This window comes from Leopardus geoffroyi, chromosome B3, assembly GCF_018350155.1.
Source record: "Leopardus geoffroyi isolate Oge1 chromosome B3, O.geoffroyi_Oge1_pat1.0, whole genome shotgun sequence".
Lineage (NCBI taxonomy): Eukaryota > Metazoa > Chordata > Mammalia > Carnivora > Felidae > Leopardus > Leopardus geoffroyi.
Genome location: NC_059337.1, coordinates 98,825,262 through 98,969,440, shown reverse-complemented (window position 1 = coordinate 98,969,440; position 144,179 = coordinate 98,825,262). Strand labels below are relative to the sequence as shown.

General features: G+C 40.7%; 1 protein-coding gene across 9 annotated transcripts; it reads left to right on the top strand.

Moving 5' to 3' along the window:
- Positions 1–30,139: 30,139 nt before the first annotated feature.
- TRIM9 (tripartite motif containing 9) lies at positions 30,140–142,671 on the top strand. Of its 9 annotated transcripts, none has more exons than XM_045450935.1 (13): positions 30,140–31,154; positions 92,690–92,785; positions 95,079–95,201; positions 107,665–107,775; positions 109,121–109,274; positions 117,434–117,579; positions 118,773–118,911; positions 131,358–131,546; positions 134,174–134,215; positions 134,620–134,643; positions 135,498–135,801; positions 138,448–138,610; positions 140,644–142,671. In XM_045450935.1, exons 1-13 carry the CDS (start codon positions 30,333–30,335, stop codon positions 140,704–140,706), a joined length of 2,376 nt encoding a protein of 791 aa, XP_045306891.1. In that variant the 5' UTR covers positions 30,140–30,332; the 3' UTR covers positions 140,707–142,671. The 9 variants fall into 9 exon arrangements, with proteins under 9 accessions (XP_045306891.1, XP_045306895.1, XP_045306897.1 ...); XM_045450936.1 differs by having other exon boundaries at positions 30,141–31,154; positions 117,422–117,579; positions 135,498–135,747; XM_045450934.1 differs by having other exon boundaries at positions 30,144–31,154; positions 117,422–117,579.
- Positions 142,672–144,179: the final 1,508 nt, after the last annotated feature.

The window sequence follows — 144,179 nt, the reverse complement described above, 5'->3', positions numbered from 1 at the left end:
AGGAAAATAGCAAATTGAAGACACATACACATGCAGGCTTGGAAAAAGAGTTTGCAGATTTCTGCTTCCTTTGTTTACACATTTCTGATGGACCCCCATAACTGCCAAAAAACATGCCTAGTAGGACTTCTCAGGATAAGGTATGTGGAGTGGAGTTCAATCATACCAGCTGAAGCCATCATAGACCAGCAAACTGCCACTTAATTGTCAGGCCACTGAGTAAGCCCCAGTTAAAATCAAAGTCCTGGCTAAACCAGTGAAGATCAACAGAACCACCCAATCAACATGTAGATTCATGAGAAATAATAAGTGATTGTTGTTTTAAGCTATTACAATTTGGAGTTGTTTGTTATACAGCAATAGCTAACTGATATACCTGTCAAGTTACTTTTTCAAAAATATGTAGATTTTCCCAAGCTACTCATGCTTATCAATTAGCATTCACTATCTTAAAAAATATTTTTAAAATATAGTCTACCATAAAGTTCAGGACACTCTGCTATCCTTACGGTGGTTTAATCATTATGTCTTCTACAAACCTAGATATTTTCTTTTAGAATTTAGTTGTTTCTTAAGTCAACTTCCATTAGCCTTCTTAAATGATTTCCTTATTAAAATTTATTTAATTTTTTAATATTTATTTTGAGAGAAAGAGAACATGAGTGGGGGAGGGGCAGAGTGAGAGGGAGACACAGAATCTGAAGCAGGCTCCAGGCTCTGAGCTGTCAGCACACAGCCCAATGCAGTGCTCAAACCCACAAGCTGTGAGAACATGACCTGAGCTGAAGTCAGACACTCAAGTGACTGAGCCACCCAGGCGCCCCTATTTAATTTTTTTAAGTAGGCTCTAAGCCTAATGTGGGGATAAAACTCCCAACCCCATGGTCAAATGTCACATGTTCCACTGACTGAACCAGCCACATAACCCTCCATTAGTTTTTTTGAGACCAACCTACATTATTTTCAATAGTGTGGCAATCAAGAGGATAATGATTATGAACCCAGTGGAGAGAAAAACCTTTGGAGAGGATTTCCTAAAGTCATCACTTTGGGGGTTTCTTTTTTTCTACCATCCTATGCCAGTTCCATCAGTAAGGATCTCAGTTGACACAGAACTTGTTTCAAATACAGGAGGAAGAGATGTACCCACAACCAATCTCCCATGGTAAGAGAAGTTTTGAGTTTTGTTTTTGTTTTGTTTCGTTTTTTTAAAGCAGGAGTCTTTCAGACAATGATGAATATGCCTTTATTCTGATCTTGAAAAAACTTTAAGGAAGCATTTTTACAATGCTGTGTAACACAAATTGGTTTAACCCACTTTTATACATTTAAAAGCCTATGGAAAATAGACTTTTAAATCCATCAGGGTTTTTTTTGTTTTTTTTTGTTTTTTTTTTTTTTCTGCTCAGTGCTTTTCCTAAAATCTCTTTTCCTTGCATTCTGGGTTTTTTTTACCCCTTAAACAGTCTTCAATTTTTCAAAACAGAGGAGGATTGATCAGGACCTTCGTTCATGCCTTATTCTCAGAAGATGAAATGCTTCTTCAAAAATCCTTTGCAAACAAGCTCTCAAGTCAATTACTCTCCATTTTTTGTAATGTAAAACAAATTGTACCATTAGTCATTTAACACAAGCAAAACATCTCCGTCTGTGGAAACCACCAAGCCATTTGTTTTAAAAAACTGAAGAATAAATCACACTTACCTAATGGATGAAGCCTGATAATTTATCCATATGTCATTACTAAAATTGACATGGCAGAAGTTGCCAAGAGGAAGCGATAAACAGTAACTCTAAAAAAAGAAAAACAGTTATTGAATCATCATTAATCATATCTTTGTTTTAAAGTTTGATTCTGTTTCTACCAGGACATTAATTGACATTTTCACTTACTCTTTTGCCTACAATTGAACAACTTTAAAAGAGCTGTTTTCAAAATAACTATTCTCATAGCCAGTCTGTGGAAAAGGTACTATTCCCAAGTGACTTTTTATGATACTTAGGTTATCAATGAGTGGCTTGTGCATATGCCCTTTTTACATCTAAAAAGCAACGAAAAGATGCTCACATCTGCATCATTTGTTTTTTAAGATCGTCGACCTTGGTACTGGATATCATCAGTGAGACAGGAAAGCAGAACCCTCCAGAGCAAAATGACCTAAGTTCACATTGCGTTCCCTAAGTCCAACCTGGATCTCCTGAAGCCATTGGCCATACTCAAAACCTACACTCACTTCCGGCAATTATGTCATATACCAATGGAGCTTCCTCTAAGAAACCGAAAATTCTGTTAATTGACCTTAATCTCTTTTTGCTGTTTGGCAATGGTTTCACAGAAAATTAACTGAAAAGGCTGTAATGGCAGCCCCAAATCACTCTTACTCAATGGTGCAATGCCACTATTAAATATACATACATATATATATGTATATTTATATATATATAAATATATAAAAAATACATAATAACATACATAAATACATAAATAAATACATAATAAAATACATAATATATATGTATATATATACAAATATACATATATAAATTTATATACATATATATACACACACATATATATGTATATTTATATACATGTATGTGTGTGTGTGTGTGTGTGTGTGTGTATATATATATATATATATATATATATATATATATATATATATTTGCCTCACTAGTCTCCTTTGTTAAGTGGCTTTTTTAAAACTGTCTGGGCAGGTCATGGCAAAAGAATTTTGTTGTTGTTTTTAATAACAAAATTACATTCATATTGTGGTTCTTTGAATTGTTGGGAAGGTCCCCTTCTGTATCCACTAATGAAAGGTGTGATTCAGGGGTGCCTGACAGGCTCAGTAGATGGAACATGTGACTCTTGATCTCAGGGTTATGAGTTTGAGCCCCCCATTGAATATAGAGGTTACTTAAAAATAAAACTTTAAAAAAAAAGATAGAGAGGTATGATTCAAAGAGAGGGAAATATAGCTTAGTGGTAACCATGAGCTTGGTACTTTACATACATTAGCTTATTTAATCTTATACCACTTTGTAATGTACTATTGTCATCTCTTGATTTGTAGTTGAGGAAACAAAGGCTCTCTAAAAATGAGATAACTTACCCAAGGCCACATATGGAGTCAGAATTTGATCCCATGTGAGTCTGACCCCAAGACCAGTGACCTGTGTCTTCTCATTGTCCAGTCAGATTTTAATAAGACCTGTTTGAATGACATTTATGAGAAGCCACCGAGTTTCATCTAATTTACTTTCTGGATCTAGGATTACTTTCTCCTCTTTTTTATGTAATCTACAGTTTGCTTACATTTCATCCCTTTTAGTTGCCCAGAATGTAAAAAACAGAATTGAACAACAGTCCCCTATTACAAAACCCAAACTCCCATGACTTGCAGACAACAGAAGCAAACTGTCTGCACGATGGTTTAAATACTCTGACGTCGTGCTTGCTTCGGCAGCACATATACTAAACACTGTCATCAAGCAGGCCAATATTCAAATTCTCAGGGGGTTGCTGAGTATTAAACAAGGTCATGTATGTAAGCACCTGATAGACGTACAATAAACAGTCACTTGATCTGACAAATACTTCACTGAGTGGCAAACAAAGCTGACCCGACTCCTGTCCCCATTAGACAGCCTTGGAGGAGAGGAAGGGAATGAAAAGTGAAGGTGGGGGAATAACACAAAGGGCCAGGGCCTCAAGGCCGCGCAGCCAAACGCAGCTGAGAGTGTGGAGACCAAACCTCCCGCTTCACAAAGTCAAGGTCTGGGGCTTTTAATTGTGTTCAGGGCTTGGTAAAGCTTTCTTCTCCATTAGTGAAGCTTCCAGTTCCGGTTCCCACTTGGGAGGGAAGCAGTCAAGCCTGGCAGGTAACAAGTAGCTCTGTGATGACAACACTGCTCAGACATCAAGCCTGTTGACAGAACAAGCTGACAAGTTCATACCCCCATGCGGGATTGCGAATTCTCTGATGTGTTTTGCCACCTTCAAGTGTGGACAGATGTATTTGGGGGGAAAAATGATTTTATTGCAAGTTAGGTTTTTCTTGTGTTGCTCAGCAGCCCTTGTAGTTTTGACAGGTGCAAGAGAAGCGGTGGATGTAGGTTTGCAAACTAGCTAGGATGCCTCGACGCCTCCCCCAGTTGTGCATCGCGGAGGATCAGCAGGCTGTGCTGGCATTTGTCCCATCAGGATGCATGTGGCTAGTGCTGCTTGGAAGAAGCCTTCCTGGATAAACTCGCCCCACCCCCGTCTTTCAACCTTTCTGGTGAATTCCTTTAGGGAGCTCACGGTGTGCCAAGTACTGTTCGAAGTATATGTAACTAATCACTTTATCTTCACATCAGCCTGTGAGGCAGCCACTATATTTGCCGCATGTCACAAATGAGGAAACAGGGACACAGGAGAGTTAAGTATCTTGCCCCCAGTCACCTTTGTAAATAAGTGGCAAGGCCATGTTCTGGACCTAAGCAGGAAGACGCTGGAGTCCACACAGTGTGCAGGACCTTGCACTGAGAGGCTGGAGATGCTGGGATTCGTCCCTCACTCTGCCACTTCCTCATAGTGACGTCTACATTCGCCGAGCACGTACTGTGGTCCTAGCCCTGCGTTAAGCACCTTCAATACATTTTTCACTTAATACAACAATAGGAAGTGAATACTACTGTTATCCTTACAAATGGGAGGATTGAGGGGTGCCTGGCAGGCTCAGTGGGTTAAACCTCTGACTTCAGCTCAGGTCATGATTTCGCAGTTCATGAGTTTGAGCCCTGTGTCAGGCTCTGTGCAGACAGCTCAGGGCCTGGAGCCTGCTTTGGATTCTGTGTCTCCCTCTCTCTCTGCTCCTCCTCCACTTGCACTCTGTCTCTCAAAAAAAAAAATTTTTTTTTAATGGAAGGTTGTCCTTCTAAAAAAAAAAATGGGAGACTGAGTCTTAGAAACGTGAGGAACTTGCCCAAGTTTACAAAACTAGTAAGAGTTGAGGCCAAGACAACTTTATCTCTCTGACCCCAGAGGTCTTAACTACTACAGTGTCCTGCCTCTGTCCCATATTAGTTGTCTTGAGTATTTGACCTCTCTAGGCTTCATTTTCCTCATCTGTGAAATGGGCATAATATTAGTAACTATCTCAAAAGATCAATGTGAGGCTGAAACAAAGGTATATGAGGAAAATCTACAAACCATAACGTACCAGACAATTTTTAGCTACTATCATTTTTTTTTAATTGCTCTATATTTGACCCTTAGCTCTTTCAAGTACTTATCTAACCAGGCCCCCAACTAAATGCAAGTTTCTCAAGAGTGGAAACCATGACTTCTCTGCTTGTCATTTTATCTCCAAAAGAATTTGGCATAGAATTTGGATGTATGGTCAGGTACATAGGTAGAGCCTGGTGAATGTTTCTTAAATAAGCATAAGCATGTGGGACAACAATGCCAGAAGTTTTGTCTTAGAGGAAGCTTGGTTAAGCCACTTTGCAAAGGCAACTTCAGGCTTTTAGCCAATAATTGTCTTATTTATAATAATTATGAAAGACATGTACATTGTTTTATTTTAAAACAATACACGAACTAATGTGAATCAAATCAATGTGGGAAAAGACTCCAAGAAAAAATCCATAATTTCACTCTAAATCCATTAACCTGAGGTATTCATCCCTCCACAGCTATTTCAAAAGCTCACATGGTTTAGAAGAAAGGGAGTCTGCTTTGTGGGAAATATGTGATTTATGTAGCAGGACTAGTGACAATGACCTCCCTTTCCTTGAATTTTCTAACCTATTCTCTACAAGGATAAACTCTCTTGTGTTAATTGAGGGATTCTCTCCATGACTAGTTTGATCAATGTGTGACCATTATGTTATCAATACACATTTTCTGTAAGACGTGCTGTAATTCACATTCTTCTCCAAGCAAATTAATTCAGTCCTTCTCAGAGCTGAAGCCTCTGGCACGTGTGACCTCACTGATTTACATGCACTGAAACACAACTCAGAGGGTGAAGGAGAGAAGAGAGAAAAGAGAGGGCAAATCTCTTGCCTCTGTCTTCTCCACCCAGTGGTTTTGTGCAGGGGAATACCAGACAGTCCTGTAGCATGACCATGTCTTTAGTCTTGAACAAGGTAATGCAAATAAATGAGCCTTTTTCCTTCAAACAGGACAAGTTCCTTGTATGTCAGGGTCTTTGCATTTGTCACTCCTTCTGTCTTGGGTGTGTATTCCCAGATCCCCCCATCACTGTCTCCTTTCTGCCTTTCAGTTTCTTTCCCCAGAGGCCTTCATCCCTCACTAAAGTAGTCCACTTCCCAGTCCCACCCAGTAAGCCTGTTTAAGTATCTCCACATTTACCTGGGCCCAAAGGTATCTTACGTGTTTCTGTACTTCCTACCTGTCCCCCTCAACTTAGGCACAAACTCCTACAGGGCAGACAAATCTGCTGCACCCCTAGATGCTTGGCATAGTGTGGACTTCACTCTGGGGAGACAGGCCGCCCTCCCTGCCAACCTCACTCCTACCCCCCTCCCCCATCTCCATGCCAGAAGGGCTGTACTGAGGGCACATCCAAGGAAGTGGGGTGCCCTGGCCCTTGGTGGTGCCCTGTATTCTCATGGTGACTGGGGCACTGTAGCTCTGTCTGTGGCACCACCTCAGCTCGAATCCTGATCCACACACTTGGTGTACTATTTCAAGGAGTCTATATCATGACTGCGAGGGTACAAATTCCTGTGCCAGCTCTTAGCAGCTGGGTGATCTTGGGCGAATTATTTAATCCCACTAGGCCTGAATTCCTTCCCCCTAACAAAAGGGACATAAAGCACCTATTCTGCAGAGTTGTGAAGATTCACTGAGATAATGAATGTACTGTGCTGTGCCCAGGGCCTACTACAAGGCAAGCTGTCAATAAATTGTAGCTCTGAATTTATTAATGATGGAAGATCATTTATACTTATGCTGCCAGTCCCTCTCCCATGGTGGACCCCAATAATTGATTATACCATTCTTTCTGTTAAAAAAACAAAAAGAATGGCTTCACAACCTTCATGTAACACCACTGTCTCCTAGAGGGTCACTGCCAATCAATCATTCAGTGTTGGTGTGCAGACTGAGGCCTATTAGCCCTTCCTGATTTAGGAAGCTCTTAACAGGCTGTCAGGATTATTAACATTGAGCTTGATGTCCAAAAAGGAGATTTGTAGTTAATTTTCCTTCTGGACAAGTGATATATTCAGAAGTATACACCCATGAACAAACCCACTAATGTGGGAGAAAGAATGGTAATGGGAGAGCCTGCTCTTGATAGATGAGAGTGGAGGGGAAGGCCCCACCTCCTCCCATTAGGTCTGGCTCCCAAGAGGTTATAGAAACAGGACTATCAGAAGGCAAGTTGTGAGCACTGCTCTGATTTACTCTCTGATATATCGCTTTAGATGTAAGAGCTCTGATGGAAACTGGAAAAAAATGTCCTTCATGATTGGTTCCCTTTGAATTCTCATTAAGTATTCCAAACACCTCCTAACAATTTCTGGGTTCCAATCAGTATCAACAGAGGACTACAGTTTTTAATAACTTATTTTTAAATTATAGAGAATCAAGCAGCTTATTACTTTTTTTTTGGTACCATTTTAGAAGTGACAACGAGATTATTAAGGAGCTTTTCCAACAGCTGAGAAGCCTGCTGGCTTGGATGGATAGCAATAATACTTTCAGAGCAAAAATGTAGAGAAGCTAGAAAGATGAACAATAGACATAAAAATAGAAAGTGAGGCTTGTGTTTAACTTACTTCTGTTAAGTCTGGCCCTCCCCTAAAAAGCAAATTAGGAGATGCCAGCTTCCCCACACCCCCAGGTCCCCTTTCTTATTCCCACTTTCAGTGGGTTTTCTTCATTTCTTGAAGGACCCAGTGCCCCAACTTTCTCCATCAGTTTCATCATTGAAATATTCCCCTAAGAAATTAGTTGGGGAAAAGATAATTCATACCAGAGTGGAAATGCCTAGTGGCTTAATATTTCCTCTTATAGACAATATACAGACTTCATCGCTTAAAGACTTAGGGCTGAATTGTGTCCCTCCACCAATCCGGTGTTGGAGTCCTAACCCCCAGTAACTCAGTGTGTGAGAGATAGGGCCTCTAAAGAAGTAATTAAAGTTAAATGAAGTCATTGGAGTGGGCTTTAACCAATATGACTTGTGTCCTTATAAAAAAGAGGAGATTAGGGGCACCTGGGTGGCTCAGTTGATTAAGCATTTGACTCTTAGTTTTGGCTCAGGGCATGATCTCATGGTTTGTGAGTTCAAGCCCCTTGTCGGGCTCTGCACTGGCAGTGTGGAACCTGCTTGGGATTCTCTCTCTCTCTCTCTCTGCCCCTCCCCTGCTCGTGTTCTCTCTCTCTCTCCCTCTCTCTCTCTTTCTCTCTCTCAATAAATACAATCTAAAAAAAGAAGAAGAGGAGGAGATTAGGACACAGACAGGCACAGAGGAAAGACCTCTTGAAGGTGGAGACAGAAGACAGCCATCTACCAGCCAAGGAGGGAGGCCTCAGAAGAAGCTGACCCTGCTGACACTTTCATCTTGAACTCCTAGCCTCCAGAGCTCTGAGGAAATACATCCTTGTTGTTTAAGTCACCCACTCTGTGGTATTTTGTTATGGCAGTCCTAGCAAACTAGTACAAATAGATTTGGAATCAGTGAAATTTATGTTAGAATCTCAACTCTCGCGTTTAGTAACTGTGAAATCTCAGGTAGACAGCTCCCTGAACTTTAGCTTTCTCAACTATTTTTTTTTCTTTTTTTCTTTTTTTTTTCTTTTTTTTTTTTTTTAATGTTTATTTATTTTTGAGACAGAGAGAGACAGAGCATGAACAGGGGAGGAGCAGAGAGAGAGGGAGACACAGAATCCGAAACAGGCTCCAGGCTCTGAGCTGTCAGCACAGAGCCTGATGCGGGGCTCGAACTCACGGGCCGGGCCGTGAGATCATGACCCGAGGCGAAGTCGGACGCTTAACCGACCAAGCCACCCAGGTGCCCCTAGCTTTCTCAACTATTAATAGAGATGAGAATCCCAACCTCATAGGGTGCTTGTGAGGGTTAAGTGAGACAGTATGCATTATTGGTTAGCATAGTACTTTCATGGTACCTGGTACCTTGTCAAGTATTATTATTACCACCATTACTACTTTTATACTGGAATTTTAACTGGATACAGATGGATGAGATCAGTACTTTTATACCATCACTTGTCTTTACATAGTAGATACTCATAAAACATTTATTCCTGGATCATGCTTCCCTGGGGGCTTCTCACTCCTACGGGACCCTCAATTCCCATACAGATGGCACTGCAAGCTACAGGTGGCCTTGGTCTTCAAGAAGGTAGATAAGAATTGTGGGAAAATATAAGCAGAGTCTATCCTGCAACAAAGGAGGAGAGATGAGTCTTCACCAACTTTTCATTTGAAATAAATTTTAAGCTTACAGAACTATCAGTGATTATACTTAGACAAATAGTTTATTAAATGATTCATACTAATACTGAAGCAGCTTGTTTCTAATTAATTTTCTGAGAAAGACACTTAAATGTAGGCTTTAAGATAAATGTCTTGACTTGTGGAACAGTTATGTAATAATTATTGTTTCAGGCCAGACCCATTAAATTTCAAAAAAAAATTCTGAATTTTGACAATTAAATTGTTTTTAGAATCTATGGTTTTTCTAGCAATCAAAACTTCTGATAAGGGAAGGGAAGACCTCACTAAAACTAATACTATATCCCCTACCCTACAGTTTCACAAAAAGGTTATAAAACAGATCACTCAAAACCATTTACCCACAAGGCATTCTACGCAGTCAACACAAATAAGTCACGTTACCTTGCATTGCATCAGGAAGCAGACATAGAGCCCCTTTGGACCTCTGGGTTCTAGGATTTTAGAAGTGAGCACATTAGCATCAACTGCACATTTTAAGGCTTTCCCACAAACTTAATCAGTTAATGGAAGTAAAGCTGAGATTGAACCAGGTAGGTACGTAGCACCAAAATGCAAAACCAATGTAGCCTTTCTTCTAAGTTTTGTCCCTAGTGTGCACACTCTATCTATCCCGGCCATTCCTTGCCAGTAGCAGTGAGGTGTCCCCTTTTTGTCTCTCTACTCCAACTTTCGCAGGAAATGTCTCTATTCATTTATCCTAAGTCCATATTGTTCCCTATCCTGCAGCTGTATGTTCTACTATGCCCCCCTCCACCCTCTGGTGCCCGAAGCCCACTACAACCTCCCCTTCTCAATTATCTATCTCTTATCTATTTCCCTGTGCAATACAGCTGATCACACTGTGCAACAGACTCAAGAAATCCTGGGTAGAGAGGCTGAGAAGAGGGGGGATCTGGGTCCCACTCTCATATCTGGCCTCTGGGAGTTCCTAGAGCACAGCTGTTAAGAGTGTGTCATTAGTTCTCACAGTTCGTGAGTTCGAGCCCCAGGTTGGGTTCTGTGCTGACAGCCTGGAGCCCGCTTCAGATTCTGTGTCTCCCTCTCTCTGCCCCTCCCCCACTCGTTCCCCCACCACCACCTCTCTCTCTCTCTCTCTCTCTCTCTCTCTCAAAAATAAATAAACATTAAAAAAAGGGTACATCATTAGATTGCCAATCAGTACCTCCGCAAATCTAGAACTGACCCAAATAAATACACATTAAAATCTTTGGAGAAGTAGCCTAACAATAGAAAAACAGACAAAACATTGAGTTGTTTGTTTTTTCTTTAGACTTCTTTTGTAGTTGATTTCCCCTTCAAGAAGAATAAGAGCAAGATAACGTTCTTTGAATTGAAATGAAATTCTCCGTTGGGAATGGTTACGTACACAAGACTTGCAGAAAACCATTTCCCAACTTCTCCAACAGCACACAAATGATCACGGGGACATGTTCTCTTCACTTCTGTTAGTGTGTCACCTCCACATTGTCCAGCAGAGGAGAAAAGAAAGACTGACTTGTGCTTAGTCACACAGGATAACCGAAACTTCACTGCACATATATTTTTGCTCGCTACATCGCTGGGCCCAGCAGAACACTAAATTGTTTTCTGCTTTTCTTAAGTAACGATCAATCAATAGATTGATTCAGCTTAGCCTCCCTGTGTTTACAATCTCATGGTAAACCAGGGCCATGCTTGATTTCCTTTGTCCTGCATCCTTCAGTCGCCATGAAGGTTTTCTGCCTGTTCAGGTGACCCTACTCCCCAGGCGAGCTTAGCTCTTCATGGGTAAACTTGGTTTGCAAGTGCACACCCGTAGTCTTTGATTCAGCAGTTCCCCTCAGCTTTTGCATGCGACCTGACTATACTGTCTCTCCTTTCTTCACATTGTAATTTGTCCATCAACTTTATCAGCCAGTCAATGTGTTCTATTTTAAAAATTCTTTTAGGCTATACTGGTGAGAGAATATAGAAACGAATAATGTTGTGATGCTCTGGACTTCTTTTTCTTCAGTGTCTCATGGAGGAATTTGGATGGAGATTGCTGGATATGACAGCCTCCGTGAACATCTGCAACATCTCTTGCAGGACCCAGTAAAATCTTCCCGTGCTTTCACAGGCAGATCTGTTATTGTACATGGGAAAGAACCCACTAGAGCCTGCAGTTATGATGAGCTCAGTCACAGAATCCCCTGGAATAGTAGCTAAAGGAATAAAGGCAGAAGTTAAAAATGAAATTAAAAGCAACAAATATAATGCAATGCTCCTGGTAAGCATGTAGTAGATACCCATTAACTGATTAAGAGACAAAGAAAACACCAAAATGTAGCTCAGTTGTACACCTTCAGAGAGTGCAGTCACTGACAAACCGCAGATACTTAGGACACGAGGCTTCATCATCCCCTGTGCAGGCGATGGGGAGACTTGAATGAGGCAAGTGTCATTTAAAAGGGAAAGCTTTGGAGTGCCTGGGTGACTCAGTCGGTTAAGCGTCTGACTCTTGGTTTCAGCTCAGGTCATGGTCTCTCAGTTCATGAGATGGAGCCCCTCCTGGGGCTCTGTGCTGAAGGCCCAGAGCCTGTTTTGGAGTGTCTCTCTCTCTGCCCCTCCCCCACTCTCACTGTCCTAAGTAAATAAATCAAATTTTTAAAAAAAGAGAAAGCTTCTTTTGTCTTTAGCAGTGGTAACATCAGTGAAACTTCCTTCTTTTCTTCCCTCTTTCCTTCCTTCCTTCCTGTCTGTCTTAAAATCATCAAATTAAGCAAACACATACCTATTGTTTGACAGAAAACTCTGCCTTCTCAATATTAACTGGAATGCACATACTTCCAATCGAGATGTTTAGTCTTCTGTTTAATAATGTATTGGATCTAATTCTGCCCTTGTAATCAAAGATTTTTATCTAAGTCTAGCCCTAGACTGTAGTGTCTTTGAAAAGTATTGTTCATTCTAGGACTTTGTAAAAATGGAATAAGCCAGACTTTAGGAAAGGTACTATCAACTATTTGGACTTCCCAGACCTAGGACCAGAAGCTCTGACTGATACGGATTTACTCCTAAAGGGAATGGATGGTTCCCTGTCAATCTCTGGTGGCAGAAAAGGACAGCCCACTGACAGTCATTCTAGAACAGGAACACAAGTGGGTCTTGCAATGAGGATGGGAAAAGGCACTTTTTCTTACTCTTCAGCCAGAGGTTGGACTGGCCATCCAGAGTATGTATGGTGGTGGGTGGAGATCTTAATTTTTAAGATTGAGCCAACCTCTACTACTCAGAGGCCTATCCAACCGTGGGCCTAAGAGTAGTCACTTTTGATGGCCTACCTAAACTGTTCTCAAAAGTCAACTGATAAACATGAGGCAAAGCTTCACTATATCATCTTTGTCACTTGCAAATCTCATCCTGAATCTAAAAGTAGAATGAAGTTTTTTAATTCACGGTATCCCTAGCATATAGCACAGCTCTTGGCAAACGTATTATTGGATTGAAGTTTCATAAAATTCTATGGTATTATCAGTATAGGAGTTTTATCTGTATTGACTAAAGGGAACAGCCCTTGATTGACTTATTTCTAACTTGAGCGGCAAAAGTCTAGCTCAACTAGCCTGCTTTCATTTTTGTTAAACTAAATTGGTTGATCCTGTCATTGAAAACAAGTGAACCCACTGGTGTTCCCACAGGCACAGAGGAGAAAATCACTGATTCACCCCACTGTCATTCTGAGCCTTGTCTCCATTTCTCTCAATGTAGGTGCTGACTGGGCCAGCAAAAAGCATCAAAGCCAATAAATGTTTTGTTTTCCCAATCCATGTAAAGACACATTTTCATCATGTTCTTGGACCTACTGAAATTAAGCCACATATTCTTTTTTTTTTCTAATGTTTATCTTTGAAAGAGAGAAAGAGAGAGAGAAAGCACAAGCGGGGGAGGGCAGAGAGAGAGGGTGACACAGAATCTGAATCAGGCTTCAGGCTCTGAGCTGTCAGCACAGAGCCTGATGCAGCACTTGAACTCACAAACCATGAGATCATGACCTGAGCTGAAGTCAGCCACTTAACCAATTGAGCAACACAGGTGCCCCAAGCCACATAGTCTTAAAAACCACCTGTACAGTCATAAAAATAAAAAGGGAATTAATCAATGAAAGATATAGTTAGGTGCACCTTGATCTGAAAATGTAAAGAATATCATGTTTTTAAAAACCTGGTGCGTGAAAGGTACTGTTAGACACTTCCCTTAGCATTTTCTTATGCAATTTCTCAATACAACTCTTTAAGTTAGGTATTACATTCCCCACTTTATTAATGAGGAAATTGAGGTTGATTGTTAATTCACTCAACAAGTATTTATGAAGCACTCATATTCCAGGTGCTGTTCTAGATGCTGGATATACATAGCAGTGAGCAGAAAAAGGTCCTCATGGAATTTATGCCCATGTCCTTGCAGCTTAGTAAGTGGATTTACATCCAGATCTGTCTTATCCCGATATTCATGCTTTTTCACTACACATGGCAACTGGAATGGAGGAACTCAAAGAGAGAAGACTGTGCTATTTGAGTAATCTGAATAAGTGTTATGTGGTGCTGCCTTTGTTCTATAATAAAAAAGTGTACCCAAAAAGTAAACTTCAATTCTTGGTTCTAAATTGTTTACTTTTTAAACAATAAGAATATATTATTTTTTCACTAAAAAATATATTGTTAAATTCCCCTTCTCCTGTCTAGACTCTAGAAAAAGATCAGATTTTCACTAGAAGGAATTATTCTGAGTTTTTCAGAGGATGCTAAGACTCATTGACATGTTTTGCCCTTTTGGAAAAAGTCCAATGGACTCTTCCATCCATATGTTCTTGTGTTCCATACAGTAAAATAATAACTCAGGATTGATTCTCCTTTACTATAAATTATATCTTCAAAAACCCCAAGCTCCAACTTCTCTGCTTACTATGTACCCTACTATATGTTCTTCCTTACCCTTGCTCTTTCTTTTGAAATCCCACCTGTGGAGGCTTCATAACCTCACCCACACATGCTACCCTCCTCCTCTGACCCTTATGACATTCTGGAACCCTTCTCTGGCATCTATGGTCTTCTATAATCATGAGTGACTTTTGTCTTATTCTCTAACAAAACATTAACTCGGAGAGGTCAGGGATGCCCTTCTCAAGTCTCTCATAATCAACAGATGAGCAGTAAATGCTTTTAATTGGTTGTATTATTCTTTATAATTAAGCCCATAATTATCTCTACTCAGATTTTTTAACTGCCATTTTAGAGAAGCAGATATTTTCAAAGCCACAAAGAAACATGCCACTCAAATAAAAACCCCACGTTACAGTTAACTTGAATCTGTAAGAATACGGAGGAGGATTTTCATTCAATCTATAAATAATGATTTGTCATTAATACTGCACAAGGAATTATTCCAGGAGAATTGGAGGTTGCACTGAAGAACCAAATGTACATGCAAATTTGTGAAGTGTTATAAAATAATTTAATAGTTAATCAATTACGAGGTGATTATAAGCAATTCAAAGAGATTTGAATCATGGATTTAGGGCAAGGAAAATGATCTTGCTCGTTCAGGCTCTTGTCAGGAATAGCTCAGTAAAATTGAAAAACCTAGGGCTCAAAAACCAGAAATAAATGAAACTGTTCAAAAATCTGCATAAAGACAGTCTAATATAGTATCCATTAGTAGCATCAAGGAAGAGAAATATGGAGCAATACATATTAACCAGTTCATAAAAATTGGTATCTCATTTTTCTATGTAACTACTCCATAAATGTCACTGAAGCTGAGAAAACATTGCATAGTAGAATGCTACTTCCAAAAATTATGACAAAATGTCGCCTTACAGGTTGGTTTGGCTACACATACATATGACCTGAGTTCTACTCCAAGGATATCTGCATGACCCTGGGCACCCTATTTAACCTTCCAGAGACTCTGCTTTTTAAAGAGAAAGTCACTTACTCTGCAGGGTCATGAGAACCAAATGACATCAAATATATGAAGGTGATAGTGAAAAATTAGGAACCATACCAAAGATATTATTATGTTTCTTATCTGCTTAAATATTAAACTAATGTGTTTATTACATTAAACTTTTACTTAAAGATATAAATAGTTATTTTATGCTTGAGAAATTGACTAAAAATCATATCAAAGAACAGGAATTAATAATAAATGGCTAATAGTACTATAGCCATATTGGAGCAGTTACCCTCTCTGAAATGAGTTTGGGCTCTAATTTATCCCATTTAGATGTCATCATGTAGCAAGTGGTTTTTACCTTTCACTTATCACATGAATTTGTACAGGATGTTTTAAGTACTAAGTGGGTCCTAGAGTCTATCCTGATTCTCATTGGGCTGGGAGAATATGATCTGTAAGTCTTTTCCTTGGAGACTACATAGCAGATTTCTCTCCTTCTCCTCATCTTCCTCCTCCTCCTTCTTCTCCTCCTCCTTCTTTGCCTTTTCCTTCTCCTCCTATTTTTTCTTCATTCCCTTCTCTTTTTCTTCCTCTTTTGCAGAAATATAGTGTGGCTATTAAAACAAAAGTTTTGTAGAGCTTCAAAGGATCCAAGGAACCATCTAGGCATTCCTAAGACTTAGAAATTTAGGGCCCACAGGGTACAGGATCTGCACAGGACCTGTTCAAGATCATATAGCTCATACAGTCTTTAGAAATCTAACTTGAGAACCAGAACCTATGATTCCCATCTTCAAGGAACGATCAAGTTGAAAGAATCAGTCCATTCAAATCTTCATATTCAAGTCCAGGATCTTTACAAATTCTCTTACCTTGCCAATATTAAAAAATATATGAATGATAACTTTATTGTTTCTTTTCTACTAGCTCAATGCAGGAAAAAAAGAATTGTACTGGACATCAGAAGTCCTGGCTTAAAATCCTGGCTCTGATCATTACTTTGTAAGCTTGGAGAAGTCACTAGACTTCTTTAAGTCCCAGTTTCTGTACCTTTAAAACTAACACGCCTGCCAGGATTATTTTGCAGAGTTTTAACAAAGAAGATGGTAAATGTGGATGTATATAACCTATAGGTTATATAGTCCTGAATGAACACAGGCACTTTTGTTATATATTCTGTGATCTCCTGAATGATTTTTAAAGATTAAAAGAGAAAATTATATTCTATGGGATGGAAACACAAATAAATTCTGTTTAAATATAGAAGATAAGAATAATGTCAGAAAGAGAACAGGAAGCTCCAGCCCTCATTGCCATACAGAGACACTGACTTAACAACAATAGATGGAATAAAATGCCTTTAGGAGAACTCCAGAAACTACTTAAGAAACCTGATACCCTAGGTGAATGCAAAGCCAAGAACAGCTGGGTTAAAATGGGTAAAGAAAACCACTGCATTCGGTCTGCAGTTTGCCCCTCACCTCAGCTGATACAGTTTAGGGAAGAAAAAGCCCAGTGCAGGGCTTCTCTCTTAGAATAGAGAGAGAAGAGTGGAATGTGCCTCTGATGTTCCAGTTGCCCAAGACACTGTTTTTTGTCTCACCTGGTTTGGAAAGACAATGGAACCAGCTTACTTTTTTGCATGCTGGGAGTTGAGGGCATGCATTGGGATTGGGGGACAGGAGGCAGGGCAATGACACAGAGAACAAAAGAGTTCTGGGGCTTGCTGCAGCACCGTAGAGACTGCAGTACCACAAACAGACACCAGAAGGAGCAAGAGATTACAAGCTCCTAACAAACCAGCAAACCTTTCTGATTGGAAAATTACATGCACAACAGGAAAGACACATCCCCAGAGAAAGTTTCAGAAGTCCCCAGAATCTCTGTCCAGTCTAACTGGCGAAGGTCTTCCTCTGTACAGAACTTCCCTTAAAGACTAGAAGAGGTGCCTGTTTTTTTCAAATATGTAACTTTCAACAACCACAATACAAATTCACCAGGCATGCAAAGAAAACAGGGAAACATGGCCCAATCAGAGGGACAACAATAACACAAAGCTCCACAAACTGACCATAAAGAAACGTGTGAATTACCTGACAAAGAATTCAAAATAGATGGCTTAAAGAAGTTCAATGTGCTTAGAACACAGACAACTAAATGAAACAAAAAACAAAAAAAGGATACATGAACACAATGCGAATATAAACAAAGAGATAGGAACTAAAAAGAACCAAGGGAAAATTTGGCAGCTGAAATTAGGTGGTATAAAAGGCAGAATGGGCAGAACGTCACTACAAGTGGAGGAATAAATGACAATTTCATGAGATGAAGCTGCCGCTCATGGCCTGCTTATGCACACAAAATGGTTATCTGGGTTCGGATTCCTCTGAGAAGCATACCCAGAGACATGAATTTAAGTGTAAGTTTTCTTTGGGGGATGATCCCAAGGAATACTATTCAGGAAGTGCATAAAGAAAGACAAGATATTATCAGGCCACGTTGGGCATCTTGAGCTTACGGGGACTCTGGAAGACAATGTGGAACATGCCTCAAAATTATCTAGACCAAGAGATGTTAGGGACCTGTGTATGTATCCGCCAAAACCTTCACCTACCCAGCATCATTTATTGGGGCTGCTTCCAGAGGTATTGACTCTCTAGCCCTGCTGGCTGTGTCTTCACTGAGCACACGCCCTCAGCTAGAAAAATCCTTTAAAAACTCAGATTGTTGCATGAAACAGCCTTCAGCACGAAGAGGTGCATGCTAAGAGCACCAACAGCATCTGCCACAAGAGCTGAATATGTAAGTAATTAAAATGTGACTAACTGAATAATTTGATTTTGGTCTTTTGAATGCCAGGAAAAAAGGCACCCGTAAGCTCACCAAGAAAAGTTAAATAGATTGTAAAGACACCAATAGGTTTGTGAGCATGCAAGGTAATAAAGAACCCAAAGTAATGCTAGGCCTAATGGGAACGGTAATGACATAAGCTATTAAGAAGAAACATAGCTGCTTTGTTTCTGTCAAGTACCATACTCGTGACTGGTCTCGGCCTGTGTCTTCTCCTCATCTCCCTTTACTATACTATATTAGTCAGGATAGGCTATGCTATGTTACAGTAACACATCGCCCTCCCGTCTCTGGCTTAACATGACAAAAGTTGGTTTCTCCTAAGTTGTTCTCCAAGCAGTGAAACAACAGTTCTGATAGCTGTTTTCCCATGTGGTGATTCAGTAATCAGGGCAGCCTTGATCTTCTCGTTCAACAAAATCTCAACACATTTTCCATAACATTGTGCGGGAACTTTTTACTGACCCTGTCTGGAAATAAAACATACCACTTCTGGACACATTTCTTTGGCCAGAACTGGTCACAAAGTCTTCCCAACAACAAAGGGGTGGGATGAATAGTTTCCCATATGCCCAGGAAGGATGGGCTCCCTAAATATTGCGAGACACTGGTAATGTCTACCACATCATCATGTTTTTTGAAACTTTAGCTTCTGTATAATCATATTGGCTAATTTGGCCTCTACTACACTTCTCACCCTTTATACTTAGGCAGCTCCCCCACCCCAACTAATGGACTCAGTCTTTCCATTTTCAAATTCCTATACTCAGTGTCTTCTAGCATGACCAAAAGTGGTAATGGCTAAATTGAAAGTAAATTATGGTATGAATGACTTCTGACTTTGAGACTTACACATTAGAGGCACTATTTACTGAACACCTAAAGAAAAAGGATTCTCCCAGCAAATTTATTTTTCTAGCAAACTATCGTCTTCTTAAAGGCAAAGAAAAATATTTGAAAACTTACAGAATGTAGGGAAATTCACCAGGAAGAAAACTTCTGAGAACATGATAAAAAACAACGGCATTGGAACTGTATTGAAAGTTCTAAGGAGGAAGTAGCTGTGATTTCTAATAGAGACAAAGTAAGTGGTATAAAGTCAGATTAACACCATAATAGCATGTGCAAAGTAGACTTCCAAAATACAAGATCAGGAATATAAGAGGTGCTTCCAAATTCTAATATGTGACAATGTAGATTAGCTAGGTGAAAGGGGATCCCAAGGAGAAATGCTCACACTCCTTTGGAAATTAGTTCAGAATTCTTCTGAAAATTATTTATTAGATATTTTCCAAATTATAACACATTTGTAACATACGCTTGTTACAAACATTGAAATAACCTAGTATAAAAGTGTATAAAGACTAAGCTAATCATTCCTCTTTTTGCTCCTTTCTCAGCCCAAACTCAGAAGCAGTGCTGATAATATGGTATTCTGACCCTTTCTTCTTGTTCATACATATACATTCAAGTGAATATATTTATACCCAGTGGTGTGTGGGTTGGTTGTTTTTTTTTTTTTTTTAATGTTTATCTTTTTTTGAGAGGGGGGGTAGGGGCAGAGAGAGGGAGACTAAGGATCCGACATGGGCTCTGTACTGAGAGCAGAGAGCCCGATGTGGGGCTGGAATCCACAAACTGTGAGATTATGACCTGAGTTGAAGTCAGACGCTTACCTGACTGAGCCACCCAGGCACCCAGAACTGGTTGGTTTTTAACAAAAGGGAATCATAATGTGCACATTAGCCTGCAATTTGCTTTTTCATTTGACAGGATATTAGGATAACCATATATGTCACTATCTATACATCTAGGTAATTTTTCTTTAAAAATGTATGTGTGTGGTGCTGGCTTCGGCAGCACATATACTAAAATTGGAACAATAAAAATGTATGTGTGTGTATAAAGTACATAAGACACTCATAAACTTTGTTTACATAAGTGGGATATCCTATGTGCTGGGGAAATAGAATTGATACGTTTTTAATGACTTCCATACTCTCCCTCCATCTCTATCTACAGACCATCCCCTGACCTCCTTAGGTAACCATGGTTTACAATTGATGTACATGCTTTAATAAGCTTCCATGTGATTATATAATCATATGCAAACATATTTACATAGGTATTTTAAGCAGGCGTCCTTGTCAACCTCCCAAAAACAAAATCATCTTGTGTACACTCTGTGTACCTTCCTTTTCTGAAGCCACAAGATTGATGGAAATCCATGTAAATCAAATGCTAACCAATTCATGTCTTCATATTCCATGGTGTGGATGCAATATAATTTATTCAACATTACACTATCAGTGAAAGTTATTGCTCCCCACCCCCCACTTTAGGGACAATCTGAACATCTTGTAAGTGAGTCTAAGCTTGTTCCATTCACTGCCCAACAGGCCAGTAGGTTGAGAAACAAGATGTTGGGGTGTGAAAAGCAACTTTATTTAGAAATCCAGCAAATCAAAGAGATTGTGCACTATTGGCCTAAAGTACCACCTTAACTCGGCATGAAATTCAAGCCTCTTAGGTTTGGAAGAGGAGGAAGTGGCAGGTGACTAGCATCAAAAGTAGTTGACATCCATAGGTGCCTGCAAGGGTCCAAGGGAAGTCATATAACTTATTTGTCCTTAGTCAATTGATCTTTGCATACAGGAATCTGGTCATGTCCTTACTGTAAACCTTAAATGCAGTGTTGTTATTTTTGTACATGCTTCTGCATCTGCTTGGGGAGATGGATTTCAGGTAAAGAACAGCCTTTGCAGATCGTAGCTGTAAGCAAAATTCCTTTGATGGTTAACATATGTATGTACAAGACTAAACAGAAGTGTCTAACCTATAGGTCACAGCAGCAAAGGAGACAGAAGCAACTGTGGAGTCAGGCATACTAAGTTTTTCCCATTACAATCTTTCTATGCATTCTATAATATTCTTACATGTCAATCCTTTTTATAACATAGCTTCCTAGAAATGAAATTGGTGAGTGGAACTTCTCAACTTTTTTAGGTGGTTATTTTGACTTTAATACATGTTTCCATACAGCTTCCATAGAATGTTTACCTACAATTAATTGACCATAGGTGTGTGATTCTATTTCTAGATTCTTTCTGTTTCAGAGATCTATGTCTGTTCTTAAGTCACAGACACAACATGTTGATTAAGCATAGCTTTACAGTAAATCTTAAAATAAGTTAGTATCAGTCTTTCAAGTAGGATATTTTTCAAAACACTTTTGGGTATTCTGGCTTTTTTGCATCTTCAAGTAGATTTTAAAATCAGTTTGTCAATTTCTACCCCTCATTCCCAAAAGTCCTCTGAAAATTTTAATTGGAATTGCATTGAATCTATAGATCAATTTGGGAGAAATTGCTTCTTACACAATATTGTGACTACCAATCTATGAACATAGCAATCTCACCATTTGTTGAAGTTGCCTTGAATTTTTCTCCGGAATGTTTTGTAGTTGTCAATGTATAGATATTCCACATATTTTGTTAATCCAATTTCATGTTTTTTGATGTTGTAAATGCTACAGTTTTTAATATCAATTGCTAGTCGTGCATTGCTAGTATGATTGATTTTTGTGTATCTTGTCTATCAAGTGAGTTCTCTTCATTCTGACTGAAGGGAATATAAATGATTCCTGGTCCTGTGTGTGCTCTGAAAATTGTTTGTATTACAATTCTAGTAATTGCTCTTTCCTCAGAAGTTGTTTCATGCAGCCTACCGGTGGAGGTTCACCCTATACGTGCACACACTGTATTCAGTCAGAGACCCAAGCAAATCTCTATGCTGAAACTCTTTGTCTCACTCATACCTCTCTGCAGATTGTACCTTCCTTGACCTTCCCCAAATCTAGTCTGTCTGTCTCCTCAACTCAGAGAGATTGGTGGGATTTGTTTGGGTTCCTCCTCCCTGTTCCACAGTCTAGAAATTACCATCTGTTAGAAAGCCCGGCTGACGGTAGGACTCACCTCTTTGCCTTCTCTCAGGAATCACAGTGCTACACTGCCTATTATCCAATGTCTGACAATAGTCGTTTCCTATAATTAATCCTGCCTTTTAGTATTGATGGAAGGAGGATTATTCCCATATGGCCCAAAGAGGAAACTGTCCTCCTTTAATGTTTCATGTAATAAATGATGTTGATAGTTTTACTGACATTTGATTCCTGGGAAAATCCCTACTTGGTCATAGTTTATTAATCTTTTGAAACAATGTTAAAATCTATTTGGTAATGTACTATTTAGCACTTTCACATCTATTTCTTAGGTGATATTAGCCTATAGTACTTTTTTATTTATTGCATTTTCTGTTAACTGTATTATTAAATTTTGTTATTAAAGTTATGATGGCTTTACAAAGCAGATCAGGGAACATTCTATATTTTTCTTTATATTATCTTGATAACATTGAAATTACTTGTTTTTAAAAAGTTAACTAGAACTCATCTGTGCAACCATCCTATCCTTTTTAATGATAAATCTGAAATTACCTTTCAAATCTCTTTTCTGGAAATTGGTCTATGCAAGCTTTCCACTTTGAGAACATATTAACATCTTTTTTGAAGGTTCTTTTCTTTTGCTTTTTGCAATGTCATTCCATTCAAAACCAATAGAAACATAATAGTGTTAGCATGCTTACAATAGAATATTCGAACAGAAAATCTGTATACATTATCCTTTACAGCAACTTTACATGGTAGATTAACTGATTGTTTAAAAATGTTCTTTTTAAACTCCTCTGCTATCTTCATTCTTGGAATATTATGGTAGAAGGCCTATCTAGTACTATTTACAGGTATAAAATTAAGACTGTGTAACTTACATAGAATCCATTAATTTAAGAGCTCAATTTAATATCTTTGACTCTTCAGTACGAGGAATATATGAGGAAGAAAAATCTATCTTGACATATTGACAAAAAGCCAAAGGTTCAATTTGCATAAAAATATTAAAGCTATCCAGGGGCGCCTGGGTGGCTCAGTCAGTTAAGCTTCCGACTTCAGCTCAGGTCATGATCTCCCGGTTTGTGAGTTTGAGGCCCGCATCAGGCTCTGTGCTGACAGCTCAGAGCCCGGAGCCTGCTTCAGATTCTGTGTCTCTCCCTCTCTCCGCCCCTCCCATGCTCATGCTCTGTTTTTCTGTCTCTCAATAATAAATAAACGTTAAAAAAAAATAAAAAAACATATTAAAGGTATCCAATTCTGGGAATACCTACTCAGCTACCACAAAAGAAAGCTGATGCTACATTGATGCTGGATTTGAAGGACTAATTAAGTCAAAATATTTTTGACAGAAAAAGCATTCATTTCTTTTAGGTTTTATTTTATTTTTTAAATGTTTGTTTATTCTTTTTGAGAGAGAAAGTGAGAGAGAGTGCACGCTTGTGCCTGAGTAGGGAGGGGGGGGCAGGGGGGAGGGGGTGGGAGAGAGAGAGAATCCCAAGCCGGCTCTGCCCAACTCAGGGCTCAGTCTCACAGTTCATGAGATCATGACTTGAGCCAAAATCAAGAGTCAGCCGCTTAACCAACTGAGCCACCCAGGTGCCCCCATTTCCTTTAGGTTTTAAATTTTGTTGTCATAGAGTTTCACATAGTATTTTCCCAGTGTTTGTTAATTGTGAGTTCTATCGTACTTTCCATTATATCAATAATTATATTTCCTTTGGCATGCCTCATAATGCCCATTTTATTTACTGTTGTGTGAAAAATAAAAGATGCTAAGTAACCCCTCCAACCAAAATAATTCTGTTCCTACCTTTCCCATTTCTTCTCTTTCTCAAGTAATACCAGGGCCTCAGGGTACTTTTCCTTCCCCACTAGCTCCTTACCCTTACCATCTTAGGAGTCATTTGTTACTTAGTTTAAAATCTTTTCTGAAGTATTTTTCTCAGATGGAATATGTGAGTGCTACACTCTGTAAATTCTTGCAAATATTCTTTAACCTGACAATCAAGTGATCTCTCGAGTGGCTATGAAATACTTAGGATGGTTTTTGTTTGTTTGTTTTTGTTTGTTTTTTGCTTTTAGTAGGCTGTGGGCTTTATTTCACTTGTATGTATGTATGTATGTATGTATGTATTTAAATTTATGTTCAAGTTAGTTAACATACAGTGTAGTCTTGGCTCCAGTGATTCATCTGTTACGTATGACACCCAGGGCTCACCCCAAAAAGTGCCCTCCTTAATGCCCATTGCCCATTTAACCCACCCTGGAAACCTTCCTCCAGCAACCCTGTTTGTTCTCTGTATTTAAGAGTCTCATATCATTTGCCTCCCTCTCTGTTTTTATCTTATTTTTCCTTCCCTTCCCCTATGTTCATCTGTTGAGTTTCTCAAATTCCATATATGATTGAGATCATATGATATCTGTATTTCTCTGAATGACTTATTTCACTTAGCATAATACACTCTAGTTCCATCCATGTTGTAGCAAATGGCAAGATTTCATTCTTTTTCATTGTTGAGTAGTATTCCATTATATATATATATATATATATATATATATATATATATATACACCACATCTTCTCTATCCATTCATCCATCTATGAACATTTGGGCTCTTTCCATACTTTGGCTATTGTTGATAACATTGCTATAAACATTGGGGTGCATGTGCCCCCTTCAAATCAACACTCCTGTATCCTTTGGATAAATTCCTAGTAACGCAATTGCTGGGTCATAGGCTAGTTCTTTTATTTCATGTTCTTGATATCTTCAAGGCTGTACAGAGAAGTCCAGTGCCAATCTGATTATTTCTTCTTTATAATTAAGTTTTCTCTCTAGGAGCCTATAAGATGTTCTTTTTCCCTTGGAGTTCAAGAATTATGTCCATATATACCTGGGTAATTTTTCATCAATGTCATCTATAATTCTAAAACCCTTTCAATCTGTAATCTCACATATTTTCTTTAATTCAGGACAATTACTTTTTTAATCATGATTTTCTTCCTCCATCTGTGCCTTTTCCTCCTTCTAGGATTCCCATTATTCACACATCGGGCCTCCTGGATTTATCCTCCAACTTTCTTACCTTGATACCAGATTCATTAAAGTTCCATCTTCCCAGATTCTCCTGTCTACCCTTTCTACAGTATTAGTAATGTATTACTTATAGTTAGGAATACTACAGAATTTGAATATAGTAGTACTAAATGGGCAAAACACTCTTAATTTACTGTAATATTAGTGTAATTTGAAAGGCAATAGGATATCAATAAGAAATAAATATGGGAGTTATTAAAGGATGGCACAAACATTACAAATATCAAATTAAATGTTAATGGGCTAAATTACCCCATGACTTTCCTCAGAATTTCTTCTGAAATAAAAACATCACTTTTTAAATAGTGCAATTTTTACAAACCACCATCAGCAAGTCCTTAATCACAAAGTAAATACAGAGTATTTTATCTATGTGTCAAAGAATCTTAAAGTGCCAAAGCCTATAATGAGCTCCTTTAATTGATTCCTCCCTTTACAACTAAGGACTGAGGGCTTTAGGAGAGAATGCAGGGAGAAGAGAGAGACTTCTTTCTTCTCTGAGTGCTCATTCTTTAGAATCAAAGAGATTATTGTGTCAAAAATCAAGCACTTTAGTCAAAAATTAAGTAGGAAAGCACTAAATTTTTCATTGGAAAGCATTTGTTTTTGAAAAAAAAATGAAAAGCTGCTAGTACATTTTAAATGTGCTCAACCCATTACTAAAAAACATCATTTGGGTGAATAGTTTAGTAAGTTTCAGAGTATAATAAGGCACTTTACACAAATGAGAACATCTGCAGTCACCCCAGGAATGATAAAATTACAGAGCTTTCAATCCTCATGCTTCAGGGCATGGGCTGATCACCAGCTGGAAGAGAGAAGATATTCCCTACAGTATTTCTATAATACCATCAATTATATTCAGATTTTTCTTTCTTTTTTTTTTTTTTCAACGTTTATTTATTTTTTGGGACAGAGAGAGACAGAGCATGAACGGGGGAGGGGCAGAGAGAGAGGGAGACACAGAATCGGAAACAGGCTCCAGGCTCTGAGCCATCAGCCCAGAGCCCGACGCGAGGCTCGAACTCACGGACCGCGAGATCGTGACCTGGCTGAAGTCGGACGCCCAACCGACTGCGCCACCCAGGCGCCCCTTTTATTTCTTTTTAAACACAGCTCATTGGAGGACTTTAAAGTACATTATGGCCACATGAAGGGAAAATCTTCAAAAGTTTAGAAAATATTTGTAGAGAAATGAATTCAAGGAAAACAATAAACTCACCGAGAAGGTAAACAGAATAGTATAGAAGCTAACAAAGATCATTTTGGGGGTGCCTGGGTGGCTCAGATCATGATCTCATGGCTCCTAAAATCAAGCCCCACATCAGGCTCCTTTGCTGACAGCACAGAGCCCGTTTGGGATTCTCTCTCTCTCCCTCTCTCTCTGCTCCCCGCCCCCATATGCCCCTCCCTCTCATTTGTGCTCTCTTTCAAATAAATAAACTTTAAAAAAATATCATTTTGGGTGTTTCTTACACACAGAGCTTGACAGAGTGGGAACTCAGCATTTTTTGAATGAATGAACAAGGAAGCAAAATTACATGTGCCTGGATTCAAATCCCAGCCTCATCAATATTTGACCTTGAGTACTTTGTTTATCCTCAGATTATTCATCTTTAAAATGAAGACGATTATGCCCACCTCTTTTTATTATCACAGAGACTGAACTATGTAATCCATGTAAATAAATAAACCCACTTCCTGGAACAAAATGAACACTTAACAAATTACAGTCATTTTAACAGCTCTCCTGGGATTGGTTTAGCTAATTCCTGGCCAAATAGATCTAACAATTAAATCATCTCAATATATTTCGTAATAGCTCAATTCTTTGTGTATTGCTTATATTATAAATCTGTATTTTATTGAGTCTCTGTGAAACCAACAGTGTATTACACTTCAGACATTTCCTAAAATTATCCTTTATTTTTAAAAAAAAAATTTTGGGGCGCCTGGGTGGCGCAGTCGGTTAAGCGTCCGACTTCAGCCAGGTCACGATCTCGCGGTCCGTGAGTTCGAGCCCCATGTCAGGCTCTGGGCTGATGGCTCAGAGCCTGGAGCCTGTTTCCGATTCTGTGTCTCCCTCTCTCTCTGCCGCTCCCCCGTTCATGCTCTGTCTCTCTCTGTCCCCAAAAAATAAATAAACGTTGAAAAAAAAAATTAATAAAAAAAAAAAAATTTTAAGTTTATTTACTTTGAGAGAGAGAAAGAGAGCACACACAAGAGAGTGAGGGACAGAAAAGGAGAGACAGAATCCCAAGCAGGTTCCGTGCCATCAGTGCACAGCCCAATGTGGGGTTTCAACTCACAAACCTTGAGGTCATGACCTGAGCCAAGATCAAGAGTCTATTGCTTAACTGACTATGCCACCCAGGCACCCCAAATTATCCTTTATTTTTAACTTAGGATACGTTTTCTGCTAATAAGCAGACCTCTTAGATGGTGTCTTTGTCTTTTGGGGGTGCTAAAACAAAATACCACAGACTGGATAGCTTATAAACAATAGAAATGTATTTCTCACATTCTGGAGGCTGGGAATTACAAGATCAAGGTGCCCACAGATTTGGCATCTGGCAAGATGCCATCAGAGATGGTGGTCTTCTCATGGTAACCTCATGAGGCTGGAAGAGGGTAAGGGAGACTTCTTGGGCCACTTTTATAAGTGTACTAATCCCATTCATGAGGGTTCTGTTCTCATGACCTAATCAGTTCTCAAAAGCCCCACCTCCTCATACCATCACCTTACAAGTTAGGATTTCAAGATATGAATTTTGGGGAGATACATTTAATCTATAGCAGATGGTATACTATGATAAGCAAAGTTCAAACTCATAAAAGGAGTAACAGCTGCTCGTCTTGAAATGTCCATAGCCTTGGCCCAAGGCCACTTTGACTTTCAGGCAAATGCATACAAAAGTCATGGAAAGGGTTGTAAATTATGAGTGGTACTGACACTCCTTTCTAACAGTTTCTTAATAATTAACTAGTGTTAGCAAATTCTTCTGGGACCCTTAAATTAGATAAATCCTGCAGATACAGATAATGTTCCAAGCCCACATGAAGAAACTGTATGTCTGTAAACAGGAGTACATATGCCTTTGGATGCTGTGAACTAAGCTAGTTAAAAACCACATTAAAAATAAATCAAATGGTATTTGTGATTAGCGTAACTTTAAATAACAATGAGAACTCCCCCCCCCCCAAACAATAATCAAATGCTATTTTCATTGCAACTGAAGGTGTTGGAAAGATAACCTAGTTTATTGGACTGTTTCTCCAAGGGCAGGATTATGGTCCATTTTTCACTGGGCAATAAAGTGCTTTTAAATTATAAACGTAGCTGCATATAATCAAGTTATCTTCTTTTGGAAGATGAAAAATGGAAGATTTCTTAAACCTTGGAATGAGTTTTTGCCATTTATTTATGAATCACTCAGCAAAAGGCAGCCATGTACTATTTCAAAAAGCGGCTATCTCAGAATGTCACTAAGTCACTTGACTCAAAGATTTTTCTTTTTTTTTTTGGGGGGGGTGGGGGGTTTGCTGGGGAGGGTTCCTCCTCCTCCTACATTAATCAAATTAACAGTTCTGTGGGCAAGGGACAGGACCAGATATCTCCATCAATGTTTGGGGACAGGGAGAAGAAGGGGGCTTAATATTTGAGGACTAACACTAAAACTAACCCCCATCCCCTACCCGCACCCCTCCACCAGCACCCCCACGCACTTCACTGGAGGAAACAAGAAGAAACGGAAAGAACCCACCATTCTGAAGCTGTGGTAAAGGCTCAGGCCACGTGACACTGAATAATGCTGTTTGGATTCAAACACGGAGACTCCGCAATGATACAGTGATTCATCTGCAGCTAGTTACTAAACTGTGGGCACTGAGAAACAGGCAACCCATACCTGCCTCAAACTGAGCCAAAGGTACTGCTGGCCCCGCGAAAGCACAACCAGGCGCTGAGAGCAGGGTGACAGCACAGCTTTGGAAGGCAGGGAGAGTGAGGAGAGGAGAGAGGCAGGTTCGCACCCTAGGGTTCACACCACGGCTTGGGAAGCCTCCGGGCCGAGCCTGAATTTAAAGCGGGAAAGGTAGGGGGCAGAGATTTTAACTAACATACTGAGCCTTTCAGTCTCACGGCAGCACTAAGAAATTAATATTATTAATCCCGTCTTAAAACCCAGGGACTGAGGGTGAAAGAAGCAAAGAAGCGCTTCCCAGGGCTCACGCCAGACGCCTGGGATGGGGTAGAGCCGGGGCCGGGCTGCACCGCGTTCCTGGAGGGGAGAAGAGCCCGGCTGCGGTACCGAAATCCAGGCCTGGGTGAGGCGCCAGCCCAGGCTGCCAGCAGCGGAAAGAGAAGGGGGGGAGGGTGGTCCTCGGTGTCGCGCGGCCCTAGCTGGTGGTAGGTCGGCGCGGACACCAGAGCTGGAAGCCAAACACAAGACAGTTGGCGAGAAGCGCCAGCCCCCTCCGCCAGCCTACTCGCTGAGGGGAGGGGTTTCTCACGCCCCCTGCTCCTGGGTGACTGCACCGGAGGTCGGAAGGAAGCGGGGCGAAGGATGAGTCATCCCGCCTAATTCCTCCTTCCCGGGCCCTCGCCTCCGCACGCCGGCCCCCTCCCGAGATCCTGCAGCCGGGAGCGAAGACTCGCTCATCTAGAGTCCGCTACGAAACCCCCCCTGGCCTGCAGAAGAGAGGAGAAGGACGGGGCGCGTGGCCAATGAGAGCTTCGCTCTCTCGCCGCCGTCCAATGGGCCGCTGTTTACAGGGTAGGGCGGGACTAGGAGGGGGCGTTCCGGGGCTGGAGCGCGGCGTCGCGGTTCTTTGGCTCACAGACAGAGTGGCTTGGAGAGAAAGCGCCTCCCCGGGAGTCGGTGCCCAGGCGACGCGGGAAGGCGCCACCACCACCGCCGCCGCTGGCCAAGGTGCTGGAGACGAGAGGCCGTCGGCCGCTTCACCAGCTCAGGCAACCGTTGCAGCCGCTGCTGCCTCGCTCCCAGCCCGGTCCTCATGGAAGAGATGGAAGAAGAGTTAAAATGCCCTGTGTGCGGCTCCTTCTATCGGGAGCCCATCATCCTGCCCTGCTCTCACAATTTATGTCAAGCGTGCGCCCGCAACATCCTGGTACAGACCCCGGAGTCTGAGTCCCCCCAGAGCCGTCGGGCCTCGGGCTCTGGGGTCTCCGACTATGACTATCTGGACCTGGACAAGATGAGCCTGTACAGCGAAGCAGACAGCGGCTATGGTTCCTACGGGGGTTTCGCCAGTGCCCCCACTACGCCGTGCCAGAAGTCCCCCAACGGCGTCCGCGTGTTCCCGCCGGCTATGCCGCCACCGGCCACCCATCTGTCACCGGCCTTGGCCCCGGTGCCCCGCAACTCCTGTATCACCTGTCCCCAGTGCCACCGCAGCCTCATACTGGATGACCGGGGGCTCCGCGGCTTCCCCAAGAACCGCGTCCTGGAAGGGGTAATTGACCGCTACCAACAGAGCAAAGCCGCAGCCCTCAAGTGCCAGCTCTGCGAGAAGGCGCCTAAGGAGGCCACCGTCATGTGCGAACAGTGCGATGTCTTCTACTGCGATCCGTGCCGCCTGCGCTGCCACCCGCCCCGAGGGCCCCTAGCCAAGCACCGCCTGGTGCCCCCGGCCCAGGGCCGCGTGAGCCGGCGGCTGAGCCCGCGCAAGGTATCCACCTGCACAGATCACGAGCTGGAGAACCACAGCATGTATTGCGTGCAGTGCAAGATGCCTGTGTGCTACCAGTGCTTGGAGGAGGGCAAACACTCCAGCCACGAAGTCAAAGCTCTAGGGGCCATGTGGAAACTGCACAAGGTGAGTCCTTAAAAAAAAAGAAAAAAAAAAACAACCCACCCCTAACTCCCTGCGCCTCGGATCCTCCGGTTTTGCAGCAGACGGTCTCCTCTTTGCGCAAGTGCATCCCAGCGGGGGCGCAATGCAGGTCCTCCTATATTTGCTTCCCCCGTCTGGTGCACTGCAGAAGTGCAGGGGGGCCTTAAACCGAGAGCTGGGGAGTCGAATATCCCTAGAGTTGTTGCGGGGATGCCTTAGAGCGGGTCTCCCCGGGGGCGCCGCCTAGCACAGGGCGCCCCCTCTCCGCTGCGGAGGCGCAGCTTGTGGCCGCCGCCAGCTTGCTGGAAAGCGCGGCGTAACCCCGCCAGTGCCCGGGGCTGCCAGGAACGCTTTAGGGCAGATGCGGCTGCGGTCCACAGGGACCGGGTGGGGGCGGTGAGGCGGCGCGGAACGCGGAAAGGCTGGAGCTGCGGGATAGGCGGGCGCGGTGATTCGCGGCGGGGGCGGGGAGAACTCCGCGGGCGGAATACTGATGAGTCTGCGCTGCCCCAAACTTGGGAGTCTGCGCTGCAGCGGATGCGGGACCTGGTGCTTTGCCCCCAGGAGTGGGGAGTGTAGCGAGGGGGAAGAAAAATCCTGTGGTGGTGGCTACGGCAACCAGGCTTGAGGGCTTCGGGCCCTGACCCTCCCCAGGCTAGGGACCTGGGGCTGAAGTAGCAGGACCAGAGGTTTCTGCGCGGTCTAGGCCTGAAAGCTGCGCAGGTGCGTCTCCCAGGGTACCCCGTGCTCCCAACCACCACGTACCCGTTGGTCTAGGATTCAACCCTTTACCCCTTTCGGTAGTTGTCCTAGCAAGCTTTGAGGCACCTGTTACCATCGGATTTATCTTTCTGATCTCTTTTGATGGCGCCTCCACCAAAACTAGCTTCAAGAAGAGTGCCTTTAACAACATTTAGGTCATGCCACTCCTCTGCTCAGAATCCTCCAAACGTCCATTTCTTAGACGGTCCCTGGAATGGCCCACCACGACCTGCTTGACCTGTTCACATTTGGTCTCATCGACCTTATTTCCTCCCACTCTTCCCCTCTGCTCCAGTTACACTGTCCCCTAACCAACACCAGACACATTTCCGGCCCCTGGGCCTTTGCATTTGATGTTTCTTCAACCTGGGACAGCCTTACCCAAAACCCTGTATTGGAATGGCTCACTCTCTTCCCTCCTTAAGATTGTCGCTCACGTGTCACCTTTGCCAGACCCTTCTGGCCACAGTTGACGCCACTCCTCTCAGCCACCACTAACTGGTATGCTGTGTATTTTAATTATCCTGTTATTTTTTGTATTTATTTATTGCTCCCCTCCTCACACACTAGAAAATAAGCTTCATGAGGAGAAAGATCTTGATAATGTTATGCCCACCCTGCTTAGAAGGAAGGGAACCACTCTTGAGGAGATGTGTATAAATTGCATTTTTAATTTTTTTAAGATTAAAAAAAATGTTTATTTTGAGAGAGAGCAAGAGTGTGAGCAGGGAAGGTGCAGAGAGAGAGGGAGAGAGAGAATCTCAAGGAGGCTCCCTGCTGTCAGTACAGAGTTGGACTTGGGGCTCAATTCCAGGAACCTTGAGATCATGATCTGCCCTGAAATCAAGCGTTGGTAGCTTAACTCACTGAGCCACCCAGGTGCCCCATTCTAATTTTAAATAATTCACTTCATTGGAGATGCAAAGGGTAAGACAGGAGTTCAGGATTGTTGTAAGGAGATTTTCTTCACATCATTGAGTTGCAAGCCCAAGGATCAGGCAGGGCAGTAAAGTTGGTGCTCAGGCCTCCTCTGTGCCCCACTAAGGATTTCCCAGCATTGCTTGGAGACCAGAAAGACTACCTTTGAGAGAAACGATGGGGTTAAGGCTGGAACATTGATATTTTATTTATAACAAGAAAAGAAATAAGGTATCACTGTTTTCAGCCATCAGGGAGGTTTTCTCAATTCAGTATTAATTGAATCTGACCTGTGTTTACAATCATTTGTGTTCTCACATGTAACCTATTACATCTTATCTGTACTGATGAAAATCTAAATCAGCACAAATCTGAGCCCTACTAGGCACATGCCACTATTTTGAAGACACTTCAATTTAAAATTGTTAACAATACTTAATTTTGAAAGTTTTCAAAACTTTAGTTCGCCGCCAATCTTTTCTTCATGTTATGATTTCACTCTTAAACTGCTAACTACAGCCTCTTGTAAATTACCCTTCAAAACTACCCTTGGAACTAAGAAATTAATCTCCCTGTCTGAAAAAAGAACTTAGAGTCACAGGCTAATTAGGATGGTCAAACCACAGCATTATTTTTCTGTGACGGAGAGCCTATATACTTTATCCATTAAGACCAAAAGCAATCTTTCATCTTTGTCAAGCCCTGTGTAGATTTGAAATGTTAAATCATTCGTTTTATGAGAAATGGAATTTGTGAGTAGACACTGGTGTGGACTGAGTTGAAATTTGGATGTGTGTTAAAAAACCAATAATGTCAAAGACCTTGAGACATAAGTAGGCTAGAAAAGGAAGGTTAGTTCATTGCGGGGGGGGGGGGGGGCGGGGGGGAGGCGGGGAGAACATTTCTTCTCTGATCTATTGCACATTTTTTCCAAAATAGTGAATATGTATAATTTTTGTTCAGTCAATATCAGAATCATTAATCTGCCAAAAATAAATAAATAAATAAGGCACAGAGATGACAGATTTTAACATTTGCTTATCATCTTAGATGAACAACAAGCATTACTCGCCCATCTTATCTTCTTAATAAAGTAATTAATGTGTTAATACTACATTTTCCCATATAGTCTCTTTATGCTCTGTTTCCACAAAAGCTCACAGGCCAGAATTTCTATGCCCTTCAAAACAATGGAAAGCAAAGAATTACATTAAGTAGTTTTCCCAAAGTTAGGCAAGTAGTTATCAACACAGGTTATTACTAGACCCGAAAGTTTTCATTAATGTTCTACTGTATTAATTAGTCATTTCTAGTGATTAAAATTCTATGAATAAGTATTTCCCTCAAGGACTAAATCATCATCTTACTCATTAAGACAAAATGGCTGAAGCTTATTTTTAGAGGCTTTAAAAACAACTGGTTGAATCTCATTAGTTGTCAATTGACCAAATTAAAATACTTCTCACATGTGTATGGCCTTCAAAATCCATGAAAAATAATACTGCCTTATAAGAAAAATGTCTGGTAACAATTTATATTTAGTACCAGCATTTGCTAGGTTATTTTACCCAAGTTAGGCTGGTATGAAGAATTGCTACACAAAAAAATAATTTTGTAGATACTTTCAAATAGGCAATTGGAACCACTGTTACTGCTTTGTATTTTTAGCAATTCACATTTCTAAATCTAACATCCTCCTTGAATTCTTGGTATATTTTATCAATCACTGAATCAGTAATATATTTGTAACTGTTCTTTTGTATTTGTGCAGTTGAGCAAGGATTTTCTTTTCCTTTCTATACTATCTACTTTGAATCTTGTTTCAAATGTTATTTTTCTCTTACCTTCTTTTTTTTAATGAAAATTTGCAATTTAGGCTACAGTTTAAAGTAAACTGTCAGTGCTTTAATTTTCAAACTATTCTGGAAAACAAATATCTGCTTTGTAGTATGTTGGCATCTCATCAAATATGTGTGTAGCAAAGTGTGTCATTTAATATAACTAAAATGATATTCCGTTAACTATAAGCAGTAAACACAGTATAATCTAGATGTTCCTATGTTAAATATAATAGGTAGCAGATATTCATGTTTTTTATATTTTTAGACTTTACTTCTAGGACAATCAGAACATTCTGTGCACAGTGTTACAGATATTGAGGAGAATGTATCAGAGAAGTCAGTTGTTCTTTGTACCAAGGCATAATAGAAATAGCTAGATGACAAGAGATCCCATTCCAGACCTGATGCTGCCACTTACTTGCCAAGAGCTTGAAGCAAGTCTTACAACTTCTATGCTTCCTACCCACAAAACTATACTTGTGGAAATATTTTGAAAAACTAATTTAAATGTTTATTCATTTCAGTTTGGCACGAGAGAAAGTTTTGTGTAAAACAGAAGTTACTGTCTCACTAGTCAACAATTATTGCATAAAAATCTCATGCCCTAATTTTGGAGACTTTGCTCGCTCCTTTTCAGAGCGCAGGATGCAGTAAAAGGCTTCTCTTGAGGGTGGCCTGAAAGACTGAGCCATACCCTCATGGGTGGGGGGGGGGGGTGGTCAGAGAATACTCAGTTGAATTAAGCTCAAGGAATGAAAACACTACGCAAAGATTTATGTATATAGTAAACAAAGGGATTTTATTTTTCAATAACAAAGCTAAAATGATAATTGATAGGACTCCGTTGTTTCAGATTCTCCAGTGAAGATAGTGTTATCACTCTGAAGTAGCAGAAATTGTTCTTCCTGTATATACCATGAAACAATGCTATTAATTGAAATTGCAGGTTAAGTCACAGTTTGCATAAAGTAAGAGAAAACTATCATAGCTATCTGTTATTGACTAATAATAATACACAGTCAAAAATTATCCTTACTTTCAGTGCAGTAAATTCTCTCATCTAAGCATTTCTCAAAGTGTGTGCATGCATACAACTCAACCTTGGCACAGGGGAGGAAAGAACCCATAACATGGTAAAAAGAACAAAATCGTTCTAAATAATATCATTGTTATCAATTTTATCAGGGACTCTTGGTTATAAGGAACAGAACACCCACTTAAATGATCTCAGAGGATTTCATGGGTATGAAACAAAATCAAGTTTCAAGGAGGACAAACTGAAAAACTGGAAACTAAGTTTATTCTCTGTATCAGTCAGGTTAGACGAAATTATGCTACAGTAACCACTTCCTAATCTCCGTGAATTATAACAGCAGTATATAATTTCTTACCTCAGTGCCCACTGAGAATCAGCTGTGGCCCTTCTCCACATCTTCTTATTCTTGAACTTCAGCTGAAACAGCATGTTTGGAACATGCCAACCTTACCATAGAGGGAAGACAGCAAAGCAGAACTACTCAATAGCACCTGAAGTTTCTACTCAGATGTGGCGTTTCGCCTCTGCTTATATTCCATTGGCTAAAACTAGTCATGTGGCCATGCCTGATGTCCCTGCTGCGGGCAATACACTCTTCCAACAGAGAGAGGCATCAGAAAAGGACCCTTTAGAGGGGGGCAGAGGATATTTTGGACAAATAATAAAAAGCTGCCACATGCTCAACTCCCTCATTCTGTCTCTTACAGTGGTCCTCTTTGGCCTGAACAAGGCCTGGCAAGAGTCCTCGAGCCCCAACTCAGAATGACATTTCAGTGCAAGTGTTCACTATCATCTGGATAGAGTCTCTGTCGCTTTCCATTTTCAAGTTTAGAGAAAGAATCTGATTAGCTCAACTTGAGTGAGGTATTTCCTGATGGTGCTCCAGGTCATGACCCCACCCCTTTGGTGAGGTGGATGCAGAAGACTAGAGTGAGGAGGCACTCACCTCACGTGCAGAATTTAAGGGGGCACCAAACCTCAGTAATTCGGGGGTGCCTGGGTGGCTCAGTCAGTTAAGCGTCTGACTTCAGCTCAGGTCATGATCTCTCAATCAATGAGTTCGGGTCCTGCATCGGGCTCAGTCCTGACAGCTCAGAGCCTGGAGCCTGCTTCGGATTCTGTGTCTCCCTCTCTCTCTGCCCCTCCCCTGCTCATGCTGTCTCTCTCTCCATCTCAAAAATAAATAAACATTTAAAAAATTTCAAACAGTAATCAAGACACAAAATATTATAATACAATATCTTAAACAATAAAAATTAATGCAAAAAATCCATGATGGACAACATATCAACATTTTAAATAAAGACAAAGTCAGGGGGGCACCTGGGTGGCTCAGTTGGTTGAGCGTCCAACTTCGGCTCAGGTTATGATCTCACGGTTATGATCTCACGGTTTGTGGGTTTGAGGCCTGCGTCAGGCTCTGTGCTGACAGCTCAGAGCCTGGAGCCTGCTTCAGATCCTGTGTCTCCCTCGCTCTCTGCCCCTCCCCCACTCACACTCTGTCTCTCTCTCTCAAAGACAAATAAACATTTTAAAACATTTAAAAAAAATAAAGGCAAGGTCAGTAACAGTGCCATGTTGAGCCATATTGGTGCCTGTGTCAAAAGGAAATATCAGTAATATTGGTCCTCTCTTTGTTTAATATTTTGACCTTTTGTTCTTCATAGATTCTTTGCATTAATTTTTACTTTTAAAAAATACTGCATTAAAATAGTATTAATGTTGATGACTGAGGTTTTTGGCACTCCCTTAAATTCTACACTGGAGGTGAGTGCCTCACTCCCCATCCCCCCTCCCCCACCCCCAGTCCCAGCCCTGATGGACAGAGGAAAACTCCAGGCAGAAGGCCTTTGAGAGCAGCGGGGGCAGGGAGGCACTGACTAGTACCTCTTGTGCAGTCTGAGAGGAAACCCTTCTGGGTGCAGAAGAAAGCCCCTTTGCTCTCCTTGGACCTTCCGCATTCTAGCTGCAGCACTAATCTCTTGAGCTGCTTTGAAGGTGAAGCAAGACTTGATGATGATGAAAGAGAAGACAGAGAAGTATAGCGAACACCACAGCTGTAGCTCGCTGCTTCCTCTCCCCAGCAGTGTTCCACCACCAAAGTGATGTGTGTTGTTATTACTATTATATGTTATGGTGAATGTGGCCACATCAGAGCAAAGCAGTTTCTGACTTGACTTATGTATGAGCGGAGGAAGGAGGACAGAAGGTGCCAAAGCATGATTTTGTACTAACGTTGGGTACCTCTTTTAAAGTATGTAGTTGGGTTGGGAGTGGGAGAAAAGTAAATTCATATAGTTTCATGTCAATAATTGCAGCTACTTCATAGAAGGGAAAAAGAGCTTTAGTAACCATGGAGTTCAGTGTTTTGTGTTTTTTGTCTTTTGGCCTCATAACAGCAGTATTCTTCTTGCCCTAGTTAAATGCTTCCCTCACCACCAGTTCCTACTGCTGCCCAGTGCCTGCGATTCTGGTGGGGTTGCCAATCCAATGCCCTGCCTTACCTGGCCAGGTGGGAGGGCATGTGACATAGGCCTGGCCAGTCATGACCCAAGTGATGGCCCAAGTGATCATTGGGCCATTTAAAAGATTAGCACATGTCCCAAGCCAGTCCAATCAGCGTCCTTTCTGGGGTTTGTATCTACTGAGTCAGGGACAGAGAGCCTTGCTCTTCTCTGGGCTTGTTAATATTATTCAGCTAGAATAATAGAAGCCAGAAGCTGTCTATATCCATGCCTCTTCCACCTACCCTATAAGTAGAAGAAAATAAGGCAACCCACAGAAATACAGAGCTGAGAAATGGAGAGAGAATTCGGAGAACAGGATTTGAGCTTCTGGAACCTGTCATGACTGAGGCCAGCTAACCCCTCTTGCCTTTCGAGTTACTGAGCCAAGAGACCTCCCTCCTTTTTTGCGTTAGCTAGTTTGTGTCAGTTTTTCAGCCACTTTCAACTGAGAAGTCCTAACTTATAAAAACAAATTAACACATGTGAACATTTGTGTTTGAAGATACTAATTCTTACTCATTCTAGATATTGTCTCTAGAATATTATATTCTGATGCCAAAAATACAAACGGAAAGCACTTTTGATTTAATGAAGCAGGAATCATGTGATGTTTAATCTAACACCGTCTACCCATTCGCTGCTGTGTAGTCTGTACTAGCCTATTGGCTGTTTTCCTCTATTCTTATTGAGGGGTTGCATACAGAGAAGCGTAAGGAAATTTCTTTTTTACCAACTTTAAATTACTTGGTGTATGTGGTGATGATACTGTCAAGGGCAACAGGCTGGACAGGGAGATTTTGAAATCAATAATCAATTTTATTTTTTTTCCAAAGACAAGAAACCTCTGAAAACATACATGTTGCTTTGACCCGTTCTCTAGGTCAGAGTTTCTCAAACTGTGTTCCCTCAAAGTTTCCGTGATTAAATAATTTTGAGACACTCCACTCTACATGTGCTCCAGATGGTCCACATTGTACATTATTATAACAATGTGCTGACCCATTCGGCAGCAAAAAAAAAACCCTGCTTGATTTAATCTAGAAATTTCTAAACTTATTTGTCTTTGGAAAATTTTTTTTCATTTTATTTCCAGACTTATTGTGATACTATTGACATATAGCCTATGGAAGTTAAAGGTGTACAAAGTGATGATTTGATACATGTATATATTGTGCAATGATTGCCACAGCAAGGTTTGTTAGCACATCCATCCGCTCACACAAGTGCCTTTTGTACATGTGTGGCGATAGCTTTTAAGAATTACACTCTGGGGGTGCCTCGGCACAGTCAGTTAGACATCCAACTCCTAGTTTCACTGAGGTCATGATCTCACGGTTCATGGGTTCAAGCCCCACATTGGGTTCTATGCTGACAGCATGGATCTTGCTTGGGACTCTCTCTCTCTCCCCTTCTCTTTCTCTGTCTCTCTCTCTCTCACACTCTCTCTAAATAAACATTAAAAAAAAAAGATTTACACTCCCAGCTTTCAAGTATATAATACTGTATTGTAAATTATAGTCATCATGTTATATTAGATCCCTAGAACGTGTTCATGTTATAGCTGGAAATTTGTACCTTTTGACTAACATCTGTCCATTTACCCAACCCCCAGCTCTTGACAACCACCATTCTATTCTCTATTTCTTTGGGTTCAGCTTTTTTAGATTCCACATATAAGTGAGAACATAGAGTATTTGTCTTTCTCTGGCTTATAACCTCTAAGGTCCATCCATGTTGTTGCAAAAGGCAGACTTTCCTTTTTTTTTTTTTTTTTTTTTTTTGGCTGAATAATAGTCCTCTGTGTACATATACCATATTTTCTTTATCCATTCATCTGTTGATGGACACTTAAGTTGTAGAACCTCTTTTTTAGTGCCAAACAAGTTTGGGAAACACTGTTCTAGACAATGATAAGCCAGTAGCAAAGTTTCTTGTGTATGCAGAGTAGACTACTCTAAAACTCTAGTCTATGGATAACTGTTCCAAATAAGACTATCCTTAAACCACATGTTGATTTTTTTTTTTTGAGAGAGAGAGAGAGAGAGAGAAAGAGAGAGAGAGAGCAAGCACACAATCAGGGGAGGGGCAGAGGAAGAGGGAGAAAAAATCTTAAGCAGGCTCCATGCCCAGTGCAGAGCCTGACACAGCACTTGATCTCATAGCCATGAGATCATGACCTGAGCCAAAATCAAGATACAGACACTTAACCAACTGAGCCACCCAGGCGCCCCTTGTATTAATTCTTAAAACATGTATTAAAAATTAAATTTGGGGTGCCTGGGTGGCTCAGCAGATTAAGCAGCCAACTCCTGATTTTGGCTCATGTCATGATCTCACAGTTCATAAGTTCAAGCCCCCCATCTGGCTCTATGCTGACAGTGCAGAGCCTGCTTGAGATTCTCTCTGTCTCTCTCTCTCTCTCTCTCCCTCAAAATAAATAAATGAACATTTAAAAAGTTAAGTTTATGTTATTTTTTTTATTTTTAAAATTATTTTTAATGTTTATTTATTTTTGAGAGAGAGAGAGAGAGAGAGAATTGAGCAGGGGAGGGGCAGAGAGAGAGGGAGACACAGAATCTGAAGCAGGCTCCAGGCTCTGAACTGTCAGCATAGAGCCTGATGCATGGCTTGAACTCAACGGACTGTAAGATCATGACCTGAGCTGAAGTCGACTGCTTAACCAACTGAGCCACCCAGGCACCCCTATGTTATTCTTTAAATATTAAAGTTAAAGATAGAGGTAAAAGCAATTAATGTAAATTTTATAGTATTTATATACATATGTTCAGTATATGTTGCTTTCCTTTGTATTGTAAATAACTGAAGAATTATTTTAGGCATCAGTAATACTAATGTAATATAACTAGAAATAATGGCTTTGATCCACTTTGACTATTTTTAGGCATTGTGTGCATGATGCCAAGTGACTTATTTGACTGAGTTTGTCATTAAATTGTGGTAGACATAAATAGATTGTTTTAAAGTACTTATGATAAAGCAAAAAACGATAATTAAAAGGTTAAACTCTAAAGTTGCTTCTGTGACAGCATATCACAACAATTTATGAAAGTTAAAAGAGCAGTGCTTGACTGTTATATTCTAGGCTTTGCTAATATTTTCAAAATGACATTTGGAGTCAATTTGTAACCTTGGAAGAAGAGTTAGCTATAAAATGGCCCCCAGCAGTGTACCTATATTATTAGAGACCATCTAGGCTTTGTCAGCAGTGTGGCTAATTAATCCCAAAAGACATCTCAAAACCAAAAACACTTCCCTGCGGTGTTCTCACAGCAGTTTTATCCCAACCCCAAACTGGACCCTTGTCTGAAACTCAGAGTGAGATTATTCAGAAAAACCCAAGCAGAATACACAGAATGCACTTGACACATCGTCAGGGAAATCATCACAATTTCACTTCACTTTTGTTCAGCCCTGGCATTGTCATCTTGTTAACATAGACGGCTTATGGTGCAGCATTTTGGCCACGGATCCAGCCATACTCCCATCTGCCTAAGTTACCTGTTCCTTCTCGACCCGCATGGTCTTCCAGTTTCCCCACAGAGCCGTCTCCCAGTCCAGCAGCCCTGCCCTCCAGCATTTTTTAAAACTCAACCTTCAGACCAGCTGAGCTGGCCCTGACCTTCCCACCAGCCCCAACCCACCAGCCAGCCGGAAGCTCAGTGCTGCTCTCATTCCACCAGAGTCACCCCTGCACCTGCGCCACTCCCACCCCAGCTGGGTTTAATTACACTTTTTTTTCCTCAACTGTAGAGTTTTTTTTTTCTTCATTTTGACTGACTCATTTTAAGCTGAAAAAGCAAGAAAACTTGTCTTGAGTTTCTAATCATGAATAAATAAGCATCACCGACACCTCTCTTCCTCCACATGCCTGTCTCTAGAGACTCATCTACTCCATGGTCTCACCTCTCACTTGCACCTGAATGTCTGAACCAGCCATCCGTCTCATTCCCTTTCCCAACGTGTTCCCAAACTCTCTTCTGTCTTCTTTCCACGCCCCTCCACAGCTCCCATCTCTGTGTTCCAACACTGAGCATCTCCCAATGTATTATAATTGCATATGTTAGAATCTTCCACTGGACCCTACTAACTCAAAGTCTCAAAGTTTCTTAATATGCCCTTGTTTCCTCCATTAATGCACTTAGTAGATATTTGAAAGGGTTTAATGAAGAAAAGAGTCAATTAACAGATGAATGATTAGCAAATATTCCAATATTTTAAGTTTTTCATATTAGTCTGACAATAATAATTAAATTTGAAAACCTTCTATTTTATACTTTTGTTTAAAATTTACTGAGCACTTACTACATGACAGGAACTGTTCTAAGCCATGTCCAAGCACTTCCTCACTTAATCTTCAGAATTCACACATCTTCCTATGAGAAAACTGGGGCACAGAAAGATTATAAAGTTGTACCAGCTGTAAGTGGCAGGGCCAGGGTTTGAATCCAAGCTGTCTGACTTCAGAGCTCAGGTATTTAACTGCTATCTGTCCTGCCCTCTGATAATCACAGGAAACACATGTCCTATAAAGCACTGTTTTATGATGCTGCAAATTACAATGGCATAAACAAATAACTGAATTCCTTTAGTTCTCATGTATGAAAATTACTGAGCAATTAAGTCATTTGTCTCCTAAGTTGCCTGGTGATAAAGTAAATTTAAAAAGAAAAATATGGGGCAGAGAGAAAGGAAAGACAGATATGTTGAGTATTCCATAGACCAGACCATCAGAGGTGCACTGGGTAGGCCAGATTACCCTGGGAGGGCTCTGTCCCGCCTCCTTGTCCGAACCAATCAAGCAACAGGCAGGCAGTGGGGTTCTATCAGCTCAGTCACTGATTCATTGTCCTCTTATAACAAAATAATCATCTTAAAATTTTTTATAGACAGAAACAACATAAAAGATTAAGTTGAGGTTTTTTGGCATTTTCAGTATCTTTATTTCTGCAGCTCTAAAACATTTACAAGTCTATCTTGGAAAACACAAAACTATGCTTAAACCCATAAGTGCGTGTCTGCTCTGTTTTCTTGGACCTTTTGCTGAAGTGGTTAAAAGAAAATACATACATTCCTTTTCGAGAATATACACCTGGCCTGCCTTTTCCATAAGTATGAAAAGGAATATATGAATTGGAAAAGCCTATTGTTTAAGAATGGGTTTAAGCCCTGCCAAATAAAATTTGTTTTTTATAAGCCTTGCATAGAGCCAGAACTGTGCATTTTATACTAATAGCTCTGGTCAAAGAAGAAACTGTTCCTTAAAGAATTAGCTTCAGAAGTAGAATGCTTAACATTGTTCTTTGGTGTGGGAATAGCCACCTTCTGTCATTAGCCAGTACACATAGATGGTTAATTCTCATTGACTGCTGATTTATTCATGTGAAGCTGCCTTTCCAGCCAGATAGCATCAATTCAGCTTTATTGAGATGTTTGTTCACCCTCTCTTTACTCTTACTTTGCTTGCAGCTTGCATTTTAAGAAGCAACTGTTTGACACCAAATACTACTCTCTCCCGTGCTCCAGGAAAAGCCTGGGACAGGGCCATGCTGTTCTGACCTATGCTGTATGCCAGTCTAAGACATTATCTAATCTCTGAAAAAGCAGGTTGCAGAGAGAAGTAAATGTGAATATGGGGGGATTAAACAGTTTCTTCCTAAGGCAGGTCTTCTTAATGGGCTTTTTGATTCCGTAGGGAGAAAATGCTTGGAAGGTCAAAAATATACAGGCTCAACTGTAATTACAGCTCACCCAAGGCCAAAGGAAAATAACTCTTTATTCTATCCTTTTTTACTGCCTCTACTTTAATTTATGTTCATCACTACAAAAAAACCAACAACTGATTTTACTATAGATATATGTGGTACATTTACATGGTATTCCTGATGATGTTTATGCCATCACCTGGACACAGGTTCATGATAAAATGGATAACTTGATAAAATGGTGTTGCCTGTGCCATCCTCACTCCTACATCTATGAAATGGTATCCCAAGAGCACTAGTCACAAAAAATCAAATGTAAAGTTGGACTTCCATCCAATCTAATAAATCTTACATGGTGCGAATAAATCTGTGGTGCTTTTAACAAGCAGACGTTATTGATTTCATTGACCATCAATAATCTGGCCAGACTTAGCAAGGAAATATAAATAGCTTCCAACACACAGTTCAATACAGTGTGAAGAAGCTTGATGTTTACATTCAACTCATGTTATCTGGCTACCTTCTGCCATTAAGGAAGCAAATCTTCTAGTAGTGGAATGAAAATATTGCTCAGCATTAAATAAAATTTTCTCTAACTTTCTATCTTGAGAGACAAGAAATATGGAATACAGAAACTTGGACAAGCACTGAATTTCCAGGCTGGCTTCAATACACATAATAAGCAAGGGCACCTGGGGTAACTACCCTTCTGTTACAGTTCAAAACTGTCACCTTTCTACCTAGACTTAGGTAGAATCCGTGTCCATGAGGAGGACATAGATTTCTGATTGCTCTGGTTATCTCATAGAAACTTAACAGAATACCATAGGGGAAGGGAAGGGGAAAAATAATTTCAAACAAAGAGGGAGGCAAACCATAAGAGACTCTTATACAGAGAACAAGCTAAGGGTTGATGGGGGGGCAGGGGAGGGAAGAAATGGGTGATGGGCACTTATTGGGATGAGCACTGAGTGTTGTATATAAGTGATGAATCACAGGAATCTACCCACAAAACCAAGAGCACAGTGTATATACTGTATGTTAGCTAACTTAACAATAAATTGTGTATAAAAAAATGTTGTAGAAAAGTTTGAATTCATAGTGAAGTCCAGTTATGTAGATCTAAAACATACTAGTAAATATTGGTGTTGGTTGGCAAATCAACACATAAATATTTTACATTAATTAAAAAATACATCAAACCAAAGAGAAAGTCCATGCTTCTAGCATTGACAATATCCTTGATTGTTGATTTCCAAAGAGGCTGTACCATCTTACATTCCTACCAGCAATATATAAGGGATCCAATTTCTCCATATTTTCACCAACACTTTTTGTTTAGAGCCATCCTAGTGGTTGCAAAAGGATATCTCATGTGGTCTTGATTTGCAATTCTCTAATGACTGGTGATATTAAACATCTTTTCATGTGCTCATTGGCTGTTTTTCTATCTTTTGTAGAGAAATGTCTATTCAAATCCTTTGCCATTTTTATTTGGGTTATTTCTCCCTTATTGTTGAGTTGTAAGAGAGCTTTTATATATCCTGGACACTGATTCACTCATTTAAAATGGAAGGGACAGCGATGTGAGCCTCTCTTCTCTCAAAGACACAGAAAGTAAAAAGCAGACACAGCACTGAGTATGAGGAAAAACTTGTCAGGCCCACCAGGACCTGCTGCTAATTTCTTGCCCAATAACCTCTATCAGCCAATTCTGGTAGAGCTTATCTGAGCTCTGCCTCAGAATTGGCTCCTGACGAATAGGAAACATGGAAAAGTAGGAGGAGGAAATAATTTGGTTATCAAGGTACCTGGATATGGTGGCCGTACCTCCTCCTCAACTTGAGTTACACTTGTGCCAACTTTGGTGGTGATATTCACTCATATATTATAAAGTTTCAGTGGTGCTATGTTTTCTGTTACTTATAGGTTATCAACATGGTATTAAAAGAATTACCATCACCTTAGGGTGTCAAGATGGTGGATTCTTCCCCTATATTTGAGAGTTATAAGTTGATAGAATCGGGACACTAGATGTTTGAGATCACTTTCTAACCCCCTCCAAAATCAAAGGAGTAAATCCCAGAACACTTCAGTAAATTACCAAAATCACACAGCATGTATTATCAAAAACAAAACAAAAACAAAAAATGTTGATTTCTTAGAACTTATATTAAGAATTCTGAACATCCCAGGACCCATTTTCAGTTGCTTCTGTGTGTGTGTGTGTGTGTGTGTGTGTGTTCAGTGAAGGTCAATGAAAACACCTATTTTCTTTTAGAGGTTCTCCTGTGCCCCCAGATAACTATAATCATGGTTTTCTATACTGCGTGATCACAACTATCAAAGTTTATCTTAACTGTGTTGTTCTCTCTTTAAGGGGAAATTGTATATCTCTATACTATTGAATTAATGTCCCTTCCTTATAAATAAGATATATATTTTTTTAATACTGGCCCTCAATAGACAGTGCCTTTGCTCAAAGGATCAATCCAATGGAGGAGTTTCAGCATAAAAACTGGAAAGGGAAGAATTTATAGAAAATAAGCTTTGTTTTGTCCCTTACACACAGAGAACTGAAGCATTACAGCATGGCTGTCCCCTTGGATTGGTTGTCTGATTGGGTACTGCCCTAGCCAAAAGCACAAAAGAAGTTTATAGGATGAAGCAAAAGAGAGTCTCCTGTTGCTCTTCTCTCCCGCTCCGGTACACTACTTGACAACTCTGTTGGCACCTTACTGACCACCAGTGCTCTCTATTTCTCCCCTCCCTTCCCACAGTGGTCTCCTGTGAATCTTCTGGTTTCTGCCCACCTGTCTGAAAGCCCAGCTTTGGTTCCAACGTATGTGCCTTTGTTTGGTCATCGCCATGCCTTGCTCTGACATCTGTGTATCCATTCTGTTCACCCAGCCCTAGCTAGACTCTTGACGAGCAACTTCTGGGAGTATCTCTCTGCCCAGCCCTTCTGGCTTGTGCATCCTCTGCCTCCAGCCCGACACTGGCTTTCCTGGCTGGCTTCCTTCCCAGTGAAGGACCCAGTGCTGACAGCTCCTCAAATCATACCTCATGGGTAGCAGCTTCAGAGCTGGCACTGATCCCAAAAATAGATTACTGTAATGTACTTGGCCCATCACCCGTAATGTTAAAATAAGATTATAACATATACATCTAGGTTGTATAAAAATGCACTCACATAATTCTTTTCGTTTGAAACATGCCATAAAATGATTTAACCAAATACAAACACAGAATCTGTTGACATATAGCCACCACTGAAATGTAATATGATAGATATTTAGTGGAACCTGGAAGTTCTACTTACGTTGAAGGCAGAAAGTAAGAAATAATTTACAAATTTCATCTGTAAAATAGGGAAGGAATGAGTTAGTTAGTAGAAGATTATTACTCAATTTGGAGGCTAGCCAGAGACTGGCCAATTACTCTCTTCCAAGTGGAGCCAAATACTTCAATTATATTGTAGTTTTACTCCCATAGGTCTTTTATTTACTTACATGAGAACAGTGTCATCAATTTACTGTTTATATTACTTAATTTGCATATGCTGATGGCTTTTAGGTTATGGTCAATTATTAAGTTGTCTAAAATTATATGTACAAAAGGTTATTATTGTGAGATAGAGGCCTCAAAAGTTAACCCAGTGTTTTTAGAGAAATTCCTTAATTAGAATGTGTATCTGAAGAGATTGGTATAAAATTCCCATAAATATTATATTTGAAAATTAATTTCATTTAGTATTTATTTGTTAATATCTCATGATTTTCTTCCGGGATTAAGTTACATTTATCAGTGATATACTAAACCCACTACATTCCTTCCTGTCCTGCTGTTTGTTAATCTTCCCAGCCATGTTAAGGAATTTAAATGATCTTTATTCACAATTCCATCCTCACTGTAATTACTGCAAGAACCAATGTGGGCTGAGTAAGGCCATTCCTGTTGCTGATTCAAGATTAGGATACTGGTGGTATAGCATGAGACCACTGTCTATTTAGCCGACCCTGTGCTCCAGGTTTATTCAGCTGCTCAAGTGGGGAAATTCACACAGTAAGGGAGATTTCCAGTTTGAACACATAAACAAAGCACTTTTATGCCCCAGGAAGAGGACTGGATAATGGTTACACAGATAATGGCGTGTGACCATTTCAATTCCCAAGCACTCCAAGAAGAACTTGTTCTCATAATGTATTAAAACCAAGGTCACGGAACAGCTGTTGCTAGAACAGGATTTGCTGTATGCACCAATTGTTGTAAGATGTGATTTCATATCAGAGTGTTTTCCACCATGAACTGTTTCTTTGGTTTAATAGCAAGGATCATTAGAACTGGGTTAGGAGGGCTTTGTGAATATTGAAGCTGAGACTGAGGGCCGGAACTTAAGTCTGACAGCTCATGAACACCTTACCTCCGACCTTAAAACACCCTGTCAAAGCTCTCATGTCTCCTACAGGAAGCATGAGACTCCTTCCTCCCTGCTCCTAAAAGTAATCGATCATGCAAGCCTCTGTGAAGTTGCCACATCAGTGCCTTGCTGGCTGAGGGCAAATGATGACAAGCATTTTGACTCTATATATAAGGCTGGAGAATCTAAGATTCACAGCAAGAATCAGGTAACAAACAATAGAATAATCAGGAGAAACAAGAAATAGAATGAGCATGGCAGAAATGCAAAAATTGGTCTCTGGTTAACCCCTTTTATTGCAAGTACTAAAATGAGGATTAGAGCCAGAGGACTAGAGCCAGGCTCAAGAGGCTGAAAGCTATAGTGTGGACTGCCTGCACGCTATTGTGCAGCTCACTGGTATGGGGCCCAAAAAGCTGGGGTCTGTTCCTGGGTCCACTATTATCCAGACAACACAGTGAAGGGTTGAGAACATGGGCCTTAAAGCAGACTGACTATATTTAACACCTGGCTTTTCCACTGCTTAGCTGTGTGAACTTAGGTAAGTTACTTGACCTCTCTGTGCCTCAGTTTTCTCATCTGTAAGATGGAGACAATTATCAGACCATATATAGAGTTGTGCAATCACTGTGTTGTACACCTGAAACTAATGTAACACTATGTGTTAATTATACTAGAATTTTAAAAATTTGCTTTTTAAAAATCACTCCAAAGAGTGTTGTGAGGAGGAAAGGTATGGTAGACACAAAGCCCTTGGAACACAGCCTGGCCAGAATGTGTGCATGATTAATGTGTGCTATTGTTACCTACGAAGTGGGGCTTGAAATTATAGACATAGATATAAATTATATTGTAATTTGTAATTATATATTACGTTTGTGTTATTTATATTACACATTGACTTATTATAAGGAATTGGCTCATGAAGTTGAAGGCTGAAAAGTCTCATGATCTGCAAGCTGGAGACAGAGGCAAGCTAGGGACGTAGTTCAATCTGAGTCTGAAGGCCTGAGAACCAGGGGGGCTGATGGCATAACTCCCAATTCGAGGACAGGAGAAGACCAATGTCCCAGGTCAACAATCAGTTAATGAGAACAAATTCTCCCTTCCACTTTTTGTTCTTTTCAAGCCCTCAATAAACTGAATGATGCCTGTGCACACTGGGAAGGGCAAACTGCTTTCCTCAGTCTACCAATTCACATGCTAATCTCACCCAGAAACATACTCACAGACACACTCAGAAATAATGTGTAGCCAAATATCTGGGCATTCCATGATCCAGTCAAGTTGACACACAAAAGTAACCATCACATTGGTTTTGTCAGAAGTTGACCAAGAGCAATAAGAAATTCAGATAGATCAGATTCCTCCCCACAAAGTTTTGAGAGTTAAGGCAGCTCAGCCGTTTGTATTTGTCCTTTGTTCTTACCCAGGGCCTGCTCCAAGGCTTCCTGTCTCTCACTCACCTCTTGGTATTTGCAGAGAATTTGGGCAGCAACTTCAAGGACAGCAGAAAAAATAGAAGACAGATTGGCAGGCAACAAGTTGCTTCTGAAATACAGCCCCAAGTAGGCATGTGTTCCTAAACATTTTTTGTAAACCAAACCATATTTTAAATGTACTAAGACATTTCAGTATAAAGAAACCTTTGGTATATACTTTTCAAATGTAAATATCTGTTGTGAAGCCACATTGCCTAGATTCCAGGACACCAACAAGTTAATAACAGCCTTTTAAATTGTTTTCTAGAAAAGAGCCAAAAAGAACAAGAATTTTAAAAAGAATTGTAAGATATATCCCAATTTCAGCAACATTAACATGGTGTAAGAGTGGTGGTGGGGGTCCATCAAGGAATTGAGAATACTGGCAGCCACATATAATAGAAAAAGCAGAGCTAGGGGCCTCTGTTTTGATCCTGTATCTACCTCTTGGGCAACCCACTTGACTCCCCTGGACCTCCAGCTTCTCGTGTAGAGGGTAAGGGTGTAGAATTAGATGAGAGCAAAGATCCCTGTCAGTGGTGAATTTAATGGGATCTACATTTATTGATGTTTCTCTGGCCCAGTTCCTCAGAAGAGTTTCTCGGATAAAACTGTCTGCTACCTGCTGCTTGTGCCTTTGTAAAGAGACACTTTAATTTTCCTCTTGTTTCAAGTTTCTCGGCTGGGGCTTCACCATTTGGAAATCAAAGGCAGATGGACCAGATAGCGTTCTCCTTCCATCCCCCTCATTTTGCCCAGGCCTTGGCCGTGCCCCGGGGCTCCAGAGCCACGTGGAGGGCGCTGACAGGTGTAATAGGCAGAGGCAGCTAAGTGGGGAGAGAGGCACCTGCTGCCCAGTTTTGGCCTCTGCTTCTCCATCCTGGGTGGAACAACCCACTGGTGGACCTGTAATGACCCTTGTCTACAGATGATACTCATTGTCATTTCCTTGCAGAGGAAGAAAAGTGTGGGGTGGAGGGGGGTGGTCAAGAAGGAATAAACAAGCTGTTTTTGACTATTTACTTCCTGAAATGAGAGGTAAGATTCTACTGAGAGAGGTAAAAGATGGAAACAAAATGGGTAAATAATGCTTGTGCCTTCTCACACCCCCATCACAGGGATTTTGAAGATTAAGTGTTGATGTGAACCTGACTTCGAGTTCCTTATTTTTTTTTTATTTTTTTTAACACTTATTTATTTTTGAGAGACAGAGAGAGACAGAGCATGAGCATGGGAGGGGTAGAGAGAGAGGGAGACGCAGAATCCGAAGCAGGCTCCAGGCTCTGAGCTGTCAGCACAGAGCCCAACGTGGGGCTCAAACTCACAAACTGTGAGATCGTGACCTGAGCCCAAGTCAGACCCTTAAGCAACTGAGCCATCCAGACACCCCTTGAGTTCCTTATTTTAAGGAAAGAGTCAGTTGGGTGCTAAACTTCTAAAGGGAATAAGGTATGTTCCTAATTCTTTCTATTTCAAGTGATTATTATTTATGCAGAAGAAATAGATATTTGGGTTTTTGTTTTCATTATCATTGCTGTGATTCAGTGGTGTGCTGTTAAATATGCAAATCCTTGATTTCCAGCATTTGCCAAGGGTGACTTCCAGCTACCCTGACATGAAGGTACTGACCTTGAAGTTGAGAAGAGAGTCAGAACAAGCCAGCTCCAGCACACCACCACTTATTGTTAGTTCTTTTCCTCTATGTCAGACCAGAGGAAGTGCCAAATTGCAAGTTTTCTAAAATTATTTAAGCCTGCAGCTGGAAAAAGAAAAAGATAAGATATGGTACAGAAATTTTTAGTGTAGAAATCATGAATGTACAGCTCAGTGGATTTTCACAAACTGATTACACCTGTGTAATTAGCAAAACTCAAGAAACAATATTATCAGCCCCTAGAAGCCCTCCCCATGCTCTCTTTCAGCCAACAGTCCACCCGTCCCTGCCAAGGATGTAACCAGTAAGTACCCTGCTTTCTAACTGCATGTTAGTTTTGCCTGGTTTTGTATTTTACATGAAAGTATTCAGCATGCCCTGCAACATGGCTTCTTTGGCTCATCTTTTTTTTTTTTTTTTAATATTTATTTATTCTTGAGAGAGACAGAGACAGAATGTGAGGAGTGGGGGGTTAGTGCATAGAGAGAGGGAGACACAGAATCTGAACCAGGCTCCAGGCTCCGAGCTGTCAGCACACAGCCTGACACAGAGCTCGAACTCACAAGCTGTGAGATCATGACCTGAGCTGAAGTCAGTCACTCAACCAACTGAGCCACCCATACGCCCCTTCTTTGGCTCATCTTTGTGTTTGTTGGATTCATTCACGTTACTGCATGTAGTCTTAGATCATTCTCATTGTTTTATAGTATTTTATTTTAGGAATGTTCTATAATTTATCCGTTCTACCACTGGTGGTCATTTGGGCAGTTTCAGGTTTTGGCTATTACGAGTAGTGCAGCTGTACACGTTATAGTACATGTCTTTTGGTGCACAAATGTAAGTGATTCTGTCGGTTTTATCTCTAGGAGAGAAATTGCCGGGTCATAGAGTACGCTTATAAGCTCAGCGTTGGTACATTCTGCCAAACAGTGTTCCAAATGGTGATGCCATAGTACATTCCCCCAGTATGTGGGGGACGTCACCAACATTTGCTATTGTTTCCATTTTTACTATCCTGGTTGGTATATAACAGTACCACAGTGCTGTGGCAACCACACAGTACCATGTACTGAGGACATTTTCGTATGTCTTCCGGTCCTTTGAATATCCTCTTTCATGTGGAGTCTAAGTAATTTGCCCACTTTTCCATTGAGTTGTCTACCTTATTTTTACTTTCTTTTTTTACCCATAAATACTAAAAAACAAAAACAAAAACAAACCCTAGTTATGAAACGAGCCACTTGTGGGCCAAAGGCGCTAACCAGAAAAGATTTGCCTACTGTTTCCTTGTGTAATTTTTTTCTCAACTCAGAGTTTCTCCTACACTGTACATTGCTCTCTATAGGTCTTTACCAGATTTTGGGCTTATTTCATAGCTTCACTTCAAAATAGTGTAAGGTAATTTTAGAGAGAAGGGTTTTTTTTTAAGAAAAAACAGTGTAAATGCAAATACATTTTCAAAAGTGAGCCATTCTTTCTTACATGAAAGTGAGAGCTATTCAAATAGTCTGTAAGGAAAAAAAATAAATTCTAACCTCAATTACTTCAAAAAAGTAATTCTGATTTCATATTAAATGTGAATTTTTTAAAGTTTCCAGAGGTAACGCTTCATTTTCCTTTCTATTATCTCAATAGAAAAACCTTGTTTCTTATCTGTAAGTCCTTTTTCAAAAAACCATGTTCACTAAAAATTGAATTCCTCCTATGTATTGTGTGAGCTTTCTTAGTTTTTTAAATCCTTATTTAGATACAGGAGTGCAATCTATTCATCCAAAACTGATTCTATGGCAAGAATATAGAACATTTTAAAGAATAATTCACAATTTCAGAGATTAAGGAAATTTTCCTGGGTGATTGAATGTGGGTCAAACACACCAAACAGTTTTTTCATAGAAGCCTAATTGCTTTACCTCCTTCATTATTTTTTATCATGTAACAACATAGGATAAAGTATTAAGACTACTGTTTCAGGAGAGTTAAGTCTCCCCATGAAGAAGAGGAAAGAAATTTCTTAAAATGTTCCAGAAAGAATTGGGGATATTTGCAGAATCACCTGAAGGCCCAGCATTTGCCCCCAAAGGCTAGGCCTGCCTGTCCTGCCACATGTGCCTTTTCACTGCACATGGCTTGGGCGGCCCAGAGCAAAACTGGGAAGAGGAGAAATTTCCCTTCCATGAAGTCTGCTTCTCTTGTCCCTATGCTGTCCCTTCATGGTGCTTCCTCACATTGCTGAGACCAGGACTGGCAAATATAAAGCACCTTGCCATTCCTCTATTCTGGGCCCATGGCAACCACCATTGTCAACCATAGCACTTTCCCAGTAAGTCCAGGTGTAACCCAAATGCAGCCCCAGATTCTTAACACAGTTCACTGGGAGACCAATACCAATCTATCAGAGTTGTCATCTGAGATGGTACCTACTTGCCATCACTTTCTTAGGCAGTATGACTCCTATTCCATCTTCTGCAGCAGCCCCAAAATGTAAGTGTGTTACATTTCCCAAGATTATTTACATTACCTTATATGATGGTTCTTGTTGTCTGAATCTCTGACTTATCATTTTCTATCCTGGTTCAAGACATCTTCGATCTCAGCCAAAAACAAGAACAACAAACACCGAAGGTTGTGAGTCAAATGCCTACAGGGACCAGATGATACAAGCAAGTTTTTCCTATTTAGTCCAGGACAGCAATAGTTTTCACCTTCAGAAAGAAACACATTGTCTCAGTTTTCAAGTAACATGTGGCCCTTAGTCTAACTTTGGCTTATGTACTTTTGAAAAAGGCATACCACTTATTCTCATTATCCAAGGTAGCTATATTGTATGAAGTCACCAAGAGCACTGAATTAGCAAATATTGAACCATTGCTCCTAGGGGAAATTTATGGTTAGGTTCCTGTGAGTTCTCATCACATTTTTGACAATTGATCAATATATAACCCCGTTTTATGTGTTTTTCTCTTTATAGATTCCTTATTTGATACATATTGTTAATTCATTATCGTTAAAATCATGGCCAACAGCACTATAACTCGTGCCTGAACAAAGCTTATCTAACACATGCATTTTTTCCATAAGGTACATCACAGCTTTCTTGCACTTCTTGCACATCAGGCAGCATTTAAACACTACCCTTGGGGGTCATTTTAAATAGAAAAATCACCAATGAAGCACAGAAATGCAAAAAAAATATGGCACTAAATACACCTGAGAAGGATAGTTGTTTACAGTATGAGAGTTGACACAAGAATGAAGCGCACGTACCTCAGCTAGGACGTGCGCATTGGACAACTCAGATTTTCTACTGCTCTGTCCATGAATGACCATGAAAGCACTGTGAGTGTTGATTTTCAGGCCACAAATAAATTTTAGGAAGTAGGCAAATTTACTGATGTAGAATCTGCAAATAATGATTGATTGTACTGTTGTACCATAAGAAAAATAATAGTGCAAAGCAAAGATAAATGGCAGCTGAGTTTGGTCTCAGTGATAGGAGAGAAAATTGGAGTTGTGAGACTGGCAAACCGAGGAAGGTGCAGTTAGTTGGTTACAGTCGGGCCTCACCCAGGAGAAATTTGGAGCCAGAGTTGGCACATCTTCCAAGAGGAGCCTGCCATCTGGACCATTTTAATGTGAACTCTCTTGGTTTTAAATGTTGGTTTAAATTAAAAACAACAGCATCACAGAACACACTAAACACATCTTGTTACCTTGTCTGACTTGCCCTGAGGGCCTCAGGTTTACAATTTGTCCCTATAGTCTAGAGCAGAATTTCTCAATCTCAGCACTGTGTCAATAGTGAGTCATTTGGGACTGGGTAATTTCTTGTTGGGTGGCGGATGTCTTATGCATTGTACGATGTTGACAGCATCCCTGGCCTCCACTGGCTAGGTGCCAGTAGAATATCTATTTTTCCATCCTACCACCTGTGACAGCCAGAAATTCCTCCAGATAGTGCCAAAGGGGCCCCTGGGGAGCAAAATCACCCCCAATTGAGAACCACTGGTCTAGACTGAGACAGATGAACCATATAAAGGCACCTATGACTCAACCTTTCTCTGTTCCTGAGACTGCCAGTCTCCTGATTATCCAGGCATGAATCCTCCAAATACTTGGATATTTCCCTTTCTCAGATGTATTCCATTTCTAAACCTATCAGTTCTTATATTCAGCTCTCCCTTTATTCTTACTAAAAGCCTTACCTCAGTCCCCTATATCCTCCTGTCTAGACTATTGAAATTGTCTCCTACCTGGGCACCCCACACTAGTTTATCCTTTCTATTTCCATCAGACCATCACTCTGAATTGATATTCCAAGACACTAATTTTTTTTTACCATGTTGTTAACCTCATACCATCCCAGTCCTCACTCAAAAATGTTAAACAATGCTTCATTTAACAGAAATTGTTGCTAAACACCCAACAACTCTTGTAAAATCTTATCAGAAGAAGCATGGAGGCATGGCAGGAGAATAAACAGGTGTTCTAGAATGCCAGGAACCCTGGATTAAGCTTTGGCCCTGCATCACAGGCTCGCTTCTTCTAATGCCTCCTCTTCTAATTCTACCCAATGTCCCATCCTTCCTATTCTTCTTAACTTATAACCCACCCACGGTGGCAAAACAATGACTGGCTAAGTGCTTGAGTTTTGAGATACAGGTTACAATTCTCAAGAAGTTCCTTAACCTTCCTGAACCTTATTTTTGTGATTTTTTAAATGGGGGTTAAAAATAATACATACAAGGTTGTTGTGACACTTAACTAATATTTTCCATGTAAAATACTAGGCCTATTATAGGCACATAGGAAGCGCCTAATAAATGTCACATGATATTTATTCTTACTGTACCTTCCTCTTGTGAGATCTTATTGATCTTACCACTTAATGCTGCCTATTTGACATCTCACATCTATTGACTTTATTCTATGTACATGTGTGTTTGCTTGTATGTGTACACACACATACGCATAAGGTTTCTTTATTTTTTTAACTAGAGTATGTGCTTATTGGGAGCCAATGTCCTGTGTTTACTTCTTCTTACTCCTCATCGTCCTAGCATAGGAAAAGATAGCTGGCACTCAGTAAATACTAGCCCAGCTCTCAAGGTGTGGTCTTTAGACCATCTGCTGTGAACTTGTTAAAAATGCAAATTCTTGAGTGTCACTCCACACTTATGCATCAGAAATTCTGGGGATGGGGTCCAGAAATCTGTGTTTTAACAAGCCCTCTAGGTGATTTTGGTGTATAATAAATTTTGGTTACCACTCAAACTTTAATTCATTTATTCAGCAAGTATTGAACACCTACCATTGTCAGTAACTTTTAGGGATTTGGGATACAGCAACAAACAAGGGTATCTCTGCTGTCATGAGACGTATATTTTGTTGGAAGAAACAGAAATAACACAAACTCAAATAAATAATATGTTTGATACTTGATAAAGACAGGTGTTAAGACTCAACTAAAATAGTAAAATGAATTGGAGAGTGATTAGAAGGAGGTGGTGAATAAGGAATTACCTGTGCCTGTTTTTGGTTGCTCTCCAGTGTCTTCAAATACTTTTTTTAAATGCATATTTTTTCCTATGGTACTTGTACAAGGGTAATTTCAATAAAAGCTATTCCAAGGGCACCTGGGTGGTTCAGTCAAGTTAAGCCTCTGACTTCAGCTCAGGTCATGATCTCATGGTTTGTGGGTTTGAGCCCTGTGTTGGACTCTGTGCTGACAGCTCTGAGCCTGGAGCCTGCTTTGAATTCTTTATCTCTCTCTCTCTCTCTCTCTCTCTCTCTCTCTCTTTGCCCCTCCCCCCTCAAAACATGAAACAGGTTTATTAATTGGGCTTAATAACAGACGACATAGTAGAAGAAAGAATCAGTGACTTTGAAGAAGTAATCATCTGAACTAAAACACCAAGAGGAACAATAAGGGAAAGGAAGCAAACAAACAAAAAATCAAAATAGAGGGTCTGAAATTTGTGGGGTAATATTACATGGTCTAACATACATGTTACTAGAGTCCCGGAAGAGTGGAGAAAGGGAATGGGACAGAAGAAATATTTGGAGAGATGATGCCTATGAATTTTCCATATTTGAAGAATTGTTTTAAGCCATGGATCCAAAAAGGCTAACAGAAGCCTAAGTAGGATAAATTATGCCAGTATACAAAAATAGATAGATAGATAGATAGATAGATAGATAGATAGATAATAAAAACAATACAAACCTCAAGTCTTATATCAATCTATATATAAACAATAGCTTGAATTGGATCATAGGCCTAACAGTATATATGAGGATCATAAAGCTGCTAGAAGACATAGGAGAGTGTATATTCAGTTTGGAAAGAGCAAAAATTTCTTAGAGAGGATACAAAAAGTGTTAACCATAAAGGGAAAAATATATAAATTCATTTTATCAAAATTTCAAAATATTTAGCAAAAATGAACTACTGGGGCTTCATCAAGAGAAAAAGCTTCTGTTCGGCTCAGGTCATGATCTTCAGTTCACAAGTTCGAGCCCTGCATCCAGCTCTGTGCTGACAGCTCAGAACCTGGAGCCTGCTTTGGATTGTGTCTCCCTCTCTCTCTGCCCCTCCCCTGCTTACACTCAGTCTCTCTCTCTCTCAAAAATAAAAACATTAAAAAAATTTTTTTAAGAAAAGATGAAAAGCTTCTGCATAGTGAAGGAAACAATCAGCAAAACTATAAGGCAACCGACAGAATGGGAGGAGATATTTGCAAATGACTTATTGGATAAAGGATTAGTATCCAAAAACCTATAAAAAACTTATCAAATTCAACACCCCAAAAACAAACAATCCAGTGAGGAAATGGACAGAATACATGAATAGGCAATTTTCCAAAGACATCCAGATGGCTAATAAGACACATGAAAAGATGCTTGACATCACTTATCATTGGGGAAATAGAAATCAAAACCACTATGAGATACCACCTCACACCTGTCAGAATGGCTAAAATTAACAACTCAAGAAACAACAGATGTTGGCAAGGATGAAGAAAAAGGGGAACACTTTTGCACTGTTGTTGGGAATGCAAACTGGTGCAGCCACTCTGGAAAACAGTATGGAGATTCCCCCCAAAAATTAAAAGTAGAACTACCCTGTAACCCAACAATTGCACTACTAGGTATTTATCCAAAAAATACAAAAATGCTGATTCGAAGGGGCACATTTTCCCCAATGTTTATAGCAGCACTATCAACAATAGGTAAACTATGGAAGTGCCCAAATGCCCATCCACTGATGAATGGATAAAGAAGATGTGGTATGTATATACAATGGAATATTACTCAGTGATCAAAAAGAATGAAATATTGCCATTTGCAACAATGTGGCTGGAACTAGAGCATATTATGCTAAGTTAATTGAAGTAAGTCAGTCAAAGACAAATATCATATGATTTTACTCATACGTGGAATTTAGGAAACAAAACAGATGAACATAGGGGAAGGGAAGGAAAAATAAGATAAAAACAGAGAGGGAGGCAAACTATAAGAGACTTAAATACAGAGAACAAACTGAGGGTTGCTGGAGGGGTGTTTGGTGGGGTGATAAGCTAAATGGGTGATGGACACTAAAGAGGGCATTTGTGTTGGGATGAGCACTGGGTGTTATATGTAAGTGATGAATCACTGGGTTCTATTTCTGAAACCAATACTACATGGTATGTTAATTAACTTGAATTTAAATAAATGTAAAAGAATTTATTTTTTACAAATCAAAAAGCACCAAGACACAGATGAGGAAAAAATAAAACATGTGTCAAAGAACTTGAATCTGGGATATATATTCCTGTAATAAAAAAATAACAATCCAATGTAAAAATGACAAGACTCAAAGGAGATACAGACTTCCATTTATGGAAGGAATAAGTCATGGCAATAAAAGGCACGGCAAAAGGAATCCAGCCAATGACATTGTAGTAACGATGTAATGGGACAGATGGTAGTACACTTGTGGTGAACATAGCATAGTGTACAAGCTTGTCAAATCACTAAGTTGTACACCTGAAACTAGTGTAACATTTCATGTCAACTATACTCAAATAAAAAATAAAATAAAACAAAAATGACAAGACTTGAACAGACATTTTACCAAAAATTAGGAATGGCAATTAAGCGCATGAAAAGATGTTCAACATCATTAATCATCAAGTAAAAGTGAATTAAAACCACAATAAGATACCATTTTATATTATACATTGTTTTATATTTATATAATTGTTTATCTAATTAAACATACTGAAAATACCAAATATTAGCAACTATATGAAGCAACTAGAACTTTCATCAATTTCTGATGGAGGAATAAGATGATTTTTGGAAAACTGGCAATTTCTTAAAAAGTTAAATATTTATCTATGCTATGAATCAACAATACTACTCTTAGGAGAAATATATGCCCACAAAAGAGTTGTACAGGGTTGTTCATGGTAGTCATACTCATAATAGCCTACACTGTAAACAACCCAAATGTCTATAAATATGAGCATGGATAGACACATTGTGGAATATCCACATAATGGAATACTACTCAGCAATACAAAAGAATGAATGTGTGATACATATGAATGAATCTCAAAAACTTTATGTTGAGTAAAAGCAGTTGACACACACACAAAAACCTCGTACTGTATGGTTCTATAAAAATAGGAAATGTATGGGGGTGTCTGGGTGGCTCAGTCAGTTGAGCGACCAACTTTGGCTCATGTCATGATCTCATGGTTTGTGAGTTCGAGCCCTGCGTCAGGCTCCATGCTGACAGCTTGGAGCCTGGAGCCTGCTTCGGATTCTGTGTCTCCCTCTCGCTCTCTGCCTCTTCCCCACTCATGCTCTGTCTCTCTCTGTCTCAGAAATAAATACACATTTTAAAAAATTTTAAAAAAAATAGGAAATGTATGATATAGGTAGAGAGTGCTATGATGTTGACCTCAGAGTACTGAGGGGGTAAAGAGGTTAACTAGATAGTAACAGGAAGATGAACTGATAAAGGACTCCAAAGGGTAGTCTAAGGGAGTGAGAAATGACCAAACAAAACAATAATATTTAGATTCTTAACAGATGAATAATATGATAGAAATGGTTACGAAATATTGTCTTCACAGCCAAGTGCAATTTGATTTATAGAAGGAAGAAACAGAAAGCTAGAAAACCCATCACAAATTCTGATGCGTTCAAGGTAGGAGGAGGTGATTCATCTGTGTATTCTAGTTTGATAGAATTCTTTTTGAATGAAAGACCTGTAAAAATCCCCAAGTTGTGATAAAACATTTCTTTTACAAAAAACTTATTCCATATTTGCCACTTAATGTGTTATTTGAAACGTGGTTTTAATGGCCTTGCTAGTAACCGATATTCTAAAAAAGCTACATTGAAGGTTTAGATGTTCAAAGCCATAGTAAAGGACTAGGGCTGTATTTTTCCCCATTCTGTTCATTGTGTCCCCGATTCTATGCCTCCAATTTGAATATTGGTGAACAATTAAAAGCAAATATTGGAAAATATATAATGTGTATTTTTAATGGATAGCCTGTTCTATTAATAATGAGAGCACCTGGGTAACTGCTATGCTGTGCTAGGCCACAATTGCTGTTTCTGTAGAAATTAATTCAAAAGTCATGTGGTAACCATGGTAACATGAGGCAAAGTTGTAGAAGTGGCGTTTAGGGGAAATGAAAAATCTCTGCCCTGTCTCTGCTCTCTGATCATCTCTATTCTTCACGGTTTTTCCTCCCTGGAGGAATGAGTTGATTTCCCAAGGTGGGGATTTGTGCTGATACTGGTCTGGTCCTCGGCCTGGCCGACTAAGCTTCCATTTCATCGGTTCTTCCTTTACTGACATAATCTGACCTGCTCTAGAGAACTTGGAGAACTGTGTGGTCAGCCCAAGCGTTCCTGAAGAAAAACGCAAGTGATCACATGAGAATTCTAGAATGTAACCTATGAAAGCTTCTAAATCAGCAATACATATACACACACACACACACACACACACACACACACACATATACACACACACATACACACACACACACACACACACACACACACACACACACATATATATATTATTCTTCAAACACCTTATAGCAAATCCCATCCAAAATCTTTAGGGCATCTGTCATTCTGAATTGGGCAGCTGAATTGAAGGGGCTTCAACAAGGTAGAACTTTATTTCTTTCAGGTAAGAGTCTGAGTTGAGTGTGTCTGCTGCTGGAGCAGTCACTGAGAATGCAGGTGCCTCTGGTCTTGTCCATCCTCCTTGTGGCTCAGGATGGCTCACCACCTGACATGCATTCTCACCACAGTGGGAAAAGGCAACGGGAGAGCATTTCCTGGAGGATGCCTTCCCCTCACATCCAGAGTCCAGAGGTCATTCTAGTGCCACACTCAGCTGCAAGAGAGGCTGGGAAATGCAGTTTTTATTCTGGTAGAGAGAATTCGCATGCAGCTGAATCAATAACCTAACTAATAAGTGTATGATCTCACTTTGTCTTCCCATCCAATGACAATGAAGGAGTAGGCAAAGCAGAAATAACTCTTTCCTTTCTGTAGATGCCAGGCTCGCAGCACCTGCATACCCACGGGTACTCATTAAGTGGTTATTCTGGACTAGGCTCTTGTTGGGCTCTAAGTCCCAGTGTCTAATCATGTTGTACTGTAATGTAGGAACATCCTCAGTCGGCTGTGCTAGCCAAGGCCCCTGGATTTCCAGGAGACTTTTTTTTTTCATTTTCACTTGGTTTTCAGTCTCTTTACTGACAGGCTATCAGCTCTTACCTCTTCTGTAATCTTTTTATAGAAGTGTTACCTTCAATGAGTTATAGATGTAGAAGTAAATAAACAAGGTTGTTAGAATTTAACTTAAAATCATAGTAAATCAGCATGGAATCAGAGCCCAAATTCTCTCCTTTGAGTAAATTATCTTTAAGTGATCTTTAATGGATAAACTTGTGTATCAAGTTGGCTATGCAGGGCATCATTTCCACTTACCTCTTCTTTCTTACTTGAATTCCAGAGAGGTTTAGTCTTACACAAATGTTTTAGTCTCAAAAAAATATTTTTGACTTACATATTTTATAAGTGTGGCCTATTTTTTTAAATCAGTAGAGTACATTACTAGAAGAAAGGTGAATAAATCAGATTAGAAGATCATGATTTGGATTTTATAACAAAAATAACACATGATTTTCATACTTCCTGAAAACTGCTGATGAGTATACTATGTTACTCTGCCTGTGGATGTAATGTTTTTAGTGTGTCCAACAGCTGATAAGCAGATTGTAAAGATGAAAAAAACCTAAGAAAAAATTTCAAAAATAACAAAGCGGTATCTTACATTTAGTGTTTTATTTTAGCAGATATAATATTACTGTAAAAAGGAGCTCTTTTTAATAATATTAATTGTGATGACTTTCAGAAAACAAATCCTTTCCTTTCATCTGTAAGGGGAAATAATATGACTTGCATTATAACCATCATCATTGAAGACAACTAAAGGAATATTTGATTTGTAAATATTTGTAAATTTCTTTGAGTTATTTTAGAAGACAGAAACATTTTAATTCTGTAAAAAGAGGAGCACTCCTGATAGGCAGGCTAATAGCAGTATTAGAGCAATTCATTAGCTAAGTAATTTGCTGTCATGGCCGCCCATTGAAAGTGTGAGCGATTTTTACTAAAGGGTGATGGGGCGTTTTGAGTATGGCATCAGTGGTGATACAGATAGAATATATCTGAGGCCCTATGCTGGCTACCCAAATGCTCCAGAAAGTAAAAGACTCCAGAATGGTTGTGTTAATGAATAGGAGACGAGTTCATTTATTTGTTCTCCTATCTGATAGGCAGAAGCTAAGGTAAGCCAGATGAATATTAGTAGGTACAAGATAATTGTCTTCAATCTCTGTTTCACCCTAATAAATACTTGCTTCTTAATCCCTGAAGCTGGACATACTGACCTTCGATTTGAAAGAGGTAAGGGAAAAGCTTGGGCAAATTGTATTCCATATGACAAGACAGCAATGATAGAAGAAACACAGAAATGGAAAGAAAAAAACTGGTTGCTGGAATAATCAAAATGTTGGACCATTTGCAATGAAGATCCTGGAATTGTGAACCTGGAAGGAAAGATAATGGCATAAAAAAGCAAAATACTGTCATAGCCTTTTTTGATGGTTTGCTGAGCTGTTGATCCAAACAAATTGCCTGGGTCATCTGTTTCGTATTCAGAGGGCTTTGCTCTCTGACAGATAGCTTGTTGTGCACATGTGAAGTGACATTTCCATACTGCCTGAAAAATGTTGGACTCATTTGTTTAATGTCAAAGTTTTACATGTGGAGATTATGAGATCTGGGATCTAGAATGTGGCATATTTGGTGCTGGGGATTATTTCATAATGAGTTTGTTTATTGTTTTGTTAGAGGTTCAGCTTTGGATTTAGGTAGTGTTGTTGCAAACTATGCATTTGTACAGAATTAATGTATTATGTGCTGGACCAAAGGCAAGCAAAGAATTTGATATTCAAAAAATTTTAAACCTAATAAATGCCAATTAATGTTTTTCAGTCCATTGCATCATAAAGATTCACTAAGTATACATTTTTTTCAATGTTTATTTATTTATTTTGAGAGAGAGAGAGAGAGAGAGAGAGAGAGAGAGAGCAGGGGAGGGGCAGAGAGAGAAGGAGACAGAATCCCAAACAGCCTCCATCCACACGTCAGAGCAGAGCCCGATGTGGGACTCGAACTCATGAACTGTGAAATCATGACCTGAGTTGAAATCAAGTCAGATGCTTCACTGACTGAGCCACCCAGGTGCCCCCATAAGTATAAAATTAATCTCTAGCCTGATTAGAGAGGTTTTAATACTTCTGGGATCTTCTGACTTTTTAGCTGGATCAAGCACTATGAATGCATAAGCATAATTTTTGTCCCATTGTAAAAGCTTGCTTTTCCATGTCTGCAATAAAAGTAAAAAAAAAAACAAAAAAAAAAACAAGAAGTAAAAAAAAAAAAATCAGAGGCATGAAAGGAGTGTTGAGTAGTGAGGTTGGGCTTTGGACATACAATTGATAATTCATACATCCTACTGTATAATTTATACATGCTAATGAAAGTTGTCCCCTAAGGCAGAGGAGTGCCATAATTAAGCTTTTCAGGATTGTCTAAAACTGTTTATTTATGAATAATAGTTGAACAGTTCTCACGAATTTATATATCTAGTAAAAGTTAAATATTACAATTTCAAATTTGTAGAAGTTATATTATCATCATGGATTGTAAGATGTATATGTATTAGTTTCCTATCCCTGCTATAACAAATTATACAAACTTAGTGGCTTGAACCAGTGCAAATTAATTATCTCTTATAGTTCTCTAGGTAAGAAGTCGGATACAGGTCTCTCTGGGCTAAAATCAAGGTGACAGCAGAGCTATAGGAGAAAATCCATTTCATTGCCTTTTCTAGCTTCTAGAGGCCACTCACATTTCTTGACTCATAGCCCCTTCCTCCATCTCCAAGGCCAGCAACTTTACTTCTTTCTGAATACTCTTCTATAATCACATCTCCCTCAACTTTTCTGTCTTCCATTTTAAGGACCCTTGTGATTACATTGTGATTGTAATGGAGGATAATTTCCCCATCTGCTGATTAGCAACCTTAATTCCACCTGCAACCTTAATTTCCTTTTGCCATGTAACCCAACCTATTCATGCATTCTAGGGATCCAGATGTGGACATGTTTGGGACCATTAGTCTGCCTACCACATTTTATTTTGCACATATTATCATGTCTACAATCAGGATACATCTTACAATCAGTGTGATAAGAAAAGATTGGTTTTTAGTTTAAAACATTGGCAATTCTTTTCTTTCTTGTTGGAACAAAAAATAATGGTGCCTCTTAAAATTGATGGCATTTAGACTTAATGAAATGATTTATTGTAGCTTCACAGTAATAAACCAAATGAGTATAAGATTCAATTCTTTCTCTTCTGTGTGTCATAAATCATACCCTCAGAATGATGTCAAGATGATTTCTATAGAAAGATTAATAAATTCTGTGATAGTCTCTGGATTTCAATTATATCAAATTTTAAAATAATGAATTTTTAAAATTCAGGTTGGTCATTCATCTGTCTTTAGAGATGGCAGCTGATTAAATTGACAATTTCCTTTATTAAAGGTTTTAGGGAAGCTGAACCTTGTGGGCCTTGCCCATAAATATTCCCTTTACATTTTGTAGTCTTTATCTTTGAATGACAATTTGTAACCCCTCCCATCCATAACAATACCTGTTCTGATCAGTTTGGCACTTGAACTTGTGTGTCTGAGGCACTCCCAGAGAGCATGAAGTGTGCACTACAAACTGAGTGTTGAAAGAACTTTCCACATTTGAATTGAAGCATCTCCTATTGTCACTATGCATGTGTATCACTTCCCTGTCATCAGACACACACACACACACACACACACACACACACACACACACACACACACATCCCTCCACAAAGACTCAACTCCTTAAAAGAAAATACTGAGAAAAGCAGAGGATTACCCTGAGGACCTTGGAAGCAAATGAGTATTTATAAACTTGACTCCTCTTGGGACTCTTAAGAATTTGGTAATATCTGGTAAATACTAAGAAAGTACCTAAAATCAAGCTTACCTTATTATCATTAATAAAACATTTCATAAATATGAAGTAGCTTTGGGCAAGGCATTTTTCAAGATTCTTTTTGATTCTGAGTTTTCTTGTTTTACTCTAAAGTTACTAAAGTTAGGGGCACCTGGATGGCTCTGTCGGTTAAGCGTCCGACTACAGCTCAGGTCATGATCTCACGGCTCAGGCCCCACGTAGGGCTCTGTGCTGACAGCTCAGAGACTGGAATGTACTTTGGATTCTTTGTCTCCCTCTCTCTATGCCCCTCCCCTCCTCATGCTCGCTCTCTCTCTCTCTCTCTCTCAAAAATAAACTAAAAAAAAAAAAATTTAAAGGTACTAAAGTGACATGTTCCCTCTGTCAGTGCCAGGAATGAGGTATGAGGCTTACACAGTGCACCAGTAAAGTGGCGTGAACTGCCGAATTCTAACCCTCAACACATCGAGTATTGGCAATAATGTCTGTATGTGGAGTCTAAAATGAGGGCTGAAGAAATCTGCTTATGTAATAGAGTCTGAGTGCATAGTGGCAGCAGCTGAGTGTCATAATCTTGGCCGCCTCTGTGCCTACATCAAAACTCCTACTTTGAAATCAAGGACTGGTGTCATTGAAGACTGATGACATGTTGATTCAATGGTGCTGCTTCAGGCAAAATCAGAATCACTCTCCTTCCCATTCAGAATCAAGCCCTTAGGGAATAAACACAAGTTAAGTGTTGCTAATAGCAACAGTAGCCAAAATGCTGAGGGATGGGGTGATGATCACATTTAATTCCCAGGAGAAAAGGAATTCAGCAGATACACAATAGGGGGTAAAAATGTTTTGAGAAGTCATTATTAACTAAAAAGTAATTTCTAATCTTGTTTACAGACCTTGGCTCTTTTGTTATTTTTAAAGGGTCTTTTCAAGTATTAGGGAGTTGGCAGTTTGCTTTACAGCATTTTTAGGTCTTTTTTTCACCATATTAATGATTTTGGAAAAATATGCATTGAAAGAATTAATTTAATGCCAAGCTAGATAAAGATATTAGAATTCAGTACCTGGATCATTATGACTGTCATATAAAAGACTTAAGGGGCGCCTGGGTGGCTCAGTCAGTTAAGTGTCCAACTCTTGATTTCATCTCAGGTCATGATCTCAGGGTCATGAGATAGAGCCTGTATTGAGCTCTACCCTGAGCATGGAGCCTGCTTGGGATTCTCTCTCTCTCTCTCTCTCTCTCTCTCTCTTTCCCTCTGCCCCCCTCCCCTGCTTGTACTCTCTCTCTCAAAATAAAAAGCTAAAAGATTTTAAGTATGGATTATCTAACTGCCATCTTTGTCTTCAGGGAGCCCACATTTGTACCTCACAATTCATGTTCAGGATGATGTAGCTATTTGCATTATACTTCTCTGCCAAGTACACCCACACTGGCAAGTTATGTGAATGCATCTCTTCCTGGGTGCTTTGGGTAAAAATCTCTGATCTTCCAACCTCAATGAGCAACAGGGGCCTGCCAGGTCAGAGTTGCCTGCTTCCGCCCCACCCAAACCAAATTCCTGTTTGATCTTTCCTCCACAGTCAGTTTTGCTAAGAGAATCACACTCCTTGAGTGGCCTTGGACAAGTCACAGAGGGAGAAGATGAGAATAACAGAGAGTCAGGGGCTATAAGCAGTGAGTGGGGAGAAGGAGCTAGAGAGACATTGAAGGGAGACAAGGACGGAAGAGATGACACAAAGAAATAGGAGGAAAGAGAAAATATATAAAAAATTTTTAGGGGCAAAGAGGATTTCCTTTGTTATCTGGTTATGATTTTTTTTTTTTTTGTAACTGGTAAATCAGAGCATATCGATTCTTTACAAAAAAATACTCCAGTGACTCGCCATAATTAGAATTAAATCCAGGATCCTTACTGTGACCTACAAGGCCCTACATGATCTAGCTCTTAGGCACCACTTAGTAACTAAAAATAATTCATTATCTCTCACAGTTTCTTTGCACCAGGAACCAGGAGTGGCTGGTAATTCTGGCTGAGAGTCTGTCCTAAGATTGAAATCAGATGTTATCTGGTATCAAAGGCATTGTAAGATTTGAGTAGGGTTGGAGAATCAGTTTCCAAGGAGGCTCATTCATATGGCCAGCCAGTTGATGCTGGCTGTTTGCAGGAAGCTTCTGTCCTCTCTACATAGGTCTCTCCAGGTAGACCGGGCTTCCTTACAACCTGGCAGCTGGGTTCCAATGGTGCACATCCATAGAAAGAAAGAGGGAGGGAAAGGGGAAGAGAAGAGAGAAGAGAAGGAGAGAGGGAGAGAGATTGGAAGCTAGCAGAAGTTTTATCCTTTGTATGACCTAGCCTTAGAAGGTACATAAGATCACCTCTGTCATACTCCAAGAGTCTCTCCAGATTCAAGAAGAGGAAACATCGTTAGAAGTACATCTAGGAAGAGATAAATACATAGATATGGCTATCTCTGGAAAATATAGTCTTCCAAGGGGAGGATTTCCTATGGTTAAGTGGTTATAACTCTTTTGTATAGCTGGTAAATCAGATCATATCAATCTGTCCAATGGCTTTTATTAATTACTTCCAAAATTTCTTACCTACAAAGCCTTACATGACCTAGCCCTTCACTCTGAACCCCTTTTCTCCCATACCCCTACCTCCTTCCAACCACTCTCTTTTCTCCACTTCTTACACATACTAAGCTCATTCCCTCTGCCTGGATTAGTTTTTCTCCCAGATATTCACATGATTTGCTTCCTTGCTTTATTCAGGTCTCTAATTAAAAGGTGTCTTTGGAGAAAGGCCTTCCCAGTGATCCCACACTACCTAACGTGCTCCCTCACATACTCTCTTTCTCTCTCCCTTTCTTTCCCCTTACCTTGCTCTGTTTTTCTTCAAGACACCTATCGCTAAGGGAAAGAACTCATTTTTTTTATTTTCTAGTAAGACTAAATTTATTCAATACCCTAGTAAAAGTTTTGATTATAAGTATCCAACAGTATAAAAAGTACAAAACAGATTTGTAGATTTCTAATATATTAATACAAAGTGCATGACTACATACAGTGCATCCTACAGGCAAAGAGGTGGAAGGGGAAAAAGAAGGCCGTGGTTGAGGTCTAGTAATAAATAAATAAATACAGAAGTAGAGATGATCCATAGGGAAAGAACTCATTTTGTTCAGTGTATGGAACAGTGTCATCTCCTATCTCCAGTTCATGGAACTATGCCCACTCCAGAGTAGGTGCTCAGTGTGTGTGTGTGTGTGTGTGTGTGTGTGTTGAATGGATGATTGAAAAAACAGACTGATGGTGATTCTTTCTGCAGGCCATTCCCAGGTTGCTCTGACCAGTGGTGGAAGCACTGCAGTGAATGTGTCTGGCAGGATTCCACTGCCTGCACAGATTCTAGCTGCCAAGAAGCATTCACATCACTTCAACTTATAGTGAGACCTGGTAGCATCTATTCAGTCTTGATAAATGAATAAGAAAGGTCCATAATCATGCTCACATAATCCATGTTAATGTAAATGATAAGACTGAGATGGGATGACTTTTAATTTGTGGATTCAGAATCTGAACCAGCCATTTGCTTTTGAGTTTCTTCATCATTCATGCCAAAATCAACAATCTTTGAGGCTTTTTGAAATAGTGGAGTGCTGGGGCACCTGGGTGGCACAGTCGGTTGAGCGTCCGACTTCGGCTCAGGTCATGATCTCGCAGTCCGTGGGTTCGAGCCCTGCGTCGGGCTCTGTGCTGACTGCTCAGAGCCTGGAGCCTGTTTCAGATTCTGTGTCTCCCTCTCTCTCTGACCCTCCCCCGTTCATGCTCTATCTCTCTCTGTCTCAAAAATAAATAAACGTTAAAAAAAATTAAAAAAAAAAGAAATAGTGGAGTGCTATCGTAATGAGGCTATATCAAAGGATTAAAACTTCAAGGTAAATAGAATTCTATGATATATTTTAAAGGCAGGCTTGCCTTGGGTGTCACTGGGTACAAGGTAAATTGTACTGCTGATGAGATGATAGGTCAGAGCTTTTCTGAAAGCCAGCAGAATAAAACCAAGAATAACACCCATGCTCACTAATTTAAGAAATTTAGCAATGACTTGATCAGATGGGCTGTGCTTGCTATGGGAAGCAGAGAAAGCATCAAGGCATCTCTGGACCTTGTCTCCTCACTGCCCTACTACATCCGTGCTGAACTGCTCACTGTTCCTGGCCAAGCTGGGCCATCTTACACCTCTAGGCCTTTGCTCACTGTGTTCCCTATTCTGGGAATGCTTCAACTATTTAGCTTGCCTCCTCTCGGAAGCCAACCCACACCCACCTCAAACCAGGTACTTCCTTCTGTTGACTCCATGGTACCCTGTACACACACCTCTCCCAGAATTGTAGCACCCCTTTTTATGTTTAATATTTTGCGTGCGTGCCCTCTCCTGGATCACCAGGAGCTTGGAGGCAAAGTCTGGGTCTTACTGGTCTTTGTACCCCACCAAGAAGCCAATGATTTTTACATAGGACACACTCAACAGGAAACTTAGATAGATAGATAGATAGATAGATAGATAGATAGATAGACAGACAGACAGACAAATGTGGGAACTTTCTTAACAGTGAGATCTTTCTTAACAAGAGAGATCTTGAAAGCATAAGAGAAGGCTTACTCATGTTGATAACATACTCACTGGGGAAAAGGATTGGTGACTCTCTTCCTGGACTGTCACACTGAATATAGCTCCTGTCTGTAAGATCAGTAACATGAGAATTCTCAGGACTGGCCTTCAGGGACAGGGTTCAAGGTGTTCAGCATGGCCTCTACATCACATACAATTGAATGTTAATTAACAAGGCAAAGATTGCCATGCAGTGATTCTTCCATAAGCAACTAGACAACCATTTTAATTCTGAAAACTGCTGCACTGCACAACAGTTGGGGGATTTAATTTGGTAAAACTAGATATTCATTGTTCTAACATTAACAACAGCATGTTGTGTGAGTAAAATTTAGGAAATGGCATCTTGGAGCAAGCTATCAATCAGGAAGGAAAATGTTACCTTTTGGTGTCTGAATGAAGGCATATACTGCATGTAACATTTGCTAAGGGGATCTTTTTTAATAATAAATTACATAAGAATATATATATACTCAGAATGGATTGTTCTCTTATGTTAGGGGTTTTTTTAATTAGAATGAAATATAACTTTTTATTAAAGTCTATATATTTCCATTGAAAATATTTTTATATAAAACATTGTTAAAAGCTATAGATTTCTGTTGAAAGTGTTGTTCTTATTCTCTAAGATGTGGCGTATTATTCTTACTTGGGAAAAAAAAAAAGAATCTCAGGTTCACCCCACAGCATTTTGTCAGTACCCTTCTTTGGCCATTCTTCTTACCAGAGACAGATCATATGTGCAAATCTTTCCTATACGAGACCATATGTCCCTTGAGTATGTGCCTTATCCTGTTTGCCTTTGTATGGCAGGGCCTAGACCAGTGCCTTGCACATGTTAGGTGCATCATGAATATTTTAATTAATTGCCCATCAAATAGCTTGCGGCAGAGTGTTCATTGTCCTCTCTTGCTCCTAACTGAAACACTTCTAATAATAAATCAGTCCCATGATTTCATCATCCTACAGAATGGTTTTCTTTCTTCTTTTTTAATTAACTTATTTATTTTGAGAGAGTGAGAGCAGGGAAGGGGCAGAGAGAGAGAGAAAGAGGGAGAGAGAGAATTCTAAGCAGGCTCCACACTGTCAGCAAAGAGTCAAATGTGGGACTCAATCTCATGAACTGTGAGGCCATGACCTGAGCTGAAACCAAGAGTCAGACACTTAACCACCTGAGCCACTCAGGTGCCCCAGAAATTGCACACTGTGCAGATAAATGGTAATCCCTTTGTATTCCTTCCCAGGGATATTTCCCTTCCTGTTACCAGAGGTGTTTCTGTCCTGAATTTGTATTTATCCCCTCTATGCATTTCTTTATAGTCTTACAGTACATGTGTGGATTCCTATCCTAATAACACCTACTTTTGAATTTTATATCAGTGGTATCATAGTGTTCATGTAATAAGAACCAGCACTTAATATGTGCCAAGCACTGTTGTGAACACTGTAAATATATTGATCCAGTTAATTTTCACAACAACTTGATGATGTCAGTACTATTGTTATTCCATTTTACTAAAAAAGAAATTAAGGTTCAGAGTATTTAATTTGTCCAAAATTTCACAAATAATAAGTGGTAAAGCCAGGATTTACTCCCTGGCAATCTGGTTCCAAAGACTGAGGGTTTTTTTACCTTGTGTTTAAAAGTAATTTTAGGGACACCCAGTTGACTCAGTCACTTAAGCATCAAACTCTTGATATCAGCTCAGGTCGTGATCTCACAATTGTGAGATTGAGCTCCATGGAGGGCTCCACGCGAGGCATGGAGCCTGCTTGGGATTCCATCTCTCCCTCTCTCTCCTCCCCTCTTCCCCTCCCAAAAAGAATAAGTAAACATTAAAAAATAAACAAATAAAAGTAATTTTATTAGTGAGAATCACCCTGTTTTTCTGTGAGAGTGAAAAGTTTTTTAATTTTCTATCATGGAACAGGTGACAAAGAATATTTTCCAGTTTTTTCATATCTGAAATGATGTTTCTTTCTTTCTTTTTAAATTAATAAAACTGTAGATTCATATACAATTATAGGAAATAATTTAGAGAAATCCTGTGTATGCTTTTCTCTGTTTCCCTCAGTGGTAATATTTTCTAAAACTGTAATACAATATCACAATATCACTGGGTATTGACATTGATACAATCCACCACCTTTATTCAGGTTTCCCAATTTTACTTTCACTCGTGTGTGTATGTTAACTTTTATACAACTTCAGCACTTGTGGAAGTTTATATAGGCACCACCACAGTCAATATAAGCAATAAGTCCAACCCCTCAAAGATTCCTCATGTTGCCCTTTTAAACCCATACCTCCTCTGTCACCCCCTCAACTTGCTCCAACCCCCTCCCCCAACCCTCTCCCTAATCCCTGGAAACCACTGAACTGTCCTCCGTTTCTAAAATGTTATCATTGTAAAGCCTAATTTTTAACCCATCTATTATATTGCAATTTGCTTCTTTTCCAATGAACGTTACTAGTGGATAATTTGCTATAATCATGATCACTAGAAGGATCTTATCAGGACCACTATCCTCTTTCTAATGAACATCCAAATTAGTACATCATCCATATTATATCATATATGAGTCCTTCATTTCTTTTTATTGCTTAATAATACTCTATCGTAAGGATATGCCACATCTCATTTATCTACTCATTAGTTGATGGATATTTGGATTGTTTCCACTTTCGGGCTTTATGAATGATGCTGCTATAAATATTTCTGTACAAATTCTTGTGTAGACATGTTTTCAATTCTTGTGGAATTTCTGGATCTTTTGGTAACTCTGTGTTTAATTTTTTGAGGAAGCTGTTTTCCAAAGTGGCTGCACCAATTGACATGCTCACCAACAATGTATGAGATTCTAACTTCTCCACATCCTCCAACATTTGTTATTGTCATTTTTATTATACTCATCCTAATGGGTGTGAATCAGTGGTTTTCAATTCACGCTTTGATTTGATTCTTATATGCACAGTGTTCTTGGTCATTAAAGAAGACTTAATCTGCTTATGCTAGAATTAAATGTCTTCAGAACCGTTCTTACCTTCTGGTATCAGTCAGGATCCAATCAAAGAAGCAGTTCCACTAGGAGGTATTGTTACTTACTTACTTACTTACTTACTCAAATGGATTCGGTACAAGAATTTTTATACATTTGTGGGGGAACTGATACATTAAGCAGTGTCTGTAAGGCTGTCAACTTCACATCTGATCCCAGAGCTTGAAGTTCACAGGGCAGAGTTAGCGAAGGCTAAAATGCACAAGCACAAGTTGGAGCCCATGAGGTTTGACTGAAACCCATGTCAGTTCTTGCTTCTGACCTTGGTGATGTCATGCAGGTATCCTGTAGAATCTGGAGCCTTTTGTCATGGAACTAAACACACAGGCCTTTTGTCATAGAACTAAACACGCACGCGCGCACACACACACACACCTGGCCCCCAAAATTAGAGAAGCTAAAGGGAGGACCTGGGGAGAGGAGAGCAGATGCTGTCTTAGCTGCTGCTGCATGCCAACTGGCTGAGACAGCAGGTGTAACATTGTCTGTGAGCTACAAAAGGACTGATAATTCACTTCCTCCCTCCAGGTCTCCTACAGGAATCTCTCTTATGGCCCACCCTAACTACACATACAGGAGAGGGGCTTCCAGGGGGTGTAGTTCAACCTGCCTTGACACATTTGGAAGCTACCACTTCTGGTTTCATTGTATGACCATGAAATGAAAAGCATTCATATAGTGAGCTGCCTAGTTCTGCTAACTGTGGTTGCATGCCATATAGAAACAGATAAGGAATCCCTAAGCTATAAGTACTAATATTTGTTTACCTGTCCAGATTTTATAACCTCTGTGGCATTGATCCCCTCTGGTTCCTCAGGGTTAGCCCCAGTTGAGGCCACATCACCTAGCTTTTGGGGCCATAGATAGAAATAATCAAGAGTGCTCTGGAGATCACGGGCATCTCCTTCCCACTGCACATGGTCTTATATTTGATTCTAACTTGTTCCCCATCTTCCCTGTGTGTATCTCTTTACCTTCATCCTCTTTCCATTGTCCCCACCATTCCCTGTCTCCTCCCTCTGGATGTTCCTCTCCAAAGTTTGATGTCTCAGCTGTGTTCTGCTCATGGGACCACATATTCCATACAGTCTGGTTTCTACCGTCCCCAACACCTTGCCTCTCTCCATACCTGTCATCAGTTAGCCATTAGCATAGCTGAGTTCTGTCATTTGAAATATATAACTAGAAATAGGCAAAAGGTGATGTTCCAAATATAAGACATTCAGGAAGATACACTCCATAAAATTGCCATAAAATCGATGCACTCCACTAACAACACTCTTTGTCAGAAATTCAGGAGTAGAAACACAATAGGAGGGAGAATGTATCCGTTTTAAGACCTCATGTAAGTAAGTTATGCCATTGCCATTATTAACTATAAGCTTAGATCATGTTTTATGCCAGGCTATATATCAGAGGAGGCAGGGAAGGAGGCTAGCCCTTTGTTCACCAGAGAAGGTTGTAGACAGGTCTGCATGAAGAAATGTGGGCATGTCTGTACCAGCTTGGGCTTAGGTCCTGGGAAAAGCTCATGATGAACGGACCAATTCCTCCACCCCCACCTACTAATAAGACTAGGCCTCCAGTGACCTCAGAGGGATGCTTTTGCCCTAAGGACGAGATGCCCAATGGGAGAAGTAGGAAAAAAGAAACTTCATCCTAAAAATATAGTATTGGGTTTTGCCTTCGTGGCCAGCAAGGTAAAATTAATGCGATTTCAAGGTCCCCTTTCCTAAGCCAAATTGTCCCCACGTTTCTACACATTATTGAAAATTTCCTTAACTACAAAATCTTTCATTTGAGAACTAGAGATGAAAAATGTAAAAGGGAAATCTTTGGTTTAGATAAAAATTTAATATTCATGAATTTCACTGAGCGGCTAATGGGCTACTTGGCCCATCATTCTTAAGAGACTGACATTAGGTCCTTCCTAAGCTTTGAAAGGAGGAAGGAAAAGGCAAGGGGGCATCAGGGGACAGTGTGAGGTGACAGGAAACGTGCACAACATGGAGATGCGGACTTTACCAGACTTAGCCATAATTATCTTCTGCTGGGCAGGGACAGTGACAGGCTGGGTACTAAGGGATTTCGGTCGCATACTTGCACTGACTTTTCAAAACCAGCTCACTGAGCATGAATGCATCCATATGCTGGGGTGGGAAGGATTTGAGTTAGCTATTAAATTTGCACTTTGCAGAGCATCCTCATTCCAGCCCTGAATACTTCCAAAGTATTCTTATTCAAAGACACACATTCATTCCCTCTTCACATCCCTGCTGAAGATACCACCTCATTCTGACAGAAGTCCCTGCTTCAGCAGCAAGCCCTGCTGTTCAGAAGGAAACCTGGCTTGCTGGGTCCAGGAATGGAAGCAATGGAAGTCACTTGAATTATATGCCACTAGGTTGATAGCAATTTTTGTCTTGCACATCAGAATTAACCATTATAATTTGTATGAATGTTATTAGGAAAATATGTTCATAAAACATTACTTGAAACACTTGGCATCATGTCAGATTTTTAAATGAAAATTAAAAATCTGGAAGTGTTTCTATATATCTTATAATTAATAAAATAAGACAGACTACTAAAAAGGGAAAATGATAGTGGGAAAGAGCATTTTTGTACGCTAGAGGCAACTAATTTAACAAATAGATATAAGCAATTAAATTCATACCATGCTGGATGCCTTAAGCATAGCTTTGGGAATCGTGTCCTTTCAAGGAATTAATAGTTTCTGGATATAAGAGGAAAGACATTTGGGGGTGAACACTTGTCATTTGCTATGAGGTTGCTCTAAAATCTATTCCCTCCACCTGGAATTAAAACATCATTGAAATTCACAAGAGGGCCAGGCTGTACAACCCACATCTGGTGGGTGCAGAACAGAACAAGCTGCAGCACAAAACAGGCGTTTCCCAGCACCGCGCTCCGTGTGATGTCAGCGGCAGATTCAGCAGTCACCTCGCATAACCTCCCCTTGCTCGTGCAAGCTTTGAACAGGCTTTTCTTTGGAAATGATTGCACAGTTATTTAGTCGTTTACAAAATCAACCAATTCCCATGGTGAGATTTATTTCTGTGGGAGTCATATCTTAGATTCTAACTAGCAGAGCGAAAATCCGTTGTCATGGAAACCGTTCCCTTTTCACTAGGCTGGTGCTGCACTTGACTTGCATGGAGGTGGATTGACAGAGATGCAGAGGGAAAGGGTGAAAAGAAATCAGACATGGCTTCAATCCATTTTCCTGAATGATATTGATGATCACTATTAATTTTATGTTGGATGGGAATTGACCTATAAATACTGAATCCTAACAAATCTTTCAATACTCGGGAGAGAAAACCCAAAATATGTTTTAGATGCTACCTAAGATATCCCAAAGAGTTTCTCTTTTGCCAAAGAGAATCATTTATTAGAAAAACATTGTGTTTTACTGTGTTCCTAGAGTAATCAAAGCAATAGTAGTGAAAAGGAGAGTTATGTTAAGGGTAATTTAATTTTCTTATATTTGGACTTTATAGATTAAATGTTAGGACTGTCGAAAAAAATAAATAAATGTTAGGACTGTCGGAGAGGGAATATGTGGATTTATTATCAAGATGAAAGGATCACATACTTCTCAAGCCCATAGTCAAAGTAAGGGAACCAAGAACATCTACACACGAGTTCTTCCTACAAACTTATGGCATCATGAGTTGACTAAAAAGGGCACATGTGTGTTAGGAGCCTGACGGCATTTGTGCCTTCCCAAAGGACAGGACGTTTCTGAGAGTGGGCGAAGATACTGGTGGAGTGGAATTCTTCTGCAACAGGAGAAAAGTGCCATGATGACCAGGGGAAGGGCATGAGATGATCCAAGGCAATAACAGCCTGTAAGTGGACGGTTCCCAATATCAAGTATGAAACAAAATTGAGTGAAGTATTTCTATGGATCCATTACAAGATGCTTGAGGGTTTTGTAGATATCTACTTAAATTCAGGGATTAAATTGAAAAAACAAGGCCATCTGCAAACATTTTTTTTCTACACAGCATGGGGTCTTAGTAAGCAGAGATTGATTATATAAGGAGTATTCATCTTTGAGGAAAAAATGTCCATTATTTTAACCTATTTATGTATTTACTAGTGAGGTATAATTGATATATGACATATTTATTTCAGGTGTAGGACAACATAATGATAAGGAATATATCATTGATGATATATTAATGATAAGGAATATATTGCAAAGTGATCACCACAATCAGTCTAGTTAACATCCATCACCACACGTAGTTACAAAATTTTTTTTCTTGTGATGAGAACTTTTCATTTTTACTCTTAGCAACTTTCAAATGTGCAATGCAATATTATTAACTATAGTCACCATGCTGTGCATACATTACGTCCCCATGACTCATTTATTTTATAACTGGAAGTTTATACATTTTGACCCCCTTCACCCATTTCGCCCACCACCTCCATCCACCCCTTACCCCCTGCCTCTGGCAACCACCAATCTGTTCTCTGTATCTATGAGTTTGGGGGTCTTTTTGTTTTGTTTTACTTTGTTTTGTTTGAGATTCTACCATATAAGTAAGGTCATATGATATTTCTCTTTCTCTTTTCCAACTTAGCATAATACCCTCGAGGTCTATCCATATTGTCTCAAATGGCAAGATCTCATTCTTTTTTGTGGCTGAGTATATATCTCACATCTTCTTTATCCATTCATCTACTAACGGGCACTTAGGTTGTTTCCATATCTTGGCTGTTGTAATAAATGCTGCAATTAACATGAGGGTGCGTATATTTTTTCAAGTTAGTGTTTTCATTTTCTTTGGATAAATACCCAGAAGTGGAATTGCTGGATCATATTGTAGTTCTATTGTTAATTGTTTGAGGAACCCGCTTAGAGTGTTCCATTGGCTGAACCAATGTATATTCCCACCAACACTGCATAAGCATTCCCTTTTCTTCACATCTTTACCAACACTTGCTATTTGTTGTCTTTTTGAAAAAGCTATTCTAACGGGTATGAGGTGATATCTCATTGTGGTTTTGAGTTGCATTTTCCTGATTATTAGTGCTCTCTTTGTGTACTTGTGGGCCTCTGTATCTTCTGGGAAAAAATGCCTATTCAGATCCTCTGCCCATTTTTAATGTGATAATTTGTTAATTTGCTATTGAGTTGTATGTGTTCTTTATATATTTTGGATATTAACCCCTTATCAGGTATATGATTTGCAAATATTCATATATCACATATTGCAAATATTCATATAACCCATTCAACAAGTTGCCTTTTCATTTTGCTGATGATTTTCTTTGCTTTGCAGAAGCTTTTTAGTTTGATGTAGTCACACATCTACTTTTGCTTTTTGTTGCCTTTGTTTTTGGCCTCAAATCCAAAAAACATTGCCACAAATGATGTCAAGGAGGTTACCACCTAGGTTTTCTTCTAGGTGTTTTATGGTTTTAGGTCTTATGTTCAAGTCTTTAATCCATTTGAGTTCATTTTTGTGTATGGTGTAAAATAGTGGTCCAGTTTTCTCAACACCATTTCTTGAAGAGACTGTCCTTTCTCCATTATAAATTCCTGGCTCCTTTGTTGTAAATTACTTGACCATGTATGTGTGAATTTATTTCTGGGCTTTCTATTCTGTTCCATTAATCTGTGTGTCTCTTTTTATGCCAATACCATACTTTTTTGATTACTATAGCTGTGTAATATAGTCTGAAATCAGGGAGCATGATGCCTCTAACTTTGTGCATTCTTAAGATTGCTTTGGCTATTCAGGATCAAAAATATCCATTTTTTTTTTTTAATATTTTTCAACGTTTATTTGTTTTTGGGACAGAGAGAGACAGAGCATGAACGGGGGAGGGGCAGAGAGAGAGGGAGACACAGAATCGGAAACAGGCTCCAGGCTCTGAGCCATCAGCCCAGAGCCTGACGCGGGGCTCGAACTCACGGACTGCAAGATCGTGACCTGGCTGAAGTCGGACGCTTAACCGACTGAGCCACCCAGGCGCCCCAAAATATCCATTTTTTAAAAAGCATAAATTGTCTACAATGAAGTATACAAATTTTAAATTGACAGCTCAATAAACTTTAACATATATATGTACATGTCTATATTTACATACATACATATACATGCATGCATATATATAATTACCACCCCAATCAAGATATAGAACATATCTCCACATCAGAGAATTTCTTTACATTGCTTTCAAGTTCTCCCCATTTTTCCTGACTTCTATCATTATAGATTCGTTCTTGAAATAGCCTATTCTTGAAATTTACATAAAAATAATATGCACTTTCTTGTGTCTGACTTCTTTTACTCAATATAATTTTTAAAATTTTATTTATGTCTTGCATAAATTGGCTTGTACTTTTTTATTGCCAAAGAGTATCCCATTGTATGAATATACACAATTTTTTCATTCCAATGTATGAATAGACACAATTTATTTATGCATATTACCACTAATAGACATTTGCACTGTTTCCAGCTTTGGGGCTAGTATAAATAAAATTGCTAGGAACATTGTATCCAAGCCTTTTGTGGACATATGCTGTCATGTAGGGTAGGTATATATTTAACTTTATTAGAGAGAGCCAGTTTTCCCAAGTGGTTTTTGCCATTTTAACTCCCACTCTCAATGTATGAGGCTCCCCGTCCTCACCAGAACTCGGTGTTGTCAGTCTGGTAGGTGTGTAGTGGTGTCTCCTCGTGTGCCCTTTGTTTTTAAAGAATCTGTGCTAATGTCTGCATTAGTGGTGTACTCGGGTCTTAAGGTCAGAATTAAAATTCAGATATTGCGTTTAACATTTCCCAGCCTACTAATAACCCCATGACTTTGACAAATATAGCTTTCCTAAGGTAAGTTCAAGTAAGCTGAGATTTCATTAAAAAATATTCTGAAATTTTGAACCCTTAGAACTTAAGAATAATCAGAGCCATCCTGGATAGAAGCACTTAAGTGCAAAAAAGCCACCTCTTTCTTTTATGATCCATTTCTTTTATTTTCCACCTAAGAACAGTATTTCTAGAGGGAGCAGTAGTAAAGTGTTTGAGTTGCCTAGCTAGCCCAAAAACATCATATTAAATAAACTGATTCTCCTCATTAATATATAGGAACCTGTAAATGCAGTTTTAATTTTCTGTTTGATCCAGGAGTTCTTTAAAATGATATTTCTTGGGGCGCCTGGGTGGCGCAGTCGGTTAAGCGTCCGACTTCAGCCAGGTCACGATCTCGCGGTCCGTGAGTTCGAGCCCCGCGTCGGGCTCTGGGCTGATGGCTCAGAGCCTGGAGCCTGTTTCCGATTCTGTGTCTCCCTCTCTCTCTGCCCCTCCCCCGTTCATTCTCTGTCTCTCTCTGTCCCAAAAATAAATAAACGTTGAAAAAAATTTTTAAAAAAATGATATTTCTTAATTTCTAAGAGATTATTAAACATTAAGTGAAGCATTTGGGGGAATGTAGTGGGGTAGGAGAATTAAAGTTGCTAGTTAATTTTGACTTAGTTATAGACAAATGTAGGTTTACATGTGATGAAACATGGGAAGGTAACAGCTTGCAAAATGGAAAAACAGCAAAATATCCAAATTAGCTGATGAATACTTTAAGATATTAAAGGAAATGTGATAAAGCCAAAAAAAAATTTTAAAGGAAAATGGATAATAGAAACATATATGATAAAAATGGAATAAAGCCAACTATATCAATTAATACAATAAATGTAAATAGCCCAAATTTCCCTATGATAAGGTAAAAGAAAAAGCATCAGATTGAGTTAAAAACAAATGTAGTTTTAAAATAAAAGATGACGGGGGCACCTGGGTGGCTCAGTCAGTTAAGCGTCCAACTTCAGCTCAGGTCATGATATCACGTGCTGACAGCCCAGAGCCTGGAGCCTGCTTCCGATTCTGTGTCTCCCTCTCTTTCTGCCCCTCCCCTGCTTGCTCTCTGTCTCTCTCTCTCAAAAAAATAAACATTAAAAAATTTTTTAATAAAATAAAATAAAAGATGAGGAAGTTTACAAAAGAGAGAAAGAGAGAGGGTATATATGATAATATCAGATGAAATGAAGTTCAAAGCCAAAAGACCTAAGTGAAACATAGACGGATGTGGTCTAATGTTAAAAGGTACAATCAATGTACAAAGAATATAGGACAGCAAAGCCACAGATTATATAAGATAAAAACTCCTAGAAATAAAGGAGAATACAGTCAAAGCACAATCTTTGTGGGAAATTTAATCACATATTTATTTGAAAGTATTGTAGGTCAAAGAGACAAATAACAAGCAAGAATATAGAGTATCTGAATAACCCAGTTAACAAGTTTAATTATGCTTACAAACGTGTTACAAAAGTTTATATTGTGCATATTATCTTTATATTATATATATTCTCTCCTAGAAGCAAAGACTATATTCTTCTTTTATACCCATTTAATGTTTACAGAAGCTCTTGGGTACATATATGTATCCACAAAATAAGGATTATAACTTCTAAAGAGTAGAGATTTTGTGAACCAGACATTCTGACCGAATTCTACTAAAACTACTAAGCCACGACTTTTCACTTCTCTGGAAGGCCACCTAAACTTTCCAGGTTGTTTTCCAGTTTTTGGTCCCTCAGGCATTCTTGGTAAGCAAACAAGTGTTTTGAGGCCAGCCTTGTTCACCGATAGTCATCAACAGTAGGAAGAAACTAATTTCCTGAACAAACACTTACGCATTACTAGTAGGGCTCTATGGGCTAGGACCTCTCATGAGTGCTTTACAAATAATACCAGTGGGAACTTTCACCTTAACTAGGAAAAGATCAATAAGAAGCTTTTGAAACCACTACCCTGTAATTTTAAAATGCAAATTTTAGGAGTAAGATTTCATTCATTGCCTATCTGATCATGAAAACAAATACAAATGATAATATTTGTGGGGTTTTTTAAAGTTTGTTTATTTATTTGAGAGAGAGAGAGAGAGTACGTGATCAAGGGAAAAAGCAGAGAGAGACAGAGAGAGAGAGAGAGAGAGAGAGAGAGAGAGAGAGAGTTCCAAGCAGGCTCCACACTGTCAGTGCAGAGCCTTGCGTGGCTTGAACTCACAAACTGTGAGATCATGACCTGAGTTGAAATCATGAGTTGGACACTTAACCAACTAAGCCACCCAGGTGCCCCCAAATGATATTTTCAGTGAGTTATATAGGCAAGTATCACTCACATCAGCTTTATCAGGAGTGTAAATTGAATGACCACTCAAGGACATTTTGATAACATGATAACATTTAGTATAAGTAAATGTGAAATTTCATTTCAGGAAATGAGAATAATCAAGAATGTATTGAAGGATTTACTTCATGAAATTCATGTCAGAAATTCTTTGCAAAAGATGAAAGCAAACTAAATGTCCTAAAGTAGGAAATTAGTTAAATCAATTAGGATGCATCTATACATTGAGTTAGTGGTCATAGTTTAGTGGGTAACAGATTAGATTCTGGTCACAGCATCTCCTTAACAGCTTTTTTAATGTTTATTTATTTTTGAGAGAGAGAGAGAGCAAGCGGGGGAGGGGCTGAGAGAGAGGAAGACACAATCTGAAACAAGCTGCAGGCTCTGAGCTGTCAGTACAGAGCCGGACACGGGATTCAAACTTGTGAACCGTGAAATCATGACCTGAGCTGAAGTCGGATGCTTAACTGACTGAGCCACCCATGCACTCCTGCTTAATGGTTTTGGACCACATAACTTCCCTTGCTTAGTTCTATCACCTACAAAAATTATGAATAATAATAGTACCCATCTTTGCTGTTTTGTGTGTGTGTGTGTGTGTGTGTGTGTGTGTGTGTGTGTGTGTGTACAAGGTGAGTTAATATGTACAAAGCATTACAAGTAGTGCTGGGCACATAGTAAATGTTATCAAAGTGTTAGATAGCTATCACAAAGGGGGAAGTAGCATATTTTTAGTCAGATGGGAAAACATTTATATCATATCAAGTGCAAAGAGCAGATATCAAGACAGAAATGGGTATATGACATTATTCCAATTTTGTTCATACACATTATATAGAGGGATACATATTTGCCTATCAATGTATACAAGATCTCCAAGGATAAACATCGAGGATTCATTATTAATGCTATTAATAATGTATCTGGTGGGGTGCTAGGATGCCCAGCTCTTGGTTTCGGCTCAGGTCATGATCTCATGGTTTGAGTTTGAGCCCCCAATTGGGCTCTGTGCTGACAGTGCACAGCCTGCTTGGGATTCTCTCTTTCTCCTTCCTCTCTGCCCTTCCCCTGATCATGTTCTCTCTCTCAAAATAAATAAGCTTTATTTAAAAAATAAATTCAAAAAATAATGTATCTGGTGACATAATTTTTTTCTTCTAAGTCTTTTATTTTCTGATTTTTCTGAGCGGAGCATGTTTGGTTTTGAAACATGGGGCGGGTTGGGGGGCAGGGTGGGGAGTTATTTCTTGAAACAAAAACGTCTGGCTCCTACTAGTAGTTACTTAGTTCTCACCACTGGAAACATGAGGAACAAATAATGGTCATCAGCTTTGGCACTTAACACTTGTGTCTCTGAAAGAACACAGTGAAAGCATTTCTATATAAAAAAATAGTTCAGTGATTTTTTTCACTTCATCATATATGTTTCTAAGAACATGTTTTTAATTGTTTAGAGAAAAACCTTCATTTGAAGAATGAAAGTTTCCCTCTGGGACACTTAAAAACTATAGAGAACTAAAACTTTATTGTTTTCAAATCTGTTTTGCTTATCTTCAAATTGTTCCCCAGTAGTATCAGACAATGCAGAATGCTATACCACCGGGAAGGACATGGCAGATAGGTGTGGACATTCAGGCAGCCAGAGGGATCCACAAAGAAAACAGCTTTCTGGGAAAGGACTCAGAGCCTGCTGACGGGTGCCCTAGAATTCTCCCCAGAGAAAAGGCAACATACGTACAAAGGAGATCTATCCACTCATCAATCTCTGGGATGTAAAATCCAATATTTACACGAAGGCTTAGCCCAAGGAAGGCATATTTTTGATCCTTGGCTGTAAATACTTAGTAACTGCCTAACAACACACATATCATGTGTGTTGAATATCCATAGAAAGGCATGCTCTCTGACAGAGCCTTGGGCAGGGTAATGTTGACTATGCAGCCTACAGGCTTGCTGCATTATTAAAGTTTCATGCCTTCCCTGGCAACAGTTGCTGCATGAATTCTTTCATTGCTTCCAGCACTCTGCAAAAGCCATAGAGACATGGCAAATTGATTTCCCCCCAAGAAGCTATGAACATTGGGCAAAGCAACAGGTTTTTTGTTGTTTTGTTTTGGTTTGTTGTTGTTGTTTATTCTTTTCTTTTCTTTTCTTTTTTCTTTCTTTTTTTTTTTTTTTTTTTTTTTGCTGTGCCTTAAGGTGATAAGTGGCTCTTCTATCTAGTTCGCTGAAAGAAACCCTCCATGTTGATTTGCATCTCCAGCTTGAGAGTTTCCTGTCTAAGGCAGATAAATATTTTGAGTTGGGTGGATGAAGTCCATGCAGAGTATATGTCTGGAATTCAAACTGTAGCCAGAACTGGCTATGCCTGGCGAGGAAAGCAGCTACTTCTCATTTGCCCTTAGAGGTGGAGAAGGTACATTTCTGTTGTTAGTTGTTAGAATAGTCTAGTCTTCTTCTGCTTCAATAGAGAGCCCATAAGAGAGAACTTTTAAATGGACATTGTTAAGCTCAGAATGGTGATGGTTTCAGAACAGTGATGGTTCCACGAGGGAAGGGATTGTATTTATTTTCTTTATCATTGTTTTCCTAGCATGAATCACTGTGGCTGGTCCACAGAAAATTCCATGAAAATTGAATGAATCAAATCAAAAAGGAAAAGTTTATCATTGCTGTCTGTATTAGTCAGTTTTGCTACAGTAACAAACAACCCCTAAAATCTCAGAGGCAAAGGTTTATTCCTTGCTCATATTCTATCGTAGGAGGTAGTCTGAAGTTCTGTTCCATATGTCTTCTTTCTGAAGCCCACAGCCACTCTGTGGGACATGCCCAGTGGTAGCAGGTATGCAGGTACCTGGTCATACCTGCACACTGCTCCAAAGAGTTGATAGTACATACACCTCTTCTAGCTCCACATTCAGTAATGTCGTGTTAGTAGCCTAAAACCGACTATGTATTAACACCTTTGAAATTAGCAAACGTTACAAATCAGAATGTGTTTTTTGAGAGCCAGTTTATCCACATGCCATTGAATTTGTGTGACAAGAAGAGCAAAGGAGCTGGCAGAAAATCACAACGTTTCTTTAGCCTAAAGGAAATCATGTGGCCAAGAATAAGAATGGGGCAGAACACATGCTCCCTCTACAGGAGACACCACAAGTCTCATGGCAAAAATGAGGAGGGGGCAAATAGTTGTGAACAATACTACAGTCTAGGGCACTGTCTGACTAATCGTAGTTGACCAAACCCCAAACTGGGACATGTGGCATAACAAAATGTTCCAATGATTTATGCATGTATATTTTAACATAATTCTTATTATAAAAATAGTACTTATTTATAAGTATTACATGCTTACTCAATGCTCACAGGTGTTGTATAGAGGAACTTTGAATACATGATTTCACGTAATCCTCACTACAGTCCTATGATGCAGGTACTGTTATTATCCCCATGTTGTAGGTGGGGGAACTGAAACCTAGCAAGCTTAGTGTTTTAAATTGGGGCTCCTGGACACAGACTCAGAGAGTTGTGAAGGGATAGTTAGCTGCTCAGGGTTTCAGTAGGTCCACCTGTGAGGAAGTGAGAAGGCCAGGGTTGAGCAGAGGATGAACCTGACCTGCAGTGGCCTCAGCCAAGTCTGAAGGGAGTTCTAGAGCTGGGATGGCCCTTCGGGGTTGTTCTCAGATCATGGCAAGGAGGCCAGTCAGTCATTCATGGGACACCCTGGATGTGGGCCCAGCGCTGAGCAATGCAGTTCCCCATAGGCAAGAACAACGCCTAGTGCCATCTATCAACAGTGATATTCCCAGCAGCTGGAAGAAGAACACACCAGCCTTTAGAAGGGAATCTGGGCAGAGCACCACAATATCCACTACAGTTGGATGGTGATATGTCCATGGTCACACAGCTAGTAAAAGGCTAGGATTTAAAGCCAAGTCCATCTGGGGCGCCTGGGTGGCGCAGTCGGTTAAGCGTCCGACTTCAGCCAGGTCACGATCTCGCGGTCCGTGAGTTCGAGCCCCGCGTCGGGCTCTGGGCTGATGGCTCAGAGCCTGGAGCCTGTTTCCGATTCTGTGTCTCCCTCTCTCTCTGCCCCTCCCCCGTTCATGCTCTGTCTCTCTCTGTCCCAAAAATAAATAAACGTTAAAAAAAAAAAAAATTTAAAGCCAAGTCCATCTGACTGTAAAGTCTGTCCTCTTAACCCCACTGCCAGATTAATTCCCATTGTCCTATCTCATTCAGTTGCTGCTCTCTGGTGAAATAACAGCATTTCTGGTCCATGTTTATGCTTTAAAGAATGACGAAAACAGAATGTTTGGATTTAAAGTGTTATTAAAAAGGAGGTAAATGGCATTATGCATTAGCTTTTGGTGTGGATATTTGTGTACTTGTGTGTCCAGATCTAGCACTGAGGAACAGAAATGGAATAATATGGAACAGTGTGTTAGATTATAGGTGTGTAAGGTCTTCCTCCCTTCTGTCCTCCACAGAGCTTACAGGTCATGTTCACATCTTATCTGATTGCTAAGTATAATCAAATTCCCTCATAATCAATCATAATCCCCCCACCAAATCACCTTCTTTGGTTTCACATGCTCTCACTGCAGGTTGTTTTTATTCTTCCTGCTTGAGTGAGAGAAGACTTCTCTTCTTTGGGCAGCTGAAGCAAAGAGGACAACTTTGGAGTCAGACGACTAGGTTTTGTGTTCCTACTCTTTTGTATGTAAGTTGTAAAACCTAAACTCAGGGAGCCTGTCTGGCTTAGTTGGTTAAGCATCTGATTCTTGGTTTCAGCTCAGGTCATGATCTCACGGTTCATGAGATCGAGCCCCATGTCCAGCTCCGTCCTGACAGCAAGGAACCTGCTTAGGATTCTCTCTCTCCTCTCTGCCCCTTCCCTGCTTGCCCCCCACTCTCTCTCTCTCTCAAAATAAATAAACACTAAAAAAAATAGATAAATAAAACCTAAACTCATGTGTGTCCTCTCTGAGACTCTGCAAAATTGCAGGGTGGTGACTGGGATTAAATAGGATACACATTAAAAGCACGCATCAGTTCCTTGATAATAAGAAACAATCAATATATCATAACTATTAGAATTTCTTGCCTTTTCTTTTTAACTATATAATGTCAATAATGTAGTAAGACTTAAAAAAAACAGTATTTCTTCCAGAAAAAAATTGTTATTCTCCGAGGGGCATTACTTTAGAATCACATGGCATCAATCATCACTTTGCTCCTGCATTTTGTGTTGACCCTGGTACCTGGGAAGGAGGCGTGCACTGTGACAGGGTCACAGGGCCATCAAGCCACTGTTGCTGGTTTGTCACCTCATCTATTTTGTACTAATTCTTTGGTTGACCCTTTTGACCCATCCCATGCCCGTAACTTCAGATTGCAGACAGCTAGGAAGCTTCCTTTCATTTGTCCCCATTGTCTCCATCCAATATTCATAGTAAACTGAGGGAGGAAGTGACACGTGAATCATGTTCATGGCAGGGCACCCTCCTCTGCGTGGGCGTGCCTTGGCAGCTGGGCAGATGCTCTGGCAAGTGAGGAGTTGGTCAGGATGAACTGAATCCCATACCGGTTTGCTGAGCCTAAGTAATAATGGGTTGTGAACTGTCCTCCCCCCGGGGCTTCCAGGTTGAGCTTCTGACCCCTTATAACCTCCACTCCTTTGGAAGGTGTAGGGAATCTGGGTGGAAGTTGGAGGGACAAAGCAGCAGAAGAAGGAAGGAGGAGGCAGAGTGCTTTGTTCCTCTCCTTCAAGCTCTGAGCAACTTGCCTTCTTTCTGGGAGATCTTGGTTATTCAGAGCACGCTCTGAGATCTTGCCTGGAAATTTGTCAGTGCCTCCACGGCTACATCATTTCCCCACTCTCATTCACTTTCTGAACGTGACACCTTTTCAGAAAATTGGAAAACAAATATCCAGGAAATCAGAATGTCATTTCTTAGGCATTAAAAACCGCTTCTAACGGCTACATATACAGCCAGGGAGGCTGTAACAAAAACACACACTAAATATTTGCATCTTTGGTGTTCTGGTATAAATTTACAAGGCTGCTCTGTGGTCCTGAATACAGAACATTTCTGTTAGCCCAGAGCAGGAATTTAAATGCTTCTGGGAAACAAAATCAATCAATAATAATGTTCTTCTACATCAGATTTAGCTTATAAATGTGATCAAAGAACTATCCTATAAAAGCGACGCACACATAAATCCTTATAATAAGAGCATTTTCTAATGATAAATAGTTTCCAGGGTTTTTCATTGTTTCCTGCTCAATTTCTACAAGTTGGCAAAGCTTAAGAGAAAGGTTTTTAGATCTTTATCTTACAATGCAATTGTTTATCAAATACCAGAACCATCGTTAGCCAGGTAGAAGGCATTCTTGGGACTGAATATAGACACAAAGAAAGGTAATCTGCAAACGAATTGATTTTTCCAGTTGACTTATTGCTTTGCCATATCAAAACCTGGGAGTGGATGAGGCCAGCACTCTTTGTATACTACAGAATAATTTTTTTCTAAGTAGATAGCAGTACCTGGTCAACAATTTTTAATGGGTGTCAGATCTAGCTTACATTGTATAATTAATTGCAAGGCTGGGATACAACAAATCAGGTCGCGTCTGTTCTGTATAAATGAGTGAACTTGGCTTCTGTACTCCAGCATACAAATGTGGTTACTAAGGCATAGGTTATCATAAAAGGCGGAAGATGGGGTGCCTGGGTGGCTCAGTCGGTTAAGCGTCCCACTTTGGCTCAGGTCATGACCTTGTGGTTCGTGAGTTTGAGCCCCATGTCAGGCTCTGTGCTGACAGCTCAGAGCCTGGAGCCTGCTTCAGATTCTGTGTCTCCCTGTCTCTCTGCCCTTCCCACATGCCTGCTCTGTTTCCCTCTCTCTCTCAAAAATAAATAAAAACATTAAAAAATTTTTAAAAAGAGGGAAGAAAACTGATAGCCAGCAAACTTTTGCTCATTCAGAAGAAGGGAAGTGAGTTTAAAGTAACAATGAAAAATGTCTCCTTTAGAATATGTCTGTCTCATTTTATTGCCTGCTCTTCTAAATGAGACTCTACTGCTCTCCCTCATCCCCTCGGCTCTTGGAAAAAGTTCTTGAGGAGAAAACTTTCACCCCAAATTATAGGTGCAGTTGGGACCTAGTAATAAATAATTGAGCAGCCCTTCCAGCATTGCAAGCTCACTTTGTGCTTTTTCTTCCTCAGCTGTGTTGGTCTAGCCTCCCAGAGTCTGAGTACATAAATCAAAGTACAAGGGATGAGCAGAGCCCATTCCAGGAATCTGCCCTGTGACTCTCCCCAGTCAGTCTGCAGGTGTTTGTGAGCAGGAAGGAAGAAGATGAATAACAGCCAATGTTGATTAATCACGCAGCATGCACCAGAGAGGTTCTGGGCTTTAATCTAATATCTCATGCAATGCCCATAACACCTGAGAAGAGTAATATTCGTCTCATTTTATGGATGAGGTAAAACCATGTGTAAAGTTTGAAAAGCCACTGACTGGCAGAATTTATGAATTTGGACTAGTTCCCTTAACCATTACCCTTACTAACAGGAGCTTTCCTATTGGCGAGTGCACTAAACCCTCACAATAACCCAACTACAAAATATTATTATGCTTCCCATTGTTTGCTTTGGAATAACTCAGGCAGAGGTAATTTCTCAAGGTCACATTTAGTAAGGGACAGAGCCAGAATTTGAACCCTTCTAAAGCCTATGTTCTTTCTATCTCCCCACATTATTTTTATCAAGCATTTGACATGCATATTTTTAAAGAGATCCAGTGCCTAACTTTGTATTTAATAAGGCAGATATAAAAAGAACATTCACTTAGCATTATACTCTGTAGATCTATCCACATTCTTGCAAATGGCAAGATTTCATTCTTCTTTATGGCTGAGTAATATTCCATTGTGTATATATCTTCTATATATCTATATCTATATCTAGATCTAGATCTATCTCCTATATATCCTCTTTATCCATTCATCCATCAATGGACACTTGGGGTGCTTCCATATCTTGGTTATTTTCAATAATGCAGTAGACATAGGGGTGCATATATCTTTCAAATTAGTATTTTTGTATTCATTGGGTAAATACCCAGTAGTGGAATTATTGGATCATATGGTAAGGTGAAAGAGAATAAAAGTACACTTATGAGTACACTTGATGAGCACTGAGTAATGTATAGAACTGTTGAATCACTATATTGCACACCTGAAACTAATATAACACTGTATGTTAACTGTACTGGATTGAAGAGAAAAAAGGAAGAGAAACATTCATTAGACCAAGAGATACAATTTTAAGATTCTGCCCTTTTACTGAGAGGAGAGAGGGATGAAGCTTTGTGTTGGTAAGGAGAGTGGGCTTTAGTCTTTAAAGAAGGTGTTGTGGGAAAGGAGTTTGTCTCTGTAATTTACAGGCGAGATGAAAGGATATAGCAGAAGGAATTTTGCATTAAGTACAATGCTGAAAGTAATGGAAAATCCCAAACAGGAACTTAACAAGGAGTTAGTTTTCCCCACAAACAAGAAGCCTAGTGGTAGGAGACTCAACTGTTGTTCAGCTGCTCAATGATGCCAATGGAGCTAGGCTCTTTCTTCTTCCACCCCTCCTCCCTTACCATGTTGGCCTTCTCAGTGAGAGTCATAAGACATCTGCCATAAAGTCAGGAACAAAAGGGCAGAGGCTGTACCAGCCACATTGGTCTCATGTTAGCAGAAAAGCAAGAGCTTTCTCAGACCCCTCCTCACCCCCAGCCATCTTCCACTTGAGTCTCATCAATTAGTAGTATGTCCCATGGCCACCCCAGCAGACAGGGAAGCTGGGAAAGCCAGTGTTTACCTGGACACATGGCCCCCAGCAGAACTGCATTCCAGATGGACAGGACAGTGTGGAAAATTAGGATGAGAGTCTTCCTTGGTTGAGGAGTGGACAGGAGTTAGGGCAACAGGGCTGTATTTGGGAGAAGGAGGGTGACCTTGATGAAAAAAATGTGGTCGTGGGTTTTGTATGTGCCATTACACTGAAGTAGCCCCAGAGCATCATACCAGTGCTCTAACCCTTCCTTCCTTCATCCTGTTCTTGACTGTATTCTTCCTGCCCCAACGCCAGACCAATAGCACTTTGGCCTAAATAATTTTGATAATCATCATATCTTCTGACTCACTTTAGCTTTTAATTTTAAGTTAAGTAAATTATTGCTGAATTAATTAACTAATTCATGAGATGTGGAATTTCCAGGCAGGTATCAGCTGGCGAGGGTCTTTGCAATGACCAGGAGCTTTCACTGCTTCAGAGGAGAAACTTCTCAGGAGCCTGTGGAAGGTGCCTGGATGCCATTAGTACCAGAATCCTCATATACAGATGTTGGCTAACTGCCCCAAGCTCTGAGAAGAGGAATCTGAGGGGCTTGAGAACTCTTGGGTCTTGGATCAAAACAACACCGTAAGACCTTGTTGCTACTTCCTGTGGTTACAGCTCCCTGGATTCCTTCTTTATCTTTGCAGAGCCAGCTCTCCCAGGCGCTGAACGGACTGTCAGACAGGGCCAAAGAAGCCAAGGAGTTTCTGGTGCAGCTCCGCAACATGGTCCAACAGATCCAGGTATTGGCAGCACCTGAGACAGAAAGCAAACTCCGTGGGTTAAGATGTAGCTGTGTAGCAGGGAGTTTGTTTCTTCTACCTTAATGTGTTGTGGAGAAATTCCAATTATTCTTTTCTGCTCTGTCCCTTCTAATACAAACACACATACAGGCCAACTTCAAACATACCCCTTCTCGAGGTGGTTGTGTTTTGCCAACAAGCCAGCAACACAACCTAGTTTTCCAAATAGTTGCTACCTTTGGCACTAGGGTCCTAATTCTCCACTACTGTGTATTTAGAAAGAGGCCTCTTTGTGAATTCAGAGTCATTATTGTTGAGTTTTTAAAACTCTTCAGGTTCCCAAAACACCTTGCAATAATTATATCTTATCTGATGATAACAAACAGGTCACATTTTCTCTTTTTTCCTTCCTTCCTTCCTCCCTCCCTTCCTTTCCTTCCCTCCTTCCTTCCTTCCTTCCTTCCTTCCTTCCTTCCTTCCTTCCTTCCTTCCTTCCTTCTTTCACTCTTTCCTTCCTTCCTGCCCATAGTAATGCTTCTTCTCTACTTAGATACTTAAGTGTTTTCCAACCATGACCCCCCTGGTAACTATAATTTCAGATTGCTTTGTTTGGACACAATGACCCAAAGATCAGCCAGTATTTGAGAGCTCGTGAGCCCTCCACTATTGCTAAAGGGAGAAACCATAAACTGCATGAGATGCTTAACTAGTGAACTTCTACACTGTTTACTGTTCTTATGTTTCGAGGTTTGCCTCACAGAAATAACCTTCACTCTGGCCTCCAGTAAATTGGCTTTCCTAGTTAATATTTAACCCATGTCAAAGTAGAATGGTCTTTTTAAAGGTAAGCCAGGCTTTCAAAGCATCTTATATTGATTTCCTCACTCTTTTTTCCATGCATGTTCATGTTAAAACTTTTGATCCCCTGACAATCTAACAGTTGTACACTTTCTTCTGTTTTCCAGAGCAACAGAGGTGATTGGTCAGTCCTTCTTTGCTTTTGCCCTGCACCCCACCTCTTCATCAGAGCAAAGCTTTCCTTCTGCTCTAAATCAGAAACTGCAAGAGGGCTGCCCTCATCCTCCCAATATTACCCTGTGTGGGACATAGAACCCTCTTAAATGACGTTTTCCAGAGGACTTCTCTGAGTACTCAAAAACAATTGCCAGGAAAGCCAAAACTTAGCATGTAGAAGGCACTAGTCAAGCAATTACTAATATAACACATTACATGAAGAAGATCTTGCATTTAAAAAGTTCTCAAATGCCTATCAGTAGATCCTTATATTAAGAGACATAGTTCTTTATGACTTAGAGAATAAATTAAAATTTGATAGGCTAAGCTGTTCCTTCCTTGCCAGCCCCCTAGAGCTTACAGTTGACTCGGGTGCTATTTTTTCAATGCTATTCATGTATGTGTGAGTATTCATCTTTCATTTGCTATAAATTATAACTGTCTTTCAGATTATCACTTGACAATCAAAATTACATATGTGATTTACTGAAAGGACTATCATTAATGAATGCTTATGATTTAGGGAGAGAATTGCTTGAAAGAAATGCTATAGCATGTACAGATTTAAATCAAGAAAATAGATCCAACATTCAATGTAAACATCACAGAGAAGCTATAATTCGTTTAGAACATGGTTAGTGTTCCCCCACAAGCTATTGGTTCGTGGCTTGACTTTTAGGGCTGGGTAGAAGTCAAGCCAATTGTTCTTGACTGTCTATGTACATTAACTATTTGCTTTCCTTAATGAAAGCAGCAAGTACTTTTGCCCATGATTATTCTTATAAAGTTCTATTATCATTGGATTATTGATTAATATTGAAAACCACTTCTGTCCTCTTTCTTCCCTCTTCTCTTGAATTTAATGATTCTTTAGCTCTCATGCCTCTACAATAGCCCACCTGCTCAGGCAGCAGCTTCTTTGAATGCCACCTTCCACCATACATAAGCAGACATCCGCCAGCCCTCAGAAAGATTCATGTTCAACTCCACAAACTGAAGCTTTATTTTATACAATATAGTGTAAACTGTGGGTATGATTTCCTTTTGATAAATTTATTAAGTAATATTTGTCCTTTTCAATTTAAAGTGAACACTATCACTGTAGAATGAAATGTATCCAGGTATTGAAACAATGTGAAATGTGCATTGTGGACAGAGTTCCTTTTCATCTCCTTCAGCAGGGATTTGTACCCCACAAATGGTCAGGGGAGCTCTGTCTTCTCCTGCAGCCCAAGGAGACCAGGTGCTTTGCGGCTGAGAGATGTGCTTTCTCATGCAGGAGAACAGTGTGGAGTTCGAGGCTTGCCTGGTGGCCCAGTGTGATGCCCTCATCGACGCCCTCAACAGAAGGAAAGCCCAGCTGCTCGCACGTGTCAACAAGGAGCATGAGCACAAGCTGAAGGTGAGTGCTGCTCCATGGGAGAGGAGAAAGCCAAGGAGCCAGGCTCCCAGGGCCGGGATGGACAGGCTAGACGGGTGGGCCAGATGCCCACAGTCTTGGTGGCTAGTGGCCTGGAGAGCAAGGAGCAAGCATCCCTTCATTCCCCACACACTCCCTCATTTACCTCACTGATACTTATTGAGTGACTCCCCTGGGCCAAGAATTGCTCTGAGTGTAGGCACAATTAAATAAATAAAAATCACTGCCCTCATGAGGCTTATTTTCCACCAGAAGGGATAAACAGTAAGCAAGATAAGTAAGTAAAATATGCAGTACTTAGTAAAAAAAAAAAAAAAAAAAAAAAAAAAAAAGCTAAGAAAAATAATAAGGATTAGGGGATGGAAGTCCTAGGAAAGGGGGTTGAAGTTTTAGACAAGGTGGCCAGAGTGGCCATACAGAGGCAAAAGGTATTTTTGAAATGGGAATGGAAACCATGCTTTCCAGAAGACAAACAAGGTTTTTCTTAACTTCTGAAGTGAACTGTGTGACGGGACGGCTACACAGACTTTTGTCATCGCACAGTGGAGTTGATTGATTATGAGTGTGGGCTCTATTGGCAAAAGGATTGGTCCTCCTGGAGACATCTGATACCCCATCCACTCCCTCACTGGAGCAGGACAACAAGATGTGAGAGCAGGCTGGAGACATGGGAACAACCCCGCAGGAGGGAGCCCAGAAGTAGACAGTCAGCAGAGGTCCACATGCATGGCCAGTAAGCCCCAGGGTAACTACCAGTGGGTAGAGGATATGAGGTGCACAATGTTGGCCTGACATTAGGGTGGAAGGAGAGGTGAGGTCTGACCACAGGCCCTTTGTTGGGGTTAGACAGCCAACTTCAGGGAGCTCATGATGTGGGCAGCAGGCAATGGATTCAACCTCACGGGAGCTCATGAATGGCCCTGTGAGCCTCAGATACCCCAGCAGGTTGGGAACAGGCTATAGTCCCTGAAGAATAGGGGAAGGCCCCATTGTTAAACTAATGGGATTCCAGTAGGAAAACCAAGGGAGAAATGAAGAAATAAGAGAGCACAGCTTGCAAGATTTGGGGCTCAAGCTTAGTGGCAGGGAAGCTTCATCAAACAGGGCCAGCACCCATTTCATGGGTACCAGAAACAAGGCAATAAACTAGTTGCCAACTAGGGCATGAGACCTGGGCAAGACCCGCAGCAAGACTGGCAATGCTGAGCCCTGAGCAGCAGTCACCAACCTTCCAACTTTATGCCCCAGACACACACCAGGACCCAGAGCCCCAGGGGGCTCAGCCAGAAGGCAGGGAGCCAGGCAGCCAGATAAAGAACAACCTCTCCCCAGGGAAGCTTAACAGTTTTCTCCAAAAGTAAGAAAACCCCAACTCCAGCTTCCTCCTCTAAGAGGCTCCCTCCTCCGCTGCCCACCTGCTGCAAAACACATTTAGAGCCACACACCTGCTTCTTTCTGCCCCAAAGTCAGAGCAATAATGTGGCTGGAATATAAACCTTTCTCCCCTGCCTTTGTGGCTTGCCCAGGTGTCGCTCTGAGAGGGCCCGTGGAACTCAATCAGGCAGGCGGCAGAGCTGGGGCAACAAAGTCCAGGAAGAGCCCTTGAGGGCTCTGCCCTGTGATGAAGTCTGCTGGCCTGACTTCTGGGTGCTGAATCAGGGCCATGTCTCTCCACATGTTCCTGATGAGGGAGCAGCAGTGCAATCTTATCAAGAGGTACCGTAGATTCCTTGATAAAGAAAATTGCGTGCCTTGAAGTTAAATCTGAACCAGGAAGGAGTTTGGAAAGAAAAGTGCACAGGGCTCTAATGTTCAGAGAGCCTCAGCCTGTTGGCTTAGACAGTGAAGCAAGGCTGGCGATTATAACCCTGCTTCCAGAGATGCCATTGCTGTTTCTTGGTGGTGGCTCTTACTGGAAAACCCTCTTAGGTTCATCTTAGAATGCACTCAAACCTGATTCCGTCACCTGCTCTGACATTACTAAACGATTGTTGCTATTGCCCTTCATGTAACACTCTTCAGAAACCCAGAACTTTTATTATTATGGTGGAACTCAGAATACCACTTGAACCACCAAGAGCCACCTAAAATAAAACCACAGCTATCTTCAGGAAATGAGCTGGACAGCTGGATTTTCTCTCTAAATAGTAGACCAACCGTTTCAGTAGGTAGCCACCAGATTTTAACTTGTTCTCTGTGGAAATCTCTTTTTTAAGACATTTCAGACACTTTCTTGGTATCTTTAAGCAGAACGCAGTGAACCATTTGTGATAAACCACATAGTGACTGTAGCCGCAACTCCAGGTTTTCTGCGTGGGAGACAAAAGGGCAGTGACCTGGACAGAAAAGGGAATCAAGGATTGAGAAAGCATCACTTCTCCATGTCAAACGGTAGCAGAGGGGTGTGAAAGCCTCCCCCCCGCCCCAGGTGCCTCTGCTCAGTGCTGCCTCTGCTGTAGGGGACTGTGTGAAAATCAGTTAATGGAGGGACTGCAGAGGAACCTGGTGACCTGCCCCAGGAGGGCACAGCGGTGTGCCCGGGGACACTGAGCAGCAGCAGCTGCCTGCTCGCATTCCACCCTGCTCTGGGCGGCGTTCCCTGCCCCTGATCCCATAGGGCCACAGAAACAGGAGACAGGTGGCTGGCTGTCCCCCACGGCAGGAAAGCTGTTCTGTCTTCTGTCTCGAGCGATTTGTTTCTCTGCTGTTGCCAGTGGATTGTATGTCACTGCTTCTAAAAACAGCCAGCAGGGCCGACGCCGTGACTACTGATGCAGCCTCCAATTTCCCTCCCTCTGCTTTTCTCCCTCCTGCCTTTCCCCTTTCTTGTCATTTCTGTTGCTCCTCAGATTTGTGAGAAAAGACTGGCCTTTTATAGACATCGCTTGCCAAGCACAGTACTTCTTTCTGTCTTTGTTGGCTAACCCATCACTCATAGTCCGGCAAGGATAATCTTATGGTCTTCCGCTTCCCTTTGGCAGAGTTCTCTAGGGGCCCTGCTTTTTGCTGACAAAGAGGAGAGTTGTGTGTGTATTTTTCTGGCAACTTTCTCTCCTTGAGCAATCCAAAAGGCTAAGGATGCTGGAAAGTGAGTGTGTATAAAGACAGTCTTTATAATCTCCTCATGCCCCTCTCTGAAAGCACTGATTGCTTGAGCAGATTGAATAGTTCTGGTTCTGAGGCAAGCTGGCGCTGAGAGGTAAAGAGCCCAGATTCTGTGTCACAGAGAATGGGGTGTGAGGACACACTTTCTCACTTACTAGATCTCTAACTGTGGGCAAGCCTGTGGCTCAGTTTCTTTCACCTGTGTGTACAATCAGGTCAGAAGCAGTCATCACATCGTAGGAAATTGCCAAGCACGTTAGCACAGTCCTCAATAAATATTAGCTATTATTGTTGTTGTCATTGAGAGAGAATGCCTGGAAACCTGGTATCACTTAGTAAGTACACTGAAGAAGTTCTCCAAGGGATTGACTTTCCATAATACTAGAGAATGTGGTGTAGAATTAGTCTATACACAGGCATGATTGTCTCTGGACCTAGGAAAGTGGCTTGAGACATATGTATGCAGCTGTGACCGTATTTGAGGAATATTGTTTGTTAATACTATTCTTTGGTTTGAAAAAAAAACACTGGGAGCCACATATCTATTTTCAGGATGTGGTGAACTAATGAAATGTCAGAAAGCTACTGACGGAAAAATTGCTTTTGAGCTTCCAAGGGATATTACTAACTCATGTTTCTGAGACTACTTGGGCGATATCCCCACAATAAGCACGGTAAACCGGAACCCCTGGGTGTCTTGTTCAAACTACATGTTTTTTGTTGTTGTTGTTGACAAAATGTGAGCAGGGGAGGGACAGAGAGAGGGAGACACAGAATCTGAAGCGGGCTCTAGGCTCTAAGCTGTCAGCACAGAGCCCGACATGGGGCTCAAAACCATGAACCAGAAGATCATGACCTGAGCTAAAGTCAGACACTCAACTGACTGAGCCACTCAGGTGCCACATGAACTATATGTTTTGTTAACATCCTTTCTGGGCCTTCTTGACCTGAATAGGACCTTAGCATATCCTCACCATCTGTGATCCTCACAGGGAATTTGTGACAACACTGAAGTGTGCCATTAATGAGATCTGCGCTTTTCTCGGGAAACTGACAATGTCATTTTTCTTTTGGTAGGCCCAAAGAAATATCAGAGAATTATTTTTATTTATGTAACGCTCAGAATTTGAAGTAATTCCACAATGATCTTAAATACGTACTTGCTCCAGTATTTTAGAGTAAATTCATATGTGTGCAAAACGAAGTGACAGGTTTCTTGTTGGTCATCTTTCAATTCTAAGATTCTTTGGAAGAAAAAAAAGTTACAGTTATTCAAAAATATCCCCCCCAAAAATCTAGGCTTTAATTTCCATGTGTGGCCGGTAAATGAACGTACCAACAAAATCATGGAGCGAGAGTGCTGAGGGATAACAATAAAGTGTACTGTTTTTACAGCAGCCAACACATCCCAATTGTAACTATACACAGGTTTGATTTTGAATCCAAGTGTGCTGTTGGATCTTGTTAGAATCATTATCATTATGGTGACAATTATCTTGGTTGTTATTTACCATGTATTGCCTATCATGTTCCCATTATGTTTATTAAAAAATTATAGTCATATCATTAAGAGTACAAGGGATATTACCGGCTTGTCGAATTGCTTACGTAAGCTATTTGCCATTGTCTTAAAACAAACAAGTAACCCTTTGATTTAGATTGGGGTGAGGGATGGGGAAGAAAGAGAGAGAGAGGGAGGGAGGGTGGAAGACAGACCTATCCAAGCCCACAAAAATTTGTTTAAATAATCAGATATGATTTAACGGGCTACAGACTTTACTAGAAAGAAAAATCAGGGTGCCTGGATGGCTTAGTTAGTTAAGTGTCCAGCTTTGGCTTAGGTCATGGTCTCATGGTTCGTGAGTTCGAGCCCGGCATCAGTCTTTGTGCTGACAGCTCAGAGCCTGGAACTTGCTTCAGATTTTGTGTCTCCCTCTCTCTTTCTCTCTCTCTGCCCCTCTCCTGCTCATGCTCACTCTGTCTCTCTTTCTCTCTCTCTCTCTCAAAAATAAACATTAAAAAAAATTTTAATAAAAATAAAAGAGAAAGAAAAAGCAACAAATTTAACCCAATAATCAGCACAATCCCAGTAAAACTACTGGCAACAAGTTCTGTTAAGTCCATTACAGTCAAGACATTTGGAAAGATCGGGCACACCAAAACACTTGAAACCTTTGACTGCCGTTAGGGGTCCAACCCTAAAATTTTAATCACAATCATTTTTGATTATAAGCCTATCATTAAGGGGGAATTCATTTGGCAAAATCTGTGATCCTCTGCTTCCTACCACGTAGGAGCAGAAGTCACAGAGGGACAATACAGAACAGAGTGCCCAGGGTGCCCATGGAATCACCAGGCGCCACACACACAGCTGGAGCTCACCAAAGCTACGGGACATACTTCTGAACAGCCCGTACCCGCTTTGGCAACGTCCATGAAGGGCAGTCACAGACCTTTGGCACCCTTTGCCTGAACCCAGACATGAGTGACATTCCTTACCTCCAGAGGGCACTAAACACATACTTTGAAGATGACAATCTAGTGAGTCTCCCTGAGCCTCACAGCCTAGGAAACACCACATTGTATGCATCACTTCCACCGCGGCGAGCATAAATAGTGTCCTCCCCTGTGGATGGGTCCGCACCACCATGCTCTGTCTCCAAATGACTTGTGTTTCCTCACTAACTTCTCTGTACAAGGATGTAGTATTCTACACACTAAAAGCATGCTTTCTTTGCATATTCCACTCAATGTTTATTGATGAGGCTATTGGTGACATTTACATTTCTGGAATGGAAAGTTCACAGTTTTGCTGTTAAAATCTCAAGCCTTTCTCAAAACAGGTACATGTCTTATTCATTTGATAGGGCTGAATGATCCTTTTCTTGATGAAAAACTCAAAGCCTCAAGAACCTGTCTTTGAAATGATTAGTTGCCAATGTGGGTAATTAATAACACTCGTACAGAAGAGTGGTACCAAGAGAAAGGGGAAATATTTGCCTCTAACCATGTGGGAGAATGGTGGCATGTGAGAAATTTAAAAAGCTCTTCCTTAATTTAAATGCCTCTAAGTAACTGAGAACAAACTGAGGGTTGATGGGGGGTGGGAGGGAGGGGAGGGTAGATGATGGGTATTGAGGAGGGCACCTTTTGGGATGAGCATTGGGTGTTGTATGGAAACCAATTTGACAATAAACTTCATATATTGAAAAAAATAAATAAATAAAATGAAAAAAATAAAATAAAAAATAAATGCCTCTAAGTGTCACTGAATATAGTGATAATTTAGAAGATAAAATCCTACCCTAGGGGGAGAAAAAGAGAATTCATTATTTTATTAGCTGAACCTCGTGGCCAAAGCACTTCACCTGTAACTCACAAATGAGTCAATTCCAGGCATTAGTTAGTCATCTTGCTTCAGGAATGATGGTGCATATAGAAATTCCCCTCCATTGACCAAAAGGACCTGTGAAGAATACATTTTTCAAGCTTGCATCTTGAAAGTACTTGTACCTTACATTAAAAAAAAGAGGTTACTTTATACTTGGGGGAAACTGTTTTAAACTGTGATGGGAAGGGATATATTTAAGAACAAATTTCTTTTTTTTTTTAAAGCATTTTTTTTTCAACGTTTATTCATTTTTGGGACAGAGAGAGACAGAGCATGAACGGGGGAAGGGCAGAGAGAGAGGGAGACACAGAATCGGAAACAGGCTCCAGGCTCTGAGCCCTCAGCCCAGAGCCCGACGCGGGGCTCGAACTCACGGACCGCGAGATGGTGACCTGGCTGAAGTCGGACGCTCAACTGACTGCGCCACCCAGGCGCCCCAAGAACAAATTTCTTAAAATAGGAGAGAGAATGTTAGTGTTGAGTTAGACTAAAAATTCATTAGTGGTATCTCTCCAGACTCCAGGACGAACGAAAATACTATGAGTGAAAGTATTTATTAAAAATAAGAAAGAAAGAAAGAAAGAAAGAAAGAAAGAAAGAAAGAAAGAAAGGAAGGAAGGAAGGAAGGAAGGAAGGAAAGAAGGAAGGAAGGAAGGAAGGAAGGAAGGAAGGAAGGAAGGAAGAAAGAAAGAAAGAAAGAAAGAAAGAAAGAAAGAAAGAAAGAATTTTAAAGAGCCATATGCAAGATGGGAGAGATGAACAGAGGTAGAGAAAGGGTATCGAGGTCAAATTGGATAAAATAAGGAAATTCACCCTAATTGGCTTCAGTTCTTGCTGCTGGTTGTGTTACCTGAGCTGAGTGGAGGGAGGAGATTGGTCTACTAGAGATGGGATGGAAAAATGTAGTTGTAGATAGAACAAAATCTTACACTTATATACTGTATAAGCTTTCGTGGATTGCTCTATGCTACCAAAAAAGTTCAAGCATTCAGAGGGAATGCTCAATTCCCCCTTTCCAAAGTGTCAGTGACATATCTTGACCCAAGGAATGACCTTCATAAATTTGCCACTTAGCAAAATAAAGCCGTTCAAGCAAGCAATAAGACTTGCCATCCCGAACAGATGGGGACTGCTAATAAAATGGTGAAAGCCTTCTCTGAAACCATGAACTAAAGATTAACTCATTGTCCCAGAGCTAGTTTAGGCTTTACTGCAGATGAAAGCAGGAAGATTGTTTCCCAGTCCCTATTTGTGTCATTCCTGTCACTTGCACATTTCCTTCCTGAGAAAAGGAACTCTTAACTCCGGCCAGCAGCAAACATGTTGCCAACGGTTTCTCCGGAGCATCCAAGCAACTGCACAGAAATGTGGAACCCAAAGAAAAAGTGACACGGCCTCACTTCCTAGGGATTGTTTTCCATACAAAAATATAATGTAAAATAAATAATAATAGTAAATAGTAGAAATAACACAGAGTGAAGAAGGTAACGAGAGAGCTGATAAAGACACACAATTGAAGAAAAAATATTTATACTCTTAAAAGATCTAACTATTTGGCTAATTTCCATAAGATGGAAAATCTTGCCAAATTAATTCAAAAACTAGACGTCAATTACAACACATCCAAAAGTACCGCCTCTGGGAAACCTGAAGTTTAATTTTGAGTAGTGAATTTTTAAATAATTTTTTATGTTTATTTTTAAGAGAAAGAGAGAGAGGATGCAAGCAGGAGAGGGGCAGAGAGAGAGGGAGACACAGAATCCGAATGAAGCAGGCTCCAGGCTCTGAGCTGTCAGCGCAGAGCCCAACGCAGCCACAAGCGATGAGATCATGACCTGAGCCAAGGTTGGATGCTTAACTGACTGAGCCACACAGGTGCCCCAAGCAGTGATTTTTATCACTGGCTACTGTGACCATTGTGAAGTAGTTGATTAACAGGTAAAATGATGGACCCAAATCCATTGTTGCAACAGTGGGAGTTGAGAGCCAGGAGCTCAGGAATAGTGAGTCCTTCCAAGAAGCTTGAACCATGGAACACAGGAGCAAATGGCAAATGGCAATGGCAAACCCCCACTGAAACTCACCAACTCTTTGGCACTGCAACAATGAAGTTTCCTAAGAGTAGTCAGAGAGACCCAACGCTCAGCAACTTTGGCATCAAATAAATCTTACTTGAGAAGAAATTTGTAGAAGCAAACGTAGAATTTTATGAGGCCTGATTAATGTATTTATTTCAGCTTTTCAGTCATAAAATTATCATTGATCTGAATGCTCTGGAAAGTAAATACAACAATTCAAGTCTATTTTGCTTCAAAAGCTAACTCGCTTTGGGTTACAATGCCCAGACCTAATCCATGCTTGTTATTCAGACTGGAGCACCAGTCACTTCTGCACATTCCTAGGACAGATGCCATTTGGTTAGTGAATGATGACTGCTGAGGTTTCTGCTAGCTAGAGGCATTGATGCACTGGCTACCAAAATATAACAACATTTTCTGAGAACAATTTAGTTAAGCCTATTATAGCAGAGAGAAGTAGCAGATTAGCTTTAGGTCACCTGTCCTGCATTTTTTGTTTCACTTATGGTTGGGGTTTTCTCCCCACTAAGGAGTAGAAATTTAACCTTCTGTTAAAAAGGTTAAACTTTCCGTTTAAAAAATAAAATAAAATAATTTGCATTCCTTGAGCAGAATACTAGATGCCAGAAGAAAATAAGTCAACCAGTGAATTTTAAATTTGATCTCCCTTCTACCTGTCAAAATCAGTCTTCACATCAAAGTTGGTTTCTTTCGCCAATTCTGATAAGGAGATTTTTAAATCCTACGCTTTATTTTTTGTTTTTCTTTTACTAAAATTTAAAAAGTGATAACAAATCATCTGTCAAAAAATTAGGAGATTCCATAGAGCCAAAACAATCATGTAAAAGGAAAAACTTGGAGTTCTCACACTTCCTATTTATGTAACTTACAGCAAAGCTACAAAATTCCAAACAGTGTAGTACTGGCATGGAAACAGACATATAGGCCACTGGAATTGAATGAAGAGCCCAGAAATAAACCTACACATATATGGTAAAATGATTTTTGACAAGGGTTCCAAGACCATTCAATGGGGAAAGGGCAGATTTACAACAAATGACACTGGGAAAATTGGCTATCCACATGCAAAAGAATGCAGTCGGGCCATTACCTAACACTGTATACAAAAATTAACTCAAATTGGATCAAAGATTTAAATGTAAGAAGTAAAACTATAAAACTCTTAAGTGGAAACACGGGGCAAATGCTTCACAATGCTGGATTTGGCAATGATTTCTTGGGTATTGCACCAGAGGCACAGGCAACAAAGGAAAAGGTAGACAAAAATGTATAAATTTTGTGCATCAGAAGACAACAACAACAACAAAACCAATTAAAAAATGGGCAAAAGACTTGAATAGACATTTCTCCAAAGGAGATAAAGTGGCCAATAAGCACATGAAAAGATGCTCAACATCACTAGTTATTAAGGAAATGCAAATCAAAACCACAATGAGCTACACTTCACACCCATTAAGATGGCTATTATTATTTAAAAAAAAAAAACAGATAGTGATACGTATCACAGGGTGTGAAGAAATTGGAACTCTTGTGCACTGCTGATGGGAATATAAAATGGTGCAGCTGCTGTGGAAAATGGTATAATGTTTTCTCAAAAAAATAAAATAAAATAGAATTATCATGTGATCCAGAAATTTCACTTCAGGCAATCTACCCAAAAGCAGTGAAACGGGGACTTTCACAGATACTTACACAGCCATATTCATAACAGCTTTATTTACAATAGCCAAAAGGTGGAAGCAACCCCAATGTCCATCAACAGATGAATGGATAAACAAAATGTGGTGTAAACCTGCAATGGAATATTATTCGGGCTTACAAAGAAGGAAATTTTGACACCAGCTACAACACGGGTAAACCTTGAAGACATCATGCTAAGTGAAACAAGCCAGTCATAGAAGAACAAATATTGTATGATACTATATTACCTGAGAGTCCTAGAGTAGTCAAATCCATAGACACAGAAAGTAGAATGGTGGTTTCCAGGGGCCAGGGGGGAGGGGAGAATGGAGAGTTATTGTTTAATGAGTACAAAATTTTGGTTTGGAAAAATAAAAAAGTTCTGGAGATGGACGGAGATGATAGTTGCACAACAATATGAATGTATTGAGTACAATATGAATGCCATATAATTATCCAATTAAAAATAGCTAAAATGGTAAATTTTATGTTATATATGTTTCATCACACACAAAAAAATTAGAAACAAAGACCAGCAATAATAAATGGATGAATTGTCAAAAAATTAGGAATTTAGGGACACGTGGGTGGCTCAGTTGGTTGAACGTCCAACTCTTGATTTCAGCTCAGGTCAAGATCTCACAGTTAGTGGGACTTGCCCTGCATGGGCTCTGCACCAACAGCCCAGAGCCTGCTTGGGATTCTCTCTCTCTCTCCATCTCTCTCTGCCCTTCCCCTGCTCGCACGTGCATGCCTGCGTGTGCTCTCTCTCTCAATCTCAAAATAAATAAATGAACTTTTTAAAAATGAGGAGGAATTTAAATGTCCAAAAATAGAGGAACAGGAATGATTAAATAAATTATGATAACCCACTCAGTGGGATATTTATGTAGCCAGTAACATTTATTGATGGTGGCAACATGTAAAATGACTATGGTATAGTGTTAAGTGGGAAGGAGGTAAAATTGTCACATATTACGACTGCAACTATACATATATCTAGCTCAAGGATAAAACCTGAAAGGAAATATCAAAATGCTTTAAAAATCTGCAGTAGAGTGATGAGATGATTGCTTTTTTGTCTAGTTTCCAATTGCCTTTGAAAGTAAATGAAACATCCTTTAATGGAAGGTGTATAATGAAAACTGAAAAGAAGGAACAAAGAAAAAGGTTTTCAATAATTAATATTAAAACTCCTTTTAGTTATTATTTGTAAAAATCCAGAAGGCTGGATATTTCTGAGGCTTTTGCAAAGTAGTATAAATATGGAGGATGTAAGCAAGTGAGGTTCCTAGAAAACTCTTGTTCAACTCTAGCTTCAGAAACCACTTCAGGATTTGGGTCACTGAGCAGAGGACACAGAAAATGAACATCTTTGAAGAAAGAAACTTTTCAAGGACTGTCATGTGTTTAGCGCTGGGCAAAGACAACTTCCCAGAGGCAGAAACTGTATGTTCAGAGAGAGGCCTTTCTAGGTTAAACCAGACTCACAGCATGGTAAATAGAGATCCTTTAAAACTGCTTTCCCAAATGAGGCAGTGATTGCTTCTAAGTGGGTTATTCTCAAAACTTAATTCTGCATCCATCTTTCTCTGGCTTACTTGTGGTTATTAGCTCATTGTCTTTCAGCAAGTTTCACCTTTAACCCCACCCCACCACCCCCTCAGGAAAAAGAATCAGAATGAGAAGGAACTGGTTCGGATGGTGACATCTGCTCTTTAGAAAAGACAGGCACAGGGTGGGAGCAGGTGGGTGACTGTTCCCAGAACAGAAGCTGCAGCCACACCTCTGGGTTACGCAGCTCTTTTGTAGACTCCCAGCGACCTCCCACTTAGAACAGCTCACAGTATCAGCTTCCCAGAAGACGGAAAGAAGGGGGAATTAGGAAGACGTCCCTTCAGGCACCAGAGTAACCAGCTTCCTAGGCTTCCACCATCTGCATGCCTTTCTGATGGGTCCTGTTGTTACCAGTCCCTGTAATAAAAGCATTTATACAATCTGTCTTCTGGAGCCATTGTCCACAGCAGACACTGCCACAAAATATTCTCATACATTTATTCCATTCCATGATGCTCTTGGAATATGGTTTGAAGAAGCTTTCTAACGTCCCAGTTTGCTTCTTTTTTACCCTCTGCCATTTTGGACCACTCTGTTCTCTCATCAACCCTAGGTGGTTCGAGATCAGATCTCTCACTGCACAGTGAAATTGCGCCAGACCACAGGTCTCATGGAGTACTGCTTGGAGGTCATTAAGGAAAATGATCCCAGTGGCTTTTTACAGGTGAGTGCCAGCTAGTTTCTACTTCAGATTCTCAATGTCCCATGAGACTGAGTCTCCGAAGCCAGGGTGGACTCCTAACAGCCCTTGGAGAGCAAGGATCCCCTCCACAATGAAACCCACCTTCAGACTGCCATGCATATATGGGTGCCAGCAAAACTCCATTGACTTCTTGGAAGCCTTGGCCCTCATGTGCTACGAGATTGAGCAGTGCGTGGGCTTTTTAAAATTTGTTTTTGCTCATGTTTAATTTTGAAAATGTAATTCCCTTTAAGTTCCCCCCAAAGCAGAGCTACTGACTTGCCTACGAATTGAGTCCCTTTCCACTAATTTCTTGGACAATTTGGTCAGCTAGAAATGTCTAAATATGCAAGGCTTCTACCTTCTTGACAGTTCCTACTGGCCAGTTATTCAGTGATTTCCTAAATAAAGTGAAGGTTTTTCATTGCTTGGATTTCTCATGATTTCTTCAGTATTGTTTTAATGAGATGTGATGATGTCAGCTGAATTTTACTTAAGTTTTGATCGTAATGATTAAGGGACCTTGTATTAAGGAATACATAGATTATCCTTCCAACTCACATTCTGTCAAACTGGCCAAGAATGACAGAGGGAGATTAAATGCAAGAAGTGGAAGAGTTCTCTATCAAAGAATAAAGTGATACAGTCAGATGATCTGCTTAAAGTGTAAGAAATTCCACTTTACAGATTACCATATGCAGCCTCTCTACTATTTTATAAAACTCATTTCTGGAGCACCTGGGTGGCTCAGTCGGTTAAGACTTTGGCTTGAGTTTGTGGGTTTGAGCCCCACATTGGGCTCTGTGCTGGTGTTGCAGGGTCTGCTTGGGATTCTCTCTCTCTCTCTCTCTCTCTCTCTCTCTCTCTCTCTCTCTCTCTCCCTCTCTCTCTCCCCTTCCCCACTTTCTCAAAATAATTATTTCTTATTTCTCAAAATAAATAAATTAATTAAAAAAAAAACCCTCATTTCCAAGTTTTGACAGGAAACCCACACCTCCTCTTAGAAACTTAGGGTTGTTGGTACTAGTAGGATTAATTGATCACCAACATATTATGATCAGTCATAAATAGCATGAGCATATATCCAGGTTTGTCTATTAGAGAAATTAATAGCTGCTAATTATTTCTAGTGGCCCCCTCTGACTCACAGAAGGACCCAGATTTGCATGGGTCACTCTTATCAGAAGAGACTCCTCACTGCCTACATGGAGACAGGAAGGGTGTGAGTCCCAAAGTGGTTTGGTAAAGCTCCCAGAGAGTGGAGGAGCAGCATTCTATGTCCAGTGTGGTGTTATATTTCTTAGGCTGTGGTTTTTGATGTGATTAGATTTCTGACGCCCTCATAAGGAGAGTGCACCTGACTGAGGATCAGTGGGGGAAAGGCACGCTCACTCCCAGGATGACCACGGACTTCGACCTGAGTCTGGACAACAGCCCTCTGCTGCAATCCATTCACCAACTCGACTTCGTGCAGATGAAAGGTATGTGCCTGCATCTCCCTAAACAGAGCAACATCCTGGGTGGATACTGGTGCTTGAAGCAGGATCAAGGCTTTGTGCCAGATTGCTGCAAAAAAAAAAAAAAAAAAAAAGGCAGCTGCCAGGTTTATGAATCACCTAAGGGGTGAGGAAGTAAACACACACACTTCTGGTTAATGGTACAGAAATCTAGAGAGGCTCCTATCTTATCACATAAAGGAAATATATGGTTGTAGCAGTGGGACCTAACTCTCAGAAAGTCAGATAAATTCAGATAAACTCAATGCTTGCCTCTTTGAGAGTCTTAGAAATTTCACAAGCCTAACATCAGGGGATCGCTGACGTTAAAAAGATAAGGAGATAGAGACAGCATCACTGTACATAAATAAAATCTTGTTACAGAAAGTAACCCAGTTACTGAATCAAGGCAGTTGAGAATTGAAGTGACTGCTTCCACGTGGATAGGTAGTGAGCAAATGGCTGAGCATGAAATCAGTGGGACTTTGAGAGGATCCCAGTTGGCTTGCCAAAACTGATCAGGAAAATGCAAGCCTGGTTACCGAAGGAAAATGAAAATTTGAGACAAGTTTTAACTTTTTAAACTTGTTGGCTTATGTGATACAGGGATATGCAAGATCTCTCTGAGATTTTTTTGGGTGGCTGAGGGGAAATGCAAGTACCTAAAATTACTCTTTTTTTTTATTTTTTTTTCAACGTTTATTTATTTTTGGGACAGAGAGAGACAGAGCATGAATGGGGGAGGGGCAGAGAGAGAGGGAGACACAGAATCGGAAACAGGCTCCAGACTCTGAGCCATCAGCCCAGAGCCTGAGGCGGGGCTCGAACTCACGGACCGTGAGATCGTGACCTGGCTGAAGTCGGACGCTTAACCAACTGCGCCACCCAGGCGCCCCTAAAATTACTCTTACAAAGAAAAATAAAAAGCCAACCATGCAACAATATTTTTGTGGCTGTGTAGGTAATATCCATTTGGACAATATTCTGACTTCTTTTTAACTTTCATTTTGCACTATTTATACATTCACAAGAAGATGCAAAACTAGTAAGGAGAGGTCCACTGTACCCTTAGCCCAGTTTCCATCAATGGTTCCATCTTGCATAACTAGCATATCAAAACCAGGAAGTTAGCATTGGTACAGTGTATATGTATGACTCTGTGCCATTTTGTCACATGTGAAGGCTCATATGACCACCGCTGCAGTCAAGATACAGAACCACTGTATCACCACAAAGATCTCATGCTACCCCATTATCACCATACAGTCATACCCATGCCCCTCCCCTCTGTCGCCTCCAATCCCTGGATTCTTCTGTTCTTCATCTCTGTACTTTTGTCGTTTTCTAATATTTTTTAAAACTGAAGAAATGTATTTGCTCTCTGCTTTTCCTAATTTAAGCATCCACATAATAAAGGACTTAGAATCCAGCACTTTAAAATTTTCAGTTTTTTAAGAAAAATCTACATACTTCCTTTTAGACAGAAAACCGTCTAACCCAGCAAGTTTTAAGGCTATACGCTTGTGGCTCCCATCATGCAGCTAAACTCACCCCTGTACCTTGTACAAGTACCTCTCTCATCCCTTTAATAGATTTTTGCTCTTTTATTTTCAGTTTTCTCACTTTTTGTTTAATATGTATGGCTTTGGGATGGTGCCTTCATTAATTTTTGGAGGAAGTACTATAAAGATTGTAAATAAAAGCACTTTGGTGCAGTAATAAAAATGTTTAGCCTTTGCCGACTGCTTACCAAACCAAATAAGTGCTTCACGTGAATTAACTCAGTTTATTCTCACAGCCCTAGTATGTAGCTGAGGAAACTGAGGCACACAGGAAGACTGGATAACTTGCCTGAATTCACACAGCTGGGAGTGACAGGGCAGAGATTCCAAACCAAGGAGTGAGGTTCCGGAACCTCACTTGTCCTCATTATAACACAACTTCCAGTTTGTGTTATAATGTTACTGTGTAATGAACTGGCTTCTTCAAGGAATAACTGAATTGCTCTCTTAAATTTCAGAAATTTAATTTTTTGTTACAGCGAGTCTTTCTTACTGTTTAAATTTTTTTTCTTTCACACCCACATGGTGACCTGTGAAATACAGCCATCGGATTAATATAGGGAGCCCCGGGTAAATCCCCCTCAATCAGCCTCTCTCTGTACCTAGTTCTCCCAATAACGTAAAATCATTAAAAGGTTATGTCACAAAACAGCTCAGGGGAGAAAATATGTCCCAAAGGGCAAGGGAAGGGCTTTTGGTGGAAGCGGGGAAAAAAAATGAACCAACCCAATTAGCCTTGGTGATGGAACAGGTAGAGGGTAAAAGCCTCAGGGCTTTCAAATGCTTTCATTGCCTGACCAAGCCCTCTCCTCCCCCATTTGCTGTCCTTCTGAATCACGCCCATCTGCCCAGAGTGGAGTCCAGGCCAGTTGGCAGGATGCGAACAATTGTGTTGGAGCGAACAGGCCCTTCATCTGGTATGGGAACTGCAGACTCGTGTGCTGTGTGTCACAGACCACATTCCTAAAGCAACGTCACTCAGCCACGTAAAGCTGCCTACAGAAATATGCGTGAACGTGGCTGTGTGCCCACCCCACTAAAGTCTGTACACACGGCAGAGAATACCAAGCACTCTAAAGACCAAAACGCAGAACACAATCACAGCAAAAATTCACCTGGAACGCAAAATTATCCCAAACAGTTATTTCTGAAGTTAATATAACAGGCCATTTGGCATGAGACTGGATATTCCATTTTCCTTTTCTTTTTAACACTTCCTATTAATTTAATTTACTTCTGATTAGTGTCCTTCTACAGAGCTCATTTATATGCTTTGCTTTGTGCTCATTAAGTTTAATTAATTCAGTGAGAGCCAAGTCCTCTATAGACTCTAAATAATTTTTACCTGTCAGATGTCTTTGACGGAAAGAAAAAGCCAAAAGGTCATGAGGCAACAGATCTTAGCTAGCTATAGTTAAAACTACTCCTACCGGCCTTTTTGAGAGCTGTCAACATACACAACTGTGCCCAGTGTAGTGTTAGACATTTTTTTCCCTTAGGCTCTTCTTGGTCAGTTTAATAAACTGCACTTTCACAGCTTGTCAGTAAAAATATCTCAAGAAACTGTACCCCAGAATCCATGCACAAATGGCCAAAATTTAAATAGCATTGAGAATGGTGCTAAAGTAATCTGACCATTGATACAGTACGTGTACTTACTAATATGTTTTCTAATAGTACTAAGTGGATTACAGTAGAAAGTTAAAAGATCTTCAAAGCTACTAAAAATATGCATTTAAACATATGACTCAAACTGACAACAAAAATATCTGTTTATTCCTTGACTAAAAATTTTAGCATCTCTCTGGTTTTGAGATTTCATCTCAGATGCCTTTTTGTCCCTTGATATCAAAGATAGGTGTGTTGCTGGTTTTTAAATGTTTCTAGTTAGGCCAGCAACTATTCAGCAAGAATGCACTGCCTAAAATTATTCTCATAGCCAAGGATTTAACTGATCTGCTCTTTCTTATTCTACATCGCCCTCAAGCAATTGAAATCTAAGTGGAGGGGCTCCTGGGTGACTCAGTCGGTTGAGCTTCCGACTTCGACTCAGGTCATGATCTCACAGTCTGTGGGTTCGAGCCCTGCATCGGGCTCTGTGCTGACAGCTCAGAGCCTGGAGCCTGCTTCACAGTCTGTGTCTCCCTCTCTCTCTGACCCTCCCCCGTTCATGCTCTGTCTCTCTCTGTCTCAAAAATAAATAAACATTAAAGAAAAAAAGAAAGAAAGAAAGAAAGAAAGAAAGAAAGAAAGAAAGAAAGAAGGAAGGAAGGAAGGAAGGAAGGAAGGAAGGAAGGAAGGAAGGAAGGAAAGAAAGAAAGAAAGAAAGAAAGAAAGAAAGAAAGAAAGAAAGAAAGAAAAGAAAGAAAGAAAGAAAGAAGTCTAAGTGGAGAATGCCAGAACCTTCTTTATTCAAACATCTCCAGAAAAATATTAGCCCAGAATTGTTTTAAGTGTACAAGGTATCCCAAGGTTCATGAGTCAGTACTAAAATGAAATGCCAGCATGTTCATTCTGAACCACGATGACACAGTGACCTAATGTTTTCCAAGCCTTTTTAGCACTTAGAGTGATGGCTGTTAATCCCTTAAGTGCCTCTTCTCACCTAAGAACACATTTATCTTCATTAACTCATGTTGAATGTAAAAGCCTTGATTATGCACCAAGGTCATGGGCAAGGTCAGTGTGATGTGAACAGACCCTCTTATAAATCATGGAGAAAGAGCACCTAGAGGTTTGTTTGGTGGGGATAGGGTTGAGCACCCATGCTGACTCACATGTAATTTGTTCATGCACGTGATCTGTTCATGGTTTGGAGGCCTGAAATGCTTGTCCTCAAAACCTATGTTCACATTTCTCTTTAACAGTGTACGAATGAGAGCTTTGCAGAAATGGTTTGTTGTCCCTCTAAAGTCTATATTTTACTCAGATGCCACTCGTGTAGTTCAGGTACAGTAAAAAGGAGTGACGGTCCACCAAGGACATTCAGACAAGATGATTCAGTAGACTTGCATTCCCAACCACTGTAGCTCTTATGGTGAAATATTTTTTTCTTCCTTTCTTTCTTTTCTTCCTTCTTTCCTTTCTTTCTTTCTTTGTTTCTTTCTGCAATTTTTTCAAGTATAGTTGACACACAATGTTACATTAATTTCAGATGAACAACACAGACATTTGACCAACTGATACATTATGCTATGTATGGTGAAATATTTCCTTAATTATACCAGCAAGTCTTGGGGAACTTTTCATGGATGTTACAGGAAGCAAAAAGAAACATTCCTCCTGGAATTAGGCTGGGGACTTCCCTGTAGTACACTATTACTACACACAGGTGTAGTGCAATTTAAACACACAGCCCCTGGAGCCAGTCTGCTTGGCTTCAAATCCTGGCTTTCCCACTTAGGTAGGAGCCATGAAAACTTTCTGTGTTTCAGTTTCCTCTTCTACACAATAGACATAATAATGGTACCCATTACTGTCAGGGTGCTGTGAAAATTACACGAGTGACTACACAGAAAGCCTCTCACCACACTTTCGGGCATTCAGTAAGTGCTCGAAAAGCAGCCCCTGCCATTATTTTTCATGTCCAGTGCAGGAGGCCATATGTCCTCACATGTCCTCATCATAGTCCTATGACCTTTCACAGAGGAATTCTGCCTAGTTGTGAGTGTTCACAATCTGAAGGATCTGGAAAAAAAAATTAAATGATTATTAAAAAAAAAAGTAAGCTATAATCTGAACTAGAATAGCCATTTGAAAACTTTAAGAAGACACTGTTGCAGAATTTCATTTTGAGCCCAGGCTCCCCTAGTCCCCTTCAAGGAGGTCAGTAAGAACAGCTGTTCCTTGTAACTAAGAAGATAATTTTTATCCAGAGGCTTCGTTTTATGGTTAACAAAAATGCTAAGCAATAGTCTTCTGATCAGGGCAGGGGAAACTAGTTCTTTAGGAAAAACATAAATATCCAAGAATGATCATGAAAGTGTTAAGATTGAGATGGCTACAGCAGCCCAGTGACGCAGTTTTAATAAAACTTTTCTTAGAGTTCAGCTCAGGAACCGTGATGCTATCCATTTCCAAAACACGAATAATAAGTTAATTTGAAAATACTTTGGATTCTTATAGACCATTTGTTTTATACCTAATAAAGTGAAATAGGGTAATATAACACCCACTATAAAATCTGTTTTGCTAAAATGTCAGCCTTCGTCTTTACTAATGAGGCTGTAATTTTGTCACATTTGCCTTTTATATGCAACATCACTTTGGAGTAAATAAGGAAACAGAAAAAATAATTTGAAGCACATCGAGAAATAGATTTAGACATGCAAATGTTTCTGTGGTCCTTCATTTTCCTCTCTCTCTCTCCTCCCTCTCCCTCCCTCCCTCCTTCTCTTCCTCAGCTTGATCTTTTGTTTGCTTATTTGTTTAAATCTGGACAATATTAAAATCTAAAGATTAGTGACTGGTTAGACTTTTTATTATCTTTCTGGTCTTTTAAAGTATATCCGCTGAGGATTACAAATGAAGTTCCCATGTTTTAATTACACATGACACCATGTGTTTCAATTAATCTGTTAATTATACCTATGCCTATACAAGGAAATCTGAGTTTCTTATCAGAGACATTGCAAGCATTTGCATGATTCAAGTTGAAACCATCTTGTGATGTTATTCTTTGATTTGAAAATTGATGAAATGTAAGCCGCCTGAAACATGAACAAAGGGAAAATGAAGACTGATAGGGCAGCTAATGAAATAAAGAAAGTCCAAGGAATTATTTTATGGTAGGCGCTGATTAATGAAGATAACTAACAGCAAATATCCCTGGGGAGAATCATTCCATGTCTCTAGGAGCCCTTTGAAGAACAGGTTGCTCAAACTTATTATAATCTACTCCACTGTTAATATGTTAAAATTTATTGTTTTTATAAGCAAAAACCTTTTAATGACAAAGTAGCTCCCTAATACATGATAACCTAAAGCTAGCCCTCCAATTACAACTGTTAGGTGATGCCTGTTTATATGTAGATGATCATGAGGAGTTACATCTTTTCTCTCCTCCCCTTCCCATCCAGTCCTGTAGTCTATTTCTTGAACAAGGCAATGAATTCATTTCCTCTCCTCCATTTCCAGATGTTCTGGGACCTCCGAGGTTGCAGAAGCCACTGGTCTCTCCTAAGACCAACCAAACTCCATGCAATTGAAACCTGAAACGTGATTTCCCTTCCTAAACTCACCACCTCCATTAACTGCTCATAATTTTGATTTAATTATGTTTGACCTAGTCACTCAGGCATGGTTTTATTGTATCTCAGTCTTTTCTTAGGTATAATTGACCTGCCTCACCTTCCCATTTCTTGTGTTATGGTCACTGCCTGTGTTTTCTAGGTTGTCTACCATAGAACCTACTTCTTAAACTGCTATTAAATTAGCCATCTTTTTGGTTGAGGTGATGGCAGGGAGCATGTAACTCAGTGCGTGACACAGAGTCCAATCCTGGCATAGCATACCAGGTGCCCTACAATTAACATTTGTTCGCTTAAATGTCCCTGGGTGTGGTCCAAACTGTTCCCTCCTATTGTTAAAGTGCTTTAAAGATTAATGTTTTGTTGCTGAAAAATATTTGAAGCAGTTCATAAAAACATTGTTTCCAAATACATATACTGAGTTTACATATTAGGAACTGGGATTATGTGTTACCTAACATTTCCACGTCTTTGTGTCTGAAGCCTCAACCACTCTGCAGTTTTAAGTAATAGAAAAGACTCTCGGCTCAAAATGGGGACAGGGGCATGTTGTGACTAGTAATACTGTGGCAGATTCTCACAAAGTCACGAGGACACCTTGACCCTCCCCTGCCAGGCCCCTTCTGCTCCCATACTACTCTCCAGGCTCACAGTTGGCGGTTCTACGCCCGCGGAAAGAGTGAACTTGAGCTAGCATAGCTACCTTGAAAGAATGAGGTCAAGTTCCTCAGAAGTTTCGAAATGGCAAAAATCACTGTTTTTGTGTCACTTGGCACCAAATTTTCAAAAGCCACTGTTATAACTACTTAATGCACACAAGACTTGAGTAGAATCACTGGTTTAAAAACAAAACAAAACAAAAAAGGGATAGAACCTTAGAAGGACGATGGTTTCAGAGCTACTGCTCGGAAGGCAGTTCCAAGTTTATACACTGGGGGGTCAAGGCACAGAATGAATTTTATGATAAAATTTTCAGCCATGTTATGAGTTAAATAGACTTTAGCGGTCTGGACCGGAAACCCGTCCCCCATGTAAAACGTTTCCCTTGGGGATGATGTCTTTAGTCCTCAAGGGGGCGAGAACAGAGCAGTTGTCTCCCCTCCAGTTAAGGTAGGAAGCCCCACCATGAGCTTGGGAGAAGGCAGCACGGCAGCTCAGGAACTGTCCCCACTCCTGGAGACTCCTGAAGGGATCCAGTTCAGGTCGTCCCTGGGCCAGCTACTTAGTGGAGCCACGTGTTGATCAGGGGAATGTTAACATTCTGAGACACCGAAATGTTTGCAGCTCAACAGAAACCAGGGTCACACTAATTTCTGTTTAGCTTCCTCTCCAGTCCCAGCAACCCCCATCCTGCAGCTGGAGGAGTGTTGCACTCACAACAACAGCGCCACACTGTCCTGGAAACAGCCACCTCTGTCCACGGTGCCTGCCGAAGGCTACATTCTGGAGCTGGATGACGGCAACGGTGGTCAGTTTCGGGTAAGCAGAGAACCTGCTACTTGTCAACCAAAGCCACTGACCACCTCAGAGAGCCCACCATGGGGTCTCAGGCCAAGCTTCCCCATCTCTCCTAGAGCCAGACCATCCTGGCAGGGCCTGCCTGCCCTTCAACTGAGGCTTGTGTTCTCCTTGAACCATTAAAGATGGGTGATGGAGTCTCTGAGTAGAAACTGCCCTATGCTTCTTCAGAGAAAGCGGATGCAGTGCTGTAAGCTCTGGGGTCAGACTGCGTGCACCCATATCCGGACTCCACCATTTAGCTGTGTGACTGCCCATTTCTCACCTCGTTGAGCCCTCGGGACCCCCTCATTTGGAAAATGAGGATAACATTAACATGTACCTTATGCATTTTTGTTAAGAGTCAATTAGATAACCCGTATGCAATTCTCAGCATGCCAGGATCCCCAACCCCAATCGTGTTAGTATCCCACCAGACAGTCGTCATTTTAAGGCTGTGCTTGGAATACAAATTATTTTTACTCATTACATCAGCATAATGTTGCAAAGCATACAGCTAAAGAGGGAGGCACATGCCTAACCTATGCTAAAGATGCATTATGCTACGATTTATTTTAAGCCTTTGAAATGTCATTCTTCCTCCAGCCCCTGTTTCCTCCCCCTTCCCTCTGTACCACGATAAAACCGATATTCCTGTGACTTTGAGGGTAGTCTTTGTGACAGTTTCTGAAATTACCAGTGGAGTTATAAACATAGCAGAGACCACCCTCATGTTTTCAAACCAGTTTTTAAAAATCTCACGGAAGGATAAAGAGCTCGGTAGGTATAACATATTTATAAATGCCAAGTTAATAATAGTATGCATAATGCTAACTAAAGCACCCAGTTTTAATTTTTTAAGCCCTAGCCACTAGTAAGTGGCATTCATTAAGGTGTGAGGCCCATGCTAAATGTAAGGCGCTGTGTCAATTTGCACACATGACCTCCATATATGCTCATATAGCAACCTCATAAAGTGGGCATTACTGTCTCCGTTTTACAGATGAGGAAACTGAGACGAAACGAGGTCAATTAAATGGCTTAGGATCTCACAGGATTTGAACCAGATCAGGCTGACACTAAAATGCTTGCTCCTAACCTCTGAGTGACAGTGCCTCCCCAACCCCTCACGGGAGATGGCGTTAAACGGTGGCCTGTTATTTGTTGACCCTCAGGAAGTGTATGTTGGAAAGGAGACGATGTGCACCGTGGACGGTCTTCACTTCAACAGCACATACAACGCTCGCATCAAGGCCTTCAACAAAACAGGAGTCAGCCAGTACAGCAAGACCCTGGTCCTCCAAACGTCTGAGGGTAAGGCCCTTCAGCAGTATCCCTCAGAGCGAGAACTTCGAGGCATCTAAAATGGCTGGCAAGCCCGGAGGTAACCCCACCACTGCCCACATTCTCAAGTGTTTCCATGACTTGCTCTGCATTCTGGCACAAGGCCGCTGTTCCTCTCCTGCCGTTAGAGAGCCCATGGTATGTGGATGTGATCAAACCAAAGAGTCCACAGCAGCAGTTCAAATGGCCTGGGGCGTCGGCTTCCTTTGATAACATTCTAAATAAGCTGCAGTTGAAGAAGCTGAAAAATGAAGGCCTGAATGTCCCCCCCGGTGTGTGACACAAATGTATCTAGGCTCTAGGGCAGGCTCCCATTCTCCACGATACACATCACTTGCCAGTTTTGCCCAGATGATTCTAAATTGCTTTGTAGTGCTTGCTTGTTTCTGAGGGTGGGACCGAGGTTCTTTCCAGCTGTGGATTTGTGTGACTGAACATGTTTCCAGTGGGTGTGGGTGCTAGAGCTATTCAGAGAGGGCCTGCTGGCCACTCCTGGCTTCCCCAGCACGGACCGCTTCCATCTCACCCAAAGCCGAGGCCGGCGGCGCCTGGACTGAGGCTTCCTGTGGGCACCAAACAGGAAGTGACCAGCAACTCCGCATTACCTCGCCATTTTCACCTTTGCCCATCCCTCTAGGCTTGGTCAGGCCACCTTAGGGTCACCACACAAGGTCACTCTCTAGCGAACACTCGCTCCTTGGCTGTACTGCAAATAGTTTGGCCATCAAAGACAAGCCATTCCCCTCGGAAGAGGGGCTTGAATTTGATGACCGGGTATAACCTCTGAGGCTTTTAACATTTTCATTTTAAAAGCAATCACAGCACATGAAATTAAACCTATGAAGAGGTATTTGTGGTTGATGCCAAAGCATTTTCAGACCCCCTGGGTGTCATTTTAATCACAGAAGTGACCCCCCACCGGCATTCCCCCATGACCTCCGTCTGCAGAACTATAATTGTGTTGATTTTGTTCAAATTCAAGATGTTAGCTAAAAGAACTGTGGTGGTGTTTTTTTCCCACGTCCCACAGACCTTGGCATGTGCCAGCCACCCTTAAAATGGTTCACATGGTTAAAAACAAGCACAACTTCAAATCCCGCAGCAAGGTTGGCAGGTCCCTAGCCATACAAACCGTGCCTGGGGAGCAGGGGTAAGTCTGTGAGGGACGGTATTCGAAGGGAAGGATTCGCTGAAGGGAAAATGGCCGCGTGACCTATTCCCGTCGGGTTATGGGGATGTGGCAGCGACAGCCTCCCGAATGATCACGTTAGCAACTTCTCTCTGGGATGACCTATCCGCTTGAGAGCAGTTGCCTCTTTTCCCAAAGCACCATGCTAAATGCTAAAGCCCTCAAGAGTTGCCTCGATGCAGGGCAGAAGGCCCTTCCTGATGATGGCCTCGTTTCCCACGTGCGTACCAGGCATACAAGGCGGTTTGATTGAAGAGTGAAGTGCATGCCATCAGAGCAGGGAGCCAGTTTGCAGCAATGTTGCTAATATGTGTCATGAGACCTCCTATTTCTACTCATAATCCATCATGGAAATCATATTCTTCTGCTAAAATCAGTTATTAGCATAGCAGCTTGAGCATTCACGTTTCTCTTTTCATCCTGCAGGAGGATGTAGTTTCTCAGTTTCTCTTAATGTTCATAAGATTATGGTGTCTAATAAATTCCAGGATTGGAACTGCGATCCCCGTCACAGAACTGGGGGTCATTTTCTAAGAAACTAACGGAACAAGTCCTCTTCCAACAAAGAAACTGTACTGTAGAAATTAATTTCCTCCATGAATTTTATATATTGTGTACAAATATAAGGTATGTATCTAAATACAAAGAAAACCTTATCATCTTGTAGATATCAGTATTCTCTGTTACTGCCCAGAAGTGATTTTCTCATGATGAAATAAAGTTCACACACATACTTTCTCCATAACTTTGGTTTGTTCTATTTGTTTCTCCCTCATTCTAATCCATTCAAATGGTGAGACAAGGTTTAGAAAGCAAGAAAAAAAATATCATGAATGGCCAATTAAAAAGAAAAAAAAGATTTGATCAACCTTGTAATGATAGAGAAAACCTAGAGAATTAAAGAGTCATATGTAGATATATATATATATATATGTGTGTGTGTGTGTGTGTGTGTGTGTATATATGTATATACACACACACACACACACACACACACACATATATATATATTGTGTTTTTTTTAGAAATCAGTGAGAAAAATGCCATTGACAGAGATCAATACATTAACTGAACTTATATTATCCTCTATTAATCTTACTTCCTACAGCTCCTGGAAAGGTTTGCTTTGGAAAACATTTTTTTTCTTTGCTGCTATTGGGGGTGATGTGGTGGTTCGTTTTGGCTTTCTATTGTAACAAATCTTGTGCGGTCTTTGTAGCAAGAGCTAACCCCTTTCCAAGTTTCAAAACAAAAATCTGTATTACGGAAGGGTATTATTTCATATGTGATAGCAAGTCTGACTTGTATTTATATGCATTTAGTCCGAGGTTTAAATCACTTATCACTTATACTGTTCGAAATGTCATAAAACCATCTGCTGACTTACAGGTAACATTATGCAGGGGAGATCACATGTCCACATTGTTAGAAATGCTGACCATTTTTTCTGACAGCAATTCTGTGTATTTATTGGGCAGTGTTTGGTAAATGTTCACTGTCTGTTACGCTGTGAGTTTAGAGGGTTGAGTAGATGTCGTCCCTGCTTTCATGAGCTTATAGTCTAGGAAGAGAGATGGTCCTTAAAAAAACAGACACACGGCTAGTTATGTACATACAAGTTATTATAAACCCTGGGAAGGAAGGAAAAAGGACTAGTAGGAAGACATAATTTGTATGCGGCCGGGGGGGGGGGGTGGGAATTCATCAGGAAAACAATGAAAATAATGTAATTCAATGGAAATGATAAAGAATGTGTTATTAAAAGAGACAAGGAAAGGAAAATGCATTATTGGATGAATTCAAATGTGGTTAGTTCCCTGAAAGCAGAATTCTTGGAAATATACCTAAAACAGCCATGCAAATAAAGCCAGTTGCAGATCTAAACCAAATTACCCCCCGACTGAAGAAGAAATAGAACTATAAGCAATTAAGAATCTTTATGAAATTTAAAAATAAGGCCCACAACCCCAGTTGTATATATTTTTAAAGTAACCCATTTAATAGCCACCATGGCTGTGTCACAGTCTTTGAAACCATCTGCAAAAGAGTATCCATTATGTAATAGGGCCTTGTTCCTACTAGAGTTCTGGGGCTTATTCTGTGTGGGAGACTCCTCCTGAAACAAAAAAAATTTTCTAGGCAAGGCTGAGAACAGAATAGGAAAACCTCCTATTGATGTTTCCCTATTTTCCCTTTATCTAACTAAACAGACTTACCTTTTTCTTTTTCTTTAATTTAGAGAGAAAATGAAATAGACCGAAGGTAACATTCCTGGGGCTCAAATAACTATTAACTGGCTGAAATGAGAGGGTCTCTCTCTGACCCACCTCTCAGAGGAGAGAATTGCGAGCGAATTGCTTCGCACAGTCTGAGCATAGGTGGGAGTCCTTCGGGGAAATTAGAACATGAAGGGTGGCACTCTTTACTCAGTATATACTCTCCAACACAAATCTTTGTGTAAAAAGATTATCTTCCTTAGACAAATTCTTAGAATTAGAATTATTGGACCAAGGAGTAGGAACATTTTTAAGGCCCTTGATCTGTGTTTCTAAATTGCTTTCCAAATAGATTTTACACCAGAAATGTATGAGCCATTCCGTTTTTTAAAATCACCTTACTTCTACTTGGAGTTTAATTTCAACTAACAAGCAGCCCCCTAAAAGTAAGTGTTTCTCAAACAGGGCTTTTGAAGTTTATATTTTCATGGAAATAATATCTCAATTGTTTTACATCTAAGAGCTACATGAAATATGTTACAACATATTGCAGGGAAAATGAATATAATCTAAAAAGGAGAGAAGACTTCCCAGAGAGTAGAGAGACAGAAATCCAAACACAGGGAATAACTGTATGCAAGGCAAAAACTTCAAAGTCTGCCTTGAGCTGGCTATGATAAAGAAACCTCACTCATTCAAAAGCATTAATTGAGCACCTCAATTTTGTCAGGCACTGTGCTGGGCCCAGGGTCACAAAGATGCATGAGACATGGCCCCTGCCCTGGAGTTTATAGGCTCCACCCCTCCTCCCTCCTGAACTCCATGGCACCTGACTCAAGAGTGCCTGAAAACTATGGTATCTCACCTTTCTAGAACTAAGATATCCACCCTGAAATCTAGATGGTCATCTTACAATCAAGAAGTGACAATGACCTCTTACTGGCAAAAAAAAAAAAAAAAAAAAAAAGGTGGGGGGGGGCGGGCAACAAAGTTCAGGTGTAGACACTCCTGTGTCTTTACAGCAGGGCCCCTGGTCTCCCTCAGTTCTTGCTTACTCTTACTTTACACACAAGTCCGAGAGCTCCTTGACCCAGCTGGGAAGACCACAGCAGACTAGGATCTTCACATTAGAAGAGACAAGAAGGGTTGGTGATCAGGGAAGGTAACAGAAAACTGAGAACAGACCCAGAGAAGGGGGGAGTCAAAAGAGAGCATTCTGTGGCTTGGGTTCTGATTAAGGAAGAAAGCATACATGAATTTTAAAAATATTTCCATCTAACATTTAAAAGTACATTTTCTGGAACCCTTCATAATGAGCATTAGGTGTCTCTCAGAAGGCTTTATGGGATCACAGTACAATATACACTGAGAAAACTATTGCAATAAACTGCCTCATTTCTACATTGTCCGGTAAAAGAGTCCATGAAAAATGACAGCAACATGACAGCCAGCAAGTATTTTTAGGAGACTGAAATCCAGTGGAGGAATTGTATAAAAACTATCCATTCTATGTTTCATTCTAAGCTTCTGAGGAAAAACTAGGAATTTTTTTCTGTTCACTCTAAGACAGCTATTTAGATTCCAGACTACACCTTCGTGCCCACTGCTAATGTAATGTCTAAACCCTTCTCCTGTTCTGTTGCTGCAATATTCCAGATTTACCCTGTGTATTAATTCCCTGTTGCTGCTCTAACAAATTACTACACTCAGTAGCTTAAAACAGCACACATTTATGACCTTACAGTTCTGGAGGTCAGAATCCTAAGTGGATTTCACAGCAGAGATGCATTCCTTCAGGTAGTTCTAGAGGACAATCTGTTCTCTCTCCTTTTCCAGCTTCTAGAAGCCACCTGTATTCCTTGGCTCCTGGCCCCTTCCCCCATCTGCAAAGCTAGCAGTGTAGCATCTTTGAATCTCTTCCTGACTCTGAACCTCCTGTTTCCCTTTTATAAGGAGCCCTGTGATTATCTTGGGCCCATGTGGATAATCTCTCCATCTCAAAATCCCTAATGTAATGATATCTGTGAAGTTGTTTTTGACAGTAAGGTAATGTATTCACAGATTCCAAGGACTGGAATCCTACCACACTCTAGGAGGAAGTATTAGCATTATTATCTCACACTGCATTGGGGAAAACTGAGCCTTCCAGAGGTTAAGTGATATGTCAAACCCGGGCCTTCGGCCTGCAATGCCCAGTGTAGTGCACTCTGGTGCTGACATTAGAACAGTGCTATTTGCGATCAACCAAAAGGGAGGAAAGAGGGAACCCTATCCTAAATCTGTTTGCTAAGTGTGTGAAACATCTTGTCAAAATGCAACAGCATTGCGTAGCTGTCTCATGTATTCATCCAGAAACCCCAGCCAGAAATGGACTTTAACACTTTCAAACAGTCATGTTAGAATTTTGGTGAAAAAAATAACATTCGTCCTTTAAGAAGGAGGTGTGAAGAGGCTGTCCTTTCCAACGTCATATCCAAGCTCCTACTCAAGTCCTGTCCTTTTCTTCTGTCTCTGCATTTCCACTAGCTCCCCCCTCTTTCCTCCCCAGAGTGAGTGCTTCCCTAGAGAGGCCCTTCTCCTCTGTTGGTACTAGAGTATGCTCTTGGCTGGCAGTGACAGGTCGCTGCTTGGGGGAAAAAAGGGAATGTCAGAGTCACCTTTTCAAGGTCCTTGAAAGATCCTACCAAATGAGGTCTGGGTCTTGGAGCTCTTGTGCGGTTGAAACCACAGAGCCATTTCTTGACAAAAGCTCTCAGCCCTCCAGATTTCAATTGTGAGAAAACTAGAGAGAAGGTAAATAGTGATAGAGAATCAGTCTTTAGAGGATGCTCTCCAGCATTTTCTTATCTGAATGTCCACAGGAGCCATTTCCTCAACACTTTTCAGGATTGTCTTGTGTAATGATAATAAAAGGGTTAAGATTCTTAAAATTACATCTTAGAAAATGCTTTCTAAAAGAGGGCATAGAAGATGTTATTCATAACATTAAAATGTCTATCCCCCCGCCCCCGCATTGGATTGTTAGCATCATACTCCCCCTTCCAATGTGATAGCTCCTTCTCCTGCACATTAAAGGAAATAATCCAAAGAATATTCAGTGGTAGAAATAGAATATGACCCCAGAGTAGCCCCAGATGCATCTGTCCAGAATCTCTTTGCAGATATTTTATAGTGACTTTGGACCAATGTAAGTACTGCACTCTTAAATCCTGATGTCTTGAACCGCCGGCCCCCCTCCACCCCAGAGAAGCTGTAACCTTGTGAGGGAAAAGGACCCTCATCTGATCTCAGAAGAACAACAACAGGAAACTCTCTGCTCACCCACTCCCCATGACCAAAATCCCAAAGGGGAGGATGATGTGTTTGCCTTTCAATCCCTAACCACCCCAGTCCCCAAAACTGCTCCGTTTAGAGAAGAAAGATTCACCCTCACGCAGTATGGTGCAGGATTTGGAGAATGATATATTAGGTTCATCTGCACAAAGCCTGGCCACCTCTGAGACCACTGGCATGTGCCCATGGCCTGTGGCATAGACTTTACCTTTTTGTGCATTTCCAAGGCACAAAAGAGAAACAATGGCTTTGTCACTCCCAAGGTATTATTCCCCAAGAATTGATCCTGCCTAGGTCCCTGTCATGTCCTACCACAACTGGCAGTGTGACTTGGGATGTGTCCCTTAACTTCTCTGGACTTTAGGGGTTTTTGCTTTGTGGTTGTTGTATTTGGGAAGGGGGGTGGGGAGGCTTCTTGGTTTAGGGGGGTGGTTTTATTTTTGTTTTTGTCTCCAAAACTAGAGACTTAGAGCAGATAACCTACAAATTCTTTACAATCTGTACCCCCTGGTTTTCTTATATGGTTTCTGTCTTCAAAAGTACTTGTGAAATCTGTTAACTGTTTCAGAAAATGCTATGAACAGGCATAGACACCTCCCCCCTCCTCCAAGGGTCTTAATAGGTCTTAAAGATCTGCCTATGATACTGAGAATTCAACAATAATAGAAAATAGTTGATAAAGGGTCATATAAGGAGAAGTATATTGTCCACTGGAGACATTTTTTCCTATGCCTCTGTTTTATTTCTCCTCACTCAGAGCATCAGAGCTCCCAAAACATTATTTAGTTAGAAGAATGTGCATTTCCAGGACAAAATCCTCAAGGTAGGTAAATCATACTTGAACAAATTTGGGTCGATATTACAAAATCCAAAGTGAGAAGCATGATAGGTTTCAGAACCCAGAAAAGAGAGATACCTTGTTCCTCTCAATGTTGACAACATGCATGATATCCCAGGGAACTCCCTGAATTTTTCCATAGAACTGAATTGGATCCAGACCCTGTCTTTGGTTTTGGGGAATATGCTTTGCAGTTGACACTCTGGAGAGCAGTTTAGTCCTTTGGGATCTTTTGTATCTATTTGAAATATAGGAATTTTTGGTTCTTCTGGTGGTAGTTACTTATAAATAGCTCCATGATATAATTCTAAATTGGAGTGGAGATTTGATGACAAAGTACGCAATTGTCCCAGGAGTGGTAAGAGACTATTTCATTTCTTCTCTTAGAAGGAATTTTTCAAAACATATTTGCTTCTCACTTCCCAGTTGCAATTAATGCCACACTTAAGAGAGCTTAAATACCACCTTTCATTGTAAGTTATGTGCCAGTTGGACATAATTGTGACTTTGGATGCTTATTAGATCATTTGAGGAATCTCAGCCTCCTTCATTCATTTCTTTGTCTCCTAAAGAAGGCAAATTATTTTACAGATGGTTTATAATTGAACTGAAACTCATGTTTAATGCTGTTTGTGCAGTTCTTACTGGCATATTCTGCCTTACTGTGCTTTGAAATATAACTGTCTTGTCAGCCAAGCACCCAAGGGCTGTCCAAGTTATGAAGCTGTTTGCTACCAGACAAAAAGATGACCAAGAATTCTACCAGTCACAAAGAAAGCTGGATTAGCATACACTGTCATAAGGAAGACCTGTCAGTTTGCTTTTCCTCTTTGAATTCCAAAAATAATACGTCAAAGACTGATGAGAAATATTTCTAAAATATTCTACCACACTACAGAAATCTTTCACACTCTGTACATGTTGGAATCAGTCAAGAAATTCTACCTCTAGAAGATTTTCTCTAAATTATTATTTTTTCTGTGGTCAGTTCTCCTGCCAACTTCATGTTTCATAGCTGCTCAGTTTTAATACAATGTCTTCCACACAGTAGGTGTTCGGTAAATGTTAACTAATGAACAACAGCAACAAAAAGTATAAACACTAAGCCAAACAGGAGTACAGTACCTACACATTCTTTTTTAATCTTGAACCCAAGAGTCATTAAATAATAAGTGTGATCCCCAGTTGATCTTTGCTTTGATAATTCTTAACTGCTTCTTTAAAACAGAGGCCTCAACTCCTGAATCCAGCTAATGCTGGGTGGGAAGGGAAAACAGTCTAGGCAAGGGCAAGAGGAAAATGGTGGTCTTTGATAGAATTGATGGAAATTGTGTCTTGATGCATTCCCATTATGACCACTGTCTCCACCCCAGAGATTCAGCTGTGCCTAGAGTCACCATAACAGTATTCAGCTGACATTCTACTGCTCTTTCCATTGGTCTTTCCTGATAAACTGCTTTTACTCAGCAAAACTCTTCAGCAGACAGATTACTGCATGGAATGAAACATGACAAGAAATTAAAAATCTTTTAAGGCGCTACGTGTCTTTCTCTAGTGATATATACATTAAAAATTAATAGTAATGATCCTGTGGAATGCCTGGGTGGCTCAGTCAGTTAAGCGTTTGCCTTTGGCTCAGGTCAGGATCTCACAGTTCATGGGTTCAAGCCCCACATCAGGCTCTGTGCTGACAGCTCAGAGCCTGGAGCCACTTCGGATTCTGTGTCTCCCTCCTCTCTGCTTCTCTCTCTGTCTCTCCCTCTCTCTCTCTGTCTCTCTCTCTGTCTCTCTCTCTCAAAAATAAATAAACATTAAACATTTTGAATAAAAAATAATAATAATGATCCTGCATATTAGCTATGATCTGAAACATGGCTTCCATATCATGTATTTTGGGGGAAAAAAAAGATTAACTTTGTTCCTATTTGTCTTGGCTAATAGAATACTGATGACTAAGAAACTTTCTCCAGATCTCAATAGTTGTGCTTTCAAGAGGAGGTGAGGGAGGAGGATGTACATCCTTCCTGCGTAGCTGTGTGTATATTCATTGTGAGTTGTGTGATTTGGCTAAACCGGGGAGTGGCAATACTGTTCCCAATATTGTCATATTATCTTTGGTTCATGTTTTTGAATATGTCCAGAGGGGCAAGACAATGAAAGTAAAGATTTGAAATCCATACCATAGAATAAGGGTTGGAAATAGATTCTATTTAGCCCAGAAAAGGGAAGATTTAAAGGGGCTTGCTGACTGTCCTGAAATACTCGAAGAACTAAAACTATCTTGGCCCCAGATAGTAATGCTACAATTGATGAGTAAAGATCCCAAAGAGGAATATCCAGAGCAATATAAGCAGTAACTGTAAACTGGAGAGGGGCTGCCCAGAGGCAATGAGTTCTTCCACCCAGGATATCTCAAGGGGAAGCATGATGATTGCTCCTTAGAAGTTACCGAAAGAAGCGTCTTCCTCTAAGACTCCTGTAATCTAAGATAACATCAGGTAACATAGATGACCTAGAGGCAACTGACCAAACATTTGTACTATGTGCCCATGGGGAAGGGCATAAAGGGGCACTGTTGTTTAGGCCTGCTGGGATCAGGTGGAAAACACTCTCTCTCTTGTAATTCATTTGGAAAGTTTTCACAACGAGGTAAGAAATTTTTTTAGACTCTCCTTAGAGAACATGAGCCCAGGTGAAGAGTATGAGAGGCCATTGGTGGGAGAAAAAAGACAGAGATGGAATGGTTGGATATTAAATAAGCTTGCCTGAAGAGAGGGCATAGTTCAAGAGTGAGAGAAGTCCAGGAAAATTGGGTCATCAATATAGTGGACCCACATAAAAGGATAGAAAAGCAATAACTATTTTAGTGTCAAGTTGTTGATTGTATGAATGACCACAGCTACTCACAGCCCCCACCCCACAGAATGGTGCCATCACCAACTCAGTACTGAGAATAGGAAAGGTGAGTACGATTCATGATGGCTTGGGTATGGTCCCTGCGATCTGGATTCAGTATATATCTCTTCCTTGGTTTTCAGATGATGACCTGGAGGTTCAATATACTCTGAAATTCATTTTACTATGTATATCCTTTCCCTTAATTTTTAAAGCAACAAGTATTTTCAATATAATGAATTGATTGCTACCACCTGGTGAAAAATACATTTCCAAGCAAATTCTTGTTAATGAAAAATCTTTTACTGACATAAATATGGCCTTCTCTTCCTAAACGAAGCCCATGTCAGTTTGTGGTGCTGTATTTCAAAATTTTTCCATTAAACTAAAAGACTAGTTCCCCCTTGAGACAATTATAGAATCAGAATCATTTCTTATTTAACATTTTTGAGCCAAGAAATGACCATGTACGTCAAATCACCGAAATTATATGAAGTTTAGGTTGAAGAAATTTTAATATATTGTGATTGGGAACACAACACCTTAACTCCATAGATAGCAATTCCTTTTTTCTGGGATCTTTTTATACTTCTTAAAAAGAAAATTCCCCAAGGATAAGAGTAAAGCCCAAAAAGCTAATTTTAATATTGTAAATTCAGAAACTAAAATGGGACTGACTCTTGGCAGTTTCAACTGAAACTAGCCAATCCCCTTATTCTGAGCTTTGCAAATAGGATCGTGTTATACGCGCGTGTGTGCGTGCACACACACACACACACACACGCACACACTTGAGTTATTTTGGCTTGAACATGTCCACAATAGTATTTTGATAGGCTAAGGGTATGTTCAACACGAGAAGCATGCTGACATACTCAAACCAGAAAAGTATCCCTAGGAACATCCTCTGGCCACAAAAACAAAATTATTTTTTCAATGAAAAGATGGTTGCTTGGTGTTTTTGGACATAGAATATTACCATTGTACTGTGTCTATTTCTTAAATTATTATTGTCAAACTGTGTTCTAAGAAGGCCCCAATTGATAAAATATCTGTCTCTGACCAGACCACCCTGCTGCATAGAACCAGCTCTTGTTTGACAAAAGAGAAAGGAGTGATTTTAGCAATTTAGAGAAACTATCTAATAAGCGCTTCTAAAACCAGGTCGGATAATCGATAAGTCTTTATTTAATATAATAGTGACCTTCATGCCATACCCAAGTATCTGAAAATAAAGACAGTTTTGCCACCAACGCACCTTACCACTGCCCCAGTTTGTTTATTATTAGACAACCAGAGATGTCCAAGTGGCATTGCTGGGGTCTGATCTTAATTCGGAAACAAAGGTAAGGCTCCTTCCCTGATTACTTGCTCAGCCCTATCTTCCTATCCTATTCAAGAGCAGGTCTTGTGTGCTAGTACACAAGAAAAATCATCTCGTCCATTCAGAAATGGAAATATATACATAAGAGAGAAAAGGGAAAAATATGGAAAAGCAAAGAGTGGGTAAAAAAAATCATCATTTCCTAAACAAAAACCCTTTAAGAGGCCATTGTTATACAGGTAGTAACTTCCTTCCAAGGTAGCCAAAAGGGGTTAAGTGTTACTCTTGGTCATCAATGGGTAAAATCTACCTCTAAAGTTTCTAAATTCAACTCTAAAATATTGAATTAAAAGGGAACCTTCCAAGATACTGTCTCTACCACTGAGAATTGGGAGAAGTGAAAGCAATTGTCTGTGATATTTGAGGTGTCCCGTGCTCTTGAGTCCTGGCTGCTGAGAGTGCCCTCCTAGCCCCAAGCCACGTTGGTTTTATAAATGCCTCGTGGCACCTGCGGGATGGATGAGGCTTTGTGCACATGCACTGGTAAGGCAGGTCTTGGGGAACCGTGCATGGGCAGGTACCAGATTTCTGATCTCTAGTTTGCGTTGATCTTACATTTAGACACAGATTCAGAAGAACAGACACTCCCTTTTCCAGTGCCTTCGGAAAGATTGCCGCTCCGTAGAATGAGTCCTTTCTCCTCCACCCTTAATCTACAACCCAGCTTTCCCGGGAGATCCTACTTTGATTTCCGACCCTCACCCCACCAGCTGAGCTTGCATTCCTCTTTGCAGTCTCTCAATGCACCGGGTGAGCTGAGCTCGTCTGACCTTTCCCCTTGATCTCTCTGTGCCTTGATGGCATCTTCCGAATACCTGTTTTGTTCTTGCCATTCATGTGCATGGAGAGGGCAATGAGCTAGTCTCTATGTCTGTGGCCTGCTTCCGGTCTGAGGAGCATTTGGATGCTGGAGCTTTGTGGCGTTCTTGTTTGTGTGGTGTAAGGCCCAACCATCGAGCTGTGGTCAATGTACAATGGCATTGGACAGTGACGAGCGAAATGGTTCTTTTTGCACAAGCTGGTACCGCCACGGATAACCCGCTCCGTCATCACATGCAGTGGCATCGCACGGCATAGGCTGGCTGAGTGGAGGCTGTGGCCTTCGTTTGGAGATTTGCAACCCTGCTGTATCCAGGAAACCAGCTGTGTCTGGGAGACTGGATCAGTGCATCCAGCTCATAGTGGTCTGATTAAACATAGACTCAAGAGATCTTTATTGGAAAAATAAAGTAAAAACACACCAACAACAGAATGCATCCTACAAAGCGGGCAAACCAGAGAGCAGAAAGTGAAAGTATTTTCTGCAAAAGCCCGTGCTCAATGGTAGGACGGTCTGGCTCATGGCTGATTTTTTTCCCTAGCGAAGGGGAGGGATCATCACTAGCCAAATTAGAAACCCTTAACTTGCCTAAGGCCCAAAGATCCAAGTCATGGAAAAGGCTGGCTTCCCCCAAGTTTCCTACAGCCAAGCAGGTTGTGACAGAGCTTCAGGCTGATTTCAGGGAAGCTAGACACGCGTTACTGTGCAATCAACTCTGTCTAGCAAATAGAACCCGAAAACATCTAAGATGCAGACCTATTTGATCTCTTCAGGACTATATTGTAATCGTGGATACACGTGGTGCACATTTCACATTTCCAAAGGTTTCTTTTGTTTTTTATTTTCTTCTTTTTGCTCATCCCACATCCCGGAATGAAGAAGGCCACAGCATGACAGTGCAAAAAGGATGCAGGGACTTCAAGCTCCCTTTAAAACGACCTTTTTCTTTGTGCTTTTATGTTTCTTATTGTTTTTCTGTGCACTACTGGCTTTCAAGACATGCTTTGTTATGGAACTCTTTTCACCTGTGTCCAATGTACTGAAATATTGTTGTAGTCTTTGTAACACGTACTGTCTCGAGAATAAAATGAAATGTGGATTTGGGGAGATGTGATGGCTGTATTTCACAGCATTGTGCTCATTGTATCGTTGAATCTTAAATGTATGGTGGTATGTTTTAAATAGTGTAAAAAGATTTCAGAGAACTTGTTTTGAAAAAGACTTGCACAAGGCATGATTCATTTAAAATTTTCAAAAGCCCTATTTAGATTCTACAGGTTTATTTCCAAAGTGGGATAGGCGATTCAGCTTTAATCAAACCCCTGTGGTCAGTACTCACTGTGCTGTAACCCATGAATAAGAATTTAAGTGATAATTGGTGGAAATTAAACATAAAAATCATCCATGAGTTGGGAGAAGATGATTCTTTTGTCTGTGTCATCCCATAGTAAAATAAAGTAACCAAAAGTAAGGTCATAACCTTTCAATTTTGTGTTTTAACTTAATCATTAGTCCTTTTTTTATGGTAAGTTGCTATCTTAATTCTTAAATTATTTGAATTCAGTGTATTATCATTTGATTGTTTTAGAAATTACTTTATAAGGGTCTTACTGACTTAAAAAAATTAAATGATCCTTTCTAGGGGATAACCTAGTGTTCCTCAAAAATGCATTTTCCAGCTCAGTCCCCAACATGACTTGAAACTATAGTTTATATACCTTTGAACATTTTAAGACTAGACTGCTTCCTCCCCCCAACCCAGTTTCTCATGGAGTAGCTAGGGGGTATCCAAATCTTCTAAGATTTGGAGGGGGTGAAAAAGTTCCACAGGTGATTCTAATATGTCTCTGAGACCATCTTACCTCCACCAGGGCCCCCTCCCCTCCCTTCGGTAAGAAGAACTGATATAACAAAATGATCTGAGAAGGGGATGAAGTAATTTGTTTTACTACATTTAATTCATGTCATTATTAACAATTATCAGATGCTTTTATTAACATACACGTTACATTCCATGTTCATTTATACATATATGTGTCATTTAACTTGGGCCCAAGTCACGACAAAGGCCTTCCTGTATCACCAGAGTTAGAAGTGCATGGACAAGTAATATAGAACAGAGTTTTATCAAGATCTGTTGGTTTCTCCATTTCAATTGGGTGAATTTTTCTCATTTTTATTTTGTATTTTATTTTGTTTAGCTTCCCTCCCACCCCACATTTTTCTCATTTTAAACAGTAAGCCTTCTTAATATGGAAATTTTAGTGGAAAAGGTTGAGCGTGGGGAGATGATAAACATTTAAGCTGTATAGTTTAGCATCAGTTGGAGGAGGATTTGTTAAATGGAAAAAAGAAAGATGTACTTTTCGCTTTGAAAGAGCAAGAGAAACAGTTTTTATCCAGAAAACTAAACAAAACAAATATAAAAAGGGCTTTGGTTTTTCATGAATCAGGCCTCTGGTGACTCTTTTCAGCTGGTGCTTTTTCGTTGTATACAAATAATTTTTATCAACCTGGTTGCTGTTTCGTAGCTTTGATGTGTAGTATCTCTTTATAGGATGCAATTTTGAGACACAATCTGCACCTTACTCTCAATTAGGCAAGTACACCTACTGTGATTGTCATCTTTTACTTTTGTGGTTGGCATGCTCAATCTCCTTCAGCAAATAAATGGCGGCAGCTTATTTTATGTCAATAAAATTGTCTAATTGTCATTAAAATCCTATTATAAGTTTCTCAAATACTTGGAAAATGTATTTTTAAATTTTATACCTAGAAGAAGGTTACATTCCCCCCCCCCCCATTTTTCTTAAACACCAATGCACTCTTTATGAGCACTCACGTGGGTAAAGGTACCAGTCAGACCAACTGTTGTAATGTTTGCAGTGTCCTAAATTGAGTCCTTTTTTGGTATTAGCCTATCAAAAGAGACCTGTTTTCTTATCAATGTCAATTTTGCTTCCTATTTCTCTCTCCCATGCCTTTCACTTGGAATGACAACAGTTGACATTAAAAAGCTGTTGGCAGGTATGGAATAACCTTATTCTGTTACAAATAGCAAAGACCAAAGTGCATGTGAGGTGGCTCACAGGTTCAGTAAATCAGCAATGACATCTCTCCAGAGTGTGTTATTGGTAGGCGGCATTTAGAACTCGAGTCATAATGATGTGTTCAAAGATGTCATTCTGTGTTCACCCGATGTCCAAAATACCTGCTGCTCCAGCAAAATAGTTTACACGTTAGGGTCAGGAGTAACATGCAAACTGTTATTTTTAAGGTACAAAGCAAGCAACCTGTCTTAAGTCCGAGTCACAGTCACTCATGAACATCAGCTCACGTTGCCGACAGCTTCGCAGCCTTTAAGCTTCCAATACCGCTTAAGGAAGTTTTCAAAATGACTAGACTTCAGCACTTCTGCCGAAGGGATATTTGCTGGTTTCACTCAGTGTGTTTTATCCCTCCTCCATCTAGGACTGTAGATCCTAGCCTCCCCGCCTCAGGGTTACACAGGCATCTTAGCGCACCCTCTCCCTTTATGTCTCTGGTGTACTGTTGTCCCAGTCACCGGGTGAAGGGACTTGCACCTTCCAAAATCGATGCCACCTCACTCCCGGATCACCTGGTTGGGAGTGCAGTCTGAGTCAGGTAACCCCTGCTGAATCGGTCTTGTGTCCTCCGTCTGCTTCTGGGTGCAGACAGTGCCACCTCCCAGGACGTGCCCCCGGTCTGCTCACTCAGGGCCCCCTCTGGCCCCGGAAGCCTCCTTCCTGCATGGCAGCATGAAAACGGGACACGACACTCCTCACCCGCGCAGGAGCGTGTTGCGGCATAGAGCTCGCTGGGTCTGCCTTAGTAACCGCACTCCCTTCTCTTGTTCCCAGTGGCCTGGTTTGCTTTCGACCCCGGCTCGGCACACTCTGACATCATCTTCTCCAATGACAACCTGACTGTGACCTGCAGCAGCTACGATGACCGGGTGGTGCTGGGGAAGACCGGCTTCTCCAAGGGCGTCCACTACTGGGAGCTAACTGTAGACCGCTATGACAACCACCCTGACCCTGCCTTCGGCGTGGCTCGCATCGACGTGATGAAGGATGTGATGTTAGGAAAGGACGACAAAGCTTGGGCAATGTATGTGGACAATAACCGGAGCTGGTTCATGCACAACAACTCGCACACCAACAGGTACCCAGCGGCCCCCAAACCGAGCCTTCTTCACGTTGGCTTCTGGTCAAAAACGAGAGCCCAGGCTCAAAGTCCTGTTAAAGAGATGACATTAAGGGAGCCAGGCAGGTGGTCTTCAGTGGGTAGCACGGGAATTCTACCACTCTCCATCTCAGTGTTTATTTGTTTATTTTATGTGTGTGTGTATATATATATATATATATATATATACACACACACATATACATATACGTATGTATATATACATATACATACATATATATACATATATATGTATATATATACACACATACATATGTACATATGTATATACGTATACATATATATGTATATATATATGTGTGTATATATATACACATATATATGTATATATGTGTATATATGTGTGTATATATATACACATATATATGTATATATATATGTATGTATGTGTATATATATATATACATATATGTATATATGTATATATATATATATATATGATGTTTTACATAATGCCAGAGACATGAGCACTTTCCTAGGCCCTTCACTGTTCTATGCCACCATGGCTGGAAACTAAGGATTCCAATGCACATCCATTTCATGAAAACATCCCAGGATTCTAAAATCCCGAGCTACAACTTCCCAGGAAAGTCATTGAGTTTTTCTGAACCTTCATCTCCAAATCCACCAAATTAGGATAATAGTATTTTTTCATGTGGGAGTGTTCTCAAGATTAAATGAGATAGATATGGGGAAATGTGTCACATCAGAGGCATCTGAAAACAGAAGCCATTGTTCTTCTTGTTATGATTATTATTACTACCACTGCCCAGAATAGAAGCCATTCATTAAAGTAAATCTTATGGATGTCAGTTTGGGTAACTTGAGAACCTTTAGCACCTACTCCTTTGGGTAGGACTCTCTTATTATCGTATAAATTTGATTTGTTTGCTGGGGAAAGAGAACATAGAAATCTCCTTAGGTTTGCCTCTAACAGCAAATATAAGCAATTATAATTTAATCTATGCTACACATTTTCCCCCTACACTTCCTTTATCATTTGGTTTGTGTAAGTAGAGAAGTGTTTTTCATGGATCCTCATCCACCTTATTCTCAAAGATTTCCCTGAGATACACTCTCACTGGTGTTTCAAGGAAAAAAATATAGAGTTCTATTCAGTCAGATCAAAAGGAAAGCGAGTCTGGCAGTGGTAGGCTGGTGGGCTCCACAGTCTCACCTTTTTCTGGATACATCATCTCTACTCCTTCCCTAGCCAGTAGGATTCTTAGGACCTCCACTTCCTACTCCCTTAGACATTTTCTATACATCTCCACTCAGGTGTGCGTTGTCCACTATCGCTGAAAGTGAACATACACGCCCTTGCAGCCTGATATCAAATCCTTCTAGATGTAGATGAGCGGTCACCTTTGGTGATTTACACGTGGGGGAGCCCTCAGTCACTAGATTCCTGATGCCATTCCCCGAGGTAGCACACTTGCTTTTCCCTTCTAGCTTCTTTATTTTGGAGTAAAGGAGTAAAGAATAACACAAGTGTCACACTATGCAAAAAAAACCACGTTCTTGAAGCTGAACACGTCTGCTTGCGTGCAGACTGCACGTCGCCTGTGCTGTCATTGTTGAAGCTGTGATTAACAAGATGCAACGTACAAGCCTGTCTTTTAACCGCTATGTACAGTCTGTATTCTGCATGCCGGGGGGGAGGAACAACACTTACCAATTTGTATGCTCTGCTGAGATCAGGGTGAAGCTCAATATTGCTAGACCTCAAAGAGTTGGGAAGTGGCCGGTAAGACAAATCTGGTCATCCGTGTTAATGACTTTTGAGAAACCACCAACTGGAGCATAAGACATACTTTGTTTTAAAATGACATTTCAGTGCAGGTTCTTGAAAACCACTCCATCTTCTACAATATAATTGTTTCACTTTGCAGGGGAGAATCCTCTTCGATGTTGTCATTTTATGGACAGCCTTCTCAATTCAAACTCAACAGGCCAAAAATTAACATCTTTCCGGAATGAGTTTTTCTATTTAATGAGTAGCATAAGGCCCCAAATCCAATTTTTCATGCATATGCTTTAGATTTAGCTTAAGTGCCTCTTTATTTTGACTTTCAAATTAAGTCATTTTGGAGTTGATGTTCAAGCCACACCATTTGTGCAAAGTACACAGCACAGCTGTAGGCAGAGCTCTGATAGCCCAAAGCCTACTTTGTTTTTTCTTGCACTTTACTGATTTGTTTTCTGCTGCTGTGGTTCAGTGGTAGAGACCTTCTGAGAAAGAGTTCACCCTCAGCAACAGCAGAGCAGTGTGGTTGACTCTATATTCTCAACAGGGGGCGCTATCTCCCCCCAAGGGAGTGAAAATTAGTGTGGGGGTTGGGGGCAAGCAAAACATGTTACTCTTTTCATTCACAAAGCACAGATATATACACAACACAGAAACATACGCAGCATATCTGTGATATGAAAATTTTGTGAGGAGGGGTGATTAAGGAAAAAAGATATTTGAAGATGCTCCTCAGATGTGGGGAACGATACTCTTAAACAGGCCGAGAAACACTGGTTAGTCAAAAGGGTTTGTACATTTAGCACAAAAAGGGGAGCTTCTAGAATGATGACACGTGATGTTTTCTTTTCTCACAGAACTGAGGGAGGAATCACCAAGGGGGCCACCATCGGGGTGCTCCTCGACTTAAATCGGAAAACCTTGACATTTTTTATCAACGACGAACAGCAGGGGCCCATAGCCTTCGAGAACGTGGAAGGCCTGTTCTTCCCGGCCGTCAGCCTGAACAGGAACGTGCAGGTAAGCACCGCGCCCCCGGGTGTCACCTCGGCTTCCGCTCGCTCCGCTTCAAAGGCTGCCCGCGGGCAGTACATTGATCCCCGAGACAGGGAAGCCAACCGTGTAAGGCCCAGACCAAGACACGGAGGAAAGGAGAGGGGAAAGGGATCAACGGTGACAACTGAGATGATTCCAGATCAGCATCAGCCCCTTCGTTAAGCTTGGACGCAGTCTAATGAACAGCGAATTGGAACTCTGTTCATGGTTTGCTATTGATCGTCCCCGAGGCCTAGATTCATCCCTAATAGGAACGAAACCCCTGAACCAGCTGGAATGAAAACAGATGGAATGACTTATGCAGAGCGCCAGAAGCACCCCAGAAGTGAAGGTGTGAGACTGAAGTTTTAGCACCATTATCAGAAATCCTGAACATCTTCTCTGCACTCTTACTCGGTTCTATTAGGTGCCACAGGGATAGAAAACAATCCCTGCGTATGGGCCACTTACTTAGGATTTACTGCAAATGGCAAAACTACAGGTTCTTCTCATGCATTCACTCAACAAACACCTACTGGGTGCCTTTAATACGTAAGGCACCATTATTATAATTACTGTAAGTATTGTTGTTTATCAGTGAAAACAAAACATGCAAAATTGTGCCCTCATAGAGTTACAGGAGATAGAAGAAATAATAAGCAAATTACTACGTTAATTATATAATGTGTTAGAAGGCAATAAGTGCAAGGGAGACAAGGCCAAGGGCAGGGCGAGGGGGTGGAGAGTGCTGGGGTTGGACGGGCGGGCAGCTGCAGTCTGAGGGTAGGTCTTATTGCTGTGGCAGGTGAGCTGAGCCTTGGAGGGGGGTGGGGAGCGAGCCGTGTGGAGGTTTCCTGGCAGAGGGAGCAACCAGGACAAAGTTTCTGAGGTATGAGGGGCCTCACAGGGGCAAGGTGGGACCAAGGGGCCACGGCTGGGGCAAAGATCAGAGAGCCGTGGGGTGCCCTGAGGGGCTGCCCCTACCCTTCTCACCTGGAGCTCTCATTATCAGCTGTGCACCTCATTCAGCAGACAGCCGCCTTAAGATACATAGGCCTTGGGAATCAAAACACTGCAGGTGATTTTTGCTCTGTTCAGAACCGCAGTCTCGGGAACTATTAAAACAACAAAAAAAACATTGTCGTTTATCAGTGTGTGCAGTAAAAGTGATTGTAACCCAGTGACCTCTGCCCTTCTCTCTTCCTGCGACTAGACCAGGTTTTCTGGGAGGCTGAAATCTAATCTCTCAGAGGTCAGCCTCTACCTTGGAAGGAAGAAAACCATAAATTGCCCTAGAAGTGAGTCTTAGAAAAACCTCCTTCGAAGTTTTCCACATTTTCAGCTGTTTCCCCTTCCCAGGAGTATGGCACTCAATGCTCTTCAGCGGTTTCCGGGATGTTCTGAGTATCTGGAGAAAGACTCTTGGGCTGGGGGAGACAGGGACGAGAAGGGGAGGGATGACAGCCCCGCATGGAACAGTTCCAGCCTCATCCGTGCAGCTTCCCACTGAAGTGCAAGGCTGCACGGAACCAGGGAAACCGTATAAGTGCCCATGTTTCTTCTTACCTGGCAATCACCTGTTCGTTCCCCATACGAAAGGCTTATCCTCCTGGGAGTGACTAGTGGACAAGTGGTAAGGGAAGGGTTGTCTGCTCACCTGTTCTCTATCCATGGACTTGGCAGTGTCACTGCGTCCTCGCCAACAGGCTTTGCTACCTGCAGATCAATGCCTGTGTCTTCGGTCATAAGGAACACGGTCTTCCCAGGATCCTTAAAAGAGGCAAATGGATGAGAACCATATTATCAAGTGTCTTCAGGATTTGGGAGCCCACCATGGTGGCCAGGCTCCTCGCACAGGCAGAATTCTACTAGAATTCTCTTTAACGTCTACTAGAATAGACGTTAAAGGAAGCCAACAGGGCCCCTGTTGAATTAGGAACACATGCCCTGTGCCCTGGGGAGGGGCATGCCGGGAGGGTTCCCGCGGTGCCTCCAGGACTCACAGTCTCGTCCCCCAGGTCACGCTTCACACCGGGCTCCCAGTCCCCGACTTCTACTCCAGCAGAGCATCAATAGCCTAAGGACAACGGGCCGGGCCGTCCTCACCTCTGCCTGAGAGAGCGACAGCAGGAGCTCAGCCAGCATGCAGAGGGAGCACTCCGGAAGCAGAGGGGGAGGAGGAGAGAAAAGCTGGACCCCCGTGTCTTCACACCCCACAGCTCCACCCCTTCTTTTCCAACCCCCCTCCTGCTCTGATGCCTGCCGTCACTTCCGCGTCCAGCAACAAAGGACCTAGACAGCCCACCGTGTCACTTAGTTTCCACTCCCAGATTTTGCTTTCATTTAACTTAAGTTTCTTTTAATGTAGGTGAGTTCTATTTTGTTTCTTTTCTGATCATGTTATTGGTGACTTACTGAACTGGTACCACCAAGAGAATATTCTCCTGATGACCTTTTTCTTAAGCTTTCTGACAAAGAGGTTGTAAAGAGAGGGGGGGAAGAATGAGTTGAATTTGGAGCTTGCAGTTTACCTCCTACAAGGTTCTTGCCCTGTTATCTCTCATGCAGAGTTAGCCCTGCATAGCTAGTCTTTGAGAGATGGGCAGAACGAATGCAGCATTGTGAAGTTATACTATCCATCGAAGCACAAAAATATTAGCCATAGGGCTACACAGAGGTTCACAGCACGTAGGATGATTAGGATAGGCCAGAAACCCTGGTCATCGAGTCAAACTAGAAAGTCTCTAGACATAGGCAGACCAGGAGATTTATGATTTGGTTCATTTATTTAATACAAGTTTTTAGTTGAGAACCTACTATGGACCAGGCACTGTTCTAAACACTGGAGACACAGTGGTGAATACACAGGTGTGGTTACTACCCTTCTGGGGCTTATATTCTCATAGGAAAGCAAACTGAATATAAAACAATTACAAAATTGTTATAAGTACTAGAAAGGGAATAAACAAGGGACAAAGAGGCTCATTGGCAAGATCTCTCAGATCCCCAAGAGCGATGCTAAAAATCTACACATTCTGGCCATAGCGGCAGAAACATACCAACTCGATGCCTTTTCAACAACGCTATTTTAATTATGGTACCTGCTGCCATTCATCACAGAGCCCTTCTTTGACAGAAATGACGTCAGCATTCTTATTTGTTAATGCTGCAATGACACTAAGCCTTAAAAATAAATGTGAAACAAAAGCAACCAGAGAGAGACCCCATTTTCAGTAATGGGGGATCTGAAGTTGCAGTCCACAGCACCCCCATTCTCAGGATCAACACGCTTGTCTCCATGTGTACCTGTGCCTGTCACAAATGACCAATCCGTCCACTCTGCTGCCATGCACAACCCAGCTCTCTGGAGTAGTTCAAACAATGTGTGGAAGAAAAATGCGATTGTGCGTCATGGCTGTGACTGAGAGCAGAACAATAATTCTCATTGCTTCTCTAGAGAGATAGACTCGCACAGGTTACCTTTCAGATTCTTTAGTTTGACATGAAGTTTTAGAAAATGGAGAACAGGGAAAGAGGTCCTGATCAGTTGCCTAAGCATTTGCCAGTGAGCCAAGAAATTCACCATGAAAAAACAAGAATAACAAATAGAAGAGGTAAGGTGGGAAGGCTAACAAACTAAAGTTTTGGCAAAAAATAATATATGTAAATAGCTGATTATTTCTTTTCATGCTTTATTTAGGTCGTTTCTATCAGTTACAGTGTTTTTCTAGTTAAGCGTACCTAATTTATTGAATGGGTGCTATCCTGTTTATGTCCATCTTGGTTTCTTGGCTACAGAAAAACTCTGTTGCAGGGCAACACTAGTTTGATATTTGATTTACTCTCCAATGAGACTCGAAGGCTGGGCCGCTGTAGACTCATAATTACTCTTGTTCTTTATTAAATTCATCTTGCTAATTAGATTTCTAGTGACTTGTAACACGTAGTTTACACAGAATGGCCATTGTAGATGCATACAGCTACTGTACTAGAAAAAAATGGATATTTCTGGTGTGCCAATAAAAGATTTTTATGAGGGAAGATCACATGTCTCTTCAGAATGTCGTGGTTTTTACCTAGTTGGGATGACAATTCACCTTTGTTGGAACCATATTTCTCCAGCCGAGTGTAATTAGAAAGTCCCCCGAGCTCTTGAAAATATTTGCTCTTCATCTGATTTCCTCGGGAGCCCTGGTGCTGTCTCCTGGTGATACCCACCTCCTGAATCTTAATTTGGTGTGAAACATTTGGAACTTAGATGCTGTTTGGGTCTGCCTCCAAATATCAGGGACTTACTTTAACAAGCCTGCTCCTGAGAAAGGCCATAAACGTGTATTGCAAAATACAGTGTCACTGACTTTTTCAAACCTGGTGCCTCCAACATTGCTTTGACTGGCTGAACCATACAGTTGTTTTTAAATAATCACAACAGTATTATTGTCATTACCCTTTTAAAATGAACTGTTTTTTCCGAGGTGGTTGGGGTGGGGGGGTGCCCGGTGGCGTAGTCGGTTAAACGTCTGACTTTGGCTCATGTCATGATCTCACCGTGTGTGAATTCGAGCCCCGCGTCGGGCTCTGTGCTGACAGCTCTGAGCTTGGAGCCTGCTTTGGAATCTGTGTCTCCCTCTCTCTCTACCCCTCCCCCACTGATGCTCACGCTCTCTCTCTCTCTCAAAAATAAACATTAAAAATTTTTTTAAAGAGGAACTGTTTTTTTAATGTTTATTTTTGAGAGAGAGAGAAAGAGAGAGAGAGGGGCACAGAATCCGAAGCAGGCTCCAGACTCTGACCTGTCAGCACAGCTCAAACCCACAAACCACGAGACCATGACCTGAGCTGAAGTCGAATGCTCAACCGACTGAGCCACCCAGGGCCCCTGTTTAGTTTAGTTTAGTTTTGTTTAGTTTTGTTTTGTTTTGTTTAAAGGAAAACATCACCTGCAAGCGGCTGACCTTGGTTTTCATCTCAGAGCAGCACACTAGGCAGTTGGAACAGCTCCTGCTCTGTGTCCACCCAGGTCTCCCCACATCCTCACCCCGTACCCTGAAACTTCCTTCTTCTTCTATGGGTCCCATTGCTCTCGCGGTTTTCTTTCCTTCTACTCTCTACCTAATGCAACCCGTTAGCCACTTTCTAGTCTTCTCATGGCACTAAGGTTAATGGAAATTCTGATTCCTGGCATTGCCTCATAGGATGATGAGGTGATTTGCAAAGATCTCATCCTATTTTCTGGAAGTGAAATCCCTTTTTTCTGCCTTTAATGGGTGCATTAATCTTTTGCTCATCTATTCAACTCACTGATAAGAAAGGAGGACTTTCTGTTGAATCAGGATTTTTGATCATGAATCAAGGGAACTATAGCAGTTAAGGAGGTTCTCGGATCACACTACCTTATGATTACTGCGAACATGCTAACGATACCCACATCTGTTTTTCAAATGTATGTCCCAGCTACTTCCACAGATACTGGCGTTTATGGAAAATTGGGTCTGACATAAGACATCACAGGTAACTGAGGCTTCCTAAACCTTGTCTTTATCCAAAGAGCCAG

Bases quoted from the DNA above. Each gene is read 5' to 3' on its own strand.
- TRIM9 (XM_045450934.1), top strand. From the start codon at position 30,333: ATGGAAGAGATGGAAGAAGAGTTAAAATGCCCTGTGTGCGGCTCCTTC. The intron at 31,155-92,689 runs GTGAGTCCTTAA...TTATCTTTGCAG, and splicing joins CCATGTGGAAACTGCACAAG to AGCCAGCTCTCCCAGGCGCT. The intron at 92,786-95,078 runs GTATTGGCAGCA...TTTCTCATGCAG, and splicing joins ACATGGTCCAACAGATCCAG to GAGAACAGTGTGGAGTTCGA.